This window comes from Bos indicus x Bos taurus, chromosome 15 (genome assembly GCF_003369695.1).
Source record: "Bos indicus x Bos taurus breed Angus x Brahman F1 hybrid chromosome 15, Bos_hybrid_MaternalHap_v2.0, whole genome shotgun sequence".
Lineage (NCBI taxonomy): Eukaryota > Metazoa > Chordata > Mammalia > Artiodactyla > Bovidae > Bos > Bos indicus x Bos taurus.
Window position 1 is genome coordinate 1 of NC_040090.1, and position 144,179 is coordinate 144,179.

The 144,179-nt window shown below is 47.5% G+C and overlaps 1 protein-coding gene and 1 long non-coding RNA gene across 3 annotated transcripts; one reads left to right on the forward strand and one right to left on the reverse strand.

The window, feature by feature from the left end:
• Positions 1-1,186: 1,186 nt before the first annotated feature.
• LOC113905199 lies at positions 1,187-6,585 on the reverse strand. The gene is made up of 2 exons (XR_003514611.1): positions 6,473-6,585; positions 1,187-6,122 (listed from the first exon to the last, which is right to left on the reverse strand). It is a non-coding gene; the product is annotated as an uncharacterized LOC113905199 (long non-coding RNA).
• Positions 6,586-26,058: 19,473 nt separating this feature from the next.
• Positions 26,059-52,864, forward strand: LOC113904601 (membrane-spanning 4-domains subfamily A member 4A-like). 2 transcript variants are annotated; one of them, XM_027561729.1, is made up of 8 exons: positions 26,059-26,374; positions 28,097-28,186; positions 34,103-34,197; positions 36,256-36,399; positions 39,541-39,597; positions 46,599-46,718; positions 48,495-48,615; positions 52,669-52,864. In XM_027561729.1, exons 3-8 carry the CDS (start codon positions 34,153-34,155, stop codon positions 52,701-52,703), a joined length of 522 nt encoding a protein of 173 aa, XP_027417530.1. In that variant the 5' UTR covers positions 26,059-26,374; positions 28,097-28,186; positions 34,103-34,152; the 3' UTR covers positions 52,704-52,864. The 2 variants fall into 2 exon arrangements, with proteins under 2 accessions (XP_027417530.1, XP_027417532.1); XM_027561731.1 differs by lacking the exons at positions 26,059-26,374; positions 28,097-28,186; positions 39,541-39,597 and having other exon boundaries at positions 34,105-34,197.
• Positions 52,865-144,179: the final 91,315 nt, after the last annotated feature.

Here is a 144,179-nt window from a genome sequence, read left to right on the forward strand (position 1 = left end):
CCTAACCCTAACCCCAACCCTAACCCTAACCCTAACCCTAACCCTAACCCTAACCCTAACCCAACCCTAACCCTAACCCTAACCCTAACCCCTAACCCTAACCCTAACCCTAACCCTAAACCCTAACCCTAAACCTAACCCTAACCTACCCTAACCCTAACCCTAACCCTAAACCCTAACCCTAACCCTAACCCTAACCCTAACCTAACCCTAACCCTAACCCTAACCCTAACCCAACCCTAACCCCTAACCCTAACCCTAACCCTAACCCTAACCCTAACCTAACCTAACCCCTACCCTAACCCTAACCCTAAACCCAAACCTAACCCTACCCTAACCCTCACCCTAACCCTAACCCTAACAACCCTAACCCTAACCTAACCCTAACCCTAACTCTAACCCTAACCCCTAACCCTAACCTAAACCCTAACCCTAACCTAACCCTAACCCTAATCCTAACCCTACATAATTAAATCATGAGAGAAAATCATTTAATGAAAAGTTAAGCCTGTTGTCATTAAACTGGTTTAAAAGGAAATGGAATAATAAAACAAAGTTGTACATCTTCTTTTCTTAATAAACATTGTATTATTTCTACACAGCTTTGTTACTGGCATTAATAGAATACCTTCAATAATAACTTATCACAGTGAAATGGATTCACATTCTATATCCATTCACATTTATAATTGATGCCATAGCTGTTTGATACTATTGCTTGAATGAATACAACTTATGTGACTTCACAAACTACAAACACTACTTTATTAAAAAGCCTTGAGTGACATGATCGTTAAGACTTAGCAGAGTTGCTCTCACAAATAATGACACTATTATTCACTCTAGCCATAGTACTGGAATCTGCACAGTAACACCCCTGCAAAGGAAACTGAAAGGATAGAATAATAATAAGGAAACTTCATAACTATATTCCTACTGTAATCATTCAACACTGTATGTTTTCTTCTAAACTAACTTTCATATTTGGTCCACTCTTCTGTGTTCACTTGATGCTATACTTATTGCTAACGGTAAAATTACCATAGGAGCTCTAATTATTTTTTTTTCTTGCAATGCTAGTGATAGAACCAAAGGCTAATATCTACATCAAACAGAAGAAACATAATGGAAACTTTAAACAAGTTTATGTAATACCTATACAGTCAAATGGACATTCAAAAGGATATGATTTTTCTGAATGTTTATTTCAGAAAGTTAGAATTGGATGACTGCAAACAATGAAACTAATAATATATTAATATATTGATATATATTAATACATAATATTAATAATATACAGTTGGTCATTCTTTTTCCTATTCTACCACAGCTAACTAACTGGAAGTCAGTTTTAGAAACCACTACTAACATAAGACCCTCACCAATAAGTGAAGATATATAGGAAAATCCATAATAGATCTAAAAACCATCAAAGATAAAATCATGATAAAAAAAATACAATGACATCTTAGTTGGTATAAAAAACAGGATGATTATGAAAGCAAAGCCAACAATCATGTACAGGCCATGGAAGCCTGTGATGTCACGAGTGTTGACTTTTATCCTTCATCTGAGGTGGTAAAAAGCTCTTTGTAAAATCCTGAGGTTTGCAGCAGTTGTAACCTCCTGAAGAGACTGCAATAACAATGGTTTCCAGAATATCCTGGCGATTTCCATCTACTAGGCTGTGGTGAGCTCAAGCAATACATACTCCAGAGGACAGAAGACAGACAGGTTGGGAAGACTTCTACTGCACTTAGGGAGAAAGGCATGTTGCTACTCAGCCTAGTACAAGTGTAGAAGCAACACCTCAGTGATTCAACCTTTAAAGACTTGATAAATATGAGAATGACTGGTATGAATAAACCTTCAAAAGTGCCTGCTCAGACCTCCCGTAATAAGCAAAAGCATAATAAAAACACTGAGTTTTCATAGTCTCACACAAAATTAGACTCACTTATGACTTTGCTTTGAGAGGAGTCAAACTACTCATTGTTAAAGAGAAATGATCCTTTCTTCTCTGAAAATTTGTGAATCATTCAGTTGGGTGTGGTGAATAAAATACTTAAGGATCTAATACATAAAAATGCAATAGGCAAAGCACATAGATTTTTTGCTCCCTTTCTCAAAGGATTGAATATTTTGTATTTGCACTGATTTTATGTTTTGACTTCATGTACAATTACATACAGATTTTTTTACTTGACATACAACAGAACTAAAAATATTGATATAATACTAATAAATCATGTTGGTATGTGCGGTTGTCACATAGGATTCACAGGAGATTTAAATTCACAGTTGTCAATGTAAAGGATTAATGCTATTTAGCTTCTTCATGAATCCACACCATGAATGAAGAGCTTTTCTCAAAGTATTTCACTGAGGGAAATACAAGGATGATAGGCATAATACTACGCTTCGACTCATGGATTTCTAAGCATTGCTCACAATACAGATTTGATTTTCAACATCAGGGTTCTTTCAGTGTCTTTGAACAGCATTTGTTTTTCCATATACAGAAGAAAAAAACTCATGGGTATCCAACTTGTTCACATAAAACAAGTGTATGAATTGTTATCTTCCTGACACAGGGATCAAACCCACATCACTTCCATCTCCTGCACTGGTAGGCAGGTTATTTACCGACTGTGCCACCTGGAATCAATATACATTTCAAGAACCACTGCCATCAGCTTCTACTGTTCATGACCAAAGTAGGAGAAAGAACATTGGAAGAAGTATTCATAAGTGTACTCATAAGAAGTACTCATAAGTCAAAGAACTGTTATACTGGGTACTCTAGTTATCACTGGGACAAGTCAGTTCCTCCAATGATGAGGGGTACAACTGAAAAATTATTACAAATGCATGGGATGTGATATCTACATGATAAATGTGTTCCTTTTATGCTATTGCTTCAGGTGTGCCTACTTCAGCATGAAGGACTGCACTTCAAGGGATGCCTGCTATTCCAGCTCAAGCAACAGATACTAAAGTGCAGATCATTGTCCTTTCTTGAAAATAATCAGCAGTTTGTCAACATATGTAACATTCCAGAGCAATCCTTGGGATGCAACTCTAGAAACAGGTTAGGCCCTCTTTTTTGCCAAGCCCTGCGATAAAATACAAATCAAAAAAGAAAAATAGCATCGGTTTTGTCAGGACTTCCTCATCTTTTCTTTCTGGATGGCAGGAAGCAGACATTGAAGCCAGATGACTGCAGGATTTAATTGTGAACTAACATTGGGTGGGGTGGAAGCTCATCACTCTAGGAAGAATGTGGCTCAATTAAACAGACTTTCGTTCACTTCATGTACATAGAGTTATATAATCCTTCGTTAAGGAATTCAATGAGTTATACTTCCTTACACCTTCACAATCTCTTGGTTTACACGAATGTCAATTCCTAGTCCAGCACTTATACAATCAGTGGTACAGGTAGTAACAGTGCATAAATGATGATGAGCAATGACAGGAAGTTTATTTATTCTCTGTTTCAATTCTTGATTTTTTATATAATTTTTTATAATATACTTACAGATGTGAATATTTTAGTGGCATGTATAAAGACACGTTGAGTAGTGCTATGATAACTCAGTGTTGGCACAATAATTATCATGGTTATTACGTCTTTTTCATATATTCCTTTTGAGACTCTGTTCCATTATACATTATCATAAGATATTCAATACAGTTTCCTAAACTCTACAGTAGGTCCTTGTGGTTTCTTTCATATACAGTACTATGTATTTGTTAATAATTCAATCAAAAACTGGCACACAAATATTCATAGTGACATTATTCACAATAGCTCAAAGGTAGAACCCATTCAAGTGTCCATAGGTGGGTGACTGAATATGCAACACAGGGTATATTCAAAAGCTTGAACAGTATTCTACCATACAAAAAAAATTAAATGGTGCTGCCACTGTGCAAGACATCACAGAAATTACTCCAAAACTAACACACGGAATAAATTCATAGTTCGATTCTAATTCATGCTATGTACCCAAAAGGTATGGGAAAAGGGGCTGAAAAAATGCATGCTTCTGCAGTCATAGTCACAACAGCATGATTCACATTGGCCAACAAACAGAAGCAATCTAAGTGTCCATGGCAGCCCACTCCATAAACAAACTGTGGTAGACACGCAATGGAATATGATTCAGCCCTTCAAAGTCAGTAATTCTGACAACGCTACAATGTCGACGAACCTTATGGTCATTATAGTAAGTGAAATAAACCAGACCAAAAAAGGACAAACATTCTGTGATTCCACTAGTATGAGATATCCAAACAAGTCAAATCCAAAGCCAGAAAAAGCAGAAAGTGATCAAAGACAGTTCATGTTTCATGGACCCCAGTTTCCCTTGGGGAAACTGACTTCCTATGATATCGCCAAAACCAATTATACAAATAACTGGAAGCCATATCCAATCAAATGAATGTAGACATAATTTTACAGTTTACACCAACCTCATTCAAACTTCTCAATAAACAAAAGGCAAAACTGTATCTATGGTACCTCAGCTTTGATTAAAACTGTGTCTACAGTACCTCAGTTTTGTTTATCAAATTTAACAAAAAAAAAAAACTAAAGTCTATCCAAAAAGGATATAAAATATATATAACATGAACTTTAAAAAATTAGAAATTTAAACTGTGAAAAACCTTATTCACAAAACTTAAACACAAGCCACAGAAAAAATATATTTACAAAATACATATCTGATAAAGGATTGTACTACAACTATACCAAAAAATCTAAAACAAACAATCTCATTAAAAATGTATAAATCTAAACACCGGGCCTATGAAAATATAAAGATAGTAGATAAGCATATCAAAAATACTCAAATTCACATATCATTAGGAAATTACAAGCTAAAACAACACTGAAGTAACACTGCACACCTATTAGATCCAGTAAACTCATAAAAGGGGGGGGGGCAGGGCTTCTCTGGTGGCTCAGTGGTAAAGAATCTGCCTGACGATGCAAGACACTCTAGTTCGATCTCTTACCCAGGAAGATCCCACATGCCACAGAGAAACATAGCTGGATTTTTCCACAGTTAAACAAGGCTCACCTGTGACCTGAATACTACACGTCTAGCACTTAGTGAACAGCTTTGAAAAAGTGTCCAGACAAAAAGTATCACAATTACACACAACAGCTCTACTTGTAATAACTAAAAACTTTCAAATATCAGGATGTCTTCAGTAGATGACTGTGTAAACAAAGTGGGATACATCCAAAGTGAAGGGGAGCAAATGCTACCCCAAAATATACCACTTCAGCATGAGAATTAGTTGGACCTAATTAACTTTTTTTTTTAAGAGGACACATGATCATCTCTGAAACCCAAGTTCAAGACGGCTCCTCTGTGAGTCACATTTACCAGAGAAATCTCATTTCAAAGGAATCCTCTGTATATACCAGATAGAAGGATGACAGACAGTCTTGTGAAACTTTTTTTTTAATCCATAGGGAAAGCTAAGACATAAATCTCTACAACAACCATATCCTTCCTTTCCTTTGGTTTTATTTTTTAACGTTTATTTGTTTTTTTTTATTTGGCTGCTCCAGGTGGACCTTCGTTGAGGCAAGCCAGATATTTAGCTACAGCATGCAAACTCTTCATTGTGGCATGGGAGATCTAGTTCTCGGATCAGGGAATGAACCTGGGCCTCCTTCTTTGGGAGTGTCCAGTATTAGCCACTGGACCACCAGGAAGCCCCTGTTTTGTGTTTAGATGAAGATGGTATCTAAGGTGATATCTTGGGCCACTTCAGTCACTGACTCAGTTTCCTGAGTTTCTCCAAAGCACGCACAAGGTACACATTATTAAACTGGTTTGCAAAACAAGTAAAGGTTGTTTACTACAATATTGTATGCTTACAAATATCTAAATGGTAAATGGCATATTATTTGGTTTTAATTACTATGGGGGAAAAAAGAATGCAGGATTCATACATGTTACAGCATGAATAAACATGAAAACCATCTTTAGTGGCAAAAAAAAAAATCCATATAGAAAAGGCCACCCAGATCCCATATTCACCATGTCTGCTTTAAATCCATCAAGTTTGTCCAAATAACTGAAAATCTCAGTAACACTCTAAACAAAGAAAAAAGATGAGGATGCAAAAAAAGATATAGTCATACACTTGAACAACTGCTAAAAGTGGAAGTGGGGCTGTGGATTACATTATAATGTAGAAACCATATGATTTCCTGATATTGGAGGTTATGTGCTGATTCTGCAGGAGAAGGCACCCCTTTTGGATAAAATACATAAACTACTTTAGATGATGTGGCAAATGTGAGTAATTTTTCCCATTGCTAGGAGTTCTCCATACATTTGAAATTACTGGAAAGTAAATTATGTTTCAAAACAACCATGTCAATACCACAAAAGAAGTTCAGAGTAGATAGGCATGAAACTTTCTTATACAGGCCAAGACTTACCCAGACGAAGTTCAAGGGAAGCTGTGATGCTCACTGCCCTTGAAGGAGTCCACATGGAATGAAGAACTACTGTGGGAAGTCTACTAGTAACCACCATGTCTTGGGTCCTCTGGATGACCTATTGCAGGAGAAACATATTTAACAAATAAAATGTTTCACATAACTTCACAAAAAGTTGTTAGACTACATTCAGTAAAGCTGAATCATTTTGGATCGATTTACAATCATATAAAATACTATCATTTACAATCCCAATCAATATACAAAAATCACTTGCATTTCTATACACTAATAACAATCAGAAACAAAAATTAAGAAAATCCCATTTATAATTGCATCCAAAAGAATAAAACATCTAGCAACAAACTTAATCAAGGACATAAAAGACCAGTAGTCAGAAAACTAGAAAGCACTGATAAAGAAACCAAAGAAAACACAAACAAACAGAAAACTATTCCACACTCATGCACAGGAACAATGAGGAATTAAAATGTCCATTCCAACCAAAGTCATCAACAAATACACTGACTGCAATCACAAAATAATATTCAATGGCATGTTTCACAGAAATAGAAATATTCCTAATATTAGACTGCTAATATTGAATGGACCTTAAATGGCCAAAAAGACTCTGAGAAAGAAGAACACAGCTGGAGGCATCTTCCTCTCCCACTTCAAACTACATCACAGACCTGTAGTAACCACCACAGTGAGGAACTGGCAGGAACACAGAAACATGGACTCCAGGAAAGAATAGAGAGCCCAGAAATGAACCCACATGTACGTGGTCAGTTCATGAAAATCAAACCAGGAACGAGCAAAGAGGAAAGGACAGTCTTCTGAAGAAACAGTGACAGGAAAACTGGCCACCTACACTAAAGAACATCACTGGTCATCCTCTAGATAATCTAACAGAAATCTAACTAAAAACCCACCGTTTTGCACATGGAGCTCTTTCCCCCGAGTCCTCTGAGATGGACCTCCAGTCAGCCCTCAGCTGGACACAGGAAACGTCTACTTCGTCCTCATTTTTCCCTCTTGCAGAGCCTCCCTGCTGGTGGGCACTGAGGCAACCCTGCTCCTCTCAGCCTGGATGCAGCCCCGTTATCCAGAAGCCCGAGTCCTGGCGGTCCTGAGGAGACACAGCTCCCGCCAGTTGGTCACCGAGCCCAGTCTGAAGGCAAAGCGTCCTGCGCCCGCGGGTCAGAGTGGGTCTTGGCGCCCCCTGCAGGCCGCCAGAGAAGAGCAGGCAGCCCCGCGCTCACAGACCTCAGAGGGCTCACCCAGAAACAGCTCTGCTGTGAGCACTCAGACTGGAAGCCCAAACTGAAATGGAGCAGAATAGCTCCATGACTCTCCTCAAAACATGGCTAGGGAACAATGAGAGCCTGGATGGAATGCAGCCATAAAAAGGAACCCATTTGAGTCACTTCTAATGAAGGGGATGAACCTAGAGCGTATTTAAACAGGAAAGTCAGTCAAAAAGACAAAAACATGGAATCGAGAAGGATGGGTCTGACGAGTCTGTTCACATAGCTGCAATGGAGATGCAGACATAGAGAACAGACGTACAGACAACGGTGGGGAACAAGAGGGAGAGGGTGAAATGAATGGAGAGAGCAGCATGGATGCATGTACACCAACATTTGTAAACAGACAACCAGTGGGAATTTGCTGTATGACTCAGGGAACTCAAACTGGGGCTCTGTAATAACCTAGAGAGGTGGGAATGGGTGGGACGTGGGAGGAAGATTCAAGAGCAAGGGAACAAAGGTACACCTATGGTTAATTCATATTGATGTATGACAAATCAAACCAATATTGTAAAGCAATGATAAACCAACTAAACATAAATAACTGTTAAAAATAAAACATATGAAATGAACATAAACACAAACTTCAACAAGGCAATTTCATTTAAAAAACTATAAAAATTTTAGGAAACAACAAAAGATCTACATGACCTTTGGTCTGGTGATCAGTTCTAACACACGACAAAAAAAGGCAACTTACCGAATTATAAACATAAATTATTTAAAACATTGACTTTTATAATGTTATACATTTACTCTGTGGAGGACCTTACTCGAGAGAACCAAAAACAAACTGTTAAATGAACCACTGACCACCCACCCTTGCCAGGCAACAGAGAAAAGAAAACACTTGCTGGAGTCATCTTACAACAGGAGGTCCTGGTAAGGAACAAGGAACTAACAAGTTACCACCAACCAGAATTCTGGAGAGATCAAAAGGAGATGGGAGACTCCAGTTCAGAGGTCCTACCAACCTCCCAGGATCCTCCTCACTGGAATCCATCTCAGCTGAATGATGCATGTGCCCCCAGGAAGGATCCCAATTCAGAATGACTGGCAAGAGACAAACCAGAAACTAACCCAATGACTATAAAATCTGAGACTGTGAGCCACGTGGCAGAGCAGTTCTCTCCATCTCCCTCACCCTCCTGCCCTCCACCCCAGCATCCCTTCCCAATAAAGGCTCTCACTTGGATGGCACTCCTCTCCTCAGACAACTCATTTCCAAGTGTCAGACAAGAACCCACTCTCAAGTCCTGGAAGGACTTCCTTCATCAAAAGAAATATCCAGGAGAAAATATCTTCAAAATGCTATCTTGTAGAGAAGGAAATCGGAGAAGGCAATGGCAGCCCACTCCAGTACTATTGCCTGGAGAATCCCATGGACAGAGGAGCCTGAAAGGCTGCAACCCTGGGGTCGCTAAGAGTTGGACACGACTTCACTGAGTGACTTCACTTTCACTTTTCACTTTCATGCATTGGAGAAGGACATGGCAACCCACTCCATTGTTCTTGCCTGGAGAATCCCAGGGACAGAGGAGCCTGGTAGGCCTCCATCTATGGGGTTGCACAGAGTCAGACATGACTGAAGCGACTTAGCAGCATCAGCAGAGAAGGAAATGGCACCACCTCCAGTATTCTGGCCTCAGAAATCCCAGGGACAGAGGAGCTTGGTGGGCTACAGTCCAACAGCAGGGCATTTCTGAGGGGAGGAAACAGTCCCAGGAAAGTTGAGGCGCTCACCAAAAGCCCCAGAGCTTTTCATAGCACAGCCAGAACTGTGGCTGAGGATTCCCAGCTGCCAGGCCTCTTGATCCTGGCCTCTTTCACTAGATACATGTGTGGAAAACTAAAATCTAAAATATGCCCTGGTGGCTCCGTAGTAAAGAATCCACCTGCCAGTGCTGGAGATGCAGGTGTGATCCCTGCTATGGGAAGATCCCACATGCTACGGAGCCCGTGTGCCACAACTGCCCAGCCTGTGCTCTAGATCCTGGAAGCCACAATGCCGAGCTCACATACTGCAACTTCTGAAGCCCGTGAGCCTGTGCCCCACAAGAGGAGCCACTGCAGTGAGAAGCCCGCACACCACTAGTTATGGCTCACGCTCACCAAAACTAGAGAAAAGCCCACACATGAAGACGCAACTCAGCCAACAATAAATAAAATCGTTTTCCTTAAAAATGCATATCTGACAAAGAATCTGTACTCGAATTGTCCAAGAACGCTAGGGCAAACAAGCCCATTCATAATTGGTAATGATTGAAATAGACACCCGGCCACTGAGGGTATACTGATAGTAAACTATCATACAAAACACTCAAGATACTGGTGTTATGCATGCAGAGCCCCCTTTAGAAGACAGTCTGACAGGTTTTTTTTTCAGTAACCACATGGGACAAGCATTGAATTCTATACATGACATGTGGTGGAAGCCAGGCATCTTACCCTTGGAATGGGAAGTTACAGATAAACAAAAGGAAAGGTTACAATATCCATGTCCTGGTGGATCCGGTGAGAGACATCATCACAAGTTACCTTTAACTGAATATGTTCAAAGGTAAGCTGGAATATATATATATCCATGTATTGTCAGCTGAGCATATTTAGCTCCTACATGTATGTTTTAAATATCATTCTCTAATAAAAGGGAACAGGAAACGTCCCTGATGGCCCAGTGGTAAATGTCATGCGAGTTTATGTTCCTCGGTTCTTTGTCTCATCCCAACAAAGATTTGGAGCGACGGACATTAAAGCCCTTGTCACATCACAGCTCTCTGGTCTTGGACAAACCATGTTATAGCTCTTAGGCAAATCAGTGTTACAGCTCTATTTTATTTAGAAGATAGCAGAAGAATCCATCCTCAAAGTGTGAGGGCATGCCAACCCAAAGACTCAAAGAGAAGAGAGTGGAGGAGCGCACGGGGGAGGGGGGGGAGAGAGAGAGAGAGAGAAAGAAAGAGCGCACGCACGCGGGAGAGAAAGAGAGTGAGAAAGCACTTTGGCTCCTCCTTTTATATGTTTTTTCCTCCACCTGGGCCTGCCCTATGCAAACTGGGCTTAGCCAGGAGTGCTGTTTGTTCTACCTGAAGTCTTCACTCTGTTCCTTGGATCTTCCTTTGACCTTTCTTTGTTCTATTTTCATGGGCTTTTCCCTTCCTTGTCTTTTAGCCACTGCCATTTTGGACTCCTTTTTCCTATTCTACCTACCTAACATTCCCCCCTCAAGAGATAGGAGGCCCAATTCTTTGGGAATAGGGGCATAGAGGTCTTTCTGGCTACTTCCTGCTGAACTGGGACGGCAAGGGGTTTTGGGCCTCCCCCTCTTGCTAGTCTCAAGCCTCGGAGTCCTTATAGCGGTGTCCATCTAAGGGTGTGTGATATTTTCCGTGGTCGGCTGTAGTTTTATGTCTTTGTTGAACTGGCACTGCACGTTGTAGCTTGTTGACCTGGTGGCAAAGGCTTAGCCTCTATGGTCTCAAAATTGGAGACTACTGCATCCCCGGCTCTTCTTTTTCCATCCAAGACAAAGCTGCTTCCATCAGTGTACCAGATTTCCTCAGAATTGGTCAGGGGATATTCTGACAATCCCTCTCAGGGTTTTGCCCAGTGCTCCAAGGTTTCTAGACAAGAGTGAAAGGGGAGAGAGCCCCTGGGGGTAGGCAGGAGGGTGGCTGGGTTAAGAACCTCACAAGGGGATATAGTGAGGCTTGGATTTTCCATCAGCATTACTTGATATCTGAGGAGTCTTTGATCGGACATCCATAAATGGCCTCTCCCGTTTAGGAGTTGTTTTACTTTGTGACTGGTAAAAATAGTTTGCCCCCAAAGGAGAGTTTTAAAGCATCTTCTATCATGATTGCAATAGCTGCAAGATTTCAAAGGCAGCGGGGGGCAGTCTCGGGCAGTTGGATGGAGCCTCTTGGATAAGTAAGCTACAGGCTGGGGCTCAGATCCCAACTTTTGAGTTAACACTCCCAAGGCTATTCCCTCTCTTTCATGGACATAATGTTCAAACGCTTTTTCTGGGTCTGGCAACCTCAAGGCAGGTGCCTAAGTTAACGCCTGTTTTAGTGCAGCCTCTGCCTTCTTTTGAGGAGTTCCCCCCATCAGTGGGATTGAATCATCTCATCCCTTTAAGCTTTCATATAAGGGCTGGGCAATTAAACCATAGTTGGGTGTCCAGATTCTACAATATCCAGTTAGCCCCAGGAAAGCTCCCAATTGTTTTCGAGTCGTGGGGGAGGGCAACTGGAGGATTCCTTGTACCCGATCAGAGGACAGCCTCCTGGACCCGCGTGTAATCTGAACTCCCAGGTAAGTGACCTTTGTCTCAATCGTCTATGCCTTAGCACGGGAGACTTTATATCCCCTTTCTGCCAAGAAGTTTAGAACCTGAATTGCATGTTGTTGGGCACTTTTCTCATCTGGAGAGCACATTAGTAGGTCATCTATGTATTGTAATATTTTCCCATTAGGTCCCAGGTCCAGATCTAGGAGATCCCAGCTAAAGGCCTGTCCAAACAGGTGGGGGCTATCTCTGAACCCCTGAGGTAATACTGTCCAAGTCATCTGTTGGTGTTTTTCTCCTGGGGCCTCCCACTCAAAGGCAAAAAGATATTGGGATTTTTTAGCCAGTGGTATGCAAAATACGCATCTTTATGCCAACACTATAAACCACTTGGCACTGGGTGGGATTTCTCCCAAGATTACATAGGGATTGGGTACTATGGGATAGAGGGGGACTACAGCTTGATTTATGATCTGGAGAGCTTGGACCATTCACCAGGTTCTGTCTTTTTTCTTTACTGAGAGGATTGGGGTGTTACATGGCGAACTGGTGGGGACCAATAGCCCACAAGGAATTTATTTATTAAAGGCTGTAGTCCCTCCTGAGCCTCTTTTGAGAGGATATTGTTTCCGGTTAGGAAACCGAGTGGGATCTCGGAGGACAATGATGACTGGTTCAGCTTGGTAGGCTCGTCCAGGAATCCCCTGGTCCCACACCTGGGGGTTAATTTTGTCTTCCCATAGTTTTTGGTCCCTCTCTATTGAATGTATAATGGGTTCTTCAGTAGGAACCAGGAGCTGTAGAGCTCTAGGGGCTGAAAAACTTCCCATCACAAGGGTGGTCCCCAGTTTAGTGAGTATCTCTCTTCCCAATAAGGGAGTAGGACACTCAGGGACCACCAGAAACTGGTGGGAAAATGTTTGTCCATCCCAGCAACAAAGAAGTGCTCGGGTGAATCTTTTAGTAGTTGCTTTTCCTGTAGCACCCAAAATGGTACAGATTTGGGAGGAGAAGGTTCCGGAGTAGGAGATCAAGACAGAGTAGGTAGCCCCTGTGTCAACCGAGAAATTCTGGGACCTACCTGCCACATCCAGTTGCACCCTTGGCTCCAGCCCTGTGATGGTTATCTGTGACAGGCGGGCTGCCTGGAGTGGGCCGCTTCGGTCCTCTTGAACCATCGTGAGGGTAGGATTGGTGCTTGACCTTGAGTCTCTTGGGTCCTGAGGGCAGAGTGCCACCCAATGTCCCAGTTGATGGCATTTGTGGCAAGCCGTTCTAGGAGACTTGTCACAGTTTGGACACTCTTTGGCCCTATGCCCCGCCTGTCTACAGATCAGGCATGTCTCAAGCCTTGTCCTTCAAGGACTTGGGGTTTGCCATAGGGCTTCTCTGGTGGGTGGCCAGCATCTGGGCATGCCTTGTCTCTTTATTTGTCTCCTTCTCCTGGGCCTTGGCCTCCTTCTCCTGTTCTCCGTTATAAAAGGTATTGGTGGCTGTCTGAACCATCTCATCTAAAGAGGCAGCAGGGTCCTGCTGTTGTAGCTGTTGTAACTTAATTCTGATATCTGATGCACATTGGGACAGGAATTTGTCCTTTAAAATCACCCGTCCCCCATAAGAGTCTAAGTCCAGATTGGTAGACTTTTGGAGTGCCTATTTTAGCCTTTCCAGAAAGGCAATGGGGTTCTCATTGGGCTCCTGAGTTATTGCTGAGACTGGGCACAGTCCCACAAGTAATAGGCTTTTTTGTTTTCATGGGTGGATTTCCTTAGGGGTGAGTCTTTCTGAAGCTTATCCTACCCAGAACTGTTGCAACCTGAGAGCCAGGCGTCCCCGGGTCAGGGTGCAGATTCCCAGGCAGGCTAAGGCATGACAGCCTCCTAGAGATGGAATCCACAGGCAGGTTGAGGCATGACGGCCTCCTGAGAATTGGATCCCTGGGCAGGTCGAGGCGTGATGACCTCCTGGGACCCCTGGGACTAGTGGGTCCCCGAACAGGTTGAGGCGTGACAACCTTTCAAAGACTGATCCCTAGGCTGGTCAAGGCGTGATGACCTCCTGGGACCCCCGGACTGGAGTTGGGCATCCCCAAGATCTCCCGTGTGACCAGTACTGGGTAGGAATAGGGGGTCGGATATTATAGAGTATTTCCCTCCCAAGGCCAGCTATTTTCTGGTTGTCTCTCCAGAAGATTGTAGAGGCAACCTTGTGGGTCTAGATGGAGCTCAGGAAAAGAGCATGAAACAGGAGGGAAGGGGGCAGAGCACAACCTTTGAAAGAATGACAAAGCACAAGGGTATAATGTAAACCAATTAAAATCAATTGGGTCCAAGATGACAAGTCAAATTCAAGTAAACCTTAATCCCCAATCTATAAGCCAACAGACACACCCAGAGGCGGCAGGACAGCTCCAAGGCACAAGGTCAGAAGAGGGAGGAGTGGGTGGTTCCCCAAAGGCTGGGATGATCCTCCCGCTCATTAGCATATGAATTCCACCCCCTCACAAAACCTAGCCAGGCCTAATTCCAGGGCCCCAGCCCTTGCCCTCGGCAATGGTTCACACCCTGAAGAGTGGCTTCTCTCTGGATCCTAACAAATCCGCCTCTTATCGCTTTGTCTCTCAATGAATTTTTGCAATGAGATATCAGAGCCTGAGTTTCATTAGTTTTGGCGGGGCTTGAGTCCCAGGAGAGAGCTGAAGGACAGGAGGAAAAAGCAGTGGGAAAAACGTGCAAAGGAATCCCCTTCATAGCCCGCTGGAAAATTTACTAAATATCTGACCGGTGCTCACAGTTTCATTGGTCTGATCCTTGGCACAGAGAACAGAAAAGACAGAAGAACCCCCACTGGCTTGTGTAACAGCTACTGGGGCTCAGCAGATAGCGCCTTTGGGACATGCTGAGGAGTAGCCTCTCCAGAGTCCCTAATTGTGCCCCCTGCCACCCGCCTGTTTGCGGGAGGTTCGAGGAAACAAGAAACAAGAGATTGTAAACGTCCCTCCAGCTATAGGAATGAGGACTGCTTACCTTAACCGAAGGTCTTCTGGAATCTGAGACTGGGCCGCATGAGCTTTCTGCTGAGTTCGTTTTTCACTGTCCCGGTTTCCAGCATGATGGTTTCCTTTCCCTGCACTGGGTTTCTTAACCTTCCGCTTCTAGCACGGGAGCTTCACTGAGTTGGGATCCTGCTGTGCTTGGCCTCTTCCGCGCGGAGGTTGTTTCAGCCAGGTTAAACCCGAGTCATGGCACCATAGCTGTCACACGAGTGTATATTCCTCAGTTCTTTGTTTTGTCGCAACAAAGATTTAGAGCGATGGACATTAAAGCCCTCGGCGCGTCACAGCTCTCGGGTCTTGGACAAACTGTGTTATAGCTCTTAGGCAAATCAGTGTTACAGCTCTATTTTATTTAGAAGATAGCAGGAGAATCCATCCTCGAAGCGTGAGGGCATGCCAACCCAAAGACTCGAATAGAAGAGAGTGGAGGAGCACGCAGGGGAGGGAGAGAGTCAGAGAGTGAGGGAGAGAGTGAGGGAGAGAGAAAGAGCATGCACGTGGGAGAGAAAGAGCGAGAAAGCACTTTGGCTCCTCCTTTTATACGTTTGTTCCTCCACCTGGGCCTGCCCTATGCAAATTGGGCTTAGCCAGGGTTAGTTCTACCTGAGGTCTTCACTCGGTTCCTCGGACCATCCTCTGACCTTCCTTTGTTCTATTTTCGCGGGCTTTTCCCTTCCTTGTCTTTTAGCCACCACCATTTTGGACTCCTTTTCCCTATTCTACCTACCTAACAGTAAAGAATCTGCCTACCAATGCAGGGAACACGGGTTCAATCCCTGGTCCTAGAAGATTCCACATGCCCAGAGGCAACTAAGCCCCTGAATAACTATTGAAGTTTGCATGCTCCAGAGCCCAAGTTCTGCAACCAGAGAAAGCACTGCAATGAGAAGCCACGGCACGGCAACTAGAGGGTAGCCTCTGCTCACTACACCTAGACAAACTAGCAATACAGACCCAGCATAGTCAAAAGTAATTCACGGCCACTAGAGGGCAGCCTCCGCTCACTACAACTAGACAAACTGGCAATACAGACCCAGCACAGTCAAAAGCAATTCACGGCCACTAGAGGGCAGCCTCCGCTCACTACAACTAGACAAACTAGCAATACAGACCCAGCATAGTCAAAAGTAATTCACGGCCACTAGAGGGCAGCCTCCGCTCACTACAACTAGACAAACTGGCAATACAGACCCAGCATAGTCAAAAGTAATTCACGGCCACTAGAGGGCAACCTCCGCTCACTACAACTAGACAGACTAGCAATAAAGACCCAGCACCGTCAAAAGTAATTCACGGCCACTAGAGGGCAGCCTCCGCTCACTACAACTAGACAAACTAGCAATAAAGACCCAGCATAGTCAAAAATAATTTAATGTTAAAAAAAGGACAGTTCTTTGAAGAAATGACTGAGACAGGGGGTGAGACTGTAAATATATGAGTCAGGGTAATCTTAAATTATGAGAAAGTAAAGACAACTATCAAGCTGTCCAAACTGATAAAAATGAATCATTACACAGTTTTATCTGTATATACTAGCAAATAACAATCTGAAAGGAATTTTTTTTTAAAAACTCCCCTTCAGTAATGTCAACATGAATAAAATACTTTGCCATGGACGTAATGAGGATGATAAGACTGGCACACTGGAAATTATACACGATGGCTGAAAATACCCTAAATACATGTACAGGTGTTCCATAGCGATGGAAAGACTTAAGTTGGCAATACCATGGAATGCATCTTCAATCTGAAATGAAGATTCAATATAAATTACAAAAGGCTGAAAGGTTGTTGCTAAACCACAAAAGATGCCAGGATTCTTGGCCTCCAGAGGAGAAGAGTTCAATCCAGGGCCAGTGACGAAGTTTGATTGCTCAGAGGTTTTGTGTTATAAAGTTTTATTAAACTATAAAAGAGATAGAGAAAGCTGCTGACATAGACATCAGAAGGGGGAAGAAAGAGTATCCCCTGCTAGTCTTTAGCCAGATGTTATACAGCCACTAGCAGTCTGCTAATTAAAGAAAGACAATGTCTCAGAGAATGGCACCAGGCCCCTCACCCACAACATGCATTGAGATAACACTGGCAGCAGGTGAGTCATCCCAGGCCATAAAATGATTGACATGAATCTTGAAGAAAGGCAGATTTCCAAGCAAATATATAGTTTCATTAACATAGATTAGGAGAACCCGGTATGAGTAAGACATACTGGTTTGTCGAGTCAGTTCTGAGCCTTTAGGGGGAACCAACCTGAAGACAGAGTCTTGGGTAAATACATAGCACATTAACATGGCTTAAGACAAACATTTCCATAAGAAAAGTGCATTGCTTAGCTCAAGGTTTGACAAAAGTTAAATTCAGGTGGAGCCAGGAGTCGTCATGGCAACACAGAATTTTCAGAGCAACTTCCTTTTAAATTTGTATCGAGATGGAGAAAAATTGCAACACTAGTTTCTTTCCTCCTGCCTCTTAGTGAAGTGAAGTCCCTCAGTCCCTCCGACTCTTAGCAACCTCATGGACTGCAGCCTACCAGGCTCCTCCGTCCATGGGATTTTCCAGGCAAGAGTACTGGAGTGGGGTGCCATTGCCTTCTATGTGATATTAAGTATAAAATTCACCTAATCATTTCACTGCTGCTAAGTTGCTTCAGTCGTGTCTGACTCTGTGCAACCCCATAGAAGGCAGCCCACCAGGCTCCCCCGTCCCTGGGATTCTCCAGGCAAGAACACTGGAGTGGGTTGCCATTTCCTTCTCCAGCGCATGAAAGTGAAAACTGAAAGTGACGACGCTCAGTCGTATCCAACTCTTAGTGATCCCATGGACTGCAGCCTACCAGGCTCCTCTGTCTATGGGATTTTCCAGGCAAGAGTACTGGAGTGGGTTGCCATTGCCTTCTCTTAAGAGAGAGATAAAAAAATGTCTGACACTTGCAGCCTATTTTCTCTGTCTGGAGACCCCTGGCCTTCCTGCCTGTTACCCTCTCCAGGCCTGTAGGAAGCAATACACAAGCTGACCCTAACATACACGTGGAATGACAAGGGACTCCAAGGAGCCAAAACAATCACATGAATCTGCAGTTCAAACGTCCTCTGGTATGCTGTGCTAAGTCGCTTCAGTCACATCTGACTGTCAGAGCCCGCCAGGCTCCTCTGTCCATGGGAATTCCAGGCAAGAATACTGGAGTGTGTTGCCATACCCTCTTCCAGAGGATCTTCCCAATCCAGGGATCGAATTCCTGCATTGGTAGATAGGTTCTTTACCACTAGCACCACCTGGGGCAAAAGTGCCTAAATGGAGATCAGGGAAACCCAGTTAGGAGAAGAGACTCAGAGACAAGGAAGTGAGGGAAGGAGATTCTTAGCCACATTCAGAGAAGCCCCGCAGGTAGTTCTGCAGGTAGAAGAGGAGGAGGAAGCAGGCTGGAGCTGTGTAGAAGATGAAAGAGGGAACTAAAGCAGGGGCCTCCAACCTCTAGGATCTAATGCCTGATGATCTGAGGTGGAGCTGATCAAATAATAGAAATAAGTGTTCGGTCACTCAGCCATGTCCAACCCTTTGTGACCCTATGGACTGTAGCCCACAAGACTCCTCAGGCCATTGAATTCTCCAGGCAAGAATACTGGAGTGGGCTGTCATTTCCTTCTCCAGGAGATCTTCCCAACCCAGGGATTGAACCCGGGTCTCCTGCAATGCAGGTAGACTACCGACTGAGCCACCAGGGAACAGAAAGAGTGCACAATAAATGGACTGCACTTGAAACATCCCAAAACCTTCCCCCACCCTGTCTGTCAAAAAAAAAATTGTCTTCCAAAAAAACTCCCAAGGTCAAGGAAGGAACTTCAAGTGTACTCAGCTGTCCCAGGTTGCTGGCTTAGGGAGATGCTGAAGCAGCGGTATCCCAAGAGGTAGACCCTCCCTTGTGTGGGGTCAACAGACCTCCGATGGCCTTGGTGATGACGGGAGAGATTTGTTTCATTTTTTGTTTTAATATCCTTGTGGGATAAACTTAAAACTTAGCAACTGTTACAGCCTTCCTAAGAAAAAGTTTTCTTTCTTTACTGATCCATGAAGTACCAACTATAATGATCACTGTTCTAATATACCTCATAGTGTTGCTGACACTATGGATATAATTGTGTGAAATTCAACTTGTTCAATAAAAATGATGAAGCATCTGCCCTGTGGCCAGATGCCTTCTATGGTTTCACACTGATGCCTTTGCAAAAATACTGCTCCTTCAAGATATATGGAAAAGACTTTTCTAAGCTTACCCATAAACTTTTTTTTTGTTTGTTTGTTATCTGGTAAGCTGGTAAGACTGGAATTTAGTCTACTCTCTAGATTAAGAGAACACAGTTTGCTTAGAATGAAGCTTTCGATCACAGATTATGAATTTCTTTTCCTTTCAGTGATTTATATTATATATATATATATTATATATATATATATTTTTTTTTTACTTCAGTAAAGTAAATAAGCATTATTTAAGATTATGGTACATGTAGGATGGAGCAAGCTTTCCCCACTCCTGCAAATTCCCTTAACCCCTCAGATTCTTCTGATGGGACCAAGGTCTCACTTCCCTCCAGAGGGACAATCCAAGCTTTTTATCAGCTGATCTGTCCCTGATATCAGAGTCAATTTGAGCATTATTTGGTCTATAATTTAGGCATGAAACTATGACTACATAAAGGAAAGATGAATTTTCGATGCAGGATGGCCATGATATTCCTTGGATTTCAGAGAAAATTGGTTAAAATAAAACTTTTTTTTTTTTCTTGGAAACTGCAAAGCTGGTTCTTTTAGCATTTGCAATTGAAAACCTCTAGGTTGTAAGGTCAGTTTTCATTCCAGTCCCAAAAAAAGGCAATGACAAAGAATGTTCAAACTGCCTCGCAGTTGCACTCATCTCACACGCTAGTAAAGTAATGCTCAAAATTCTCCAAGCCAGGCTTCAACAATACGTGAACCGTGAACTTCCAGATGTTCAAGCTGGATTTAGAAAAGGCAGAGGAACCACAGACCAAATTGCCAACATCTACTGGATCAAGGAAATAGCAAGAGAGTTGCAGAGAAACATATATTTCTGCTTTATTGACTATGCCAAAGCCTTTGACTGTGTGGATCACAATAAAGTGGGGAAAATTCTGAAAGAGATGGGAATATCACACCACCTGACCTGCCTCTTGAGAAATTTGTATGCAGGTCAGGAAGCCACAGTTAGAACTGGACATGGAACAACAGACTGGTACCAAATAGGAAAAGGAATATGTCAAGGCTGTATATTGTCACCCTGCTTATTTAACTTATACGCAGAGTACATCGTGAGAAACGCTGGGTTGGATGAAGCACAAGCTGGAATCAAGATTGCCAGAAGTATCAATAACCTCAGATATGCAGATGACACCACCCTTATGGCAGAAAGGGAAGAACTAAAGAGCCTCTTGATAAAAGTGAAAAAGGAGAGTGTAAGAGCTATCTTAAAGCTCAACATTCAGAAAACTAAGATCATGGCATCTGGCCTCATCACTTCATGGCAAATAGATGGGAAAACAGTGGAAACAGCGGCAGACTTTATTTTGGGGGGCTCGGAAATCACTGCAGATGGTGACTGCAGCCATGAAATTAAAAGAGGCTTGCTACTGCTGCTGCTAAGTCACTTCAGTCGTGTCTGACTCTGTGCGACCCCGTAGACGGCAGCCCATCAGGCTCCCCTGTCCCTTGGATTCTCCAGACAAGAACACTGGAGTGGGTTGCCATGTCCTCCTCCAATGCATGAAAGTGAAAAGTGAAAGTGAAGTCACTCAGTCGTGTCTGACTCTTAGCCACCCCATGGACTGCAGCCTACCAGGCTCGTCCGTCCATGGGACTTTCCAGGCAAGAGTACTAGAGTGGGGTGCCACTGTCTTTTCCAAAAAGACGCTTACAACTTGGAAAGAAAGTGATGACCAAACTAGACAGCATGCTAAAAAGCAGAGACGTTACTTTGCCAACAAAGATCTGTCTAGTCAAGGCTATGGTTTATCCATGTGTCATGTATGGATGTGAAAGTTGGACTATAAAGAAAGTTGACCACCAAAGACTTGATGCTTTTGAACTGTGGAGACCCAACCACTCCATCCTAAAGGAAATCAGGCCTGAATATACATTGGAAGGACAAATATGAACCTGAAACTCCAATACTTTGGCCACTTGATGCAAAGAGCTTACTCATTTGGAGGTCATTTTGATTTGCCTGTGAGTGTTCGGAGCCCAACCTAGGTGCAGGGCCTCAGGGGCAATTGCTACTGAATAATGACATTAAAACAAGTGCATCCCAGCCCTGTGTGACTCTCAGCACACAAGAGACTGGGAAAGCTATCTATCTTGGAGGAAGGAAAGGCAGGCAAGAGAATGTGTTTTCAGGGCTCTCCTCGCAGCTGGGGTTTGGCTCCTCGGGGGTCAGACCACCAAGCCTGCTTCAAGGGCCTCAATTCCCAAGTCAGGGCCGTGTGTCACCCTACACTTTCTGAGCCTTGCAAACACATTTCTAGGTCAGCGCAGTACTGCCCATGGGGAAGGAGGCTTCCGGAGTGTATCAACACCACAGCGGGGTGCCATGCTTCGGTCACCTAGCTGAAGGCACCTGGCACCTCCCATGGGTGTGCCATGCTGGGGTCACCTAGCTGAGGGCACCTGGCACTTTCCATGGGCCCCTGGCGAAGAGTGGCAGGCGCAGCCCTGGCTTGCAAAAAACCGAAGCGGAGAGCACAGCTAGCTCTGGTAGAAGGAAGCAAACAGCCACGGGAGGCCTTTGCAAGCAGTTGCTGGGCCGCCCCACATTAAGGCTCCCCAGGCAAAAAATCACTAAAAATTTGTAACACCAATAATGTTTCACCAATAATTTAGAAAGTATTCCTGATTATGTGTTGAAAATAATTACTGTAAAACCATTTGTTGCTGTTCACTCACTCGGTCGCGTCTGCCTCTTTGTGACCCCATGTGCTGCAGCATGCCAGCCTTCCTGTCCTTCACTGTCCCCCGGAGATTGCTCAAACTCAAGTCCATTGAGTAAATGATTATAAAGGACTCTACTTTTTAACAGATGTGTATTCTAACTACCAGTGTACTTTTTCACTTTTAGAAAGTAGAATTTGAAAATGAATAAATTACATATGAATCCAAAATTTGCCTAATTCACAAATAGAAATATTTAATTCCCTCCATGTTTCTATCCATGGAATATCCTGTTTAACTTTGTGTTATATTTAGTGTACAGAGAAGGCGATGGCACCCCACTCCAGTACTCTTGCCTGGAAAGTCCCATGGATGGAGGAGCCTGGTAGGCTGCAGTCTATGGGGTCGCTAGGAGTCAGACACGACTGAGCAACTTCACTTTCACTTTTCACTTTCATGCATTGGAGAAGGAAATGGCAACCCACTCCAGTGTTCTTGCCTGGAGAATCCCAGGGACAGGGGAGCCTGGTGGGCTGCCGTCTATGGGGTCGCACAGAGTCGGACACGACTGAAGCGACCTAGCACTAGCAAGCAATATTTAGCATAATGAACATTTGTTAAAATAAATGTCTATTAAAACAAATAAAATATTACATATTAAAGTTTTACTCCACTGAGAAGTAAATATGGGAGCAGGATATTTTAAAATATGTTCTCTCTATTACTTAATATGACTAAAAATAATCTAAACCTAAAATATTGCATATATTTATAAACATTATTTTTATTAAACATCAATTTTTGGCTTCAGAAAATTATAAATAGTCAGACAGGAGAGTTTGAGAGGCGGTATATTTATTTGTTCTGATATTCTGCATCAGAACTTCTGGGGAACTTCCCTGGTGTCTCAGATGGTAAAGCATCTGCCTGCAATGCAGGAGACCTGGGTTCAATCCCTGGGTCAGGAAGATCCCCTGGAGAAGGAAATGGGAACCCACTCCAGTACTCTTGCCTGGAAAATTCCATGGGATCACAAAGGGTCAGACACGACTGAGCGACTTCACTTATTCTGCTTCAAAGAGCAATAATTTCTCAAGTTAAAACATACATGTTTTGGCATCTGATGACAATTCCTTACTCCTGATAACTTAACTGTCTTTGTCTCTTTTCAACAGTTGAGAGACTAGAACACAAGACTGAAAAGAATATTACCAGGGTGATGAAACTCATTCTTTTGGGTTTTTCAGTCCAGATCAGATCAGATCAGTTGCTCAGTCGTGTCCGACTCTTTGCGACCCCATGAATCGCAGCATGCCAGGCCTCCCTGTCCATCACCAACTCCTGGAGTTCACTCAGACGCACGTCCATCGAGTCAGTGATGCCATCCAGCCATCTCATCCTCTGTCGTCCCCTTCTCCTCTTGCCCCCAATCCCTCCCAGCATCAGAGTCTTTTCCAATGAGAACTCTTCATGTGAGGTGGCCAAAGTACTGGAGTTTCAGCTTTAGCATCATTCCTTCCAAAGAAATCCCAGGGCTGATCGCCTTCAGAATGGACTGGTTGGATCTCCTTGCAGTCCATGGGACTCTCAAGAGTCTTCTCCAACACCACGGTTCAAGAGCATCAATTCTTTGGCGCTCAGCCTTCTTCACAGTTCAACTCTCACATCCATACATGACCACAGGAAAAACCATAGCCTTGACTAGACGAACCTTTGTTGGCAAAGTAATGTCTCTGCTTTTGAATATGCTATCTAGATTGGTCATAACTTTCCTTCCAAGGAGTAAGCATCTTTTAATTTCATGGCTGCAGTCACCATCTGCAGTGATTTTAGAGCCCAGAAAAATAAAGTCTGACACTGTTTTCACTGTTTTGCCATCTACTTCCCATGAAGTGATGGGACCGGGTGCCCTGATCTTCGTTTTCTGAATGTTGAGCTTTTAAGCCAACTTTTTCACTCTCCACTTTCACTTTCATCAAGAGGCTTTTGAGTTCCTCTTCACTTACTGCCACAAGGGTGGTGTCATCTGCATATCTGAGGTTATTGATATTTCTCCTGGCAATCTTGATTCCAGCTTGTGTTTCTTCCAGTCTGGCATTTCTCATGATGTACTCTGCATATAAGTTAAATAAACAAGGTGACAATATACAGCCTTGACATACTCCTTTTCCTATTTGGAACCAGTCTGTTGTTCCATGTCCAGTTCTAACTGGTGCTTCCTGACCTGCATACAGATTTCTCAAGAGGTAGATCAGTTGGTCTGGTGGTATTCCCATCTCTTTCAGAATTTTCCACAGTTTATTGTGATCCACACAGTCAAAGGCTTTGGCATAGTCAATAAAGCAGAAATAGATGTTTTTCTGGAACTCTCTTGCTTTTTCCATGATCCAGCATATGTTGGCAATTTGATCTCTGGTTCCTCTGCCTTTTCTAAAACCAGCTTGAACATCAGGAAGTTCACGGTTCACGTATTGCTGAAGCCTGGCTCAGAGAATTTTGAGCATTACTTTACTAGCGTGTGAGATGAGTGCAATTGTGCGGTAGTTTGAGCATTCTTTGGCATTGCCTTTCTTTGGGATTGGAATGAAAACTGACCTTTTCCAATCCTGTGGCTGCTGCTGAGTTTTCCAAATTTGCTGGCATATTGAGTGCAGCACTTTCACAGCATCATCTTTCAGGATTTGGAATAGCACAACTGGAATTCTGTCACCTCCACTAGCTTTGTTCGTAGTGATGCTTTCTAAGGCCCACTTGACTTCACATTCCAGGATGTCTGGCTCTAGGTCAGTGATCAAACTGTCAGGGGAGGTCATAATTTCCTTGGTTCAGTCTCACCGCAGCAAAACTTTGACACCATGGATGGACCAGTGTTACAGCTCCATGTTACAGCTGGTTTATTTAGAAAGTAAAGGAAAATACATCCTCCAGGTGTGAGGGCTGGCCGACCCTAAAGAAGCTGAGAGAAGAGAAGCCCCTGGCTCAGTTTTGGCTCCTCTATATGATTTTTCTTCTCCCCCTGAGCCTGCCCTATGTAAACTGGGGTAGCCAGGAGGGCTGTTTGTTTTACCTGAGGTCCTCACTCTGGTCCTCGGACCTTCCTTTGTTCTATCTTCGGGGCTTTTCCCTTCTTTGTCTTTTAGCCACCGCCATTCTGGACTCCTTTTTCCTATTCTAACTACCTAGCAAGACTATTTGGTTCCAGAAAAGGTTTTTTCAATGTGTATTTTAGACTAGTCACATAACTCGGAAAGAAGCACTAAGTGGATCGCATTCACACTGTGAATCAGGGTGCTCAATAAGCCAACAAGCTTCAGGATGATGCCCCTGTGGGTATGCCAACACCTGTACCCTTCCAATACTTTTGTACCAGACTTTACGTCGACCCTGGTTTATTCCTCAGTCCTTCTTTCACTGCAAAATGTACTGCAAATTCCCTAAAACCAAGACGAGCATCTGTACCATCATTACTTTCCACAGTAATATTCCCCCTCTTCTTTCCAGCAGATTTTTTTATCAGCTCTTTCTATCTTTCCACGATGATGCTTCTTCAAGGGGATTTCTCTGCGGAGTTACCAGCCAGGGCGGTGGCGTCAAGCACACCCACTTCCGCCTGTGTGTACCCGGATCCACCAACAGAGTGTGATGTCCACAGGCAGGAAAGGGCGGCATCTCTCCATCATACCTCTATCTCCCCCTCCTCCTCCTGGGAGCCTGCAGGCGCAGAGGAACTGCGGGGTGTCCGCGCAGGCCTCGCCACGGGTGTTCGCTCCCGTGCGGCGCCCCGCCCCAGCACTCGCGCTCTCGCCCCGTGGGGCTCCCCGCGTGGCCCTCCGCACTCGCGTTCTCGGACCGGTGGGGCTCCCCGCGCGGCCCCCCGCACTCGCGTTCTCCCCCCACGGGGCTCCCTGAATGGCGTCCCCCCACCCCCGTCACCCGCGCTCGCGCTCTCTGCCGCAACCGCAGCGTTGGACCCGCGCGAGGGGCGATGAGGGGCTGGGCAGAGGAGGCAGCGCCCACCGGGCTCCCCGGGCTGGGAGGCCCTGCGCCGAGGGCTCCGCTCTGGGGATCGCGCCCCTCTGACCCGGCTCGCAGGGCCTGACGTGAGCCGAGGCGGTGCGAATCACACGGAGATCAGAGGCCGCAGGACCCTGGCGCCCTGGGCCTCCCTCGGCCTGGCTGTCCAGCTGCTAGGAATGGTAACAAGCCTTGAGTCGGGAAGATCCATGCTCGTCCTACGCATCTCAGCACCATTCAGACTGCTAGGTGGTTTACCAAACATTGCCTGGGAGAATCTTCCACCGTTTTAAGTAAGAATATCCGTGGGAGAGCTCACTCCGTGAGTTGCAGCCCTACTACAATTAAGGGCTACCGCTTGGGGTCACTTTGGTGTTTGTTTTTTTTGGTGGGGGGGCTTTTGATAATTTATTTTTTAATTCACTAATTTTAAATTCACAAAACAAATTCACTACAGCTTCTAGCTGAGATTAGATTCCCATTAGATATTTAGATTGATATATTTAATATTCTTTATAAAAATTATTTTAATATAAATTTATTTAATTGGAGGCTAATTACTTTACAATATTGTCTTGGTTTTGCCATACATCAACATGAATCCGCCACGGGTGTACACGTGTTCCCCATCCTGAACCCCCCTCCCACCTCCCTCCCCATACCAACCCTCTGGGTCATCCCAGTGCACCAGCCCGGAGCATCCTGTATTATGCATTGAACCTGGACTAGCGATTCGTTTCACATATATTATACATGTTTCAATGCCATTCTCCCAAATCAATACCAATACAGTATACTAATGCATATATATGGAATTTAGAAAGATGGTAATGATAGCCCTGTATGCAAGACAGCAAAAGAGACACAGATGTATAGAACAGTCTTTTGGACTCTGTGGGAGAGGGCAAGGGTGGGATGATTTAGGAGAATGGCATTGGGGTCACTTTGAAACCACTGTTTGCTTTCTCTTTTCAAACTAACACTTCAGATCTCCATAGGAGAGCCTCTTAAGTCTGGTTTTCAGCTATCTTATCACCTTAAGGTGTGTCTCCAGGGTCCCTAAAAGGAATTTTTGTATCTTCACAGCATTTAGACTTAACTCACTCCATTCCCAGCATATCATTCACATCTGATGAAAAGTTATCTGGAATTTCAGCTTGCTCCTTGGGACAATGGTAGTTATAAGACAACTATGGCTATGTTTTCGGCCCACCTGTTACACAGCAAACACTCTGATAATGTTTTTTTCCTTCAGTGTTAATTTTGTGAATGGCATGAGCTCATACACTAAGACTTACCATCTCAAATATCATGAAATGAAAGCCAGTTATGTTTTCAGGCTACAGGAATACTCACTGAGCTCCAAAAATGTGCCATGCACAGGCTCAACATCGACAGTTACAAGATGAGTATGGCACAAACATACCAAAAGATGAGGACTACTGGTGGGATATTTCTAATCTAATGATTAGAATATTTCTAAGCAGAAATGCCGGCAGTGGTTTGAGAAATTAAGCTGCAAAGGGAACTAGAGGGCACCTCATGAAAGGCTGATGTATGTGTGGATGCTATTTTGAAGGCAGTGGGGAGCCTTTTGAATGATCTGATCCGATTCAAAAGATTGCTGCTGGATTGAGATGGACTTAAAGGGGCAAGAAAAGGATTAATGAGACATTGGAGGAAAGAAGACCAAACTGGAAACTTTAGCAATAATCCAAGTAAAAAAAGAATCCCACGTCAGCTCAGCTACCGATCTCTTAGCTTGGCCTCCCATTTCTACCTCTGCCCCTACTCCTCAGTAGAGCAATACAACAGATTTGACTTTTGGCTTCCCCATGTTTTACTTGGTTGGCTGACTTGACTTGGAGGGAAGAAAGGTAAAGGGCAGGAACATTCCCACTATGTTTTCTTCCAGAAGTTTTGTGATTTCAGGTCTTATATTTAAATCTTTGATTTATCTTTATTTGACTTTTGCATATGGTGTAAGATAAAGTTTCAATTTAATTCTTTTATAGGAATATCCAACTTCCCCAAACCATTTATTGAAGAGACTGTCCTTCCCCCATTGAACGTTCCTGGTGTTGAATCTTGTTGACCATAAGCATGTGAGTTTATTTCTAGGCTCTCTATTCTGTCCCATCAATCTATATATCTGTTTTTATGCCAATACCATAATATTTTTATTACTATAGCTTTGTGATATAGTTTGATACAAGGAAGTGTGATGCCTCCAGTTTTGCTCTTCTTGCTTAATATTGTTTTAACTGTTCAGAGACTTTCGTTGTCTCATATAAATTTTAGGAATTTTTTTATTTCTGTGAAAAATACAGGAATTTTGATAGGAATTGGACTGAATCTATAGATGACCTTGAGCAGTATGGAATTATAATAATATTAATTCTTCTATTTCATGAACACAGGATATCTTTTATTTGTGACTTCTTCAATTTCCTTCATCACTGTCTTGTAATTTTCAATATACAAATCTTTCACCTTCTTGATTAATGCTTAAGTATTTTTTGATGCTACTGTAAATGGGATGGTTTTGTTTCATTTTCAGATAGTTTCTGTTAGTGTACAGAAACACAGCTGATTTTTGTGTTAATTTTGAATCCTACAACTTTATTGAATTCATTTATCAGTTCAAACTTTCTTTAGGGTTTCTTTAGGGTTTACTATATGTAAGATCATATTATTTACCAACAGAAACTATTTCACACCTTCCTTCCTATTTGGACATATTTTCTTTCTTTTTCTTGCCTAATTCCTCTGATTAGAACTTCTAATATTATGTTAAATAGAATTGACAACAGATGGCACCCATATCTTATGCTTGATCTTAAGCAAAAGTGTTCAGCTTCTCACTAATATGATGTTTGCTCTGTATGTGTCATATATGGTCTCTATTACATTGAGATACATTCCTTCCTGGTGGCCAGATGGTAAAGAATGTGCCTGTAATGCAGGAGACAAGGGTTCGATCCCTGGGTTGAGAAGATCCCCTGGAGAAGGAAATGTCAACCCACTCCAGCATCCTTGTCTGGAAAATCCCAAGGACAGAGGAGCCTGGCAGGCTACAGTTCGTGGAATTGCAAAGAGTCAGACACGACTGAGCAACTAACAGTTTCATCATTGCTAAACAACCTTGAACATTTGTCAGATGTTTTTTTTCCTACATCGCTTCAGGTGTTTTTTGTCTTTCATTTTATTAATGAGATGTATATGTTATCCTGCCTTTGCATCCTAGGGATAAATCCCGCTTTATCATGGTGTGTGATTCTTTTAGTGTGCTGTTGAATTTTGTTTGCTAATATTTGTTGTAATTTTCTTTCTTGCAATGTCCTTGTCTGGCTCTGGCAACAGAGTAATACTGGCCTCATAGAATGAATTTGGAAGTGTTCTCTCTTAAATCTTTTTTTAAGAGTTTACAAAGAACTGGTATTCTTTGAATGTTTGGTAGACTCACCAGTGAGGTTGTGTGGTCTTGGGTTTTTATTTTCTTGTTAGATTTTTCATTTTTTATTCAATATCCTTGCTTATCACTAATCTGTTAAGCTTTTCTATTTCTTCATGATTCAATCTTGGTAGGTTGTATAGTTCTAGGATTTTTAACCATTTCAGAGTATCTATCTTATTGAGTAATCTGTATGAAATAGTATTTGTACAGAATTTAGAACAGTACTTAAAGGAGTAAGCACTCAGTAAATTCTAGCTTCCCTTTCTCTTTATATTTCCAAGGGTAACAGCAATCTGAATAGACAGTATTTTTAAACATACTAGTGTGAGACTTACCTGGTGGGAAACTGGTTTAGACTTTGTGCAGCCACTGCACGGGACACAAGACAAGCCCAGATGCACTTCACTCTATTCTGCTTCCCAATACTGCATTTTTAAACATACAGGTTGAAGGTTTCTGGCAACCTTGTGTAGAGCAAGTCTACCATTGTCATTTTTCCAGCAGTGGTTGCTCACTTGATGCCTCTGTGTCACATGTTGGTTAATTCTCACACTATTTCAAACTATTTTATTGTGCCGTATTTATTATAGTGATCAAAATAATCCTTGATGTCACTACTGCAAAATGATTATGACTTATTGAAGTCATAGATGATGGTTAGCATTCTTGGCTATTAAGTGCTTTTTCATTTTAACACTTTTATTTTTTTAATTTTTTAAATTTTATTTTGTATTGGAGTAGACTTGATTAGCAATGTTGCCCTGAATTCAGATATATGCAAAGTGGTTCAGTTATACATATCAATTCAGTTCAGTCACTCGGTCATATCCAAATCTTTGAGACCCTGTAGACTGCAGCACACCAGGCTTCCTGTCCATCACTAACTCCCAGAGTTTACTCAAACTCATATCCATCAAATTGATGATGCCATCCAACCATCTCACCCTCTGTCATCCCCTTCTCCTCCTGCCTTCAATCTTGCCCAGCATCAGGGTCTTTTTAAATGAGTCAATTCTTCACATCAGGTGGCCAAAGTATTGGAGCTTCAGATTCAGCATCAGTCCTTCAGACCATCACCACAGTTCAAAAGCATCAATTCTTTGGTGCTCAGCTTTCTTTATGGTCCAACTCTTACATCCTTACATGACTATTGGAAAAACTGAACTTTTGACTAGACGGACCTTTGTCAAAAAAGTAATGTCTCTATTTTTTAACATGCTATCTAGACTGGTCGTGACTTTCTTACAAGGAGCAAGCGTCTTTTAATTTCACGGCTGCAGTCACCATCTTCAGTGATTTGGAGCGCAAGAAAATAAAGTCTGTCACTGTTTCCATTGTTTCCCCATCTATTTGCCATGAATGTTGGGACTGGATGCCATGATCTTAAGTTTTTTGAAGACTGGGCTTTAAGCCAGCTTTTAAACTCTCCTCTTTCACTTTCATCAAGAGGCTCTTTAGTTCCTCTTCTCTTTCTGCCATAAGTGAAAAAAGTGAAGTCGCTCAGTCACGTCCAACTCTTTGCGACCCCATGGACTTTAGCCTACCACGCTCCTCTGTCCATGGGATTTTCCAGGCAACAGTACTGGAATAGGTTGCCATTTCCTTCTCCAGAGGATCTTCCCAACCCAGGGATCAAACCAAGGATGGTGTCATCTGCACATCTGACGTTACTGATATTTCTCCTGGCAATCTTGATTCCCTTTGTGAGTCATCCAGCCCAGCATGTCACATGATGTACTCTGCATATAAGTTAAATAAGCAGGGTGACAATATACATGCTTGATGTACTCCTTTCCCAATTTGGAAACACTCCATTGTTTCATGTCTGGTTCTAACTGTTGCTTCTTGACCTGCATACAGATTTCTCAGGAGGCAGGTACAGTGGTCTGGTATTCCCATCTCTTGAAGAATTTTCCACAGTTCATTGTGATCCACACAGTCAAAAGCTTTGGCATAGTCAATAAAGCAGAAGTAAATGTTTTTCTGGAACTCTCTTGCTTTTTCCATGATCCAGCGGATGTTGGCAATTTGATCTGGTCCCTCTGCCTTTTCTACATCCAGCTTGAACATCTGGAAGCTCACAGCTCACGTACTGTTGAAGCCTGGCTTGGAGAATTTTGAGCATTACTTTAATAGCCTGTAGTTCAGTTCAGTCACTCAGTCATGTCTGACTCTTTGCGACCCCATGGACTGCAGCACTCCAGGCCTCCCTGTCCATCACCAACTCCCGGAGCTTACTCAAACTCATGTCCATTGAATTGTGATGCCATCCAACCATCTTACCCTCTGTCATCCCCTTCTCCTCCTGCCTTCAATCTTTCCCAGCATCAGGGTCTTTTTAAATGAGTCAATTCTTCACATCAGGTGGCCAAAGTATTGGAGCTTCAGATACAGCATCAGTCCTTCCAATGAATATTCAGGGCTGATTCCCTTTAGGATGGACTGGTTGGATCTCCTTGCAGTCCAAGGGACTCTCAAGAGTCTTCTCCAACACCACAGTTCAATAGCATCAATTTTTTGGTGCTCAGCTTTCTAAGATGAGTGCAATTGTGCAGTAGTTTGAACATGCTTTGGCATTGCCTTTCTTTGGGATTGGAATGAAAGCTGACCTTTTCCAGTTCTGTGGCCACTGCTGAGCTTTCCAAATTAGCTGGCATATTGAATGCAGCACTTTCACAGCATCATCTTTTAGGATTTGAAATAGTTCAGCTGGAATCCCATCACATCCACTAGCTTTGTTTGTCCTGATGCTTCCTAAGGCCCGCCTGACTTTGCATTCCAGGATGTCTTGCTCTAGGTGAGTGATCACACCATCATGTGATCTAGGTCATGAAGATCTTTTTTTGTATAGTGTTTTTATGTATTCTTGCCACCTCTTCTTAATATCTTCTGGTTCTGTTAGGTCTGTATCATTTCTATCCTTTATTGTACCCAACTTTTCATGAAATGTTCCCTTGGTATCTCTAATTTTCTTGAGGAGATCTCTAGTCTTTTCCATTCTATTGTTTTCCTCTATTTCTTTGTATTTATCATTAAGGAAGGCTTTCTTATCTCTCCTTGCTATTCTTTGGAATTCTGCATTCAGATGGGTATATCTTTCCTTTTCTCCTTTGCCTTTAGATTTAGTTATACATGTACATGTATCTATTATTTTCAAATTTTTTTCCTGTTTAAGTTATTACAGAGTATTTAGCAGAGTTCCCTGTGCGGTACAGTAGGTCTTTGTTGATTGTCTTAGTTTATTAGATATAACAACAAAATATAACCATATCTTTGTTGAATAGATATAACAGTGTGTACCTAACAATCCCAAACTCCCAACCTATCTCTCCTCTGACTCTTACCTCCTGGTAGCCATGAGTTTGTTCTGTAACTCTGTGAGTCTGTTTTATAAATAAGTTCATTTGTATCATTTTTTTTAGATTCCACATATAAGCAATATCCTATGATATTTGTCTTTGTCTGACTTACTGTCCTTACTCTGATAATCCCTAGGTCTTCTACATTGCTGCAAATGGCATCATTTCAGTTTTTTTAATGGCTGAGTAATATTCTGTTGTATATACGTACCACTTCCTTATCCATTCCTCTTTTGATGGATATTTAGGCTACTTCCATGTCTTGGCTATCATAGATCTGCAGTGAACACTGGGGTGCATGTATCCCGTCAAACCATGTTTTTCTCTAGACCTATGCCCAGGAGTGGAATTCCAGAATCATATGTTAGCTCTGTTTTTAGTTTCTTAAGGAACCTCCATACTGTTCTTCATAGTGGCTGTACACATTCTCACCAACAGTGTAGGAAGGTTCCCTTTTCTACACACCCTCTCCAGCATTTGTTTTTAGACTTTTTGATGGCCATTCTGACTGGTGTGAGGTGGTATCTCATTGTAGTTTTGACTTGCATCTCTCTAATAATTAGTGATGTTGAGCATCTTTTCACATGCTTCTTGGCCATCTGTATGTCATCTACTTTTTCATTAAAGTGTGTACATTTTTTAGACAATGCTATTGCACACAATAGACTACAATATAGCATAAACATAACTTTACATTGGAAGTCAAAAAATTCATATTATTTGCTTTATTGCAGTGGTCTATAAATAACCTGCAGTATCTCTAAGGCATGCCTGTATAGTTCTCTGGAAAGGAAATTTTGACTGACTCAGTTAAATTCACATGATCACACCTTGTCCAATCATCTATAGCTTGATTGAGAGATATTTGTGTTAAGACCAAAGATAGCAACCAGGAGCTCAAACCTGGATAACCCTGGGCATTTAGGGTAGTGAGCACGTCTCAGAAAAGGTAAGAATAGGAGCGGAGGTACCTACCTCAAAAGGCATTTACTCAGTCTCATTTAGAGACCATGATGAAAGCATAAAATCTGAGCAGTAGCTCTTGGGTTTTGACAGGAAGTTATTAGCCACATGGCAAAGAGTAACATATGTAGGTTGATCAAAGAAGCTTCCCTCAAGGAAAGTAGTAGAAAACCACAGGCTGCAATATTAAGTGCCTTATCTCAAAAATAATTAGTATTTTTTTTCTCTGTATTTCTCTACAGAAAAGGAGTCAATTTATTCTCTATAATTTCTAGACCATATCTTAATTAAAATGACAAGAAGATTTCCTTTAAGAACGGAGGCCAGAGCATTAGGGGTAAGGACTAAGTGCTACTTGGGTTAATAAATGATGTGTTGTGTCTGCCTAATAGAAAAGGTGAGCGGCGTTGACCATATCTACAATGAGCTTCCCTAAGGAAGGAAAGTTGACGACAGTGTTGTGGAGTGGTGCCAATCAGGCTAGAGCTAACTGGGCACAAATTATGAATCCACAATCCATTTTTGAATAGTTCAATGTCATCACAACCTATCCAGGGTTCTAGAAAATATACTCTGAGATTGCTTGTAAATCTCATCAGCCCTGAGACGGTCCATTTCCTGCCTTTGTCTGTAAACAATTTGAAACAAGCTTATAGATCATAGATGAGGTGGTCCAGCAATGGGCTCCAAACCAGAAGGGCCGGTAGACAATGGGGCTCTGGGGCCTGTGGTTGCTTGATGACACTGTGCTCTCACTATGCTCCCCATACAGTCCAGTCAGGTAGGTCATATTCTGCACTGTGTCCTCCCTCTCACCTGTCCTCAACCTTAGAATGCTTTAGGTTTTTTTCTTTAATGTTAACAAAAGGTTATAACCTTTTCTATTATCCACCAATATTTGTGGGGGCTTGAAGCACATTTTGATCGAAGGCAGCAAGAGTGAAGTTTGTGCCAGGAAAATTTCCACCATATCAAGTCAGTGACCACCTTCAGCTGGTTGGTAGCTACTTGACCCGCCTCCAGAATGGAAATGTACCTTACTGCAGCAAAGTCTCACATGGGCCGGGGTAAGGGGGGAGATGTGTTTTCTCTACCCCCATCCTGCATTACCATGGTGTTTTAGGTCTGGATTGCTTGTTCCTTATCTCCTTATCTGGACAGGAAGGCAGGAATCACAATGTGGAGAAGCTATAAGCCTGTTGTGCCCACCCCCTGACCCACCAGTACCATCTGTCACCTCAAGAGAGGATGAGGGTTAGGATCTTCTATTTAGATTCTTCTACTAAACTCTCATGGGTCCTTCACTGAAATCAAAGGAAGTCAGTGGATTTATAACCCAGAAAGACGCTAAAATTGAAGAGTGAGTCATCAGTGGGCAATTCCATCTGATCCCAACCCGAATTGGCATCCTTCATGTGGGAGATAGAGGCACAAGTCACCAATAAATGCGTGATTATGTGTTATCTCAAGGTCAAGGTTCTGTGACAGTTAATTGAATACGTCAGCTTACCTGGGCCACAGGGTGCCCAGATATTTGCCCTCATTGTTTTGGGTATGTCTGTGAGGATGTCTTTTGGATGAGATTAACAATTAAATCAGTGAACACTGAGTAAGGCGGATTGCCCTCCATGTGTGGGTGGGCCACATCCAGTCAGTTGAAGGCCTGGCTAAAACAGAAGACTGACCTTCCCCATGTGCCTCCCTCGCTGCCTGACAAGGATGCTCTGGGCTCATGTGTGAGTGAGGCTCCACACAAGCTGGCAGACAAGTCCCAGCACATGAGCACATTTCACATGAGAGTATAGAAAACCAGGGGTCATTAGAGAGCATCCCTCCTCATGGTTTTTCTTGAACAAAGCCTAGGGCTCTGGTCCAGCCTGTAGTTACAAAAGTCAGCACAGGGTATGGGAATGGTGAAGAGCAAAGGGAAACCCAAGTCCAAGTCCCAGGCAAGAGAGGACGACAGAAACGAGGCAAGTCCAAAAGGACCAAGTGTGCACTGGAGGTGGCCTCAGAGAAGCAACCGCAGAAAGGAGACCAGTGTCAAGGCAGAGCCTGAGACATCCCCAGAGCCAGACATCTCCTTTCTGTTGTGTGTCTGCCTGAACCAAACAAATAGGTCTCTGCTTTTCACTAAGCTAGAACCAACTAGATTTAAATTAATTACCTCCAAAGATTATTATAAAACAAAGACAAATACTCCCAGTTTCATTAAATAACCCCAAATGTGGCCCCTTTATCCACCTTGGTTCCTCCCTGACATGTTAAGTCTTTCATCACTGCTTTGGAAATACCAGGGTAAGGTGAACATTTCCACGACCTTTCAGTCACTCAGATTGTATGCATCTGTGACAGACTTGACTTGAGTAATGATGATGACTCTCTCTCCTCACAGGCTGTGCAAATAGTTCTTGCCCTGTTTCACTATACACTGGGTTTTCTCTGTGCTGTCTTGTTTCTCGGTGAAGAGGATGTAAAAGTCACTGGCAGTGTCCCTGTATTACTCACACTAGGGTACATCATATGGTCATCACCATTTGTGAGTAAACCATTTTATGGTATTTTTTCTTTCATCTTTTTTCTAATGTATCAAGTGAATTACTTATGAGATCAAGAAATGGACTAAAGACCCAGTATCTGACTCTAAAGAGCAAATTTTACTGTGGAAACAGCCTTAACAAAGTGGAGGGTAGGATTTGGGCTGGGGTGGGGAGTGTATACTTACGGAAAGCATTTTTATGTTTGTTGTATGTTTGATAAATCCTTTAAGAGAATGGCATGTGCATGCATAAATGATATTGAAGGGTATGTTTGAAGAGTAATAAAGAGAGTGGCTGTTTGGAAAACTATGATGCCCTTCTTTGGCAGAGTGAAAATCCAAAGGCCTGAGCTTAATGATTTTTGGAGATTTTTAGAGAGACTACACAAGGAAAGAGAAAAGAAGAAACATGTGGTGGAGAATAAATTAAAACAGATTTCTAAAGTGGATATTTTGAGTAAGGAAGGATATTGTAGTAATTCCATAAGCATAGTGGCCAAGGTACCTGCCAGAGACATGCATGATTAACTACAAGACACTGTATTCAGGGAAACCCAAAGCTGTGGTCTCCCACAGGTTAATTTAGGCTCATAGCTACAACCAATCCAGAAACAACTCATCAATCAGGGGTTTTATTCATAAGTGATGTGGCATAGTAACACAACTAATATTCCTAGTGTATCAAAGCTGAAAGAAAGTGAAAGAAAGTGAAGTCGCTCAGTTATGTCCGACTCTTTGAGACCCCATTGACTGTAGCCTACCAGGCTCCTCCCTCCATGGGATTCTCCAGGCAAGAATAATGGAGTGGGTTGCCATTTCCTTCTCCATCAAAGCTGACCCAAGGCCAAATTTCTCCTTAGAGGGCAAAAGGTTTTATTAGCCTCTGACCAATTCCCTTTGTACTCCTCAACCAAAAACAAGGCTGTGGAAGAGGAGATTTGAATGTAACACAGTCCCTGTGCTTTGTGAAAAGGACTCTGAAACATGCTGCATGCATGCTAAGTCTCTTCAGTCATGTCCAACTCTTTGCAACCCTTGTAGCCCACCAGTTTCCTCTGTCCATGGGATTCTCCAGACAAGAATACTGGAGTGGGTTGCATTCCCCTTCTCAAGGGGATCTTCCCAACCCAGGGATCAAACATGCATCTTTTATGCCTCCTACCATATGCAGGAGATATGTCATCAGATACGCAGATGACACCACCCTTATGGCAGGAAGAGAAGAGGAGCCAAAGAGCCTCTTGATGAAAGTGAAAGAGAAGAATGAAAAAGCTGGCTTAAAACTCAACATTCAAAAAACAAACATCATAGCATCTGGTCCCATCACTTCATGGCAAATAGATGGGGAAACAATGGAAACAGTGTCAGACTTTATGTTCTTGGGCTCCAAAATCACTACAGATGGTGACTATGGCCATGAAATTAAAAGACACTTGCTCCTTGGAAGAAAAGCTATGACCAATCTAGACAGCATATAAAAAAGCAGAGACATTACTTTTCCAACAAAGGTCCATCTAGTCAAAACTATGATTTTTCCAGTAGTCTTGTATGGATGTGAGAGTTGGACTATAAAGAAAGCTTAGCACCGAAGAATTGATGCTTTTGAACTATGGTGTTGGAGAAGACTCTTGAGAGTTCCTTGGACTGCAAGGAAATCCAACCAGTCCATCCTAAAGGAAATCAGTCCTGAATATTCATTGGAAGGACTGATGCTGAAGCTGAAACTCCAATACTTTGGCCACCCGATGCAAAGAATTGACTCATTGGAAAAGACCCTGATGCTGGGCAAGACTGAAAGCAGGAGGAGAAGGGGACGACAGAGGATGAGATGGTTGGATGGCATCACTGACTCGATGGACACGAGTTTGAGTAAGCTCCAGGAGTTGGTGCTGGACAGGGAAGCCTCGCGTGCTGCAGTCCATGGGGTTGCAAAGAGTCAGACACAACTGAGTGACTGAACTGAACTGATACCTCCTGCATTGGCAGGCAGATTCTTTACCATTAGGGCTTCCAAGAAAGCCCCTTGAAACATGGTACTACAGCAGTTTTAACCCTGGGGGGTCTAGTCACCAGTGCCCCAGATGAGAGATATTCCCTCAGAGACTTTCCTTTAGGGTTGGTCCTCAAGTGAAGGGCATTTACCAGCACCAGAACTTTCTGGAAAGGGCCATATGTCATAAGGAGAAATGCTTTACACTGACAGAATACAGTGAAAGTGAATTGCCCAATACAAGGCATCCAGAAGGATTCCCAAGTCCATGATGTAGAAGAGAAGCTTACAGAAGAAATTAGTCACAGGTAGTAATTATTCAATTTTATATCTGCTGCATATCAGGCATGTTCCCAAAAGTACTTCAGGTCTGTTTTATATGATGGAAAAACCAACCCCATGAGAGAATGTTACTAATTCCCATTTAATGAATAAGGAAACCAAGATTTAGAAAGTGTAAGTAAATTTTACAGAGTGACCCAGGAAAAGTATCAGAGGGTTTTTGTTTTTTTGTTTTTTTTTGTTTTTTTTTTACCAAGCTAAGAATACTTCTGCTTTCATGACAGGGTCTCATTTTCCCGGACTGCAAGGTCCCCAGCCCCCTTCAAATAAGTCATCTTTTGTAACTGCTGTGAACAGATGCAGATCAGGTATAAGACAAACCATTTCAAAAAAAAAAAAAGTCCTAATTGCCAGGAGCAACAAACAGACAGACTACGTGGAAGTCACCCTCTAATTCTTCAGATCAAATGCTTTCTGAAACTATTTTCAGTTGATGAAATCTTTTTTTCTACAGCGTGATGGGTGTGGGGCAATGTTCTCTCAAATAAATGGCAATCAAAACAAGTGAAGTACATCCTCCTTGTCCCTCATAGTCTTAGTGAGATCCCTAAGCACCAATACCAGTACAAAGGTTTCGTTAATGACCAAAGACTTTAAAATGTCGTTTCTTCTCTGTAACGGAGAAAGGGTGAATCCATTTCTTAGAGTCTACCAGTGGTCACTGCAGAACTGAAATACGTAGTTAAAACCACCTTCTTCAGAGAATTCAGTGATACGTTAGAGCTCAGGAATGCCACTGGCATTAGGGAAAGTGTTTGGGGGCCCATCACCAGGAATGGGTGTTTACAGACCCGTGTTTCTGCCCCCAGTTCCTCATCTCAGGGTGCGTGGCCATCATTGCACAGAAGAAGCCCACGCGATATCAGGTACGTGGGACGTTTGGGGCAATGCCAAGAATAAAAGGTTTGTGCCTGGAACAAACGGAGAAGAAATTATTGCTTTTCAGTCAATTTCTCTAGGAGGAAAAAATACTTTTCCAAATGTTTGTATAGGAAAAAACAACCACTTGTTATCAGGATGCCCTCCAGTGCATCTCTGTGTGTGGGGTGTCTGGGTGTTGAGGAGGGTGCAGTGCAAGGAGTTAGTTTTATAAGATGTCAGATTAGAGGGTTCTGATGGGAAAATAAATTCAAGCTATCTAGTGGAGTATGCTGTCGTTGTTTACTTGCTAGGTTGTGTCTGATGTTTTTGCAACCCCATGGACTGTAACCTCCAGGTTCCCCTGTCCATGGGATTTCCCAGCCAAGAATACTGGAATGAGTTGCCTTTTTCTTCTCCAGGGAATCTTCCCGATCCAGGGATCAAACCTACGTCTCCTGCACTGACAGGCAGATTCTTTACCACTGAGCCACCAGGGATGCCCAGAAGGGAATATATAACCAAATAGAACTCTGACCTAAGAGTCAAAGTAGTGGGAAGGGGATAAGACAAAATGATGTTTGAAAAGAGAATTGCCTTCAGCAAACTCAGATCTAGAGAATAACATTGGACTATGAATCAGATTCCATTAAAGTACATCCAACAAAGGACAGTCATTTTCCCCTGTAGAACCTCCCCCACTGTGATTGGGATCACAGCGCTGGAGGTGGATTGTCCAACTGGCTGCATGAACTTGGGAAAATTACTGTGCTTCACTGTCCTCATCTAAAAAAAAAAAAAGACCCATAAAGTTACCTACCTCAAAAGATGGTTGTGAGGGTTACAAGAGTAAATAAGCATGAAGGCTGAGGCTTCCCAAGTGGCAGTAGTGGTAAAGAACCTGCCTGCCAACGCAGGAGACACAGGTGATGCAGATTCAACCCTTGGTCTGAAAGATCCCCTGGAGGAGGGCATGGCAACCTACTCCAGTCTTCTGGCCTGGAGAATCCCATGGAGAGAGAAGCCTGGAAGGCTACAGTCCACAGGGTTGCAAAGAGTCAGACACAGCTGAGCGACTTGGCACAGCATGCACGCAGCATAAAGGACAGTTACACACAGCATGTACATGTGACCCAGATGTGATCTGGTGTTACTTTTGCCCCAAAGATACAAGTAGAGTTGGCCTTGAAGTCTATGAATGCCCTCGTGATTTTTCAAATCCCTGAAACTGTGTTGGCTGGGGGGAAAAAAAAAAAAAAGTGCAACACTAGAGTTGAAAGCTTTGTGCTCAGTCGCTCGGTCATGTCTGATTCTGTGGCCCCATAGACCACAGCCCACCGGGCTCCTCCATCCATGGGGCTCTCTGGGTGGGAAGACTGGAGTGGGTTGCCATGCTTCCCCCAGGGGATCGTCCCAACCCAGAGACTGAACCCGCATCTCTTATGTTTCCTACATTGGCAAGAGGGTTCTTTACCACTAGCGCCACCTGGAAAGCCCCAACTGAGGCTTTATTTGGGGACAAAGTGAAGAGTATAGCCCAGGAGACAGCATTTCAGACAGCTCTGAGAAACTGCTCCAAACAGGCAGGAGGAACAGTCAGTGTATATGTGATTTTGGTGAAGGGGGAGTACATGCAGGCAAGCATTTTTTTGCAGAAGCTTGCTGCTAGTTTCATGAAGGTTACTGCTAGCTTCACAAAGGTTGCTGCTAGTTTCATGAAAGATACTATTACTCACAAGGAGCAGATGTCACCATGAAGGATTTTAGTATTTTTCTAGATATGAGGAGATGCAAGAATTGGACTCATAAAATCTTCTGAAAATATCTAAGTATCTGAAGACCTGTTTGGCTAGTTTTTCCCAGAGCACAGAGTGTCTCATTCCTGATCTCCACCCTGAACTCCTTTCAGGTGGATGTTGAAGGTTAAGGGTTGAACCAGCTTGTGCTTTAATCCTTGTCAGAGGCAACCAGCAATTGCCCATTTTTAATTGGCAACTGACATTATCCTAGTTCAGTTTCATATTTGCACAGACTGTTTCCATTTTTCTTCACCACATCCAAGGAAACAGGTGTGAATAAATTTGCAATGCGGGAGGCCTGGGTTTGGAAGATCCCCCTGGAGAAGGGAATGGTTACCCACTCCAGTATTCTGGCCTGGAGAATCTGGCATGGACTTTAGTCCAGGGGGTCACAAACAGTCGGACATGACTAAGCGACTTTCACTTCACTTGACTGGTTGTCACAAAAACTCACCAAAAGTGTTTTTGTTTTTGCTTTTTACCAGAAGGATGGTGGGAGAGGATGATGGTTATAACATCCAAGTTCTAGCCACAGTCTGGCTCCCCTTGTCATTCTTCCCCCAACCTCAAGAAGCAAAAGTAAACATCTCTTCTCGTCTCATCCAGTGTAGTTCCAGTTCCTTCTCTAGAAACATATGATGTCATTCTTCACAGAAACACAAAGACTCCTCTGCCCCAAGGATGCTAGTCCAGGAATTTTCCAAATTAGTGTGGCTCAATTCCACAGAATGAAATCAATTATAATTTCATTCTGTAGAATTATACATTTATTCTGTAGAATTCATACTTATCAAGTCAGGGAAATGCCTTGGAAAATTTACTCAAGTGGCAGCACCATGTGCTACTATTCTTGGGTGCTATACTGCACCTCGTGGGCCTTTACCATTTCTAAACTCCAGTCGGTTCAGTTCAGTTGCTCAGTTGTGTCCGACTCTTTGTGACCCCATGGACTGCAGCACACCAGGCCTCTCTGTCCATCACCAATTCCCGGAGTTTACTCAGACTCATGTCCATTGAGTCAGTGATGCCATCCAGCCATCTCATCCTCTGTCATCCCCTTCTCCTGCCTGCAATCTTGCCCAGCATGAGGGTCTTTTCAAATGAGTCAGTTATTCGCATCACGTGGCCAAAGTATTGGAGTTTCAGCTTCAACATCAGTCCTTCCAGTGAATACTCAGGGCTGATCTCCTTCAGAATGGACTGGTTGGATCCCCTTGCAGTCCAAGGGACTCTCAAGAGTCTTCTCCAACACCACAGTTCGAAAGCATGAATTCTTCAGTGCTCAACTTTCTTTATAAATTCCAATAATTCGGTTCAAAAAAAACAGCTTGAGCATCAGGCATGTTCTGGTATGTAGGATGCCTTGGTGAACAAACAGACAAAGATTTATTGTCCCTGTGGCACTTATATTGTAATAGGAGGATAAAGAAATTAAACATGACAGATAAGGAAATAGTAACATGTGAGAAGGTGAGAACCACCGTGGGAGTGGGGTAAACACTTACAGGGCTGCCCTTGGGAGTCTGAGTGTTTAAGTGCTGTTGTTGTTCAGCCGCTCAGTTGTGTATGACTCTTCACAATTCCATGGACTGCAGCACCCCAGGCCTCACTGAAGCCCCTCACCATCTCCCAAAGTTTGCCCAAGTCCATATCCATTGCATTGGTGATGCCATCCAGCCATCTTACCCTCTGACGCCCTCTTCTCCTTCCCTCAGTCTTTCCCGGCATCAGGGAGAGCTTGTGTGCTTAAATAAGATGATCCAAATTCATCTCATTGAGAAGATGGCATCTGAGAAAAGCCTGAGGGAGAGATTTGTTCTGAACCCAGGAAGGCTCTTCCTAACTGTTTGTTTCCCCATTTCTCTAGTAAATTAACTTCCCTACAGTTAAAGCCTAGATCTCCTATGCATCTTATCAATTCCTTCAAATTGTCTTTCACCACAGCTTCTGTTGTAGGAAGGGGGACCCCTTCTAGGGCCTGAGAGTGGACTCTTGTCTAACATTCAGAAATGAATTGTCCAAGGATACACACATGCTAACAAATGTTAGCAAGAGACTTTACTGGGAAGGGGCACCCAGGTGGAGAGCAGGAGGGTAAGGGAACCCAGGAGGACTGCTCTGCCATATGGCTCACAGTCTTGGCTTTCATGGTAATGGGGTTAGTTTCCAGATGGTCTCTGGCCAATCATTCTGACTCAGGGTCCTTTCTGATGGTGCACACATCACTCACCCAAGATGTTCCAACAAGGAGGATTCTGGGAGGTTGATAGGACTTATGGACTGGGGTCTCCTCTCTCCTTTTGACTTTTCCCAAATTCTTCTGGTTGGTGGTGGCTTGTTCCACATGCCTTACCAGGACCTCCTGTTGTTAAGATAACTCATTCAAGTGGCTACTACCTTATCTAGCTAGGGTGGGTGGTTTCAGTCAGCGTTTCCCTTAACACTTCAACTGTTTTTGAGAATACTCTTAGGCCCAGATTTCTCCATACTCTTGCAAATGAAGTCATCTCCCTTGGGAAGACTGAAGCCCTCCTTCTATAGTTTCCTTCTCTGGACAAATTCTCTAAGCCAGGGCTCTGGTGCTAGAATGTGCTGGGTGTCAAGGACAATGAGGTGCTTCTGAGTGACACCTCCACTTTAAGAGCTGAGGGCTTGATGAAGGCTGGCAGCAGCCCAGGTCTCCTATGTTTGCCTCTTATGATGTGGAACCCTGACCCCATAAGCCAGGGCAGGGGTGATCAGGGCCCAGGACTCACTGATACCACATCCAAGGTATTCCCCTATCCCATAAGTGGGGGGCTGGGCAAATAAAGAGAGCCCCCTTCTCTAGGTTGCATGCATGGGACGTAGCCTGAGCAACAGGTGGCTGGGCACAGGATTAGACATGCTAATTAAATGGCCCGTGCCTCCAGGGAAGGTAGCACTAGATGAAACTCTGACTAGGGGATGAGGGGAAAGATTTGGAGTGGTCTTACCCTGCTGAGAAGAGACAAGAGGCTGCAGACCTCAGTTCATATACCATAGATTCACAGTTTGTACTGAGTTTTAGTAGATTTTCTTGAATAAATGCTTCTTCATTTGCTGTATGCCCTGAGGACTCTTTCCACAGATTTTTAAGTGATTGGGTTTATTTTTAGTAACATTCACAAGTTTCAGTGGGGAGTTGGTCCTTGTTCCTCAGACTCTCACACTAGAAACAGGATCCCTCAAAAGTAATGATGTTGTGTATTTAATTCAAATGTTCAACTAGGCTTTTTTGGAACATACATATCTTTCTTTAGGTGATCCTGGTTCATAAGGATGAATCACTGTTCTCTTTCCCCCCAACCTAGAGAAGGGGGCTCTCTTCATCTGTCCAGCCCCCACTCATGGGATGAGGGACCTCATAAATGGGTACAGGGTAAGTGTGCAGAGGCAGGAGTAGTGGGCACTTTGTGGAGCGTGCCACAGCCTGGGTCTTTACTAAGGAAGAGGCCCTCTGGCTGATACTCCAGCAGCTCTACATGTACATAAAGATAAAATTTAAAAATCCTCAGCACAGAAACTAGATTCTTCATAATCCATCCCTCACCCACTTCTCTGATCACATGTAACCCAACTCCCCTTTAGCATTTCACTTTTCAGCCACATCAAATGCCAGGAGTTTTCTGGAACTCCTGCTTCCCCATATTTCTGAAACTGCATATACACTGCTCTCTTTCCCATAATACACTTTCTCAACTTTGTTTGCCACTGTGAACTGAGTCTGGCTATCCAAGGGAAAATAAGAAATATTGAGAAGATGCCAGGCTTGTAGCATCTACAGGAAATGAAGGACTAGTCTTAGAAAATAAACAGGATCTGAGGGAGTCCCAGAGACCCAGAAACAGAAAGCACAGTAGTACAATGGCACCCCACTCCAGTACTCTTGCCTGGAAAATCCCGTGGACAGAGGAGCCTGGTAGGCTGCAGTCCATGGGGTCGCTAAGAGTCGGACACGACTGAGCGGCTTCACTTTCACTTTTCACTTTCACGCATTGGAGGAGGAAATGGCAACCCACTCCAGTGTTCTTGCCTGGAGAATCCCAGGGACGGTGGGGCCTGGTGGGCTGCCGTGTATGGGGTCGCACAGAGTTGGACACGACTGAAGCGACTTAGCAGCAGCAGCAGCAGCAGTCCAGTTTCCCACTACTCCCCCGCCACCTCCCGCATAACATCACAGCTGTCTCTTCTAGGAATGAATCCTAGTCTTTTGTTCATCTTTAAGTTACTTGCTCAAGGTTTACAGTCCTTAAGAGGAGCATTTTATTAGCTGTGGTCTGACTCTGGCTCTAGAGATTGACGACAGGAAGGACCTCCCTCTGACTTTCATAGAAGTTTGATAAGCATCTCTCATAAGGACTAGAACGATGAGAAGAGCCCTTAAAGTAGGAAGGGGGTTGCTGACTGCACAAGCAAAATTAATGTTGCCACTATCATCCTTTCCTTTTGTTAACCAGCATCAAAGCACATCCTTCTTTCCATTATTAGTTTTTTAAAAATTCTCTTTAAAATGTAACTATCCTCACATATACAAAAATACATGCAGCATCTTTGAAAAGGGATACAGCCTCTCTTCACAGCTCATGTAGGGCCCTCCATGCTGTCTGGAAGGATGCTGGGACTATGGAAAGGTTTTAAGTACTGAAGTGGCATTACTGAAGGAGGATGACATTGGCAGATGCTAGACTTAAGCTCCAGAGAAGGCAGTGGCACCCCACTCCAGTCCTCTTGCCTGGAAAATCCCATGGAGGGAGGATCCTGGTGGGCTGCCATCTATGGGGTTGCACAGAGTCGGACACGACTGAAGCGACTTAGCAGCAGCAGCAGCAGCAGACTTAAGCTCATTGTTTATTGAATTTTTACCACATGAAGTATCATTTTGCCTCCCCCATTTGATTATAAGATTCTTCAGTTGAAGTCTGAGTTTATCCTTAACACAATATTTAGCACGTTGTAGGCACTGTATAATTATTTGTTGAATAAATAAATATATCTTCTGGAAAAAAAAATTTATCCTAATTGGGTACTAGACAAATTTAATTCAGAGTCTTGCTAGTAAGTGCAGTAAAATTCCAGAAAATCAGATTAAAATTTTAGCTGGAATGTTCTCTAGCTGATGGCTAGACTGGTTGCTTCATCAGAATCTGCTTCTGCTGCTCCTGATCAGCTTTCTCGTGTGTTTGTTACAGCTTACATCTGCCATCGTCATGAACATCTTTAGCGCCTGCTTTTCTGCATTTGGTACAATTATATTATGTATTGCATGTCTGTCTTATGTTGCAGAAATGGAAGACTATGTTTGGTCACAGGTAGGTACCAAATTGAATAATTACTGTATCAAAACTTTAGATATAACTGAAAAAAACTATGATGAATGGTGTATGTTTGCAATGAGCAAGGTATGGAAAAGACAACCAAAGTTATCAAACATCTTTGGCAGAGAAATATTAAAAAAAAAAAAAAGCCTGTATTTCCTCCAAATTTTTGTCATGGAAATATTTTAAAATCAGTTTTCCTTTAGTATTTGTAAACAGTAGAAACCTCAGAAAAAGAGGAACATCTGGGGCTACCAGGGCTGGAAGAGGCAAGGAAGAATCCTCCCCCCGAGGGGGCTTTGGAAGGAACAGTGTCAGACCAATACATTCCTTTTGGACTTTTACCTTCCAGTCCTGTGAGAAAATATATTTCAGTTGTGTTAAGCCACTGAATTGTGATACTTTATTACAGCAGCCCTAAGAAGCCAGCATGGGAGCCCAGTAAGCAGCCATCCACTCTTCTGCTCTCATGTTCCGAACCAAAGGAGCAAAGACAGAATCAAGCAGATACAGTAGAAACTATCAGCTTTATTGTTGATTACCATAGTTGAGTGCCGAAGAATTGATACTTTCCAACTGTGGTATGGAGAAGACTCTTGAGAGTCCCTTGGACTGCAAGATCAAACCAGTCCATCCTAAAGGAAATCAGTCCTGAATATTCACTGGAAGGACTGATGCTGAAGCTGAAACTCCAATACTTTGGCCACCTGATGTGAAGAACTGACTCCTTAGAAAAGATGATGCTGGGCAAGATTGAAGGCATGAGGAGAAGGAGATGACAGAGGATGAGATGGTTAGGTGGCATCACTGACTCCAGGGACATGAATTTGAGCACACTCTGGGACATCGTGGAGGAAATGGGAGCCTGATGTACTGTGGTCCAGGGGGTTGCAAAGAGTCGGACACGACTTAGTGACTGAACAATACCAATACCACCATCACCACCATAGTTGGAGAAAAAGTTTTAAATCTTTGGCCAAAATTAACCGGCTAATGTACTGATACCTCCCCTTATGAATTAAACTCATCCTGCTAGTTATGAATAGACCACCAGTCTCCCTACAGTGGCCGTAGACAACTTCCAGATGTTGAGAAGAACTCGTAGCTGTAAGCACAGATTGTTCTGGAAGGAGCTGGCTTCCTCCTATCAAAAATCAACAATTAGATAAATCCCTGCTTCTCACATGGGGAATTGTAAGTGAAGAGCATGAAAAAGCACCAGAAGCCATTCTTTACCTATTTCTAAGAAAGAAAACTCCTACTTGGGGGCATGGTAGAAATGTGGAAGTAGAGGGAGAACGATTCCACCTGACACGTGCCACAATGCTCATGATACATGAGTTAGAAAAAAACAGAACATGCAAACTACACGTGTGCTGGGGGAAAGCATAAAACAGAGGTCACTAGTCGCTCTCATTAAGCGAGGGACTACAAAGAGAAGAGGATGGCCACCAGTATGGCATATGGTCCCGCAGGCCACTCTCCACTACTCAGTCTACTTTTCACATGTAAAATAGAAATAAAAGCAGCCTACTTGTAGGATTGTTCTTAAATTAGAGTGCTTAGCATAATGTGTGCCATATATATAAGTACTCAGTAAAATTTGAAACATTATATTGTTATGAGAACTACCCCCCACCCACCCAAATCATCATAGGTGTGTGAGACTGTTGGGATGAATGATTTTTACCCTATTTTCTGAATGTTGTTCCTGTATAGTTTTTAAATGGTTAATTAACAGGAGGAATATTTCTCTTCTTTTTAATTCAGTTAGCTGGTGGTATGCTTCTACAGTACTTACTCTTCAGCAGTGTCACAGAACTGATCGTTGTAAGCATCCTCTTGTGTTGGATTGTGCGAGCACTGAAACAGTCAGAACCCAAAAAAGAAAGTAAGTAGCTTTGTTTCTGGCTGACAGATCAAAATAAAACAACTTCTGCTAAAACCTCTCTCTGAGGGACCAAAGTTTAGCTAGACTCGAGGAACAGAAGTGTTGCTTCTAAACTGAGGTCAGTGGCAGCAGAAAATATGCTAAAATGTCATTTGCTTGGTACTGTGAAAAACTGAACCTGAACTGCTTGTCTTGGGAAAAGTTTTAGGAGAATTTATGTTTTTTAGAACTGGCATCTCCCAGGAGATTCATAAAGCAAACATACACTGCAGAGGTTTCACAGGTCATACCAAATATAGGAACACTGAATGCTATAGACTCAGAGGTTCAAATTTAGTTATGAAATGCTGGCTTCTAAAATTTGGGATCTTCAAATGCCCTCTCAGATGGCTCAGCAGGTAAAGAATCTGTCTACAATGCAGGAGATGCAGTTTCATTCAATCCCTGGGTTGGAGAAGATCCCCTGGAGAAGGAAATGGCAACCCACTTCAGTATTTTTGCCTGGAAAATTCCATGGACAGAGGAGCCTGGTGGGCTACAGTCCATGGGGTCGCAAAGAGTCAGACATGACTGAGCACACAGAAGCACAAATGCCTTCAGAAAATGAAGATTTTAGAGGCCACTTCAGAGAATACTTCTGGAATAAAAGAATAAGGATCTCTAAAACCCATTCTTCCATAAAATACATGAGAACATTGGCAAAAAGTTGTCAAAATCAACTTTTTCAGAAATCTGGAAATTAGTTAAAAACTTGCAATAATCCAAGAAGCAATTATTCAAGAAAAATGGCTGTGTCTTGGCAAGAACAGTGAGGCCCGTGGTGCTTTAACTTGTCACATTCCCATCCTCCTTGCCCCATCTCCATAGTAGCCTTTGGGGGTAAGTCTTTAAAGCTCTGGGACACAGTTGGCAACTCTGCCTTAGCCATCGCTCCTTGCTTGCAGACAGCCTTAGGTAACCAGAGGTGGAAGACCAGGGCATTCTCTGGTTTTCCTTTGGCATGTACACAACCCTGCTGGCAACCACAGAACTTGTGAAAAACACCAGCCTAACAACTACAACGGAGAAGGCAATGGCAGCCCACTCCAGTACTCTTGCCTGGAAAATCCCATGGACGGAGGAGCCTGGTAGGCTGCAGTCCATGAGGTCGCTAAGAGTCGGACAGGACTGAGGGATTCACTTTTCACTTTCATGCATTGGAGAATGAAATGGCAACACACTCCAGTGTTCTTGCCTGGAGAATCCCAGGGACAGAGGAGCCTGGTGGGCTGCCGTCTATGGGGTCGCACAGGGTCAGACACGACTGAAGCGACAGCAGCAGCAGCAGCAAGAACTACAAAAACCGGGGTAGTATTGGAGTTCTCCCAAAAAAGCCCTATTCCTAGAGAATTTTTATTAACTTATCTGGCAGCTCCGTAGAAACCTCCACTGGCAAGCCTCGTCTTAATTTAACCTCACTCAAAGCTTAGTCACTGTGAACAGCTATCTCCCTGGGGTGTTTGAACAGACAGTGGCACTTAGCATCATGTCTGACTAAATCAAGGATGACGGGGAATACAAAAGGCTGATCAAAGTGAAAGTGAAAGTGAAGTCGCTTAGTCGTGTCTGACTCTTTGTGACCCCATGGACTGTAGCCTACCAGGATCATCCGTCCGTGGGGTATTTGAACAGACAGTGGTACTTAGCATCATGTCTGCCTAAATCAAGGATGACAGCTGGGGAATACAAAAGGCTGATCAAATAACTTAAAAACCAAAAAAACTGTAGAGTACAATGTCCATGGTTTCCCTTGTGGCTCAGATGGTAATGAATCTACCTGCAGTACAGAAGACCCAAAACACAAATATTGTATCATTCCACTTATATGAGATACTTAGAATAATTGAAATTATAAGGCAGAAAGTGAAAGGATAGTTGCTAGAGACTGGCGAACAGGTCACGTGATGTTACTGTTTAATGGGTATAGAGTTTCAGTTTTACAAAATGAAAAAACTATGGAGATAAATAGTGGTGATGGTTGCACAATATAATGTACATATTTAAAACCACTTTCAAGACAATTTAAATCAATTTTAAAGTGATTAAGATGTTAAATATTACATATATTTTAGCACAATTTTTAAATAGAAAAAAAGCAATATATTAATAGTAAGCTGTATTGATAGAATAAAAGAAACGATCACTAAAGATAGATAGAAGGAAACATTAATAGGCTGTAATGGCTGATGATATTATCTCCTTACCTCTAAGTTCTTTCAAAATAAAAATCAATCATTAATCCCTCCAAAAAAACTGCACACTAATAAGGCATTCTAAAACTCTGCCTGGATCCAGAAGAATAGATACTTGTGGGATTCCTATAGGATAATGTGGGCTTCCAGGGTGGCTCAATGGTAAAGAATCCACCTGTAATGCAAGAGACACAAGAGATGCAGGTTCGATCCCTGGGTTGGGAAGATGCCCTGGAGGAGGGAATGGAAACCCACTTCAGTATCCTTGCCTGGAGAATCCCATGGACAGAGGAGCCTGGCGAGTTACAGTCCATGAGGTCATAAAGGGTCAGACACGACTGAGCACACACACATGCACAGGATAAGTGTGCAGAGGAGATAATTGGAAAATGAAGGCAGAGAAGCAAATTGAGACCAATTGCTAATACAGCTAAACCAGCTTATAAAAGAGTTTGGAATTTAGTCTGTGAGTAACAGCATGCTATTAAAGGGTTTTACACAGCAGTGTTTCTTTATCAAGCTTTATGGTTATATCATTATTTCCATGAGAGTATTTTCTGCAGCAAATTACAGATCTCCCAACTCAAAATGCTTAATTAATCAGAAAACATATCTTATAACAGCAAGTTCCCAAGTAAGGGACTTCTGGATCAACTGATTCCACAGCTCAGTGATGGTATCAGTGACCCAGATTCTTTCTGTCTCCCTCTGCAATCTTCATCTTAATTTTAAAGTTGTAAGATGCATACTTCCTGGCTCACATCCAGCAGAAGAAAATGGTTTCTCTTTCTCAGAAGCCAAAGGGAAGCCTTTCTTTACCTTACACTGGCCTAGTTGCCTTAGTCCAGCCCCTTTGTGAACTGAATAATGGCAAAGGGGATGGAATTGCCATGATGAATTTAGATAAAGGTGTAGGAGCGTGATTTTGAAGAAGTCACTCACCTGAAGAATAGAGATAGAATTGAAGAACAAGCCTAGAGACAAGGACACTTAGATGATTGCTTCAACAGAGCCCACGTTAGAGCCAAATGATGAATTCCTAAATTTGAACTATAGAGAATTAAAGAGGATAAACTGGAAAGGTATTTAGGAATTTTATCAATGTTTCATGTATTAGGTTCACACTCAATGTTTTTCAATAGCTAAAATTAGTAGATACAAAAGTAGTAGATTAGTTACATAAACTGCTTATGGTTTAGTCGTAATTCCAATACTCAATAACCGTTGAGCTTAGCTTTAAATGCTGATCTGTATTTCACTTGAATATAAAACTGTTCAAAATGTTCATTATTTTCAGTTTTTTGTGTCTGTGTTAATGTAACAGTATTCTGCTACAAACTTAAAATGCAAAAAGACCAACCAAAGTTTTACTGGGGACGGGAATGACACTGTTAGCATCAGAATGCCTTCTGCAGCTGCAGTGACTCCCCCAAATCCTGTAATCTGAGCCAGATAGCTGTCCACTCCAGAAGGATATTTCTCTCTCTGACCCAGAACATGAAGTAGAGGATCCAGAAGGAATCTTGAGACCCATAAATGTCCAGCTGAAGGTGAAAGTTGTTTTGCAAAGAGTCATAATTCAGTTTAACATGGTGGTTTGTAATCCACTGAAGCCACCAGTTTCTGATGGGCCATGGGTCCAGTGTGTCTTTGGCCCCAGGACAGAGCAGATGCTGTTCTCTTTGTATGCTTTCCACTGGTCACACAGGTTTACATGTTTGTTATTGCTATTGTTTTATCTTGTTTTGACTCAGTGGCTAAGGATAATGTATTATATTACAGTATAATAATGAGGAATCTGCTATCGCTCTACTCACCCCAGGTTACACACTGTCTGAATCCTCTGTGTCTTCGTAATTTCCAAAGAACCAGTGTGACTCCAGTCAAGAAAAGATTAATTGTGAATTAGTGAAGAACTCCATAATTTTTTTTTCAAGAGACCTCATGGAAAATGCATTCTAATGAAGTCTTTTCTGGTACTCCATTTTCCTGCCTCTTCAATAAAGGATGCAATTTGATGACAAGTTGACTGTTCCTTTTATAAAAGCCAATCTGAGTTGACATGGAAAAATGAAGTCAGTCTGGGGAATATAGGAAAGTGATTATGAATGCCCACTTTATCTCACATTGGAGGAGATTGGCCTGAGGGAAGGGACTCCATCTAAAAGACGGAGGCTCTAACTTTGGAAGCAGGCAGGATGTCGATGTAGCAATAGCAAGACACTATGTCTTTATTCCTCACCCATGGTGGCTCAGGTGGTAAAGAATCTGCTTGCAATGCAGGAAACATGGGTTCAATCCCTGGGTCGGGAAGATCCCCTGGAGAAGGGAAAGGCAACCCACTCCAGTAGTCTTGTCTGGAGAATTCCACGGATGCCTGGCAGGCTACAGCCCATGGGGTCACAGAGAGTTGGACATGACTGAGCAACTAACGCACTTACCAAATAGAAGTAACAGTCCCTGGACCACAGAGCAGATGCAAGGATTAATGACAATACATCATTAAAAAAGGACTTACAACAGCGCCTAGTTTATGGTAATCCCTCAGTAAATTATTAGTCATCATTTATTAGCTCTTATTATAACTGCAGCATGATGATGTTAGAGCTATGTAGCGTTCTTCCCATTTTCCAAGAATTGGTGATGAGAGTCCATTCTGAAAGCAGAAGATATAGTCAATATCCTAAGCCCAAAAGATCAGTTGAGAGCTTGCTAAGAGGTGCTACTATGGGCTGAATTGCATCTCTCATAAAAGCGATGAAGAAGAAAGGGAAAGTGATAGTCACTCAGTCATATCTGACTCTTTGTGACTCCATGGACTGTAGCCCACCAGACTCCTCTGTCTGTGGAATTCCCCAGGCAAGAATACTATAGTGGGTAGCCATTCCCTTCTCCAGCAGATCTTCCTGGCCTAGGAATTGAACCCGGGTCCCCTGCATTTCTGGAGAAGGCAATGGCCACCCACTCCAGTACTCTTGCCTGGAAAATCCCATGGACAGAGGAGGCTGGTAGGCTGCAGTCCATGGGGTTGCAAAGAGTTGGACAGGACTGAGCGACTTCACTTTCCCTTTTCACTTTTATGTATTGGAGAAGGAAATGGCAACCCACTCCAGTGTTCTTGCCTGGAGAATCCCAGGGATGGGGGAGCCTGGTGGGCTGCCGTCTCTGGGGTCACACAGAGTCGGACACGACTGAAGTGACTTAGCAGCAGCAGCTCCTGCATTTCAGGCAGATTCTTTACCATCTGATTCACCAGGGAAGTGAAGTGTATGTTAGTCACTCAGTTGTGTCCAACTCTCATGGACTGGGGCTCGCCAGGCTCTTCTGTCCATGGGATTCTCCAGGCAAGAATACTGGAGGGTGCTGCCATTCTCTTCTCCAAGAGATCCACTAGGGAAGCCTCCAGAAAAGCTATGGTAGAGTCCTAATGCCCAGCACCTCATCATGGGACCTTATTTGAAAATAGGATCTTTATGGAAGTAATCAAGTTCAAATGAGGTCATTAGGATGGGCCCTTGATAAAATATGACTGGTGTCCTTATAAAGAGGGGAAATTTGGACACTGAGATAGACATGCACACAAAGGTTATGGGAAGACACACAGGGAACACATCATATGAAGACAGAAGGTTGGAGCAATGTATCTATGAGCTATGAAACAGTAATAGCAAGATTACTGGAGAATCAGCAGAAGAAAGAAAGAGGTCAAGAAGGGTCCTTCTTGCATAGGTTTCAGAGGGACATGAACTTGATTCACAGACCTAACATTCCAGGTTCCTATGAAATATTGCTCTTTACAGCATCGGACTTTACTTCCATCACCAGTCACATCCACAACTGGGTGTTGTTTTTGCTTTGGCTCTGTCTCTTCATTCTTTCTGGAGTTATTTCTCCAGTGATCTCCAGTAGCATATTGGACACCTACCAACCTGAGGAGTTCATCTTTCAGTGTCATATCTTTTAGCCTTTCATACTGTTCATGGGGTTCTCACGACAAGAATGCTGAAGTGGTTTGCCATTCCGTTCTCCGTAGACCACATTTTGTCAGAACTCTCCACCATGACTCGTCCATCTTGGGTGGCCTTACATGGCATGGCTCATAGTTTCATTGACTTAGACAAGGCTGTGGTCCGTGTGATCAGATTGGTCAGTTTTCTGTGATTGTGGTTTTCAGTCTGTCTGACCTCTGATGGAGAAGATTAAGAGGCTTATGGAAGCTTCCTTACGGGGAGAGACTGACTGAGGAGGAAACTGTTCTGATGGGCGAGGCCATGCTCAGTAAATCTTTAATTCAAATTTCTGTTGATGGGCGGGGCTGTGTTCCCTCCCTGTTGTTTGACCTGAGGCCAAACTATGGTGGAGGTGATGAAGATAATCGTGACCTCCTTCAAAAGATCCCATGATGCACTGCTGCACTCAGTGCCCCCAAGCCTGCAGCAGGCCACTGCCAACCCATGCCTCTGCCGGAGACTCCTTGACACTCACGGGAAAGTCTGGGTCAGTCTCTTGTGGGGTCACTGCTCCTTTCTCCTGGTTTCTAGTCACACAAGGTTTTGTTTGTGCCCTCCAAGAGTCTGTTTCCCTGTCCTGTGTAAGTTCTGTAATCAAATCCCACTGGCCTCCAAAGTCAAATTCCCTGGGGGTTCTCAGTCCCTTTGCCGGATTCCAGGTTGGGAAGTCTCTTGTGGGCCCTAGAACTTTTTTAACAGTGTGAGAATTTCTTTGGTGTAATTGTTCTGCAGTCTGTGGGCCATCTGCTTGGCAGCTTTGTGATGGGTGGGACTAATGGCCACCTCCTCCAAGAGGGCTTATGCCACAGGCTGTGTGACCCACGTGACTAAGAAGACCCAGGTGTATGATCTAGCATGAGATTAAAGAAAAAGAAGGAAAGTGTTGCCTAGTTTATTCCCTCAAATGTCCCTGACACGGGATGCTAGCCGACCCCTGGGACCAGAGCAGCGCTGACTCCTGAGGCTGGACTGGTTTGGGGCTGACACACCTGGTAGGGCCCCCTGCACTGAGACTCCTCTTAAACCTGAACTGTGTCGTCTGCCCTGTGCACCCTGATGGTGACACGACTGTCTGGCCTCAAGGACCAGGGTCAAGTCACCAAGTATCCAGATCCACAGGGGAGGTGGTGCCCAACTGAAGCCTCCATCCTGAGAGTGCAGCCTCCTGGGTTGCTCAGCAGGGAGGGGTGTCCCAGGTACACATACCTCTGGAGGGGAGGGGTGAGGCTGCAGGGGGAAGAAGTAGTGAGACCCAAGCCCTTGGGTGTTTGCTCAGCACATTCCACATTAACTCACAGCCCAGGAAGCTGACTTTCCCTAAGGCTCCAGTTACAGGTAGAGCCAAAGATGGGCATGAAGAAGTTCTGCCCCCCTGTGGACATTTCCCATAACTGCAGCTTTAGCACCTGTGCTTACTGGCACCTCCAAGTCACAAGGCCTGTGGGGCTGTTCATGACAGCTGCCCTCAGGAAAGGACCTGGGGTGAGTGCTGCAGAAATCAACTGCAAACACAACCAACTTTGAAGAGGCCAACTGCAAGGTTAATTTTCCCCACACCATTTAAAGTAAAAACAAAAATAATAAAATCCCCAAATGGCCAGAGAACAAGATGGTCTATATCCCTAAATAGGACAGGGTGACCAGTCAAAGCGACAACAAGAGATCCAATCTCACCTGTCAGAACGGCCATACTCACGATTCTACAAACAATAAACACAGGCGAGAGCTAGGGGAAGAGTGAACTCCTACATGCTCGTTGGAATGGACATTAGCAACAGCTGCTGGAAAGCCTGTGTGTCCACACTCCAGAAAGCAAGATGTCAAGAGAGCACAGCCCATGATTTGCCATACTCACACCTGGGCCTATATCCCAAGAAAACCACCATTCAAAAACACACATGCACCCCACATACACTGCAGCACTGCTTACAATAGCCAAGACAGAGAACCAGCAAGATATACCTGGACAGATTAAAAGTTAAAGAAGATGTGGTACATATATACAATGGAATATTGCTCAGCCATGAAAAATGGCCATTGAAATTATGAAATTATGCCAGTAATAATCACAAGGATGGACCTTGGAGGAATATAGTCTAGGCGAACTCAGCCAGACCAAGAAAGAAAACAGCATATGATATCATCTCTTCTAGGCAAAATAAGAATAATAAAGGAACAAATTTACACCACAAAAGAGACTCTCAGAATTCAAACAGAAACAGAAGTTTCCAAAAAAAAAAAAAAATGTGAAAGAACAAGGATGAATTAGGAGGTCAGGGATAACATATACACGGAAATCTGTATCAGTAATAGGCAATCCAGAAGGATTCTCTCTTTCCTTTCTTCCTTCCAAACAGACACAGAAATTTGTATTTCTAACGTATACAGAGAAATCTCTATCTGTAATGGATAATCCAAAATCATTATTTCCTTCCTTCTTATCACATGTACACAGAAATCAGTATCTCTAATAGATTTTCAGGAAGAACCTGATATTCATTCAACACAGGATACTTTGCTCAACCTTCTGCAATAACCTCTATGGGAAAAGAATCCAAAACAGAACAGATAAGCTGCATGTATATGTCATTAGTGACTCACGTGGCTGCCCTGATAAGCCATCTGTATATGTCATTAGTGACTCACGTATCTGTGCCCTGATAAGTTGCATGTACACGTCATGTTTGACTCACGTGGCTGTGCCCTGAGAAGCTGCGTGTACATGCCATTAGTGCCTCATGTGTCTGTGCCCTGGTAAGTGCCGGGAGCCAGCGTGAGGAACTCCGCCCATGGCAAAGGTCATGAGGAAGGAGACTCGGCATATGCAAAGGCGGGCTCGGCATACGCAAAGGCGAGATCGAGCCTCAGGAGTCCCCCTGGAAATTCTCGAGCATCTACCCCCAAAACCAGAGTCTGCCTACTTTACTGCTTTGTGCTCTCACCTACTCCTCTGACAGTCACGGGGCGGGGGGAGCGGGGGTGGCTATCCCCGACCACCTTTTCTCTGAAGGAAATCAACTTAGAGCTCTAGCTAATTAGCCTCCTGGGCATAATAGGAGTGTTTAAATCCAAACCCCTCAGATGGCTCTCTAACTGGCCTGACAGGTTTACCCAGACTACTATAGCTATGCATACGGTTGTTTGCAGTCTTCCAACCACAAGAGGCATGGGGAGCTTAAGATATTCAAATAGTATAGAGCCTCTCAGAGAGTTAGAAATTGTCAGAATATAAATAGTAGAAGATTTCATTGTTGAGCCAATGCTTGCTGCCAAGTTTCCACATCCCCTGTATTGTATCCTTGGAAGTGTATTAATTAATATAGTTGGTATGGAGAAAAAATAAGTAGTGGCCTTGGTGTAAACAACTTCAGACCCTTAAGGTAATAAATTCTTTCCTTTGTTGTAAGCCCACTGCACCTCTGCCCTATAGGAATGCAACTTTATCTAACACCTTTGGAGGATGGCGCCAAACTTTAAAATAATTACTCTTAGAGAAAATAAGTCTTATGGTTGACAAACCTTTGTCAGAGTCATAAAATGTTAACAGGCCTTCTGGCCAGAAGATGATGTAAATCACCTAAACCATTTGTATACGATAAGTTTGCAGAAAAGAAACCCTGGTTTCGATAAGGATCAAAGACTGCTGACTTTGCATGATTTCACACCCCCTATTATCCTCTATGTGCAACTTACGGTATAAAAGCCCCTGTTGAAAATAAAGCTACAGACCTTGCTCACCAAAGCTTGGTCTCTCCATGTCATTCTTTCTCTCACCTTCTGGCTGAATTCCCATGTGGAGCGTAGAGGCTCGCCAAGCCTACTAATTTTGCCTGGGCTTTTCTAAGATCTGACCGGGGAGGCCTTAGTGTCTCCTCTCCTACAGGAGAACTAGAGGACGCCTGTGGCCTACGTGGGTGGTGCAAACTCCTTGTCTTGGAGTTCTATTGGTTTTCCACGTAAACCAAGTTATGCAGCCTCTTTTCTCCACTGAATTTTCTCACTGAGCTATCCCTATTTAACCACTCTTTATATCTCTAATTAACACTTAAGTAAGCTATTGTCTCCTGATCGCCGACTCCGTCTCCCCTTTGAATTCCCTGGATCCGCTGGGGCTGGACCCCGGCAGGTAAGCTCCATGTACATGCCATTAGTGACTCACGTGTCTGCACCCTGATAAGCTGCATGTATATGTCATTACTGACTCACGTGACTGCCCTGATAAGCTGCGTGTACATGTCATAAGTGACTCATGTGTCTGCACCCTGATAAGCTGCGTGTACATGTCATAAGTGACTCACGTGTCTGCACCCTGATAAGCTGCGTGTATATGTCATTACTGACTCACGTGACTGCCCTGATAAGCTGCATGTATATGTCATTATTGACTCATGTGTCTGCACCCTGATAAGCTGTGTGTATATGTCATTAGTGACTCACGTGTCTGCACCCTGATAAGCTGCATGTATATGTCATTACTGACTCACGTGACTGCCCTGATAAACTGCATGTACATGTCATTAGTGACTCACGTGGCTGTGCCCTGAAGACAAGCACAAAACTACACATCAACTATACTCCAACACAGCACAGGCAGGAGACTAGAGCAAAGGAATAGAAAAGCAATGCCTAGCTTATTCCCTCCAAGCTCCCTGACTTGGGCAGCTCTCCCCTTCAGGAGCCTCAGCAGGCTTGTGTCTCATGTCTGGACTCATCTGGGGTTGAGGCAGATGGGTTGAGACAACCAAAATTTTAAGAGATGGGCAACCTTGAAATTTTGGCTGCACTATGTACAACGCCACCGCCGCCAAGTCGCTTCAGTCGTGTCTGACTCTGTGCGACCCCATGGACTGCAGCCCACCAGGCTTCTCCGTCCATGGGATTCTCCAGGCAAGAACACTGGAGTGGGTTGCATTTCCTTCTCCATGTACAACAGCCAAGACCAAAAAAAAAAAAAAAGTTAATTGTAGAAGCACAGGTGAAGGGATACACAATGGGGTACACGTACATAATGGAATACATCTCAGTCATAAAGAAGTAGGAATAAATGCCAAGTCCAGTGTCAGGATGGAAAGCAGAGATGATCATTCCAACTGAAGTAAGAGAGACTAGGATAGACTAGTATCATATGACATCACTTCCAGGTGTAAAATAAAGATGGATACAAATGAACTTACTGCCCAGAGACATAGGCTCACAGACTTAGAAAAGAAACTTCTGGTCATCAAAATATAAAGATGTGGGGCAGGAAGAAGAGAGCTGCTTTAGAGCAACATATGCACACTACTACTGACAAAACAAGCGACCAGGACCACCACGTAACAGAAGGAAACATACTCACGCCTTCATTACCTATAAGGAAAAACCCGGACAAATCATATATGCATCTGTGTAGAAGCGAAACAATTTGTCATAGAAGGAAAAGGAAAAAACAAAACACAAGACTGTAATTCACCTGTATGCTCCAGATCAAATGAAGGGATGAAAGCAGATGAAGCAGAAAGGATACCCCAACGCTATTCCCCTCAGGGCACGGTGACTTGCAGTGCCACATCCCTGGAGCCCAGCTGGTTTGGGTGCCAAGGCTGGAGTGTCCTGGGGCAGAGCAAGCTGGGAGCATGTGGCAGGCAGTGAAGTTCCTGATTCCCTCTGGAGAGACCCCCCACCTCCAGATACAGGCAGAATAAATGAAAAGATTGGAAGTAACATATGCACATTTGTATCTATCATATAGAGGATAAAAGTATCTACTGAACAGCATAGGGAAGTTTACTGAACACACTGCCATGACCTATATGCAAAAAAAGAGCTCTAAAGAGAATAAGCATCTATGTATAACTGAATCAAGTTCCTGTACACCTGAAACAAACACATCATCAGAAATCCACTCTATTCCAATAGAAAATTGCAAGGAATTTACAGATTGAAAAAAAAAAAAGCATGCGGCATGAACAAGGGCTGCCGCCTTGTGGCCATTTTCTGTAATAACACCATGAAGAGCTGTGCAGTTGATGTGCTCAGTCTTGTCTGACTCTCTGTGACCCTATGGACTGTGGCCCGCCAGGCTCCTCTGTCCACGGGATTCTCCAGACAAGAACACTGGAGTGTGTTGCCATTTCCTTCTGCTGTTGGGCATTTAATATTCACAAGTACCCAGGGACTGTAAGTAAAAACAGCTGCCCTCGGAAAATGTCCTAGGGGTTGTCATCAAAAAGGAATCCAAGAGAAGGCAGGCATTAAAGAAGCCAATTTCAAGATGTAAGTTTAATTCAGTTTTTTTTTTTAAAATCACATGAAAAATGTCAACATCATTTAACACTAGAGAAATACAAATCCAAGCTACAGCGAAATATTACATCACACTGGTCAGAATGGCCATTGCCACTCTACAATCAATGATAGAGAGGGTGTGGAGAGAAGGGAACCCTCCTGCAGCATTCTTTGCAATCACACAAGTACATCCAATTGGGACCACAGTACGGATGTTCATTTGAAAAATAACACAGAAGTACCTTAGGACCCAGCAATCCAACACCTGGAAATAAATCCAGAGAAAACCTAAAATTTAAAAGCATGGGTAATCTTCAATCTCGGTTCCACTAGGCAAGACAATAAAGCAGCTAATCAGAGAAGGACAGATGAATGGATACAGAAGATGAGATACACACGCAGAGCAGCATCACTCAGCCGTAGAAAGGATAGTATCATGCCATGTCCAGCAACAAGGAAGGAAGTAGAGATGATCACAGAACGTGAAGTCAGACAAAGGACAACTACCATAGGGCATCACTTTAGAGGCAGATTCTAAAAACAGACACAGATAAACTTCTTCACCAAATAGAAAGGGCTCCACAACACAGCAAAGCACCTGCTGCTGCAAAGGCGCTTCAGTCGTGTCCGACTCTGTGCAACCCCATAGACAGCAGCCCGCCAGGCTCCTCCATCCCTGGGATTCTCCAGACAAAAATACTGGAGTGGGTTGCCATTGCCTTCTCCAATGCATGAAAGTAAAAAGTGAAAGTGAAGTCGCTCAGTCATGTCTGACTCTTCATGACCCCATGAACTGCAGCCCACCAGGCTCCTCCACCCATGGGATTTTTCCAGGCAAGAGGACTGGAGTGGGGTGCCATCACCTTCAAAGCACCTAATGGTTACCAAAAAGGAAAGGTGGTGGGCAATGAGAAATGAGGTGTAATAATCAGTAAGGACCCTTCATCAACCCTGCATAATAAACTATATGGGAAATGAACCCAAAAAAGGACATGTCCACATCTCTGCAAAGGGAATCATGTTGATGTACACCTAAAACAAAGATAAACACAACACACACACACACACACCCTACAACATTGTAAGTCACTTATACACCAATATGAAATACAAATTACAAAAAGAGCATGCCGACTCTATTCCCCTCAGGCCTTGGTGACCTGGGCTGCTGGCACATCCCTGAAGCCTGGGTTCCCAGATGGACTGTTGTGGGGCTGACAGAGCTGGGAGAGATGTGCTGGCCAATGAGCCCTGCCCCACAGGCCTGCGTGCCTGCTCCCCTCTGCACCAGCCCACAACCTCCAGATCCAGGGGGTCCTCCTGCACCCAAAGGATGTGGAGCCTCTGGGCTGGAAGAACTATGAAAAGGCCCCTGGGCTCCATGTCTCCCAGTGTTGGGGTTCCCACCTCCAGCCTCCTTCCTTGGGGTTGCCCCACCTGTGGTGAAAGCACCCTCCAGAGAGTGGTGTTGCAGGAACTGGGATGTGTCCAGGGGATGGGGGTGAGGAAGGCAGGAGGAATGGGAGACAAGCCTTGGGTGTTTCTTCCAGCAATTTCCATTCTGACAGTTCAGGAACAGGACTTTCCCTAAGGCTCTGGTTCCCCCAGACAGGGTTGAGCATAAAGATATGCTGCCACCTTGTGGCCATTTCCCATAACAACAACTTTGAAACCATTGCGGATGGGCACTTAATGTACATTAACAGGGCCTGCAGGGCTGCAAGTAAAAAACACCTGCCCTCAAGAAATGTCTTAGGGGAGGTCACTGGAAAAATATTCAGAATAGGGCAGGATTTCAAACTCACACAGTTTCAAAAATCATGTCAGTATCGCTAAATATGAGAGAAATGCAAATGAAAACTTCAAGTTATCACCTCACACCAGTCAGAATGCCTACAGTCAGATGATACTCTACAAACAATAAATACTGGAGAGGGTGTGGAGGAAAGAGAGCCCTCCCACACTGATACTGGGAATGGCCAATGGGAGCAGCTACTGTGGAGGACACCGGGCAGAATCCTTAGCAAAGAAAATCAGACTGAAATTACAATACTCCTAATGCCACATACAAAAATTAACTGCAAATAGATTAAGGGTCTAAATAAATGGACAGATACAATGAAACTCTTAAGGAAAAAAGCAGAACACACTTTGACATAAAATGCAGCAAGTTCTTTTTTGATCCACCTCTTAGAATCAGGACTATTTAAATAAAACAGAAATAAACAAATGGGACCTAATAAACGTTTAAAGCATCTGCACAACAAAGGACACCTGCAGTGAGAGAAAAAGACAACCCTCAGGATGAAAAAAAATTCTGGCAAAGGAAGATACCCACAGGAATTTGTCTCCAACACACACAAACAACGTCTGGCAGGAGGAAAGACCAAGAGCTTACCGCAGCACTGACCCCTGGGAGGGCCATGCGACCCACTCAGAGAAGAGCACGTTACCAAGAGAAGCCCACCTCAGCCCCAGCCCCCGGACCTCTGAGCACTGACATCCAGACACAGGCACAGAATTTTCTAGGCCAGAGGCCAGGCCAGGTCTCTACCCAGGTCTCCATTCCCAGCGCACACAGGACAAGGCCAGGCCTAAATGCTCTCACTGTAGAAGCACACAGTCTCATCTAAACATCATCAGTGTGGACAGCACCTGGGCAGGTCTGAACCTACCTCGTAGACAGACCTTCGTCAGGGTTCAGTTCAGTTCAGTCACTCAGTCGTGTCCGACCCTGAGACCCCATGCATCGTAGCACACCAGGCCTCCCTGTCCATCACCAACTCCTGCAGTTCACCCAAACACCTCCATCAAGTTGGTGATGCCATCCAACCATCTCATCCTCTGTCATCCCCTTCTCCTCCTGCCCCCAATCCCTCCCAGCATCAGGGTCTTTTCCAATGAGTCAACTCTTCGCATGAGGTGGCCAAAGTACTGGAGTTTCAGCTTTAGCATCATTCCTTCCAAAGAAATCCCAGGGCTGATCGCCTTCAGAATGGACTGGTTGGATCTCCTTGCAGTCCAAGGGACTCTCAAGAGTCTTCTCCAACACCACAGTTCAAAAGCATCAATTCTTCGGCGCTCAGCTTTCTACACTAGCTTAAAGCTGCTCTCCCAGGAGGCACAGGTCACACACATGCAGGGTCTCTCACTGTTGAAGGGCGCTCACCCTTGCCTGTGAATTAGGATGCACATTTCTTGACCAAGAAATAATCAGCAAGCTCCACCCTTCACACACATCAGGGGAGGGTGAAACTGGAAGAATCTGTGTCATTGAACATTCCAACAGGCAAAACAAAGTTACCAATTGCTTTGGCCACGTGAAGGTCAGTGTCTCGCTGTTTCTCACCGTTCGTTGCACCGAAGGCAGGCAAGGCACGAGCAGGGAAGCTGGAAGAAACCTTGGGGAGCGTAGGAGCCGCAGACTTGTTCATTCTCTCCTGACTGGCACAGCGGCTGTAACAGCAGACGCGCTGTATCCTCTGGTCTCCTGGAGATTCAGAGGGCGCAGCCATATCATAGCCGCAAGGGCGTTTCTCCTGGAACTTACTGATGTTTACAGAGCAAAAGTGGTCTGCGGTACCCTGTGAAGTGCGTGCGCTGTGCTGTGAGCGTGCTCAGCTGATACAGAGCCGTATATTTAAAAAACGTGGGGCCAGAGCGAGAGGCAGTGGGCGAGAGAGCCTGATTACCACCAGCTTGGCTCGTTTGCTTTTTCCTTTGTTCAGGATCCAGGGGCCGGGAATTTTTTAGAGTGCAGCCCAGTGTCGTGTAAAGACACACAGGATGTGGCCTGATTCCAGCATCCCAGGCTTCCAGCAGGAGGTGGCCCCTCTGGAAACCTTTTGGAAAAGTATATTCTTTATCAGAATAAAAATGTGTTGTTGAAATTTCAACCATACTAGTTATTATTTGCAACTTAACACATTCTTAAAAGTGTGGCACCCTGATTTTTGCAGTTCCCATTGGTTCCATTGGTTCAAATTTTCCAGGTAGAAACAAGCCATCATTTCAAACTAGTTTCTTCTAATTCTGTTATTTGTTACTATTTCACACTTGAAAAAAAATAAAAGCAAATTCCTGCAAACAATGAGTGACTCAAAGAGCACAGGAGCCGCAGGTACTTTTTCTTCTAACAGTTTCATTTCTCTTCATGAAGAAAACAGAAAAAAATGCCACCCTCCCCAATTTTTTGCTTGTCTGTTCAAAATGAGCTAAAATGAAATTGATATTCATATCAACAAATAACAGTTTTTGAGGTTTGAAATGTCATACCAGGGAGACAGGGTCTGGAGAAAAGGGAATGCTCCTACACTGCTGGAGGGAAACCACATCCAAAAAATAAGGCTAAAATTCAAACTGGATTTAATTATAACAGTGTGTGGTTACATGGAGTATGAATCAAGGGTCTACATATAGCAGGCAATATGTGAAGGCAAATTTGATATCTCCTATGTGAGAGTAATTGAGTATTCCAAATCCTGAAAGATGATGCTGTGAAAGTGCTGCACTCAATATGCCAGCAAATTTGGAAAACTCAGCAGTGGCCACAGGACTGGAAAAGGTCAGTTTTCATTCCAATCCCAAAGAAAGGCAATGCCAAAGAATGCTCAAACTACTGCACAATTGCACTCATCTCACACGCTAGTAAAGTAATGCTCAAAATTCTCCAAACCAGGCTTCAGCAATACGTGAACCGTGACCTTCATGATGTTCAAGCTGGTTTTAGAAAAGGCAGAGGAACCAGAGATCAAATTGCCAACATCCGCTGGATCATGGAAAAAGCAAGAGAGTTCCAGAAAAACATCTATTTCTGCTTTATTGACTATGCCAAAGCCTTTGACTGTGTGGATCACAATAAACTGTGGAAAATTCTGAAAGAGATGGGAATACCAGACCACCTGACCTGCCTCTTGAGAAACCTATATGCAGGTCAGGAAGCCACAGTTAGAACTGGACATGGAACAACAGACTGGTTCCAAATAGGAAAAGGAGTTCGTCAAGGCTGTATATTGTCACCCTGCTTATTTAACTTCTATGCAGAGTACATCATGAGAAACGCTGGGCTGGAAGAAAAGCACAAGCTGGAATCAAGATTGCCAGGAGAAATATCAATAACCTCAGATATGCAGATGACACCACCCTTATGGCAGAAAGGGAAGAGGAACTAAAAAGCCTCTTGATGAAAATGAAAGTGGAGAGTGAAAAAGTTGGCTTAAAGCTCAACATTCAGAAAACGAAGATCATGGCATCCGGTCCCACCATTTCATGGGAAATAGATGGGGAAACAGTGGAAACACTGTCAGACTTTATTTTTCTGGGCTCCAAAATCACTGCAGATGGTGACTGCAACCATGAAATTAAAAGATGCTTACTCCTTGGAAGGAAAGTTATGACCAACCTAGATAGCATATTCAAAAGCAGAGACATTACTTTGCCAACAAAGTCCATCTAGTCAAGGCTATGGTTTTTCCTGTGGTCACGTATGGATGTGAGAGTTGGACTGTGAAGAAAGCTGAGCGCTGAAGAATGGATGCTTTTGAACTGTGGTGTTGGAGAAGACTCTTGAGAGTCCTTTGGACTGCAAGGAGATCCAACCAGTCCATTCTGAAGGAGATCAGCCCTGGGATTTCTTTGGAAGGAATGATGCTAAAGCTGAAACTCCAGAACTTTGGCCCCTCATTCGAAGAGTGGACTCATTGGAAAAGACTCTGATGCTAGGAGGGATTGGGGGCAAGAGGAGAAGGGGACGACAGAGGATGAGATGGCTGGATGGCATCACTGACTCAATGGATGTGAGTCTGGGTGAACTCCGGGAGTTGGTGATGGACAGGGAGGCCTGGCGTGCTGCGATTCATGGGGTTGCAAAGAGTCAGACACGACTGAGCGACTGATCTGATCTGATCTGATGTGAGAGTAAAGGTTTTCTGTCAGATCTGCAGCTGATATGCACAGATTCTTTAGAATACTACAGGCATTTTTTAGAATTATAGCTTTGTCTTGATACATTGCTGCTGCTGCTGCTAAGTCGCTTCAGTCGTGTCCAACTCTGTGTGACCCCAGAGACAGCAGCCCACCAGGCTCCCCCGTCCCTGGGATTCTCCAGGCAAGAACAATGGACTGGGTTGCCATTTCCTTCTCCAATGCATGAAAGTGAAAAGTGAAAGTGAAGTCTCTCAGTCATGTCCGACTGCTAGCGACCCCATGGACTGCAGCCTACCAGGCTCCTCCATCCATGGGATTTGCCAGGCAAGAGTACTGGAGTGGGGTGCCATTGATACATGGCTAGGAGTGGGATTACTGAATCATATGGTTTAACTCTAGTTTTTTGAGGAATCACCATGCTGTTTGTTCTCTACAGGGACTGCACCAGTTAACATTCCCTCCAACAATGAGGGAGGGTTCCCTTTTCTCCACACCATCTGCAACACATGTTATTTGTAGATTTCTTAGTGCTGGCCATTCTACCAAGTGTGAAGTAGTACCTCATTGTGGTTTTTATTTGCATTTCTCAAATAATTACCAATGAGGAGCATTATAGGATGATTCTTTAAATGTCAGATGTGGGAAGTCCATTAAGTGTAATATGTCAATGTGACAATTTTTCACAGATAAGGATTTATTAAATAGTTATTTCATTTCTTCTTAGTTAACTATAGGGACATAAGTTATCATGTTAATCAAGATGATGCATCAGTTATGCATCTCTGAGCAGTTTTAAAGATGTGCATTGCTCCCTTCAAAGGGAAGGCTTGTGCTGGGACTAAGGTCCACCTTCCAATGAAAGCTGTTCCTTGAGCAAGTTCAGTCAGTGCAGGGGGTAAATGGTGAGACCACCATATCACCTGACACTTCCCGCATCTCAGGCCTCAGTCTGACCATCCCATCTGAGGTTGAACAGTTTGTCCTGGTGATATAGTTTGAACTCTTTCTGTATGTCTAGGTCAATTGTTAATAATTTAGGATTAAACTCAGGATTCTATAGAATTCAGTTCAGTTCAGTTTAGTCGCTCAGTCGTGTCCGACTCTTTGAGATCCCATAAACTGCAGCATGCCAGGCCTCCCTGTCCATTACCAACTCCCGGAGCTTACTCAAACTCATGTCCATCAAGTCGGTGATGCCATCCAGCCATCTCATCCTCTGTCGTCCCCTTCTCCTCTCCTGCCCCCAATCCCTCCCAGCATCAGAGTCTTTTCCAATGAGTCAACTATTTGCATGAGGTGGCCAAAGTACTGGAGTTTCAGCTTTAGCATCATTCCTTCCAAAGAAATCCCAGGGCTGATCTCCTTCAGAATGGACCGGTTGGATCAACTTGCAGTCCAAGGGACTCTCAAGAGTCTTCTCTAACACCACAGTTCAAAAGCATCCATTCTTCAGCACTCAGCTTTCTTCACAGTCCAACTCTCACATCCATACGTGAACACTGGAAAAACCATAGCCTTGACTAGATGGACCTTTGTTGGCAAAGTAATGTCTCTGCTTTTGAATATGCTATCTAGGTTGGTCATAACTTTCCTTCCAAGGAGTAAGCGTCTTTTAATTTCATGGCTTCAGTCACCATCTGCAGTGATTTTGGAGCCCAGAAAAATAAAGTCTGACAGTGTTTCCACTGTTTTCCCATCTATTTCCCATGAACTGATGGGACCGGATGCCATGATCTTCATTTTCTGAATGTTGAGCTTTAAGCCAACTTTTTCACTCTCCACTTTCATTTTCATCAAGAGGCTTTTTAGTTCCTCTTCCCTTTCTGCCATAAGGGTGGTGTCATCTGCATATCTGAGGTTATTGATATTTCTCCTGGCAATCTTGATTCCAGCTTGTGCTTTTCTTCCAGCCCAGCGTTTCTCATGATGTACTCTGCATAGAAGTTAAATAAGCAGGGTGACAATATACAGCCTTGACGAACTCCTTTTCCTATTTGGAACCAGTCTGTTGTTCCATGTCCAGTTCTAACTGTGGCTTCCTGACCTGCATATAGGTTTCTCAAGAGGCAGGTCAGGTGGTCTGGTATTCCCATCTCTTTCAGAATTTTCCACAGTTTATTGTGATCCACACAGTCAAAGGCTTTGGCATAGTCAATAAAGCAGAAATAGATGTTTTTCTGGAACTCTCTTGCTTTTTCCATGATCCAGCGGATGTTGGCAATTTGATCTCTGGTTCCTCTGCCCTTTCTAAAACCAGCTTGAACATCATGAAGGTCACACTTCACGTATTGCTGAAGCCTGGCTCGGAGAATTTTGAGCATTACTTTACTAGCGTGTGAGATGAGTGCAATTGTGCAGTAGTTTGAGCATTCTTTGGCATTGCCTTTCTTTGGGATTGGAATGAAAACTGACCTTTTCCAGTCCTGTGGCCACTGCTGAGTTTTCCAAATTTGCTGGCATATTGAGTGCAGCACTTTCACAGCATCATCTTTCAGGATTTGAAATAGCTCAACTGGAATTCCATCATCTCCACTAGCTTTGTTCGTAGTGATGCTTTCTAAGGCCCACTCGACTTCACATTCCAGGATGTCTGGCTCTAGGTGAGTGATCACACCATCGTGATTACCCACACTCTAACAGCAAAATATGTTTTAAAGTTACACCAGGACACAGGGGTTACACCATGAGCCTAAGGGAGTTTCTGCAGATTTTTCTGTTCTGACATCAAGGCCCCTTCCCCAGTTTTACAACAGCACAATTGCCAGAGACTGGATGAGCTACATCATTGGCAGGGATCAGGACAGAATGAAAATGCAGGAATCCTTCTGTTAGGATTACTAAGACTGTCATGCTGACAGCACAGCCTTCAACCAAGCACAGAGCCCTTCTCAGTGCAGGCGCCCCGGACACTGAGCGTGTGTGTCCATGAAGACAAAGGCTTCTACTCGCATAGAGCCAGTTTTGTGTAATGGTGTGTTAAATTGAATTATAACTCCAAATATTTGTACTAGGGACATGTGGACTCTTTTTTCTATTGAAAACTGGGGTATTTCTAATTGAAGAGTAGTGTTTTATGTTGTGTTAGTTACAGGTGTATAGCAAAGGGATTCAGTTATATATATATATGTGTATATATATATATATATATATATATATAGTATATAATATACATTATATATATCGGTCCGTTTAGTTCAGTCGCTCGGTTGTGTCCGACTCTGCGACCCCATGAATCACAGCACACCAGGCCTCCCTGTCCATCACCATCTCCCAGAGTTCATGTCCATTGAGTCGGTGATGCCATCCAGCCATCTCATCCTCTGTCGTCCCCTTCTCCTGCCCCAAATCCTTCCCAGCATCAGAGTCTTTTCCAATGAGTCAACTATTCACATGAAGTGGCCAAAGTACTGAGGTTTCAGCTTTAGCATCATTCCTTCCAAAGAAATCCCAGGGCTAATCTCCTTTAGAATGGACAGGTTGGATCTCCTTGCAGTCCAAGGGACTCTCAAGAGTCTTCTCCAACACCACAGTTCAAAAGCATCAATTCTTCAGCGCTCAGCCTTCTTCACAGTCCAACTCTCACATCCATACATGACCACTGGAAAAACCATAGCCTTGACTAGATGGACTTTGTTGGCAAAGTAATGTCTCTGCTTTTGAATATGCTATCTAGGTTGGTCATAACTTTCCTTCCTAGGAGTAAGCAAATATAACACAGGCATATGTAAATACATACATGCTCTCAGATTATTAGGTTTCAGTTGTTGCTGCTGTTCAGTCGCCCAGTTGTGTCCAGCTCTTTGTGACCCCATGGACTGGAGCATACCAGGCTTCTCTGTCCCTCACCATCTCCCAAAGTTTGCCCAAGTTCATGTCCCTTGCATGAGTGATGCCGTCCAGCCATCTCATCCTTGGACATCCTCTTCTCCTTCTGCTCTCAATCTTTCCCAGCATCAGGGATTTTTCCAGTGAGTCAGCTCTTCTAATCAGATGACGTAAATACTAAAAACTTCAGCTTTAGCATGAGTCCTTCCAGTGAATATTCAGGGTCGATCTCCCTTAAGATTGACTGGTTTGATCTCCCTGCTATCCAAGGGACTTTCAGGAGTCTTCTCCAGTACCAGAGTTCAAAGGCATCGATTCTTTGGCATTCTGCCTTCTTTCCAGTTCAGCTCTCACGACCATATGTGACCACTGGGAAGACCATAGCCTTGACTATACGGACCTTTGTCAGCAGTGTAACGTCTCTGCTTTTCAACACACTGTCTAGGTTTGTCATAGCTTTCCTGCCAAGAAGCAATCACCTTCTAATTTCATGGCTGCAGTCACCATCCACAATGATTTTAGAGCCCAAGAAGAGGAAATTTGCCACTACTTCCACCTTTTCCCTTCTATTTGCCATGAGTAATAGGACCAGATGCCACGATCTTAGATTTTTTAATATTTAGATTTAAGCCAGCTCTTTCACTCTCCTCCTTCACCCTCATCAAGAGGCTCTTTAGTTCCTCTTGGCTTTCTGCCATTAGAGTGATATTATCCGTGTAACTAAGGTTGTTGATGTTTCTCCTGCCTATCTTGATCCCAGCTTGTAACTCATCCAGCCCAGCATTTCTCATGATGTGCTCAGTGTATAGGTTAAACAAACAGGGTGACAGCAGACAGCCCTGTTGTACTCCTTTCTTAATCTTAAACCATGCATGGTTCTAACTGTTGCTTCTTGACCCACACACAGGTTTCTCAGTAGACAGGTAAGATGGTCTGGTATTGCCTTCTCTTTAAGAGCTTTCCACAGTTTGTCATGATCCACACAAACTCTGGGAGTTGGTGATGGACAGGGAGGCCTGGCGTGCTGTGATTCATGGGGTCGCAAAGAGTCGGACACGACTGGGCAATTGAACTGAACTGAACTGAACACAGTCAAAGGCTTTGGTGTGGTTGAAGAAACAGACATAGATGTTTTTCTGGAATTCCCAATTTTTCTCTATATCCAGCGAATGTTGGCAATTTGATCTCTGTTTCCTTTTCCTTTTCTAAACCCAGCTTGGACATTGGAAGTTCTTGATTCAAAATATTTTAAGCATGACCTTACTAGCATGGGAGATGAGTGCAATTGTCCAGTGGTTAGCACATTCTTTGGTACTACCTTTTTCGGGAACTGGAATGAGGATTGACCTCTTCCAGTCCTGTGGCCACTGCTGGGTCTTCCAGATTTGCTGACACATTGAATGCAACACCTTGATGGCATCATCCTTTAGGGTTTTGAATAGCTCTACTGGAATTCCATCACATCCACTAGCTTTATTAACAGCAGTGCTTCCTAAGGCCCACTTGACTTCTCTCTCCAAAATGTCTGGCTTTAGGTGGCTGACCACACCATTGTAGTAATCTGGTTCATTAAGCTCTCCTTTGTACAGTTCTTCCTTGTATTCTTTCCATCTCTTCTTGATCTCTTCAGCATCTACTATGTGTCTACCATTTCTGTCCTTTATTGTGCTCATCTTTGGACAAAATGTTCCCTTGGTATCTCAAATTTTCCTGAAGAGATCCCTAATCTTTCCCCTTCAGATGGTTTCCAGTTTCATACACTGTTCATTGAGGAAGGTCTTCTTGTCTCTCCATACTGTTCTTTGGAAATCTGAGTTCAGGTGGATATACCTCTCCCTTGCTTTTCTCTCCTCTTCTTTCTTTAGCTGTTTGTAAGGCCTCCTCTGATAACCACTTTGCCTCCTTGCTTTTCTTCTTCTCTGGGATGGTGTTGTTCACTGCTTCCTGTACGTATTATGGATCTCTGTCCATAGTTCTTCAGGCATATCGTTTACTAGATCTAATCCCTTGAGTCTATTCATCACCTCCACTGCATATTCACAGGGGATTTGATTTGAGTCGTACCTGGATGGCCTAGTGGTTTTCCCCACTTTCTTTACTTTAAGGCTGAATTTTGCTATGAGAAGCTGAGGATCTGAGCCACAGTCAGCTCCAGGTCTTGTTTTTGCTGACTGTGTACAGCTTCTCCATCTTTGGCTACAAAGAATGAAATCAATTTCATTTCAGTATTGATCACTTGGTGAAGTCCATGTGTAAAGTCATCTCTTGTGTTGTTGAAAAAGTGTATTTGCTATGACCAGTGCATTCTCTTGGCAGAATTCAGCTAGCCTTTGCCCTGCCTCGTTTTGTTCTCCAAGGCCAAACTTGCCTGTTACTCCATGTATCTCTTGACTTCCTACTTTTACATTCCAACCCCCAATGATGACTGGAACATCTGTTTTTTGGTGTTTGTTCTAGGTCTTCTAGGTCTTCATAGAACTGAACAACTTCAGTTTCTTTGGCAATAGTGGTTGGGGCATAGACTTGGATTACTGTGATATCGAATGCTTTGCCTTGGAAACAAACCAAGATCATTCTGTCATTTTTGAAATTTCTCCTAAGTACTGCATTTTGGACTCTTTTGTTGATTATGAGGGCCACTCCATTTCTCCAATGGGATTCTTGCCCACAGTAGTAGATATAATGGTCATCTGAGTTAAATTCACGCGTTCTCATCCATTTTAGTTCACTCTTACCATCTTCTGCTTGACCCCATCCAATCTACCTTGATTCGTGGACTAGTATTCCAGGTTCCTATGCAATACTGTTCTTTGCAGCATCGAATTTTACTTTCATCACCAGACAATCCATAATTGAGTGTCATTTCCGCTTTGGCTCAGCCACTTCATTCTTTCTGGGGCTATTAGTAGTTCTCCTCCACTCTTACTCAGTAGCATATTTCAGACCTAGGGGACTCATCTTTCGGTGTCATAGCTTTTTCTCCTTTTATACAGTTCATGAGGTGCTCACAGCAAGTATACTGGGGTGGCTTAGCCATTCCTTCCTCCAGTGGATCATGTTTTGTCAGGTTTTGTCAGACTTCAGATTATTCGGTTATTCCTGTACTACAGAGTAAAGTGATGTGTTACTCACTCAGTCATGCCCAACTCTCTGTGATCCCATGGACTGTAGCCCACCAAGCTCCTCTGTCCATGGGATTTTCCAGGCAAGAACACTGGCATAGGGGGCACTCCCATCCCTCTTCTGATGTCTATGTGAGAAGCTTTCTCTGTCCCTTTTATACTTTAATAAAACTCTGCTACTCAAAAGCTCTTGAGTGATCAAGCCTGGTCCCTGGTCCCAAAGCTAAATCTTCTTCAGAGATCACAATCTGACATCGTTCACCATAAACTATCTTCTTAGGAGCTCATCCGGGATCTTCAGGACAAGCTTTCAGCTTTTCAACCTCCTCATCAATTGAAGACTTCCCATGGTGGGTTTCTCCACTTTAAGGAAAGGACTTTCTCCAAGTCTGTGAACACCTTTGACAACAACAACCATACATGATGTCTCTTCTTAATCTGATGACATCTAACACTCCTAAAATGGACCTAGTGCAACCATTTGAACCTTAACTATGGACCTAATGGTTAACTTTGCTTGTTGTTCTGTTTTTGCTGTTTGCTACCTGCATCTGTAACTGTGTAACTGGATTTCTTTCCAACCATCTGAAAGCTTTTAAGTTACAAATGGTTGTCCAGGCTCCTACAAGTGCCACAACCTCCTCCAACTATTACTTGGGGCCCCTGAATCAGAGACCTTCAATATGAGGGTTAGGAGAACATGTTGTCTCAACAACTTAGGGATGATGCCACTCAACAGCAGGAAGTAGTTATGGAATGAAAACAATGCCCCTTTCCCTTGGCAACATAATTCTCCTAAAAGAAAAAGGGGGAATGAGAGAGTCAATTCCTAGGCAGGTTGATAAGAAGTCCAGAGTTTCTGAGGAGAGAGGAGTCTGGGGTTCTTGAGGAGGAGATAGGGGTCTGGAATTCTCAAGGAAGAGGAAAGGATAAACTTTTTTTTCTACATTCCTTAGTCATAGTAAGGATTATGTAACAGCAGTGTATCTTGCTGAAGGATACGTTTCTCTTTAACAAGGCCTTCTGACTAACCCTGCTGTCTTACGGTGCCTGCTGTGGGAGTAAGTCTGATAAAAGCATATAAGCCCTTGCTCACACTAGCAAGGGGGGCACTCCCGTCCCCCTTCTGAGTCTGTGTCAGAAGCTTCTCTGCTGCTTTTCTTACTTTTATAAAACTTTGCTCCACAAAAGCTTTTGAGTGATCTCGAATGATCCCTGGTCCTGCAGTTAAATCTTCTTCTTCAGAGACCACAAGTCTGGTGTCGTTCACCATAAACTATCACTAGAAAAGGGGAAACTGGAGACAAAGCAAAGGCCAGTGGCTGTGGACTTCCATGGTGGTCCAGCGCCAAGACTCTGTGCCCCAGTCCAGGGCGTCCGGGCTCAGCCTCTGGTCAGGGAGCTAGATCCCGCATGCCGCAACTAAGAACCAGCAGCCCCAGTCCAGGGCGTCTGGGCTCAGCCTCTGGTCAGGGAGCTAGATCCCACATGCCGCAACTAAGAACCAGCAGCCCCAGTCCAGGGCGTCTGGGCTCAGCCTCTGGTCAGGGAGCTAGATCCCGCATGCCGCAACTAAGAACCAGCACAGCCAAATAAATAAATATTTTTTAAAAGAGAAAAGATCAATGGTTGCTAGGAGTGAGGTGAGGGGTGGAAGAGGGATAAATAGGCAAAGCACAGAGAATTCTTAGGGCATTGAAACTATTCTGTGTGATACTATAGTGATTGATACACGTCATCACACATTTGTTCAAAATCACAGAATGCATAATTCCAATAGTGATGCCCAATGTAAACTGTGGAGAAGGCAATGGCACCCCACTCCAGTCCTCTTACCTGGAGAATCCCAGGGACGGGGGAGCCTGGTGGGCTGCCACCTATGGGGTCGCACAGAGTCAGACATGACTGAAGTGACTTAGCAGCAGCAATGTAAACTGTAGACTGTGGGTGATGTACTTTAGTTAATTATAACAAATGTACTACTTTTGTGCAGGATGTTGACAGTGGGGAGGCTGTGCATGCACCAGGCGAGGAACCTTCTGTACTTTTGGTTCAATTTTGCTGTGAACCTAAAACTGAATTAAAAAATAAAGTCCTTTCAAAAAAAAAAAAAAGAATACTGGAGTGGGTTGTCATTCCCTTTTCCAAGGGATCTTCCAGACCCAGGGATCAAAACTGGGTCTCCTGCATCGCAGGCAGGTTCTTTACTATCTGAGCCACTAAGGACACAGAAGAACTGCACAAAGAAAAGGTCTTCATGACCCAGATAACCACGCTGGTGTGCTCACTCACCTAGAGCCAGACATCCTGGAATGCGAAGTCAAGTGGGCCTTAGGAAGCATCACTACGAACAAAGCTAGTGGAGGGGATGGAATTCCTGCTGAGCTCTTTCAAATCCTAAAAGATGATGCTGTGAAAGTGCTGCAATCAACACGTCAGCAAATTTGGAAAATGCAGCAGTGGCCACAGGACTGGAAAAGGTCAGTTTTCATTCCAATCCCAAAGAAGAACAATGCCAAAGAATGCTCAGACTACCACATAATTGTAGTCATTTCACTCACTAGCTAGGTAATGCTCAAAATTCTCCAAGCTAGGCTTCAACAGTAAATGAACCAAGATCTTCCAGATGTACAGTTCGATTTAGAAAACACAGAGGAACCAGAAATCAAATTGCCAGCATCTGCTGGGTCATAGAAAAAGCAATAGAATTTCAGAAAAACATCTACTTCCACTTCATTGACCACGTTAAAGCCTTTGACTGTATGGATCACAACAAACTGTGGACAATTCTTCACGAGATGGTAATACCAGACCACCTTACCTGCCCCCTGAGAAACCTATATGCAGGTCAAGAAGCAACAGTTAGAACCAGACATGGAACAATGGCCTGGTTCAAAATTGGGAAAGGAGTATGCCCTTGTACATTGTACTTTGTCACCCTGCTTAGCTAACTTATGTGTAGAGTACATCATGTGAAACGCTGGGCTTGATCAATCAAAAGCTGGAATCAAGATTGCTGGGAGAAATCTCAACAACCTCAGATATGCAGATGACACCACCCTAATGGCAGAAAGCAAAGAGGAACTAAAGAGACTCTTGAGGAAGGAGAAAGAGGAAAGTGAAACAGCTGGCTTAACACTCAACATTCAGAAAACCAAGATCATGGCATCCAGTCCCATCATTTCATGACAAGTAGACAGGGGGAAACTGGAAACAGTGACAGATTTTATTTTGGGGGGCAGGCAGTGACTGCAGCCATGAAATTAAAAGACACTTGCTTCTTGGAAGAAAACCTATGACCAACCTAGACAGCATATTAAAGAGCAGAGACATTACTTTGCCAAAAAAAGGTCCATATAGTCAAAGCTATGGTTTTTCCAGTGGTCATGTATGGATGTGAGAGCTGGACTATAGAGAAGGCTGAGCACTGAAGAATTGATGTTTTTGAACTGTGGTGTTGGGGTGTAGGAGACAGGCCTATTAAAAGGTCTGGCAAAAGAATTAAGCAATTTCACTGAGAGGACCTGACTCAGCATGTGACTTCTGAAGGAATCCAAGAAGGAACAAAAACATCTTGAAAGCAGGATGTATGCCTGGGTATAGAAAGCCATCAACAGACTGTTCCTATCTTTGGCACTTATGAGGCACAGAGAGAGTGACTGGCTCTTTGTCCTTGAGGCAGAAAAACAGGGAACAAAAGTGTTAACTGTGAACTGCACAGGGTTATCACTGATGGCCACCTGGCCTGCTATGCTCACAGAAACACGTACAAGCAGGTCTCAAAAAGTATAATAAAGCAGACTTGAGATCAGTTTGGGCACCTTCACCTTGTGGGGTGTTGGTCCCCTAATCCCCCCTTTAATTTTCTTGAGTGTTTCTCATTCTTTTGCCAAGCCACACTTTCAGGAACCTGTGTGGTCGAGCTGGACTCTACATTGGGGAGACTCTTGAGAGTCCCTTGGACCACAAGGAGATCAAACCAGGCCATCCTAAAGGAAATCAGTCCTAAATATTCATTGGAAGGACTGATGCTGAAGCTGAAACTCCAATATTTTGGCTACCTGGTGCAAACAGTGGACTCATTAGAAAAGCCCCTGATGCTGGGAAAGACTGAAGGCAGGAGGAGAAGGGGACGACAGAGGATGAGATGGTTGGATGGCATCACCGACTCAATGGACAGAGTTTGAGCAAGCTCCAGAAGATGGTGAAGGACAGGAAAGCCTGGCGTGCTGCAGTCCATGAGGGTCAGACTCCACTGAGCAACTGGACAACAGGGGGCAACAGGGAGGGGCTCCATTCTGGGTGGCAGGCACAGGGCCACTTGGCCCTCGTCACCCGCAGGGCCTGAGGTCAGGTCCCTGGGCTTTCCTGCCTTCATCTCCAGTCCCAGGGATTGCTCTGGCCTGGGGCCCCTGCCAGCCTGATTTCTTGCCTCTTCTTTCTCTAAGCTCAATGAAGTACAACACGTTTAAGCCAGGGCTGTTTCTCTTTCATAGTCTTTCAGTGCAGCTCCCCTCCCGACCTCACCCCACTACTTTAAATTGATCAGCTCCCCGAAACCAACACTGGCCGTCTGTCCATGTCCTTGGAGTTCCACCAACTCCATCTCCACCCCCATCTCTCTCTGGGCCCAGAGGTCTGGCCAAGGAACCTTGCGGGGGGTGGCGGGGGCGGGGGGGCGGCGCTCCACCATGCTCCAGCCCCCTCTAGCGGCCTTCTGTGCTAACACCAACTCTCAGCACTTTCTCCTACCTTTGTACCCATCCCCAGGGGCTGCCCTGGCCTGGGGCACCTGCCAGTCTGATTCTGGCCCTCCTCGTTTGATCCAAACAAGGATACAAGGAGGGTGGCACCCCACTCCCTCCAAAACCCTGCCCTTCCTGGGAGGTGAGTGCACAGTTTGTACAGTGGGTCCAGGTGTGAAGGCTCAGTTGCCCCCTTGGCTTCTGCCTGCTCTGTGCAGGGAATGCCCTCTCCGAAGCACTGGTGTAGGTTGGGGCTGGCGCTCCCAGTGGGGATGACTGGGATAAATAACTGCCAGGGGCCCCCAGTGTGAGGGAACAAGCCGAGGCCGCAGGGAGCCCAGGCTGCAGATCTGAGTCCACGTCAACCCCAGGTGGCTCTGGCTGGAGCCGAGAGGTCGTGGGCCTGGACTGCCAGCTGCCTGCCTGGAGACTGCCTCCTCGAGGGGTAGTGGGCTGGAGCCATGGAAGTCACCCTGGATGTGGGGGCTGGAAAGGTCAGGCAGCTGTCTCCTGGGAGCCGTGCACTCAAGGGAGCCACGAGAACTATCCCCTGGCACTGCCCTCCTGCTCAGGACAAGGCTCCGCGAGGTGATCAAGGTCCCACAGCTGACAGGCAGATGGAAGCTGGCACCCCTCATGCTGGGTCCAGAGGCGGACAGCCTAGGGTCGGACCAGGAGGCTCCTGTCCCTGACGCCCTGTCGTCCCAAAGGAGGTGCCTTGTCCACACAGGTGGACAAGCCTCAGAGCTCCCCTTCCCAGCGGCAGGGCAGAGGGGTCTACTTCTCTCTCCTAGGGCAGATTCTAGCGCTTGTACAAACCACGCCCTTCCCTTCTGGAAGAAGAGCTTGCTCGCACAACCAGCCTGGCTGCAGAGGAGGTCAGGCACATGGCCAGCTGAATGGCAGGGTTCCGTGCCCTGGGATCCACCCTTCTAATGTTCCTCCACCCTCAACCACTCTCCACCTGGAAGCCATGTTTTATAAGAGATACAATTGCATAAAGTGACTTATAATTTAGGAATCAATTGAAAATCACGGGCTGGCGGGTGCCTTTCGTGAGTTTTGATCACAGATTGCTGGCAGGGCTGCGTTACTGACATGGAGGCTCCCCCAGCCCCGCAGAGCCCATGGGCATCGGCAGCCAGAGGTGTCCTGTCCGGTGGAAGGCCCCCGTGTCACCTCTTGCTCCTCTGCTCCCTCAGTCCCTGTGGGACGGATCTGGGGACAATGAGAGTGACCCGAGGCAGCCGCAGCCCCACCAGCCCAGCCCAAGGCTCACAGAAGAGCAGCCAGTCTCCTGAGCCCAGTGTCTGTCATGGGACTGCCTTCCAGCCCTGAGCTGGGGGGTGTTTCAGTTTGGAGACACAGAGCACAAAGCGCCAGCTGGGGTGGTCCTGGAAGAGAGGGAGCCAGCCCAGCGCCCACTCCCCGGCCTCAGTCCTGTGTGCACCGGACACTCCAGCTTCGTCCTGCCCGGATGCCTATTCTCCAGTCCCTGTGGTCAAACCCATGCATGGGGACCCACTTCCTTCAAGCAGCTGCCCTGACCCCACCCCTGCAGGGAGCACGTACTGTGCTGTGTGTCCTCCTGGGTCCCTGGACCGGTGACTGCACTGTCACTGGGTCCGTCTCATCTTCCCAGCTGGACTGGGACCTGCACGGTGGGCCTGCAGGGGCCGGCCACAGAGGACCCCAAAACCCCCGTGAGGAACTGGGACTCACGGGGAGGGGATGAGAGCTGTGGACAGACTTCAAGGAGTGCAGCACTGGTTAACCGCACACTGGGCTGCTTAGCGCAAAGAAAACCAGAACTGGGAAGACAAGGGGATACAGCAGGGCCCCCACCACGTCCCAGCCCTCCTCTTGCTTCCCAGCCCGTCCTCAGGGCCTGGAGGAGGGCCCTGTCCGACTGGTCCGGTGTGGACCCGTGGGCAACGTCACTGCGTGGTGACAGCCGGGCACACAGAGCCTGGGCCATGTGCAGCCGCCCAGGGCTTCCAGGAGCCCATGTGCAAGCGCGGGGACAGACAGCTGACACACAGACTCACCACCTAAAGTGGAAACACCTCTTCCTGGCAATCTGGAACTTACCTTTTTAAAGGCCCTTTCCTTGGCCTTCAAACTTCTGGGCTGCTGTGTCTCCTCCTGACTCCCCCTGGGATATGTGGCTCACAGGAGCATCCCCAGGACCTTAGCTGCTCAGCAGCTCCCACCATGGTCCAGCCTCTCAGAGGGGCTGCTCCACCGCCCCTTATAAACAGGGGAACTCGCCATGGAAAGGCCCTCTGCGCGACGGTCAGGAGACAGCTGCGCAGGGACGGCCACGCCCACGCCGCCTTCTCCACCTGCCCACGCAGCCTGGTTCACAGACTCTGTTTTGCTAGTAAAGGCCTGGGAGCTCCCCTCAGTCCTTCTGAAAATGTTCTGGAACACGAGCGCAGGAAGCTAGCACACTTTCCGTATTCCTGTCCTGCAGTGCAGCTCAAGCCTTTCCCCTCTGTGGCTGTGTCGGGAGTCACGTGATAATTTTCTCAGGTAGTTTTTTCCGTTTAGTTGCTCAGATTAATTCCAAGGACCACTTGGCGTCTCTAACTGGAGCATGCACGGCCCGGTTCCACACAGGGGGAGGCAAACGAGTGTCTGCAACACAGCTTCCTGGGGCATCATGTTTATTCCCCATGCTTTAAAAGGACTGTCCCCTCCCCGACTCGGAAGAAAAGACTCGGAAGAGCGGGGGAGGGGAGACGTGCTGCCGGAAAGGCCATCCAGCCTCTGACAGTCCAGCCCCCACCCAGGTGGGCCTGTGTCAGGGCAGCATCTCCTCTAGGCCCCAGGCAGCGCCAGACCGTCCTCTGAGCCGGTCAGGTAATCCGGATACGATGCTTCTGAAGACCGCGGTGGTGCGAGCCACCCTCCTGATGTGAATCCAGGGCAGAGAACACCCCGTGTTCCCCTGGACCACATCCTCTCCACGGGCATCAGGCACACACAGCACACGCCGCCGGCACCGCCCCCACCTCGGGCTGGGCTGTGTGCACCAGCCTTGGCCTCCAGGGGCCGGGGTTCAGCATCATCCTGCTCTCCACTTCAACGCACGAGGTGTGGCCTGACCTTCCTGCCTCGCCAGCCATGAGGAACTACCCTGGGCTCACTTTGTGGTCAGGCTTCCAGCTGGCCAGTCTGCAACAGGAGTGTTTTAAAGTAAAGTTCTAGAATCTCCCAGGCACCCCTGCTGCCTTTGGCTGTGGCCGGAGTGGGGCTGGGACACTCTAGGGCTGCCCAGCATGGGGGGAGCTTCTGGAGGACAACACACCCAAAGCAGCCAGAGCCTCTGGGGCCCCAGGCCTGCTGGTGGAGGGGGATCCCCAGGGCCTCACCGGATTTGGGGGCGTGCACTGCTGGCCCTCCAGGCTGCTGCCCCTCCTCCTCGCAGAACTGTCTGCCCACCTCAGAGCCCAAGGGGCTCAAGCCATGCTGAGGTCAGCAGAAGGGGAGGGCCTCGGAGTGACAGGATGAATCCTGCCTGTGGCCGCACCCCTCAAGCCCATGGTCATCACCTCTGTCACCCGGGGAATCCTTGTCACAGGGCAGCTCACTGGATGGCCCAAGCGGCTCCTCCTGGCCCACGTTCACTCACAGATGCCTCGTGGGTCACTTCAAGTGACCCCTCTGTCATCGGGGTCAAGGGTTATCATTGTTTCAGAGATATTTTTCTATCTCAAGAGAGGGATAAAGTGGGAACACGGTGTTGCCCACTCAGGATACGCTGCTGCAGCTCCCAGAAGTCCGGTCCCATGAAGGGCAGGGACCCAGGCCCCACAAGTACAGAACCACTCCCAGGCTCCATGTGTCCTGGTGAATGACCGTCACAGAAGGTATTGACTGAGCGGGAAAGTCTGTGATTCTTATACTCAGCTCAGCATCAAGAAGTAGGGTCCCTGGCGTCAGGTCTCGTCTGCGGGCAACACCTTCTGGTGGCAGCACTGCCCAGCAGGCACCAGCTGCTGGGACAGGCCTTGGCCGCCTCATCTGCCCGGCAGCCACCATGCAGTAAACAGTCAATCGCGTCTCCTCCACTCACATACTCCGTGACAAGGAATAATGTTTCTTCAGTGTCAATCACCTGGAGGAGCTTTCAAAACCCTGATGCTCTGGACTTTGCAAGAAAAGTCTCTGGAGGCTCTTGTTAATGGCCTCCTGAAAAGAAGACCACCCTCATCATATTTACCCCAATAAGGTCAGCAGCAAACTCATCATTAGAAAGCTTGGGAGACCAGGAGACAGTGGGTTGACTTATTCAAAGCACTGAAGGAAAAATGTGTCAACCAAGAATCCTGTGGCTGGCAAAACAGAGCATTAGGCCTGCCTTGCATAAAGGACACTGGACATTAACTCAAAAACAAGTGTACATAAGGGGAAAATAGGAAGTGACCACATAAGCCAAGATTCAGAGAAGACCTTAGAAGCCTTGAAGGGTACACCTCAGGCTGGTCCTCATCTTGGAGACTGCCCACAACGATCAGAAGCACAAAAACAGTGTCGGCAGACAGCAAGCCTGGGGAAAAGCAGGAACCTTATTTCCACGTTCCCACATTATTGCACTCAAACGTCCAGTTTTCAACAAAAAATCACAAGGCAGAGGAGAGACATCATCAGAATGGTGGGGCAGGAGATTTCTACTATCTTCCCCCAAAGAAAACCGATTTGAACGATTGCCCACAGACCAGACAGCCTCTGTGGAAGGCCCGGAGTCTAGCGGTGGACCTTGCCAGCGCGGTTCTGGACAAAAAATCAGATACTGGATGCACTGAGGAGCCTAAGAGTCTAACTTTTCCCATGTTGACCCCCCAACCCCCAAGGTGACGTTTCAGGACTAAAGGTAACCAGGAAGGGTTAATTTTAAATATACACTGGCTCTGCTCCAGTGACCTGAACCCTTTATTTTTATGAAGAAACATAAGGGCCTGCCTGAGGGAGTAACCTGAGCCGCCCACCTGTGAAGGAGTGTGAGGAAGTGAGGCTAACACACCTCCTGCCTGAGAGAAGCCATTCTTGCAAAGACGGATTGTCTTTTTACTCTTTCCTCACCTCCCCCCATCTCTGATCCATAAAAGAACCTGGCAACCAGGCCCTGAAAGACAGCGGTTTTGAGGCACAAGCCTGCTTTCTTCTCCGCACACTGCTGCTGCTGCTAAGTCGCTTCAGTCGTGTCCGACTCTGTGCGACCCCATGGACTGCAGCCCACCAGGCTCCTCCATCCATGGGATTTTCCAGGCAAGAGTATTGGAGTGGGGTGCCATTGCCTTCTCCTCTCCGCCCACTGGCTCCCATTAAAATCTCTTCCTCGCCTCAAACCCGCTTCTCTGGGAAGGAGCGCCCCGCCTCCCCGCGCATGCGCTGACGGCCGGGCGGGCGCGCTCGGGCATCAGGGAGCCTGGGCGGAAAAACTGCGCGTCAGCAGGCCTGCGGGAAACCGTCCACTGGACCGCGGAGCGGGCCCCGGGGGCACAGGGGCTATCGGCACGCTGCCGGGTCCTCCGGACCGACGGCCGCGGAGCTGCAGCGTTCGCCACAAGGGGCGGCGTGGAGCCGGCGCCCCCGCAGTAACAGGTGAGAGTTCCCAGCACAGCCCCCAGAGGGCGCTTCTCTCCTGAAGTTAGCCGGGAAGAGGTCACTTTGTTCAGATGTCAAGGCAGCAACACAGGGCTTCAAGGAATATGAAAAATCGAGGTCCAGTTATCAAATAAATGTCACAAGGACGCACTGTACGGCACAGGACACAGGGTCAATGAAACTGCAGTAACTGTATGGTGACAGAAGGCTCCTGCACTTATCATGGTGGTCAGTTCTTAATACACAAAAATGCTGAATCACTCTGCTGTACACTCCAAACTAATATAATACTATATGCCAACTATGCTTTAGTTAAAAAAAAAAAGTGTTTTTAAGAAAATTTAAGGAACATGACACCATCAGTGGAACACAGTAACTGTGTCTAATAACTGACCCCAGAGAAATGGAAATCTGCCATTTACCCAATAAATAATTCAAAATAGCTGTTTTAAGGAAGCTCAGTAAACTACAAAAAACAGAAGGACAATTCACCAAATTAGGAAAACAACACGTGAACAAATTAGACGTTCTACTGGGAGAAAAATCATTAAGAAAAAAAAAGAATTATGTAGAAATTCTTAGGCTGAAGAATACAATGGATGAAATTATTTAAAATGCAATGGACAACATTAACAGCAGAATGAATCAAGAGGAAGAAGTTGTGAAGTAGCAGACAGAACCTTGAAATTATTCAAAGGAGAAGATAAAAGAATGAAGAGTGAAAGTCCTGTGAATTATTCTAACTCCCTTAGATTAAGAAAAACAATCTAAGAAGTACTAGAGTCTCAGAAGAAGACAAAGGTCAGAAAGCATATTTAAAAAAATAATGACTGAAAACGTCCCAAATCTGAGGAGAAATTTTGATATCCGAGCTTATGAAGCTAAAAGGTCACCCAAAAATGTCAATTAGTTCAGTTGCTCAGTCGTGTCCAACTATTTGTGACCCCATGGACTGCAGCACACCAAGCCTCCCTGTCCATCACCATCTCCTGGAGTTTACTCAAACTCATATCCATCGCATCGGTGATGCCATCCAACCATATCATCCTCTGTCGTCCCCTTCTCCTCCTGCCTTCAATCTTGCCCAGCATCAGGGTCTTCTCAAATGAGTCATTTCTTCGCATCAGGTGGCCGAAGTATTAGAGTTTCAACCTCTGCATCAGTCCTTCTAATGAATATTCAGGACTGATTTCCTTTAGGATTGACTGGTTGGAGCTCCTAGCTGTCCAAGACTGGAGCGTCTTCTCCAACACCACAGTTCTCCAGTACTCTTGCCTGGAGAATCCCATGGAGGGAGGAGCCTGGTAGGCTACAGTCCATGGGGTCCCAAAGAGTGGGACGCGACTAAGCGACTTCACTTTCATACAGCCCTTGGGGATCACAGAGTGATCACTTTCATCCTCCTTCCAGAGCCCCTGGATTCAAATGCTAATCTGTTCTGAAACACTACGACAAACCCAACCAGAAAGTTTTACTAGTTTTCTGGGCATCCCTTAGCCTAGTCTAGTTACCACCTGAGACAAACGGTCTCAGCAAAGCCACCCTCTCCGGCCCACTCCGCTCTCCCTCTTTGGACCCCCCACCCCCACTCTGGACGCTCAGGGATGCAGTGAGGCCGCCCTCACCCGGGGACGCACACTGGCCAGTGGGAACGCAAGCCCGCCCTGGGTGCACGGCCCAGTGGAAGGGGCGGGGACACTGTGGAGGGCGAGGGTCCCGGGAGAGGGCTGGGTGCGGGGAGAACCCCGAGGCGAGCAGTTGGGCCGAGACAGAGCGCCCCACCACCAGCCGCAGGAGACCCCGGCGGCAGGCTGTACACCGGCTGGGCGTTTAACGGGAACGGCCGGTACCTGGGGCGGAGCTATAACCAGGGTCAGAGGGCCAGGCCAGACTCGTGCCAGGGGGCGGGCGTGGCCTGGAGGAAACGTCCGCGTCAGCCCCTCCCTCACACCTGGGCCTGCAGGGCAGGGGCGGGAGTGCCCGAAAAAGCAGGTTTGAAGCGGAAAGAAGACGTATTCCCGCTTCCTACACAGCCCGAGTGAGGGAGCCTCGCAGCGCAACGGCTGGGGCTGGGCCGCTGGACGGAGCGCCGAGTCGCGGAGTCTGCGAGGAGGCGGGACCCGCTGGACGGAGGGCCGAGCGGCGAAGCCTCCGGGGCGGGGCCTGCGTGAGGGCGGGGCCTTGAGGGGCGGGGCCTGCGCGTGGCTGAGCTGCCCACCCTCTCTTTCCCCTGGAACAATTCCAGCTTGGGCCCTGTCCACTTGGACGGTTTGTTGGGCAGAGCTGCCCCTATTATACTCAAGCTGTACGTTTTAACCAACATCAGGTACCCTCTTAAGAGTTGTGAGAGGCAGTTACAGTAAATCCTGAGTTTTCTTCATTAAATTCTGAGGGTTTTTTTAAACCGTTTAAATGTGTTTATTGGTGCTCGGGGTTTAATTTTTTTTTTTTTTTTTTGGCTGTCCTGGGTCTTCGTTGCTGCGCTGGCTCCTCATTGCTGTGGAGCATAGGCGGGCTCTGATCTGTGGCCACATTACAAACACGGGTTCGTGGCTCAGAGGTTCAGGTGCATGCCGCTCCTGCTGTGATGCTGGCTGACCGTGCCTGTCCAGCCCAGGGTGCCTCGCCTGCCCTTCTGGGGGCTGCCCTCAGCCTGCACAGGCCAGTCGGTGTGTGGTTCTGAAAGGTTGTTGCTGAACCACGAAAGACACCAGGATTCTTGGCCTCCGGAGGAAAGGAATTCGATCCGGGGCCCATGACGAGGCTTGGTCACTCAGAGCTTTTGTGTGATAAAGTTTTATTAAAGTATAAAAGAGATAGACAGCTTCTGACATAGACATCAGAAGAGGGCAGAAAGAGTGTCCCCTGTTAGCCTTTAGCAGCATGTTATATACCTATCAGCAAGCTGTTAATTAGAGAACGGAGATGTCCCTCACCCACAACATGCATTTTGAGATAACTTGGCACCAGGTGAGTCATCCCAGGCCATAAAACTATTGATATGAATCTTGAAGAAAGGCAGGGTTCCAAGCAAATAGTCTCATTAACATAGCTTAAGAGAACATTTGCATGAGTAAAACATATTGGTTTGTCAAGTTCTGAGTCTTAGGCGAGATTGATTTGAAGACCGAGTCTAGGGGAAATGCATAGTACATTAACATAGCTTAAGAAAACACCTCCATAAGAAAAACGCATTGGTTAGCTCAAGGTTTGAGAAAAGTTAAGTTCCAGTGTTAAGTTGCCAGGTGTCGTTATGGCAACACAGAATTTTAAGAGAAACCTCTTTTTAAATTTGTATAGAGAAGGGAAAAGTATAACACTAGATGTTTCCTCCTGCTACTTAAGAGCGTGATTAAAACAAATCTGACACCTGCAGCCTATTTCCTCCGTTTGGAGACCCCTGGCCTTCCTGCCTGTTACTCTCAGTTCCCTGGGTGACGGTGCAGCATTCCCATGGAGCCCTTGGGACAAGGCTGAGCTGGGCGGTATGGAGAGTCCACCCAAGACCTCCAGGGAGAGGCCAGCTCTGCACCAACACCTTGATGGTGCCAGCAGATGGATGCACCCACACTGACCCGACCACTCACGCCTCCTGACCTGCTCCCCTCTCTGCTGGGCCCCCCACAATTGGTCACCCTCCCACTGCCTGCACCCTGGGCCAGCTCTCATTCTACAAGGAAAGCCCAACTGCATGACTCTGGGCACTGGGTATTGCATCTGTTTTTCAGTAGAATCTATTCCACAATAGAGGACCTGGACTCGCTGAGGGCCGGCTGTCAGAAGGGGTCCCACAGAACTTTCTGTGTGGGGGGAAGCATCCACGACACCACCTGGGGTCCCTGTCACCCTGAGGATAAGCCACGGCCTGGCCCTGCTGGGGCCCCTCCTCGCGCCTGGATTTGCTCACAGGGGCAGGGTCACAGTGTCAGGGAGGACCAGCCCTAAGTGACCAGGTGTGGCCAGTGTGAATTCTGCACCTTTGAGGAAGTCCTGCCAGGCCGACCCGTGAACACACACATGTACTCATATACATGGACACACTCACACACATGTGCACACAGGCATCTATACTCCTACATTGTGCACATACACACTTATACACATCAGCACAAGGCACACACAGGCACACCCTGACCTTTCAGGCCCTTTCACCTGAGTCAGCTCTTGCACGCTGACCCACTGAGTAAGCCTCACTGGCTGGCAGGGTCCTGCCCTGGTCCCCGACCTCCTGAGCTGGGCCTGACCTCATGGGCAGGCCGTTCACTGCGAGCCTGGGGTCTAGTCTGAGTCCCCACTGTGCAGACCCTGCCTGCAGCCCCGGGGATGGAGGAGGGCGGGGTGTCACAGTGTCCACCCTTCCTCAGGCCACCCAGTTTCAGGGCCGTTTTCTGATGGAGCCACCAGGGCCACAGGGCAGAGGCGAGCTGGCGGGAAGGACCGATCCGTTTCTGTCCTCACTGTGCCGCTCCCTTCCCTTCCTAGGATGTCAGAGGATAGATTCTGTCATAAATTCTTAGGACAGATTTGGAGCTAGCAGAGCAGTTTTTCTAATGCATTATTTAACCAGAGTGCTCACTCCGAAAACACCCCACACTACAAAATACATCTTCTTTGTAAGGGCATCTGCTGTTTCTTGCAGGCAGTTAGCGGCCACTGAATTATCTATTTTTTATTTTGCTATGTGCCTAAGACTGTTTGTTCTAATTAAGGACCACTCATGCACTCAGCAAACGTGCCTTATTTGTAAAATGAGACTTTGAGCCCTGCTGGATGAGTAGCCCCCAGGAGGGACATGTCTCAGAGTGCCAAGGCCTCACAGAGCGAGTCCAGCCCGAGCTCCCCTCCTGCCTAGAGCAGCCCTGACCCTTGAGGATGGTGTGCACAGGGAGCAGCCCACTGTCCCACTGCTGCCACTCGGCCCCCAAGGGACTCAGGGCCGCTGTGCCGGGCCCCTGGATGCTGGGCAGGGAGGGAGGCTGGGGCCAGGGGACATCAGGGCGGGGAGAGGCGGGGATTCCTTCCTGAGGCCTCATCCTGAGATTCCTTCTCACCTGTGGACTATGCCCAGGGTTCCAGCACAGATGGAAGGGGGTGGTGCTGACTTACAGTGGTGGACACTTTAAGAGAACAGCTAAGACAGGGAGAGAGAGGGGCTAAACCCTGTTCGAGTAAAATATCCAGAAGTCACACGTCTCCCACCCTTGGGACAGGGGGACATTGCACATGTGCACAAAGGCTCCTCAGTGGTCAAAAAGGAGGGGGCACCACACCGTAATATGTGATGCTAAGGGTGTCCCATAGGCCTCTGGGCTGAAATCCATCTTGGAAAAAAGTTGTGACTGCGTATCAGGGAGGGTCCTAGGGCAGGTCAGGTGTGGAAAAGAAACCAAATAATTGGCCAAAGGTAAAAAAAAAAAAAAGACCTGGAATAACTTTCCTATAAAGAACTCCTCTGGGACACCCACATCCTTTCTCTGTGTGCGTCTCTGCCTTGTTTCTGTCTTAATAACCAACTGTTTGTGTGCTCTCCCACATGAGCTGTGTCTAAATAAACTTTGCATCTGTTTTTAAGTTTTTGCCTCCTTGAAACATTCTTGCTTTCAAACCGGGGCAAGAGACAGGGGAACTTTGCCTCTGGTCTCTTGCCCTTTGCTGGTCAGTGGACAGGAATCCTGGTGCTCACCCCGGCCACCCAGGCCCAGCTCCTGGCAGGAAGCTGAGCTCTAGCATCAAGTCGCCACTCACTGGTGTCTCAGCGAGATCATGGGCAAACCCCAGGGCTTCACGAAAAAACAAACTCCCTTCTTCCCTGGGAGTGTGGTGATAAGTGCACCCCTCCTGTCTCCACTGCTGTGAGTCTTCATCTGCCCTGAGGCCCGCCCACTGGGCTGTAGAGAGGGGTCGAATGAGCTGAGCTTGGCCCTCCCTGCCCCCTGCAGTGCCACTCACAGCTCGGCTGGGACCGCTGGGCACAGGACCACTTGTCCCCAGCTCTGGACAGGCTGGACCACAGCTACCCAGCCAGGCCGGCCTCAGCCTGTCCAGCATGTCGACTGCAAGCTTCTGAGACCTGGATTTGATTCGGAAAGTGTATTAATCACTCAGTTGTGTCCAACTCTTTGCAACCCCATGGACTGCAGCCCGCTCCTCCTTCTCCAGGGGATCTTCTCGACCCAGGAATTGAACCCGGGTCTCCTGCACTGCAGGCAGTTTCTTTACTGTCTGAGCCACCAGGGCAGCCCCACATTCAGAGGACCTGCGTAAACCACGCTCCAGATGCTCCCCCGACACTACGAGGGACCATAATAAACAGCTGCTGAGCCCTGCAGGAACTAGTGGGCTCATAGGGAACCACGCCAGGGCTGAGGCCGGAGAGTGCATGTGTCCACGTGGTGTGGCCCGCGGCTCGCAGGACCTAGTGCTGCTCTGGCAGGTCTGGGCTGAGGCCGGGCCTGGGGGTGGGCCCAGGCATAATGGGCGCCGTGGCATCCCCTGGGCCCTCTGCCCCTTGGTCAGGTGCTGTGCCTGCTGCTCTGGGGGCTCCCCTGTGGGCTGCGCTGACCCTCGGGAGGGAGGAGACTGTTGGTCATCAATGCCAGGGGTCTGCGTCCGGCCCCGGCACGGTTGTGCCCCAGGCAGCAGGGCCCGGGGCGGCTCTATCACAGCTTCATTCCAGGATCCCTTGGATCAGAGCGTCTGCAGCTGCGATTTGAAAACTGTTCACGGAATAATTACACATGTAAGTCATTTCTGTTTCCTTTTTTTTTTAAGTCATTATCTTATTGCTTCTAATTAGCAGTGAGGAAATACAATTATTTATCTGCACAGTCTGGGTTTGACATCTGCATCTGGCTGTCTCTGCCAACCCTGGTGGCGGAGCGGGCCAGTGGCCGCCCTCCCGGCCCCCTGACCCCAGCGGCCCATCCACGGCTCCCTGGTATCCCAGCCTTCCTGAGCTCTGCATCCCCTTCCTGAGCTCTGCAGCCCCTCCAGGACCCTCCCTGCTGTCCCCCTACTGCGATCTCTGGGGCAGGGACTCGATTCAGTTCAGCGATGGTGTGAGCACAGCGGAGGGCAGGGAAGGAGCCTGAGCAGGATGGCCCCGCGGCCTAACACCGGCCGCCTCGCCTCCTCTCCCTGGCTCCCCGGGTGCCTGCCCTCCCTCTCCTCACTCTCTGCCACCCTTTCCCTCTCGCATCCTTGTTTCTCCTGGCTCTCTCTCCTTTCACCCTCTTTCTTTTGTCCTTCTCTGTTCCTTCTCCTGAAAAGACAAAAGCATGCCATCAAGAGTCCATGTAAATTACAAGTTTGCATTTATGATCACCTCATCCCATTTGCTATAAATGAATGTAATGTGGGCAGAAAGCCATTTGATTGAATCAGTTATACAACTGCAGCAAAGGATGGATTTGGTACCTCCATTTATAGCCAATGTTAAATCTGTGGGTGGGACAGAGCATTCCGCGTCCAATCACAGGGGTGATTTCCATCTTTCTGTGCATTAACAGTGTTTCCAAATGAAGCCGTTTTCCCTCCTCTCCTGCACACGCACCCTTCTGCTGGCACCTTGACTGCTGACCCCACAAGAAGGATGTAAGCAGTGCGCAAAGCTGCTTGGGACAGAATGAACCCAGAAGACGCTGCTTTCAGAAGAGGCTGTTTTTTCACGGCCAGTTGTCTGCCATGTGAACGAGAGTCTGACTGCAGGGCCTGTGATGCGCTGGTCTCAGGGGCGAGGCCGAGTGGAAGTGCTGAGCAAAAGGGGTGATAAGAAGGGACTCAGTCTGGAAGCTGTGGCCAGAGGGGAGCAGTCCCGGGCACCCGCCTGCAGGGGGCAAGTCTGCGGGCTGCCATGCCTACGCGTCCAGTGTTCTTTTTCTCTTGTTTTTGTTTATTGATGTTGGCATGTAACTTTGTGTACGTTTAAGGCATGCCACATTGCTGTCTGACCGCTGTGGTCGTGTTAGCTAACACTGCTATCCCATCACACGGTTATTAAGTCCTGGCCTCCTAGCGCAAGTGACGCTTATAAGCCAGTGCTGTTGCCTAGCAGCGCCACGCCGTGCTGCAGGTCTCCAGGACTCCCTTCCCTGCTTGGTGCAGTGCATGCCTGTGAACAGCATCTCTAACTGCTTGAGCCCCCAGCCTGGTAACCATCATCCTTTCTGCTTTTATGAGCCCAGTGTTTTGAGATTCCACGTGGAATTCCAAGCACGGCACTGTTACTTCTGGCCTTTCCTGAGAACGAGCCCGGCCTGGGGCTGGGGCCCTCCCTGCTTCCTGCTGCCTGCTCCCTGCGGGCTGCCCCAGGTCTGAGCGCCTTTGCTACTAGGCCTCAGGCCCCGCCCTCCTTGACCCCTGGCCTGGCCCACCATCGACGTGCACACTCAGACGTCCTGCTTGGCCAGCCCGATGGAGCTCGGCAGCTGCATCGAGAACTGGTCACACCCTGTGTTCTGGTCCCACCTGAGCAGGCGGGCACAAGGGCTTTCTGTGTCCCACCTGGTTCCCTACTCGGCCCTGGTCTCAGGCCGGTTCTGACGCACCCCAGATAAGATCTAACAAACGAGTTATTTAACTGGATTCCTCTGTCTACTGCCTCCTGGCCCTGCCTTGACGCTGAGGCCTCTTGCCCTCTCCTTCCATGTGGGCTTGAGAGGGAGCGAGCCCATGGACAGGCTGTGGCCTGGGTTTGGCTCCAGGGCATCTACGACCTTGGGCTGCCTCTGCCCCACACCTGGAAAGCCACTTTAGGCTCAGACAGGCTGCTCGTCCCCCCGGAAATGAACACAGGACAGGGGATCACACAAGTGACAGAGGCAGCAGAGGGGCCTGCGTGCGAGAACACGGACACGAGGCATCTGAGACACGCCTGCACATTACAGCCTTGTCTCAGACGCCGCGCGTTATCCAGAGGGAGAAGACAGCCCTGGCAGAATTAACTAGTGCCGGGAAAACAATTTCACACCAGCATAAACAGGACACAGACACACTGCAGAGTCCAGATATCAACCCAGACTTGACATTACAGAAAAGCAAATCAGTTATTTTCAGCATGACTGAAAATCCCGTTATTTAACCCAGTGAGGAAAGGCGAGTGTTTTGGGGCAGAGAGCTAGCTGTCTGAGGGCACAAATAGCTCCCGTCCATCTGGGCCCCTAAGAGATGCCAGGCACCTCCCCTCCGTCTCTGGGAGCAGACGACAGGGACACGGGGGCTCCCGAAGGACAGACGCAGCGCTGCAAGGGGAACGGGGTGCGATCCACGAACACCGAGAGGGCCAATTCAGAGAGAACCAAGAGGCCACAGTCCCGGGCCCCGGGAACGGGAGGTCTGGGCTCTGCCCTCACTCCGAGGGGCCGTTTCCCTGGAGAGGCAGGGAGACCACAGACCCGGGGGTCCAGGGGTCTGCTCTGGTTCCGGCATGCCTGTTTGGTTTCTGTCTGATTCACTCCAAGGGGTTTCTTTTTTCTGGGTCTGACAGGTGAGTTTCGACAGCTCCCCACTCTGCTTGGTGGCCAGAGATGGGGGCCCAGCACAGGGGAAACCCCCATGCAGACCCCTGCCCACCATGGGCCCCGCTTGTTCTGCGGAGCCTGCAGGCAGACTCTGGTCTGAGTTCTGCCCCAGGACCACAAGGCCAGGCAGAAAAAGACCACCAGGACAGGCCCCGCGTGTCCTTCCCTGTGTCTACAGCCCTGCTGCCTGCTGACTGGGGCCCAAAACAGCTGCCTTCTTCCTTCTGGCCAGTTTCACAGCTGCTTATGCCAGGAAAGTGAGTCCGCTGCTGGCCTGAAGCGGAGCCCTAAGTGTCCCTATGCCCATGAGGGCGGTCTGAGTGTGCACGGAGGACAGAGGTGGGTCTGAGTTACAGATGCAGGACAGGCGGGACGGCCTCTAACTCAGAATAGGAGGCTGAGTCGTGGTGCAAGGGCTCTGCTGTCATAGAGACAGGGCTGGGGAGGCCCCAGCCTGGCCCCCATGTGACGCGAGGCTCTCAGGGAGGACGTGGGTGGCACACCTGTGATGCCCACCCAGGGACCAGAGTAGAGGCAGGAGGGAGCTAGGTGCGCGGGCTGCTGGCCCACACCCCAAACATCACACTTTCCAATGGGCAGACCCAGGGCCCTTGACCAACCCTCTCTCTGAGCCCACAGCCCCTCGCAGGCTCGGACAAGTTTCTTCCATTTCTAGCATCTTTGAGAGGTGGAAGAAACTGAGGCTCCTGGGAAATGAGGGCTGCTCTGAAGTCAGGAACGAACCTGGGGGCATGGCTAGGGGTCTCCCAGGCCTCTGCCAGGGTCTCCTGCTGTTGATGGAGCTGCAGGCGGTGGGGGCGAGGAGGGCAGGGACCACCCGCAACTGGCCCAAGGTCTGCTGAGTGCTAGCTCTGCCTGCCCACTCCTCTGCACCGAGTCTGTGTGAGCCCTCAGCTGCCTGTCAGGCCTGGAACCCTGCCTCTTCTGTCTGGACTGTAAACTAAGGGGAGCAGGAGAGGCCATTTGTCATTTTAAGGAGATCCTCACATCAGATGTTAGGGGCCTCTAATTTATTGGTGCTTCAGGATAAAATACTAAGGAAATCGTTACCTTCTGCAGGCAGCTGGTTCTGTGAGGCCTTTTAAGGCACCCAACAGTGGGAGCCTCGGATAGACCACCCGTCCCCACCCCGAAGTCCTGGTGGACCTGGCCCGCCCCTCATCACACTCTGGGTGCTCTGACCGCTCAAGGTGCAGATGCTATGAGGCGGAAGTGGGCTGCGGGGACCCCAGGCCTCTCTCCACCACACGGGAGGAGGGGTCCTCCCTCCAGCTGGTGTGTCCCCCAAAGGGGCCTCCTGGAAAAGGCCTCACAGCCAGTCATGAATACGAAGGAACATCTTCTTTCTTTTTTATCTATCTGTCTTTGGCTGAGCCAGGTTTTAGTCGTGGCATGCGGGGATCCCTGCACTGGGAGAGTGGAGTCTCAGTCACTGAATGAATAGGAAGGCCCAGGAGGCCAGGCCCGCAAGCATGGCACCTGAGTGTGTGCGTCCGGGCCTGGCACCTCTCACGCCCCAGGAGACTCACCTTGGAGACTCGGAGTGGACTCAGCCCAGGAGACGCACTTTTATGTTGGTTTCCTGAGCCCTGGACAAACCCCTCTCCCCAACGCAGATCACACCGGCCCTGGGGTGCCTGACCCACGATCATGCATAAAGCTTACTCAGAGGTCTCGTCTCCGGGGGACAAGTGAGGCCGTGTGCGCGCTGACCTGGGTGCGCCCGGATCACCTGCTCTGCCTCTCCTGCCCCAGGAAGGACCACCTCACGCCCGGGGCCCCATTCCGCTTGGCAGGAGTTGGCTTTCCTCACACCGGAGGTGCTGCGAGTGTGCTGAGTCCCTCTGCTCCACACCCCAAAGCCCTGGGCCTCCTGCGTCCCTGGCCCGCTTCCTGCCCTGTGACCAGCTCCTCCAGGGAGAGGCTCCTCCCTGCGAGGCCGCCTCCTGGACCGCACACTGACCCTCTGCCCACTGGGGCTGACCTCAGTGAATCGAGGCGCCTCCACCCGACTTCCGATCAGCGTCCCCGCAGTAATTCCTGTCCACTGACACCCCTGCTCTTTGCCTGTGAACATTCTGCAGCCTCTACTGCACCTTCAGAGCTGAGCTCAGTCCTGCAGTCGAGCTCAGGCCTTGCCTTGTAGGCAGGGCGCTTTCCTTTCCCCTCTTCCTGCTTCTCTGGCTCGTCTCATAATTAAATTGATGTAAGAGAGATGAACTGGAGAAAACGTTTAATTTGTATGTACGGGAGCCCAGAAAAATATGAGACTCAAAGAAGGGACCAAAGCAGGTAGCTGTTATTCTTTTTAGACAAAGAAATAATGATTTGTGAAAAACTGACAAGGCCAAAGGGTTTGGGCCGTGGTAGTAAGCTAGTGCGGAAGAACCAAGGTTTGTCTGTGAGTCCCCAGCTGTCTTCTTCCAGGTACGGGGCCCTTCCCGTGGAGACTATTTCCTGCTTTCAGCGGATGAAGGCGGGTCAGAGCACCCTGATTGGAAATAATCAATGTGCACAAATGGCACGTTTTGGGGGCCGGTCCTGAGCCCCATCACCATTTTTAACAAGTGTTCACTTCAACATTTTTCTTTTATAAGACCAACAGAAAGATGAGAGAAACATACATCCATCAGGCTTATTTTCTCACATCCTTTCCTAGATTAAAAAAAAAAAAGTTTCCCAACCATTTGTCAAGGCACAAAATACCCGCAGATATGCCTCTGGAACGGTGTGGTGCTGAGACTGCGAGAGAGCAAGTTCGTGTGAAGGTTCTGGTTTCCCACGCATACAAAAGTCATGCTCACAGGATGCTGTGGTCGTTAGCTCTTGAGCATCGCTGCGTCTAAAGCTTACTGCACACTCCTTAATTAAAAATGCTTTATTGCTAGAAAGGGCTAACAATTACCTGACTCTTCAGTGAGTCGTGGTATAACATCAGATTCATCATAACAAATGTCGGTTATTCATCATAACAACATAACCGACCTTTCTAACAGAAGTGGTAACAGTGAGGAAGCCCGAAATGCGGACGTGCCGGGGCAGACGCTCCCTGGAGAAGCGTCTCGAGAGGCCTGCTCCAGCGGGGGCGCCACCAACGCAGCCCGAGACTGTGAGGCGCACAGCACCTGCGGAGCACCGCGACGCCGGCCTTCCTGTGACACGGGGCACGTGCCGCGTGCCGCCTGGGGACTCTGCAAAGCGACCTCGGCTGCCCATTCAGGGCGGGAGAGAACACGAGGGCTTCTTCCTCCCCAGGGGGTTTCCTCAGAGGCAGCCTGGAGGGAGGGCCGGAAGGGGGCGGGGCCCAGCCTGCTGCGACCCCCCAAAAGCAGGCATTCAGCCAGTGAGGCCCCGCGTGCCCCCAGATTACACCGAGGTCACAGGACCGCACCCCACAACAACTGCTGTCCTGAGTCCTGATCTGAACCAGCGAGCTCCCTGACCTGAATTAGGTAAAAATAGGCACCCTCATCAACCACCTAACATCTATTTCTGCTTTATTGACTATGCCAAAGCCTTTGACTGTGTGGATCACAATAAACTGTGGAAAATTCTGAAAGAGATGGGAATACCAGACCACCTGACCTGCCTCTTGAGAAACCTATATGCAGGTCAGAAAGCAACAGTTAGAACTGGACATGGAACAACAGATTGGTTCCAAATAGGAAAAGGAGTTGGTCAAGGCTGTATATTGTCACCCTGCTTATTTAACTTCTATGCAGAGTACATCATGAGAAACGCTGAGCTGGAAGAAAAGCACAAGCTGGAATAAAGATTGCTGGGAGAAATATCAATAACCTCAGATATGCAGATGATACCACCCTTATGGCAGAAAGTGAAGAGGAACTCAAAAGCCTCTTGATGAAAGTGAAAGAGGAGAGTGAAAAAGTTGGCTTAAAGCTCAACATTCAGAAAACGAAGATCATGGCATCTGGTCCCATCACATCATGGGAAATAGATGGGGAAACAGTGGAAACACTGTCAGACTTCATTTTGGGGGGCTTCAAAGTCACAGCAGATGGTGATTGCAGCCATGAAATTAAAAGACGCTTACTCCTCGGAAGGAGAGTTATGACCAACCTAGATAGCATATTCAAAAGCAGAGACATTACTTTGCCAACAAAGGTCCATCTAGTCAAGGCTATGGTTTTTCCTGTGGTCATGTATGGATGTGAGAATTGGACTGTGAAGAAAGCTGAGCGCTGAAGAATTGATGCTTTTGAACTGTGGTGTTGGAGAAGACTCTTGAGAGTCCCTTGGACTGCAAGGAGATCCAACCAGTCCATTCTGAAGGAGATCAGCCCTGGGATTTCTTTGGAAGGAATGATGCTAAAGCTGAAACTCCAATACTTTGGCCACCCCATGCGAAGAGTGGACTCATTGGAAAAGACTCTGATGCTGGGAGGGATTGGGGGCAGGGGGAGAAGGGGACGACAGAGGATGAGATGGCTGGATGGCATCACTGACTCTATGGACGTGAGTCTGAGTGAACTCCAGGAGTTGGTGATGGACAGGGAGGCCTGGCGTGCTGTGATTCACGGGGTCGCAAAGAGTCGGACACGACTGAGCAACTGAACTGAACTGGTGGCTCAGACGGTAAAGAAACTGCCTTCAATGCAGGAGACCCAGGTTCAATCCCTAGGTTGGGAAGATCCCCTGGAGAAGGAAATGGCAACCCACTCCAGTATTCTTTCCTGGAGAATACTGCATGGACAGAGGAGCCTGGTGGGCTAAGGTCCATGGGGTCACAGTTGGACACAACGGAGCGACTAACATACACACACACAGATACAGAAACGAATGTCGTTTTCTTTAAACAGCCAAATGCCAGGGGCCCACCTGCCCCCTGCGCATGCACGTCAGGAGGTTGCAGAGCTGACGTCAAGACGGCAGAGGCTGTCCAGGTTTGCCGCCCAGCCCGCTTGGGAGATTTTAGTTTCTGAGCCTCCACCTGCTTACCTTTAATGGGAACCACAGCTGCAGGTACTGCACACGATTGTGAATGTCAAATGAGATTACGTGCAAAAAAATAAACTCCTAGTGAGCATCGCCTGTGTTTCTTAATTACAACAAAAAGCTTTTGTTCACAGAGCCTGTCAAGAGCGAGAAAGACGTCCATGGCAGGGGCATCAAGGGTGGACTTCGAGCAGCAAGAAACGGAGACCGGGCCCTCCTGAGGGTGAGGGTGAGGGCCCTCCTGAGGGTGAGGGTGAGGGCCCTCCTGAGGGTGAGGGTGAGGGCCCTCCTGAGGGTGAGGGCCCTCCTGAGGGTGAGGGTGAGGGCCCTCCTGAGGGTGAGGGTGAGGGCCCTCCTGAGGGTGAGGTTGAGGGCCCTCCTGAGGGTGAGGGCCCTCCTGAGAGTGAGGGTGAGGGCCCTCCTGAGAGTGAGGGTGAGGGCCCTCCTGAGGGTGAGGGTGAGGGTGAGGGCCCTCCTGAGGGTGAGGGTGAGGGCCCTCCTGAGGGTGAGGGTGAGGGTGAGGGCCCTCCTGAGAGTGAGGGTGAGGGCCCTCCTGAGGGTGAGGGCCCTCCTGAGGGTGAGGGTGAGGGTGAGGGCCCTCCTGAGGGTGAGGGTGAGGGCCCTCCTGAGGGTGAGGGCCCTCCTGAGGGTGAGGGCCCTCCTGGGTGGGACCAGACCAGGTGCCACAGGACGGGGCAGGGAGACCGCCCTGGGGGCCCGGGGGTGCTGCTGGCAGAGAAGAGAGGGGGTAAACTTCCAGATGTCTGGGGAGGGAAGCTGGTTCCCTGGCGCCAGAGGAAGGTCTCAAAGGAAAACAGAGAAGGGACGGAGGACAGACAGGGCTCCCTGCACACCGCAGACCCGCTCCGGCCTGGCAGTGATGCTGCTGTGTCCTCGGGGGACCTCTGACGCCAGCTCTGAACGGAGCCAGACCCTCTGGACCCCGGCCTGAGCGCAGGCTGCTCTCAAAGAGCCTTTTTTTTTTTTTTTTTTTTGCCTCAGAAAGAGCCACAGTGAGGGTATCGATCACAGCCGGCCCTGGGGGACGTTTTTGTGGTGGAGGGATGACCTGGAGGGGGATTGCCCCCTTCCCTGGGGGCAGCATCAGCTGAAAGGCGGGAAGTCACCGGCTGGTGGGCCTGGGGGGTCCCTGCCGGGACACACAGACGGCCTCCTGAAAATACAGGGGTCCAACAGGAGCAGAGGCCTTGGGGAGCCCCCCTCTCCCCACCAACAGGGCTCTCCCTAAGCAGGCGGGCTGGGAAGTGGCTGTGACGGCGGGCACCGGGCCCTTACTTTGAAAAAGATCTCTTGCAAATATCCCGCTTTTTTTTTTTTTTTTTTTGGCTGCACCTGGGGGCATGTGGGACCTTAGTCCCGAAACCAGGGCTTGAACCCACTACTCCTGCACTGGAGCCAGAATCTTAACCCCTGGAACGCCAGGGGAGTCCCATGGTCCTTACCTTTGGAACATGCAAGACCACAGTCAGAGCTAACCCAAGCTTCCCTCTGCCAGGGCCGGTAAAGCGCTGGTCGTGAGGACTGGCTGGACTCTGTGTCTCACACTGTCCAGTGGGAAATGCTTCCTTTGGTTGACCTCCCAACCACACACTGGAGCTCATGTTTCACCCCCTCCCTTCTCCTCTGAAAGGATTTTGAGCTGGGAAAATGCTGCTCTTTCCTGATTAGAGGTTTGCTTCCAAACAGTAAAAAGAAAGCCATAAAGTTAAAATCCATTCAGCAAATTAATTGGCATTGCCTAGAAAAATTAACAAGGAATATTGGAGATAGTACCTTCTCAACCTTGCAAAAAGGTTAGGACAAAGTAAGTGCCAGAGGAAATTGTCTTGTCATTGAGATGCCACGATGTATACATTTGCATTTTATTAATACAGATTGCTTCCTGAAATGACTATGGAACTTGAATATCAAGTGCAGGAACCGTGCAGTCAAAACAGCAGCTGCGTGAGGAAGGCGGCTGGGGCAGAGGGGCCTGGGAGCTGCCTTTAATGGGGTAACTGTTCCCTTCTACCCAGTAATAATGAACTTCCTTATTCTGGGTCTGGGCCAGCTAAGCTGGTCTGTTCTGGATTAGGCTTGAAGTCAGGGACAAAGAGACCTGATTAAGCAGAACAAAGACCTCGCCTGCTCCCGGGCGGGTTCTGTCCTGTCTCCGCTGGCGTATGCTCGCTCCGTCCCCTTCTTTAAACACTTGTCACTGCTTGGTGTCAAAAGCCGCTGCCCTTGTCCCACTGTCCCGCGGGGGGCTCCCCATCCACGTGCCCACTTAGCAGCCTCAGTGCTCCCCCCCCGACCCGACACTGGTCTCTGGCTCTGCTGGGCAGTGCCATCCAGGCTGCAGCCGCCGGTCGTGAAGTGAGGGCAGCGGACCCTTCTGTCCACGGCCTCTCCGGATTCCGGCCTCACCACCCTCAGCATGACCTCCTATATCTGATCGTGTGACTTTCCAGTTTCCTATATTCATGGTATAGGCACTTGATTTACTCTAGGACAGATAATTTCCTCCATAATCTGCCTTAAGTCAGTGGTCTATATTTACAGTTGCTTGGTTAAAACAAAGACTCCACTTTTGGTTCAAGGGCCCAGGAAATCTGCACCAAGCTTTCTTCACCACGACACTGGTGCAGTTGAGTGTTATTGAAGAATAAGTCACACAAAAGGACAGACTGGTTCCACTACAAATTCACGACCACCCACCTCAACCCGAGTTGGCAATCTTGCTTGTTTCTTGAGTAAACACCCTCCTCTGTTTTGCTCCAATATTATGTCTGTATCCTCTACTTTTTTCAAACCTCCTTCCTGTTCTGAAGGAATTCTCACCACGAGAACTAAGGTCAGGAAGCAGGGATTCCTTCTATGCCCCACAGGAGGGCAGACATTCACTTTGCTGCATCGTCTGGGCTCGGGGTTTCAGTGGTGTCTTATTACTATTCATCTGTGAGAGTTTCAAATCTAGCCCTTCTCTCCTGAGTATAACAGCAGACCTCACTGACAACCCTAGGCCCGTTTATAATCCACGGGTCCAGCCCTGTCTGAGCCCAAGGTCGCAGCGGCTCCAGGAACGGAGGGGGCGTTAACCGGCCCTTCCTGACCTGCTCAGCCGCCTCTGACTCCGCCGCGGAAGGAGGGGGCGGTCGGCGTCCCGAGGGGGTGAAGGAGGAGGCCCGGGAGGGCGGCTGGTTCGCTGAACCCGCGGACCCCAGGGGTGGAGCCCCCGGCCCTCCGCCCCCAGCGTCCACTCAGCACAGAGGCGCTTCTACCCCGGACCCCGCGTGCTGTGACGGGCCGGGGGTCCAGGCGGCCCAAGGGGCCGCTGCGCCGTCTCACACGGAGGCCACGAGTGCCTCCGACAGCTGCTCTGGCGCCCACGAGCGCTGACGATGCTGCTGACCGTCAGGTGCCCTCAGCCAGGGCGCCAAGGCCCAGGCCACAGCCTGCCCGGCTGGAACGGACTGCTTCCCAGACAGCCGTCCCTGCCATGCCACAGCCCAGGTGCCCACGGGCGAAATATGTGGTGGGCTGACAACACGCGGGGGCAAGCCACCATTTCAGGTCTCCTCACTGTGGAACAAGCTATTTTTGTAAAGCATGCTCAGTCATCTCCATGGAAACCACATCCTCAGCTGGGTCTCACCTCAGGGATGCTGCAGTGGAGTTTGGTTTCAATATCCTTTCAAAAACGTGACTGGGGGTGTGCAGATATGTGTGTGTGTTGATTTTCAAACAAGCACATGCACACACATACAAGCATGCACACACGCACACACAGAGCATGTGTCCTGCTCTAGTCCTTTTTCCTCAGGGCTTTTACAAAGCAGATCGACTGTTGCTCCGGAAACCGGTCATGCTGCACCGTCTCCATCAGCACAGTTTCTGCGGCCTTGAGGGAGGGCTTGCATCCAAACAGGTTAACAAGAGACGGTGGGCGCAGGGGTGAGACAAATACAGAGAAGGGCCAGCAGGTGCAGGTGGTCACCGTTGATCAGCAAACTGAAGCAAAAAGGACACATTTTGGGAACCCAGCCAGTTTCAACCTCCAAGGACACTGTGTCTCCTGAACCATATTCCCTCGGCTCAAAAGCTTCCTCCCATCACCCCTCAGCTCTGGACACGGTCCCCTGCTCACACACACATGCACACACACACACACGTCTACTTAGCACATTGTTCCCTTGCTCACATGACATATGCTCACACACATGCACACACACATCCACTTAGCACGTTGTCCCCTTGCTCACCACATGACACATGCTCACACACACGTGCACACACATCCACTTGGCACACACTCTACTCAGATCTCACACATTCACTGATCCTGTGTACAAGCCCCTGAGAAGGGCTTGGATTGTAGAAAACTGGAAAGGGAAGGGACATGCCCTGGAGCATGGTAAAATGAACAGGGAAGATGCACATACAAACTCTGGGTCTACAAGTCCAGGTCACTTCACAGGAAGGCCGTAGACAAGATGGTAATCTTTCAGTGTTTCAGTTTCCTCATCGGAAGCTGGCAGTGGTAAAGACACACAATGGTTTCAGGGAATGACTAGGAATGGCCGCACACCTTCTGCAGGGGCTTCAGAAGAGGCTAGTCATGGCGGCCGAGCCAGGCCGTAGATCCCAGCGGCGTCTGTAACAGAGCTGAGGGCCTGTGACAGGCACAGGGACAGGGCACAGTGCTGCCTGCCTGGAGGAAGCGTCAACACGGTTGCCAGGAGTGAGAGAGAGTGCTCACGGGAGAGAGGGAGAGCGCGGGGAAGGCAGGTGGGAGCCGCTGATGGGGAGAGAGAGGCGGGTGCTTCTACAAGCGAGCTAGGAGACACTGAGATGCACAGGCAGGACATGGCCCACGGCGGGCACAAGCCCACGGGCTGCAGGCTGGGGTCAGCGGGCAGGAGTGTCGTCTGCTGAAGTGTTACTCTCATTTGAAAGCGACCTTGCTCGTTACTTGCGGGGTCTGCTCACCTTCAGTTGGCTACAGAGTCACCATCCTACTGTTTTATAACCACACACACATGTAACAGCATCATCCATCCCTAGAAAGCACATGAGGCTTTAAAGTCTGATTTAGTATCAAATTTTGAGAAACATGATGACTTCCCTGATGGCTCAGACGGTAAAGCGTCTGTCTACTATGTGACAGACCTGGGTTTGATCCCTGGGTCGGGAAGATCCCCTGGAGAAGGAAATGGCAATCCACTCCAGTACTATTGCCTGGAAAATCCCATGGACAGAGGAGCCTGGTAGGCTACAGTCCATGGAGTCGCAAAAAGTCGGACATAACTGAGTGACTTCACTTCACTTTGAGAAACATCAGTCTGGTGCCAGGATGCAAGATGCCACGGAGGCTATAAGACGACACGTGTGTCGGGAGGGCGGGTCTCACGCCAGCACCTCCGCCTGCCAGCCTTATCCCTGGGGGCAGAGCCTGGACTGCGGCATCGCAGCCTCGACCCTGGGAGGCCCAGGTGGGGGGCTCAGACCCCGGACTCACGGGCCCTGCACTTGTCTAACGATCAGCTTTGACCCCTCGCCCCAGGCCTAGTCCTGAGGGCATGTGGGGTGCACTCTGTAAGGAGGGGCTTGCCAGGTGTGGGTCAAACCAAACAATACCCCTTTCTCGTCCAGTACTCCATGTGCTGCAGGAAACCCAAAGGTGTGTACCGCGTGTGTGCAGCCTTCGAGAAGCTCATGGTCTAGGTGAGCAAGCAGGACGTAACACATGACAGAAATGGCTTGGAGGTTTCAGTGACAGCGGCAGCAGCGTCTTCAATCAGCGTGACCAAGTACAAAGGGAGCCCGGACACCGGCATCTCTGCTAACTCATCGGCTACGTAATCTCAGATGGGCTGCTTGATCTCCTTGAAAATGATTTTTTAACTTACAACCTCAGAATTAAAATGATTATCACTTTTTTCCTACCTGTAGTTGTGAGAATCTTGTGCCTCCCTGGTGGCTCAGATGGTAAGGTGTCTGCCTGCAGTGCAGAAGACCTGGGTTCAATCCCTGGGTCGGAAGATCCCCTGGAGAAAGAAATGGCAACCCACTCCAGAACTCTTGCCTGGATAATCCCATGGACGGAGGAGCCTGGTAGGCTACAGAACATGGGGTCGCAAAGAATTGGACACAACTGAGCGATAACTAGATAGAATAAAACTGTAGAGTGTAAGGGGTCTTCACAGCGTCCAGCCATCTCTCCAATTTCCAGGTGACGGAGATCGAGATGTGAGTTTCTATGAGCTATTTTCCAAGGTTACTGTGTGCTCATTCAGTCGTGTCCAACTCTGCGACCCCATGGACTGTAGCCTGCCAGGCTCCTCTGTCCATGGGATTCCCCAGGCAAGAATACTGGAGTGGGTTGCCATTTCCTTTTCCACCAGGGTTATCAAGCTGGCCACAATAATTGACATTATAAACTTATCGTTTACTACACGCACTCCTCCTTGAAATCCTGTGTCTAGGCCCTCCCTACTCCAGGCTCTGTGGACGGAGCTTGGACAGGGAGGATCTCAGATCTTATGCCCCTAAGAAGTCACATGGAGAAGACAGACTTTGAACACAGAGGTACAAGTGCAGTGGGGTTGCAGACAGGACCCCATGATGCCAGGAGAGACCATGCCAAAGTCAGGGAGGCTCCTGAGGTGGGACCAAGGCAGCACGGACGTGATTTTGGAGAAGCCGAGGCTAGAACGTGCCGTTTGAAGTGAAGGTCAATGTTCATTCTGTAAAAGCACCTTTCAGACTTTGGACTTAACCTCCACCCATAAACAACCACAAAACCACACATAATATATATGAACAATGAATTTCATGCACTAGGCGACAGGTGAAGGATGACTGATTCCTGAGATGTGGGAAGACGTGGCTTTCCATCTGGCGATAATTTCAGGACCTCAGCACCAGCAGACGGGGATGACAGAGCCCGGGAGCCGTGCTGCTGGGGAGATAGAGAGAGCACTGGGGGCAGGGAGAACTGCTGGGGCCAGGAGACCAGCACTCAGGCCAGGAGAGCACAGGGAGACCAGCAGTTCAGTCACTCAGTCGTGTCTGACTCTTTGTGACGCCAGGCCTCCCTGTCCATCACCAACTCCCGGAGTCCACCCAAACCCATGTCCATTGAGTGGTCATAACTCTCCTTCCAAGGAGTAAGCGTCTTTTAATTTCATGGCTGCAATCACCATCTGCAGTGATTTTGGAGCCCAGAAAAATAAAGTCAGCCACTGTTTCCACTGTTTCCCCATCTATTTGGCATGAAGTGATGGGACCGGATGCCATGATCTTAGTTTTCTGAATGTTGAGCTTTAAGCCAACTTTTTTCACTCTCCTCTTTCACTTTCATTAAGAGGCTCTTTAGTTCTTCTTTGCTTTCTGCCATAAGGATGGTGTCATCTGCATATCTGAGGTTACTGATATTTCTCCCAGCAATCTTGATTCCAGCTTGTGCTTCCTCCAGCCCAGCATTTCTCATGATGTACTAGGCATATAAGTTAAATAAGCATGGTGACAATATACAGCCTTTTCCTATTTGGAACCAGTCTGTTGTCCAGTTCTAACTGTTGCTTCCTAACCTGTGTACAGGTTTCTCAAGAGTTAGGTCAGGTGGTCTGGTATTCCCATCTCTTTCAGAATTTTCCACAATTTATTGTGATCCACACAGTCAAAGGCTTTGGCATAGTCAATAAAGCAGAAGTAGATGTTTTTCTGGAACTCTCTTGCTTTTTCCATGATCCAGCAGATGTTGGCAATTTATCTCTGGTTCCTCTGCCTTTTCTAAAACCAACTTGAACATCTGGAAGTTCATGGTTCACATATTTCTGAAGCCTGGCTTGGAGAATTTTGAGCATTACTTTACTAGCATGTGAGATGAGTGCAACTGTGCGGTAGTTTGAGCATTCTTTGGCATTGCCTTTCTTAGGGATTGGAATGAAAACTGACCTTTTCCAGTCCTGTGGCCACTGCTGAGTTTTCCAAATTTGCTGGCATATTGAGTGCGGCACTTTCACAGCATCATCTTTTAGAATTTGAAATAGCTCAACTGGAATTCCATCACCTCCACTAACTTTGTTTATAGTGATGCTTCCTAAGGCCCACCTGACTTCACATTCCAGGATGTCCGGCTCTAGGTGAGTGGGAGTGATCACACCTTCGTGATTATCTGGGTCGTGAAGATCTTTTTTGTACAGTTCTTCTGTGTATTCTTGCCACCTCTTTTTAGTATCTTCTGCTTCTGTTAGGTCCCTACCATTTCTGTCCTTTATTGAGCCAATCTTTGCCTGAAATGTTCCCTTGGTATCTCTAATTTTCTTGAAGAGATCTCTAGTCTTTCCCATTCTGTTGTTTTCCTCTATTTCTTTGCATTGATCGCTGAGGAGGGCTTTCTTATCTCTTCTTGCTATTCTTTGGAACTCTGCATTAAAATGGGTATATCTTTCCTTTCCTCCTTTGCTTTTCACTTTGCTTCTTTTCACAGCTATTTGCAAGGCCTCCTCAGACAGCCATTTTGCTTTTTGGCATTTCTTTTCTATGGGGATGGTCTTGATCCCTGTCTCCTGTACAATGTAATGAACCTCCGTCCATAGTTCATCAGGCACTCTGTCTATCAGATATAGTCCCTTAAATCTATTTCTCACTTCCACTGTATAGTCATAAGGGATTTGATTTAGGTCATACGTGAATGGTCTAGTGATTTTCTCCACTTTCTTCAATTTAAGTCTGAATTTGGCAAATAGGAGTTCATGGTCTGAGCCACAGTCCGCTCCCAGTCTTGTTTTTGCTGACTGTATAGAGCTTCTCCATCTTTGGCTGCAAAGGATATAATCAATCTGGTTTCGGTGTTGACCATCTGGTGATGTCCATGTGTAGAGTCTTCTCCTGTGTTGTTGGAAGAGGGTGTTTGCTATGAGCAGTGTGTTCTCTTGGCAGAACTCTATTAGCCTTTGCCCTGCTTCATTCTGTAGTCCAAGGCCAAATTTGCCTGTTACTCCAGGTGTCTCCTGACTTCCTACTTTTGCATTCCAGTCCCCTATAATGAAAAGGACATCTTTTTTGGGTGTTAGTTCTAGCAGGTCTTGTAGGTCTTCATAGAACCGTTCAGCTTCAGCTTTTTCAGCATTACTGGTCGGGGCATAGACTTCGATTACTGTGATATTGGATGGTTTGCCTTGGAAATGACAGAGATCATTCTGTCATTTTTGAGATTGCATCCAAGTACTGCATTTCAGACTCTTTTGTTGACTATGATGGCTACTCCATTTCTTCTAAGGGATTCCTGCCCACAGTAGTAGATAGAATGGTCATCTGAGTTAAATTCACCTGTTCCAGTCCATCTTAGTTCGCTGATTCCTAGAATGTCGATGTTCAGTCTTTCTATCTACTGTTTGACCACTTCCAATTTGCCTTGATTCATGGGAATATTACTCTCAAGAAAACTGAAATGGCCGTGATAATATTGGAAAATGTATAAACAAAGAAAGGTCAAAGAAAAATATTTATAGAGGCGTGAAAAATCAAGAAGACATACCACTTCTAAATATATATGCACCCACTAACAGAGATTCAAAATATATGCAGCAAAACCTGACAAACTGAAAGGAGACATTCTCAATTATACTTGGGGATTGAAATATTCTTTCCCAGTAACTGATAGAATAAGTAAACACAAAGTCAGTCGGGATGTAGAAGGCTTAAACAACTCTATCAACTAAAATGACCTAACTGACATTTACAGACACTCTATCTGACAAATTCGAATACTCATGATTTCCAGGTGTCCATATAACCTTCAGCAAGAGAGACTGGAATTAGGTTATAAAATAACTAATAAATTAACAGAATCAAAGTGTTACAGTATTAGTTCTCTGATAAAATGGGGCTAGATTAAAAATCAATAAACAACAATTCAGAGAACACACAGACAGAACGAAAGTGTGGTTGAGATCTCAGCAAATTGGTGGTGAATGTGTCACCCAACAGAGCTCACTGCTGGGTGTCCAGCCCGCGGGCCGGAAGGCCACATCTCACCCCTCCTGGCTCATACTCCATCTCTATTTCTCTACAGGAAAGCCACCCACAAGCGTGCGAAAATCACCACCACATGATTCCATACACAGCAGCGCCCTAAGCACCTTCAGGTGCTTGGGGTTCAGGGGAGACGTGACCTTGGGGATGAACAGACCTCCTGGAGGAGACCCGGCAGGACTCCAGCTCCTCGGATGTGAGGAATCTGCTTGGAGTCTCCAGCGCAGGACCCTGCAGGATGGCACCAGTGTGGAGCCGAGTAGGACCCAGTTGACAGGTAAACGCGGACCCCTATTCTACCCGGAAAGACCTAAGTGTCTATGACTCAGACGTGTCAGCTAGGACTAAGATTTGAGTGTCATTTCCATAGATCTAAAGATTGTTTCAATTTGATTTTTATACTTAAAACTTCAGTAGATAATATTGAAGCATATAAAATACACAAGAATAACACCATAACTACCATGAACTCATCACACAACTTAAGAAATAAAACCCTGTCAGCATAGTTAAGTCCTGACCATCAACCCCTATGTGACTCATCTCCCAAAGGAGTAACCGTCACCCTGGGTCATGGTACAAGACTGTTCACCACATGTGTATTCTTTGCATTCTTAAAGTGAACATGAATGCCATTACACTGTTACCCAAAGAGTGTGTGGGATCTGGCTGCTCACTCGCAAAAGCCAATAAACAGGTCAAGTTGGTGGAATGGAAAGTTTGCTTTATTTCAGATGCTGGCAACTGGGGGAGGGGGAGGGCAGACATATGTCCAAAGACTGAGTGCCCTACTGACAATCGGGGTGAGAGCTTTTATACAGAGTTGGGGGGCTACAGGCAGAAACAGCACAGTCATCTCTGACACTCTTCCTCAAATTGGTCGTCGGTAGTTTCAAAAGTCTAACCTAATTAAGACAGTGGTGGTGGTTTAGTCACTAAGCCAATGTCCTACTCTTGCAACCCTATGGACTGTAGCCCACCAGGCTCCTCTGTCCATGGGATTCTCTGGGCAAGGTTATTGGAGTGGGTTGCCATTTCCTTCTCCAGGGAACCTTTCTGACCCAGGGATTGAACTGGGATCTCCTGCGTTGTAGGCAGATGCTTTACCAATTGAGCCACCAAGAAAGCCCGATCTAATGAGACCTCACTGAGCAATTATCAGAATGGCCCACATCGAGCACACTGACATCACCAAAAGCTGATGAAATGTGGAGAAACAGGAACTCGCATTCTCTTCTGGTGGGAATGAAGAATGCTGCAGAAGTTTGTTGGCTTCTTACAAAGCTAAACATACACTAACTATATGATCCAATAATCACAATCATGGTATTTACTCAAGTTAAAAACTTGTGCACACAAAAAACCTGAACACAAATGCAGCTTGATGTTATACCAGCTTTATTCACAATTGCCCCAAACTCGGAAAAAACCATGATGTCTTTTAAAAGGTGAATGGGCCATCCAAACAATGGGATAGTTCAGTTCAGTTCAGTTCAGTTCAGTCGCTCAGGGATGTCTGACTCTTCGTGACCCCATGAATAGCAGCACGCCAGGCCTCCCTGTCCATCACCAACTCCCAGAGTTTACTCAAACTTATGTCCATGGAGTCAGTGATGCCATCCAGCCATCTCATCCTCTGTCATCCCCTTCTCCTCCTGCCCCCAATCCCTCCCAGCATCAGAGTCTTTTCCAATGAGTCAACTCTTCGCATGAGGTGGCCAAAGTATTGGAGTTTCAGCCTCAATATCAGTCCTTCCAAAGAACACCCAGGACTATTCTCCTTTACGATGGACTACTTGGATCTCCTTGCAGTCCAAGGGACTCTCAAGAGTCTTCTCCAACACCACAGTTCAAAAGCATCAATTCTTCAGTGCTCAGCTTTCTTCACAGTTCAACTCTCACATCCATACATGACCACTGGACAAACCATAGCCTTGCCTAGACGGACCTTTGTTGGCAAAGTGATGTCTCTGCTTTTGAATATGCTATCTAGGTTGGTCATAACTTTCCTTCCAAGGAGTAAGCATCTTTTAATTTCATGGCTGCAGTCACCATCTGCAGTGACTTTGGAGCCCCCCAAAATAAAGTCTGACACTGTTTCCACTGTTTCCCCATCTATTTCCCATGAAGTGGTGGGACTAGATGCCATGATCTTCGTTTTCTGAATGTTGAGCTTTAAGCCAGCTTTTTCACTCTCCTCTTTCACTTTCATCAAGAGGCTTTTGAGTTCCTCTTCACTTTCTGCCATAAGGGTGGTGTCATCTGCATATCTGAGGTTATTGATATTTTTCCCGGCAATCTTGATTCCAGCTTGTGCTTCTTCCAGCCCAGTGTTTCTCATGATGTACTCTGCATAGAAGTTAAATAAGCAGGGTGACAATATACAGCCTTGACGTACTCCTTTTCCTATTTGGGATAGTACCCAACACTAAAAAGAAATGAGCTGTCAAGAGAGGAGCCAATCTGAAAAGACTGCCTACTGTATGATTCCTACTCTGACTTTCTGGAAAAGGTGAAGCTATGGAGACAGCAAGAAGACCAGTGGTTGCCAGGGTGTGGGTGGAGGGGATCATGGAGGATTTTCAGGGGGGTGGAAACACTCTGTGTCACCACAGTGGTGAATGCATGTCATGTCCATTCATACAAGCCCACAAAACGGACACCAGAGAGACCCCCGGCTCGTCATGGCCTTGGGGTGCCTACAGCGTGCCAGCGAAGGGGCCCTGGACGGACCGCCTGGCAGCCTGAGGGGGCTGCGTGTGTGGGGGGAGGGGCTATAAGTGAACCTCTGTACTTTCCTCTCACTTTTGCTGTTAATCTAAAAGCTAGAATAGAATATCAATTACGTGTTTCTAAAATATCATAACGTCAGCCTGGGCCCACGGGGAGCTCCGAGGCCGCACCTCAGCAGCCGCCCCCGAACCCGGCCTGCGCAGCCCCGGAGCCCCGCGGGCGCCCGGCGACGTCCCGTCGTCTGCTCTCCAGCAACCCACGGGGCCCCGCACAGGCCTGGCGTCCGCCTTCGGGGACTGTTAACACCCCCTCCCCGCTTCCAGAGCAGGCGGGCGGCTCCGGCCCTCATCTCCCACCGGCGGTCACAGCTCGCAGCACCCGGCTCTGCTAGAGGACGCGCGATTTTAAAACTGACAGGTATTAACTGAGCACGATGTGCCACGACCCTGTCGGTCGCTTAAGGTGAGTTGTTTCGTGAAGTCACATGTTCCTCTGGGGAATCGATTATTTCTGAGGCAGGAAGGAACCCCGGAAGACGAGCATGCACATCCTGTCTTTCCTCACAGGATGTTCTGGAAAAAACCAACATACATAAATCTAGCTCCAGCAAAACCAATCCAGCATGGAAAAAACATCAAAGGAGGCTTTGTCTAATTATGGTGGGTGGAAGCATCTGGGGAGTCATGTAGGAGGCATCCAGAGGGAGAGACTGTGAGCAGTGGTCGAGATATTTTAATTTTGATAGAGATTAGGGTCATGTGAGAGACCATGTTTGTCAAACATCAGATGTTCATCTAAGTTCTTTAATACTTAAATACATTTAAAGTCTTTAATACTTCATTGAGTATATAAAACTATTATCTCAAAAAAACCCAGTAAATATTAGTGATGTGTTAGTCACTCAGTCGTGTCCAACTCTTCCAACCCCCTGGACTGCAGCACACCAGGCCTCCCTGCCCTTCACTGTTTCCTGGAGTAACCATCTCATCCTCTGTCATCCACTTCTCCTCCTGCCTTCAATCTTTCCCAGCATCAGGGTCTTTTCAAATGAGTGGGCTCTTTACATCAGGTGGCCAAAATATTGGAGTTTCAGCATCAGCATCAGTCCTTCCAATGAGCACTCAGGACTATTCTCCTTTAGGATGGACTGGTTGGATCTCCTTGCAGTCCAAGGGACTCTCAAGTCTTCTCCAGCACCACAGTTCAAAAGCATCAATTCTTTGGTGCTCAGCCTTCTTTATGGACCAACTCTCACATCCATACATGACTACTGGAAAAACCATAGCTTTGACTAGACAGACCTTTGTCGACAAAAATGATGTCTCTGCTTTTTAATACACTGCCTAGGTTGGTCATAACTTTTCTTCAAAGGAGCAAGTGTCTTTTAATTTCATGGCTGCAATCACCATCTGCAGTTGTTTTGAAGCCAAGAAAATAAAGTCTCTCACTGCTTAACATGGCCCACAACATCTACTGCTCACCCAGCAAATACCAGCAGCAGCATTCACGTTAGGTTTATAGAAAATATTTGGGCAAGAATCTGTTTCTATATACCACCTGTCTCCCTTCACATGTTTTGCATCTGTGTGGGATATTACTTACAGGGGATGAAGCAGCACTGGTACAGTGTTACTGATGTGAGGGCTCCACTCCACTTCCTGCTCATCCCATCCCCTTGCCCTGAGTCCCTGCAAATAACTGACTGATCCTTTCACCATCTCTGTGATTTGGCCTTTCCCAGAATGTCATACAGTTGAAATCTTGCAGTAGCCATCAGACGGGCTTCTTTTGCGTTGTAACAGGCTTTTACGCTCCCCCTTGTCTTCTCAAGGCTGGATCGCCCATGTGTCTTTGTCTCTATTCCTGATCATATTCCATCGCACAGGTGCACCAGTTGTATCCATTCACACACTGAAGACACCTAAGTAAAGCTGCTGTAAGCACTGGCGGGCAGGATTCTGGCTGGACATAAGCTTTCACCCTATTTGGGTAAATACCTGGGAGCCAGGAAGACCGTCTTCTGAACCATCCGTGTCCCCAGCAGTAGCACGAAGGCTCTGCTGCCCCCAGCCTCGCCGGCACTGCTGGCGTCAGTGTTTGGGTCCTGGGCCTGCTAACGAGGGAGCAGCGACTTCACGCTGCTGCGTCCATCTGAAATCCCCTGATAACATACGACGAGCACCACTTTTTCATACATGGACTCACCGTCTGTATAGCTGGTTTGGTGAGGTGTCTGTTCCCACCATTTGCCTATTTTTAAATTGGGTTGTTTGCTCATTGTTGAGTTCTTTGTGTGTTTTGGAAACAAGCCTTTTATCAGATGTGTGTACTGAAGTGATTTTCTCACAGTCTGCGCTTCATCTTGTCATTCCCGTAACAGCGTCTTTGCAGAGCACAGCTGTGTTCTGTATTTTAATAAAGCCAGTCTTTCCTTTCACGGGCTGTGCTCTCGGTGTTGTATCTGAAGCACTGTCGCCAAACTCAAGGCCACCCACATTTCCTCCAGGTGCCTCTACAAGCTGTTGTTCACATTTTGCATTTAGACTTGTGCTCCACTGAGGTAGTTTTTTTTTAATAAAAGGTTTAAAGTCTGGATTCTTTTTCAGTACTGTGAATGGCCAGTGGTTCAGGCACCATTTGTTGAAAAGACCACCCCTCTTCGCTGAATCACCTCCGCCCTCTCGTCAGAGACCATGGGGTGCAGCTGCCTGTGTCCCTTTCTGGGTGACTATCGGTCAGCTGACCTCTGCTTTCTCTGACTCTAAGCTGTGGCTCCGTAGCGACTCTCACAGTCGGGCAGGGTCAGATTTTGACTCTTTTCAGAGTTGTGCTGGCTGCCCTGGGTCTGTGCCTCTCCACATGCACTGTGGGATCAGTTGGCAACAGCCGCAAAACGACCTGCTGGGATTCTGACTGATGTGAGTATACTGAATCCCTGGCAACTGGGAAGGTGACCTGATTCAGAAACAGGGCCTTTGCCAGTGTAACCAAGTCAAAGTGATGTGGACAGGGTGGGCTGTGATCCCACGCGAGGCTGACCTTACTAGAGCAGAAATCTGGCATAGGACAGGCGTGTGAGAGGGAGGTCATGCAGAGATACCCGGGGCTGGGGGCAGGCCCTGAGGATGGGAGTAGAGGGGAGTTAGTCATGTCGCCCCAGGCTAAGGATGCTGTGAATCCCAGGAGACACAAGGACCAGAACTCGCAGACTGGACTTGGAAGGAGGGTGGCCCGCCAACACTCTGAGTGCAGACTTTCAGCCTCCAGGACTATGAGAGGACCCACTTCTGTTGTTTTAAGACATCCAGCTTGTGCTGCTTAGTTACAGCAGACCTGGGAAGCCAACATCCCTGGAGAAGGGAACAGCTACCCACTCCAGTATTCTTGCCTGGAGAATCCCATGGACAGAGGAGCCTGGTGGGTTATAGTTCATAGAGTTGCAAAGAGTCAGACATGACTGAGCAACTGAGCACAGGAAGCTAACGTAATCGGGATGGCATTGAAGGATGCTGTACATCAGGTTAGGAAGAATGACACCTGAACAACATTAAACTTTCCTACCAATGAATATTGGCTCTCTCTCATTTAGATAACCCTTGATTTCTCTCATGAGTATTTTGTAGTTCTCCTTATATGCATCTTACATTTTACACACACACACACACACACACACACACACACCGTATTTATACTTAAGCATTTAATTTTGGGGTTAATGTAAATGGTGCCGTTTTTTACTTTCCAGTTCTTCACTGCTAGTAAAGGAAAGCAACTGGCTTGTGTATGTTAACAGTGTATTCTGCAACCATGCTACAATTATCTATCAGTTCCAGGAGTCTTTTATCAAGTCTTTGAGATTTTTTTATGTAGACAGTCATGCCATCTGTGAACAAAGACAGTTTTATTTTTTCCTTCCAGTCCTCATACATTTTCTTCCATTATTTCTTTCTCCGTTAATCTTACATTGGGTAGGCTTCCAGTATAATGTTGACTACGAGCTGGGGGACAGGACATCTATGCCTTGTTCCTAATGAACAATTTTTCACTTTAATAAATCATTTTATATGCTTTCTTTCCCTCTCCCCACTCACCATATCAATTACAATTCTTTTTTTTTAATGGTTAATGGTGGATTTGGTGTTGTATCTAAGAAATCTTCACCTAAATGAAGCTTATAGTGTTCCTTTTCATTATCTCCTAGAACTTTTAGCTTTAGATTTTGCATTTAGGGCCAAGATTATTTGTTTTGAGTAAATTCTTTTAAGAGATCTGGGTTGAACTTCTTTACACGGATGTTCATATAGATATTAACATCCAATCATCCAGTACTAGTCTTTGAAAGACTCTTCTCTCTCCAGTGGTTTTCCTCTGTACTTTTGTCAGAATTTACTTGTCCATATGTATGTGGGTCTATTCTGTCTCTCTGTTCTGCTCCACTGATATTTGTATGTGTTGGTTACGATACAAAACGGCCTTGCTGCAGCTTTATGGGAAGTCTTGAAAGGCAGGTCATGTTCACATGTGAATTCTCAACTCTGTTCTACTTCAAAGTTGCTGTGACTGTTGCTGGTTCCTTTCATCTTCATAAAACTTTCAGAATCAATACAGCAGTTTCAACAAAGGGCCTGCAGGGATTTTTGTTTGGGACTGCATCCACTCTAGATCAGTTTTAGGGAAATTAACATCTTAACAATTCAAGATCTATACACAGTAAATGCCTCATCTGTTTGTGTGTGTGTGCTGAGTCGCTTCAGTCTTGTCCAACTCTTTGCAACCCCGTGGACTGTAGTCCAGCATGCTCCTCTGTCCACAGGATTCTCCAGAAAAGAATACTGAAGTGGGTTCCATGCCCTCCTCCAGGGGATCTTCCTGACCCAGGGATCAAGCCCATGCCTCCTGTGTCTCATGCATGGACAGGCAGGCTCTTTACCACTGTGCCACCTGGGAAGCCCCTCATCTGCTTAGTTTTCTTTAATTCCTCTCCAAAGTGTTCTGTAGCTCTTAGTGTACTGGTCTTAAAGATCTTTTGACAGATTTGTCCCTGTTTCATATTTTTTATTTTATATGGTATCTTAAAATTTTAATTTTTTACTGCTTATTTTTAGTATTCAAAAATATAACTGCTTTTAGTATACTGACACTATATTCTATAACTTTTCTAAACTTATTTATTCTAATAGATTTGGGGGATACAGATTTTATTGGAGCATCTACATTGACTATTATGTTTGTTTCCAAATAAAAATAATTTGACTTCTTTTCTAATCTGGACAATCCTGAATAAGAGTGGAGACATTAGGTATCCTTGCCTTATTCTTGCTCTTAGAGGGAAATTATTCAGTCTTTCTCCTTTAAATGTGTTGTTAACTGTAGGTTTGTTGTAAATGCTTTTATCTGTCTGCGAAGTTCCCTTCAATTTGCTGATAATTTTTATTAGGACAGAAGTAGGATTTTGTCACATGCTCTTCCCGAAACAGCTGAATGATAATGTGATTATTCGTTTTTACTGTGTTAATACAGTTAATGTGAATTACAGGAACTGATTTCCCAGGGTTAAGCCAAACTTGCATTTCCAGGTAAACCCTACTTATCACTTGGCTTGGATAACTACTTACAAGTATGTATTCTATTGCGATCGTGGCTGCTTTGGGATTGATAGCACAGTTTTCATCCATCACTATTCACCCTCAAGTGGCATTATTCCATTTCACTTGTAGTATAAGAACCTTACAATAGGCAACAGCCAGCCTTGTTTGGCTAAGTGAGCAGAGCCCTAGAAGACATAAAGATATACTGCCGCTAGGAGGTGGCTGTAAAGTATAGAAAGAAAACAAAAATACAGCTATTTTTCAGTGAAAGCACCATGTTTTCTCCACGCATCAGCAAGTTTCTGGCTTTAGCTTTCTGTGTAGCGTCTTGAAAAGACACTTGGTTTTCAGGATGAAAGCAAGAGTAGGAAGATGTACTTGTTTCTCAGATACAAGGCCGGTTGCTTCTAATTTCACTCTGCTGACTGGTTGGACCCCCTGCATCTGTGTTAAACCACAAAGACAGAAATTAACACTGTACTCTGAGTTGACTGGGGCATCATCACTTCAGACTGTTGGAAACTGAAGTTGTGTTGGCGACACAGCCCCCTGGGTGTCCTGGAGCTGTGAATATGACTGTGCGATGGTGTCTGGGCAGTGGGGGGGCTGTAACAGGGCCGATGGCTCCGTTGCAGAGCATGGAATGCAGGGAACAGTAGGGGATGTACTCGGTGCCTCCTGGCGCTCAGGTGTTCCCAGAAAGAGCTCAGCGTTCCTGACAGGCTTGGTCTGAGTTCCTTCCACGCTCTGTAACCTAAGCTCTAATCCGTCTCTTCCCAGGGAGGCACTCGGTCACTACGGAGTGTCCACCTGAGGACAGGTTCAGCACCACGCTGTCCCAGGTGACGTCTGAGGGTTACACCAACTACTGGTCTCACAGTAAGCACACTTCTGAAGACGGAAAATTACACTGGCTCATCCAAACAAAGTAATCTTCTGTGGACGAGTGACATGAAAGTGGTTTTTGTTCGTCTGAACTGCGTTCTAGGTTCCCATCTCCATGGGCTCAGAGACCTCACGGGTCTAACATACCAGCGTTGACCAGCCCCTGTGCCCAACTCAGGGCAGACCTGCGATAAATGCTGATGGTCACCTCGGTCTGTACGGCTGTGCGCCGGCTGTTTACTCTTCATCCGGTTGTCAACTTCTGACTCTTAACTGGTACAGACCGTTCACACATCATGTGATTGTCGACACACTGGATTAGATCCACCACCTTGCTGTTTTCTATTTGTTCTGGTTTCCTCTGCTGCTTTCCCTCAGGTCATTTGAGCATTTGTTAACCTTTTTACTCTCTGAATTGATTTGTATTTATACCTATGTGTGTGTATGTACATATACCTCTATACGTATGAACACATGCATGTATCATACATATAGGCATGTGGTGTATTATGCTTATATACATATGTATACATATATGTTTTTAACTAATTGCCTTAGGGTAATTATATGAGGTGATGGAAGTGTGGGGGAATAATTGTGAAACATATAAGTGTATCAAATCAGTACGTTCTACACCTTAAACTTACACCTTGTTGTGTGCTGATTTTACATTCATCAACCTGGAAAATAGGAATCAGGGGACAGGCAACAGCACTGTCAGCCCCTGGGCACTGGGGAAAGCTCACTGCAGCTCGCAGGAAGGGGCAAGAGCAGCAGCCACCCCGGGGTGCAGCAGAGATGTGTCCACACTACACCAGGCAGACAGGACCACCTCAGAGCTAAGAGGCTGCCCTCCCATGACCGAGGGGCCAGGGCCTCTCCGTGGCCAAGGCATGGCTTGACCAGAACAAAAGAACCCCTGTTCACCCCCAGACCCCGTCAGCACAGGATCCATGGCACATAGGCTGCAAGAGACAGACCGGCAGAGGGTAAAGGGTGAGGACACAGCAGGCACCAGGAAACGCATCCAAACCAGCCCTCACCCTAAACACACCCTGAACACCCAGACTGCCAGGGGAATGTGAATTGCCGCTGAGCCCTGAGCATTACCATAGCAACAACACCTCCAAATCCAGCCTAGCACATAATTAGATTTGCTCAGACCCTTGCCTAGCAGACAGAGAGGTGAGCCAACTTTCAGGTCCATACGCTATTTACTTCTGTATCTACCATGCTACCCAAGAGGTCCAGATTTCAACAGGATTCCACAAGGAAGATGAAACATCCGGCAAAATACACTTCAAGGAGTCAAAGTAATCATGAGAACCAGACTCGGCTATGAAACAGATGCTAGTACTATCAGAGAGGGAGCTAGGGTAATTGTGATTAGTATGTTAGAAACTTAGCTTCTCCCAGCGCATGAAAGTGAAAAGTGAAAGTGAAATCGCTGTTGTATCTGACTCTTCGAGACCCCATGGACTGCAGCCTACCAGGCTCCTCCATGCATGGGATTTTCCAGGCAAGAGTACTGGAGTGGGGTGCCATTGCCGTCTCCGATAATGAAAAAATGGGTAATGTGCATGATCAGAAGGTTAATTTCAGCAAAGAGAAACTGAAAGAAACAAGGAAAGGGGCTAGAAGCGAAAAATAAATGACAGAAGAGGAAATCCTGTAACAGGATAATCAGAGAAAGGAACGAAGGAAAGGGAAAGGGAGGATCCAGGGATGCAAAGATAGACCAGCAGAAATGTCTCAAACTGAAAGCAAAAGACAAAAACCTAGTGTGTATGTGCTGGAGGAGGGGCGGGAGCTCCAGACGTGCTTGCTGTGCAAGGAGGTGTCTGCATAATCGGAATCCCACATGGAACGAGTGGGACAGAGCAGGAGGAATATTTAATGTAACGGCAATGGAGGGCTCTCCCAAGTGAATGACAGACACCAAGTCACACACTCAAGAATCTCAGAGAACACCAAGAGAGATGAACACAAATGAACAAATACATTCCGAGGCACGGCACAGCAAACTCCTGAAAACAAGAGACGAGGAAATCCTCACTAAAGCCTGCTGGGGGCAGGAGAACAATTGGAGGAGCAACTATGGAGTTACCATGACTCAGAAACAACACAGAACAGAAGATGGTGCAGAGACATCTTTAAAGGAGAAAAGGGGGGAAGTTCTGTCGATCCATAAACCCAATTAAAATATTATTCAAACTTGAAGAATCAATAGAGACTTTTGCTGACAAAAATAAAAAAGGGGCAGTGAAAATTTATTTCCATTAGACTTAGAATCCAAGAAAAGTAAAAGGCAATTTCTCAGGTATAAATAATATGGTATCAGACAAAAATTAGATCTACGGAAAGAAATAAAGAACACAGGGAACGGAATAGTTGAAGGTAGGTGAAATTTTTTTGCCTTATTTCAGTCGTTGTGAAAACAATGGACTGTTTAAAGCAAAATTATTCGCAGTGTTTGTGGTTTTACAGATTATGTAAAATGATACGTGTGAGAACAAGGAGAAAAGGATTAGTGAGGATTTAGGGATAAACCTAGTCAGCGGTCCTTGTGCTAATGTGAATGGCATCATATTACTTGAATAAAGGGCTCCAATTAATTAAAGGTATATACTATACACCTAAGCCAATGAGTTAAAAAATATATATGTAAACATATGTATATATGCATAATAATTACACCATATGCCTACATGTATATGCATGCGTTCAAATGTATAGATGTGTATATATATAAATACACATATATATAAATACAAATCAATTCAGAAACTAAAATGGTAAACGAATACTCAAATAACCTGAAGGAAAGCAGGAGAGGAAAAAACAGAACAAATAGAAAACAGTAAGATGATGGATTTAATCCAGCGTATCAATGATCACATTACACGTGAATGGTCTGTACACGTGTGCCAGCTAAGAGTCAGAGGTTTACAGACTGGACGAAAAGTAAACAAGAAGGCCCAGCACACTGCTGTGTCAGAAACCAACTTCAAAGACGAAGACACAGATAGGTTAGAATGGAACAGTCTGCAAAAAGACGAGTCCTGCAATTGTACTCGAAAGGCAGCTGGAGTAGGTCCGGGGACACGACCGTGAGGTCCGCGGGAGAGCGCCACCAGCAGGGCGCAGAGGGCACGCACGTGGTGGGAGGTCTGCTCCCCAGGGAGACAGGACACCGGTGTGCACACAGCCAGCACCCGAGCTTCCAAACACGCGAAGCAAAAGCTGCGGGAGACCGAGGCAACACAGGGCTGTCCACAGTCACAGACCTTATTCCTTTCCCAGTAACTGACGGAACAGGAAAATTGAGTATCGGTGAGGGTGTTCCTGGATCTTCTGAACACGACCATCAACGAGCACAGCTAAACTGATTTTCATAGACTCCTCCACCCAGCAAATGGAGAACACATGCCTCACACACGTGTGGGGCTTCCATCAAGACAGATCAGTTTTTTAGCATAAAACAAACCATGACAAATCTAAAAGCTCAGAGTCAAAAGACATATGTTCTGAGACCATAAGAGAATTAAACTAGAAATCAATAACAGAATGATACCTAGAAAATCCACCCAAAATGCGTGTTGGAGAAGGGAGAAATTTTCCTTACCAAAAATTTACAACCAATGAGTGTAAAAAAAAAAAAAAATGAGGGAATTAAAACCATTATCAGAACATCACAAGAATAATAGATACAGGCAAGTTCAGCCAATGAATGTTAGAACCGGTTGGTAAAATACAATCTAGAAACAGATGTTTGCGTAATGTGGACGTTCTTCTATCCAAAAGGTGCTGGTTTACAACAGAAAAGGTAGTGTGTTGGGGGCCAGAGTGAGGTACTCCGCCCGTGACAAAGGTCATGAGGAAGGAGGCTCGACATACGCAAAGGCGGGATCAAGCCTCAGGAGTCCCCCTGGAACTCCTTGAGCATCTACCCCCATAACCAGAGCCTGCCTACTTTACTACTTTGTGCTCTCACCTACATCTCTGACTTTACAGGGGGCTGTCCGCCACCACCTCTTTCGGAGAAGCAGTTAACTTAGAGCTCCAGTTAATAAAAACTCCTGGGCGTGATAAGAGTGTTTTAACCTACAAACTCCTCTGTAGGTTCTCTAGCCTGCCTGACAGGCTTGTCCGGCCACATGTGATTGCTCACAGCCTCCCAACCGTGAGAGGCACGAGATGCTTTAAACCTTCTAAAAACAGGTTCCTTAGAAAAGTTAGAAAACTATTAGTATAAGTATAATGGGCTGATTAGAAATTGTATTGGTGAAGGGTTTTTCATTTGTTGAGCCAATGTTTGTTGCTAAGTCTCCACATCCCCTGCCCTTACACACGTTAACGAATATATAGAAGAAATAAATATTAACCTTTGATATTAATCACGTTAGACCTTAGGCTAAGTAAATTCTTTCCTTAACTAAAACCCACTACACCGTCACCCTATAGGAATGTAACTTTATTTGGGTGGTGTCTGTTTTAAGAATAATCACCCCTGGAGAAATAAGTGTCCTGGTTGACTGACCGTTGTCACAAGGAGAGGGTCGTAAATTGTCAGCAGGCCCCCCCTGGCCAGAAGATGATGTAACACCCCTAAGACCTCTGTATACATTTGTGTGAAGCACCTGACTTTGATAAAAGTCAGGACTGCTGTCCCCACGTGACTTTTGCATAACATCTCAGTGTATAAAAGTAGACCATGGAAAATAAAGAATTGGGATCAGTTTCTCGAAATACTGGTCTCCCCATGTCTCTCTCTCTTTCACTCTGGCTGAGTCTCCATCTGGAGCGCGGAACCCACCATGCTTACTAATTATGCCTGGGCTTCTAAGATCCGACCGGGGAGGCCTCAGTGTCTCCTCTCCTTCGGGAGAACGGAAGGACGCCTGCGGCCTACGTAAGTGGTACAAACTTCTTGTCTTGAAGTTTTATTGGTCTCCCGCGTAAACCAAGCTATTCAGCCTCTTTTCTCCACTGAATTTTCCTACTGAGCTATCCTTATTCTATTACTCTTTATATCTTTAATTAATATCTAATTGAAGCTATTGTATCCTGACCCTCGCTGACGCCGTCCCCGCTTCGAATACCCTGGATCAGCCGGGGCAGGACCCGGGCAGTAGTGCCTTCACCTTCTCAGCTTGGCTTCGTGTCACGTAAGGAGACACAGCAGTGCTGTCATACATTATCTCTGTGCAATCTTCCCCAAAATTCATCACCTGAGCTTAACCTCAAGAAAAAGAAAACAAACCCAAAATGAGGGCTATTCTTCACTCCCTGATCAGCACTGGTCAAGAGTCAGGGTCACCAGAAACAAGCCCACAGGGAGGAACTGTCAGTTATGGGGAAAAAGAGAGAAATGGCCACTCAAGACCAGGCGAGGCTCTGGGCTGGACCCCGGGACTGTGGGCAAGCCAAGTCCACTTAGATTCTGTTCACATGTTAATTCTCAAGTGTGAGATGGTAACAGACTCGGAGCTGTGTGAGGAGCATGTGTTATCTCCGCAAGGGCTCTGTAGTCTACAATACTCTCAAAACAAAAAGTTTAAAGAAAGAAGACAGAAAAAAAGAAAAGGTAAAAAGCCCAAAAGTGACACATGGGGAACACATAGCAATATAATATGGGCGCACGTGTGCACAGCTGCTCAGTCCTGTCTGACTCCTTGTGACTCTGTGGACTATAGCCCGCCAGGTTTCTCTGTCCAGGGGATTTCCCAGGCAAGAATAGGAGAGTGGGTCTCTATTTCCTTCTCCATAATGTGGGTACATGAGCCTAAACAGAGTGATGTTTTTATTTAGTATTAGTGATGACCTGCCAATTAAGAGACAGTGATGGTCACACTGAACAAAAAGCAAGACCAACTTACAAGCTGTTTACAAAAAATGCACATTAAATAAAAAGACACAGATGAAAAAACAAGAGTGGGAGAGTGTTTGCTATGCCAATATTAATCCTAAAAAATACAGTGAAAGTATTAATATTCAGTACAAAGAATATTACCAGGGAAATAGAGAGACATGTTGTAAAGATGAAATAGATGGTAAATTCATCAAGATGACACAATGATTTTAAATATGCATGCACCTAATACATAAGTGAAGTGAAAGGCAAAGGAGAAAAGGAAAGATATACCCATTTGAATGCAGAGTTCCAAAGAATAGCAAAGAGAGATAAGAAAGCCTTCCTCAGTGATCAGTGCAAAGAAATAGAGGAAAATAGAATGGGAAAGACTATAGAGATCTCTTCAAGAAAATTAGAGATACCAAGGGAATATTTCATGTAAAGATGGGCACAATAAAGGACAGAAATAGTATGGACCTAACAGAAGCAGAAGATATTAAGAGGTGGCAAGAATACACAGAAGAATTATACAAAAAAGATTTTCATAGCCCAGATAATCACAATATTGTGATCACTTACCTAGAGCCAGACATCCTGGAATGCGAAGTCCAGTGGGCCTTAGGAAGCATCACTACGAACAAAGCTAGTGGAGATGATGGAATTCCAGTTGAGCTCTTTCAAATCCTAAAAGATGATGCTGTGAAAGTGCTGCACTCAATATGCCAGCAAATTTGGAAAACTCAGCAGTGGCCACAGGACTGGAAAAGGTCAATTTTCATTCCAATCCCAAAGAAAGGCAATGCCAAAGAATGCTCCAACTACCGCACAATTGCACTCATGTCCCACACTAGTAAAGTAATGCTCAAAATTCTCCAAGCCAGGCTTCAACAGTACATGAACCCTCAACTTCCAGATGTTCAACTTGGTTTTAGAAAAGGCAAAGGAACCAGAGATCAAGTTTCCAACATCCGTTGGATCACTGAAAAAGCAAGAGTTTCAGAAAAACATCTACTTCTGCTTTATTTACTATGCCAAAGCCTTTGACTGTGTGGATCACAATAAACTGTGGAAAATTCTGAAAGAGATGGGAATACCAGACCACCTGACCTGCCTCCTGAGAAACCCGTATGCAGGTCAGGAAGCAACAGTTAGAACTGGACGTGGAACAGACTGGTTCCAAATAGGAAAAGGAGTACATCAAGGCTGTATATTGTCACCCTGCTTATTTAACTTATATGCAGAGTACATCATGAGAAACGCTGGCCTGGAAGAAGCACAGGCTGGAATCAAGATTGCCGGGAGAAATATCAATAACCTCAGATATGCAGATGACACCATCCTTACGGCAGAAAGCGAAGAAGAACTAAAGAGCCTCTTGATGAAAGTAAAAGAGGAGAGTGAAAAAGTTGGCTTAAAGCTCAACATTCAGAAAACTAAGATCATGGCATCCAGTCCCATCACTTCATGGGAAATAGATGGGGAAACAGTGGGAACAGTGAGAGACTTTATTTTCTTGGGCTCCAAAATCACTGCAGATGGTGACTGCAGCCATGAAATTAAAAGATGCTTGCTCCTTTGAAGAAAAGATATGACCAAAATAGACCACATATTAAAAAGAAGAGACATTACTTTGCCAACAAAAGTCCGTCTAGTCAAGGCTATGGTTTTTCCTGTGGTCATGTATGGATGTGAGAGTTGGACTGTGAAGAAAGCTGAGCGCCGAAGAATTGATGCTTTTGAACTGTGGTGTTGGAGAAGACTCTTGAGAGTCCCTTGGACTGCAAGGAGATCCAACCAGTCCATCCTAAAGGAAGTCAGTCCTGAATATTCATTGGGAGGACTGATGCTGAAGCTGAAACTCCAATACTTTGGCCACCTGATGAAAAGAACTTACTCACTGGAAAAGACCCTGATGCTGGGAAAGATTGAAGGCGGAAGGAGAAGGGGACGACAGAGGATGAGATGGTTGGATGGCATCACTGACTCACCAGACATGAGTTTTGAGTAAACTCCAGGAGTTGGTGATGCACAGGGAGGCCTGGCGTGCTGCAGTCCATGGGGTTGCAAAGAGTGGGACACGACTGAGTGACTGAACTGAACTGATCCACCCAATAATATATTTTCAAAATAAAAGAAACAAAAACAGTTAAAATAGAAAGGTTATATAGACAGCTACAAAATTATCATTAGAATTTTCAATATTCATCTGTAAGGAACAGAACAAGGAGACACAAAATCAATAAGTAGAAAGATGACTTGAATAGCACTATCAAACAATTAATTTGATCTAACTCAAATTAATAAAATGCTGCACGTAGTGGCAGAATTGCATTCAGTTCAAATGCACGGGGAATATTCAATTTGATAACCCTTTTGTCAAGTTCTAAATCTAAAGAGAAAATAAATCAGTCTGAGAATATTTGTTGACCACAATATAATTTAGAAATGAGTTATGAAAATATATGTAAAAATATACAAATATATGAAAATCAAACAATATAATTCTAAGTAACCCATGTGTCACAGAAAGAAAAGCACAAGGGTAACTAGAAAATACATTGAAAATGAGAACACAGCATACGGAAACCTGTGCTATCTAGTTAAAATAATGCTACCTGGAAGTTTCTGTCTTTACATGCTTATAATTGAAAAAAAAAGACCTAGAATTGCATAAATTAAGCCTTTACAGTGGAAAAAGAAGATCAAAGTACCCAGAGGACATAAACTGAAGGGAAGAAAGGGAAGAGTGGAAACCCTCAGACTGCGCAGACATTAACACCGTAATGACTCATCATGAACAATTTCATGCCAAAAAGTTTGGTGATTTCAGTGAAATAGATTAATTTTGGGAAGGACAAAAAGAATGAATCAATATAAAATATAAAATTTGCATAGTCCTACTGCTACTGCTAAGTCACTTCAGTCGTGTCCGACTCTGTGTGACCCCAGAGACGGCAGCCCACCAGGCTCCCCCGTCCCTGGGATTCTCCAGACAAGAACACTGGAGTGGGTTGCCATTTCCTTCTCCAATGCGTGAAAGTGAAAAGTGAAAGTGAAGTCGCTCAGTCGTATTGGACTCTTAGCGACCCCATGGACTGCAGCCTACCAGGCTCCTCCATCCATGGGATTTTCCAGGCAAGAGTACTACACCTATTAAAAGTATTAAATCTACAAAAAAAAATTTCCCACAAATAAAATGTCAAACCCAGACAGCTTCACTGAAGAATTTTTTCCACATAAGTGTGAAATAATACAAATAGTACTCAAATTCTTTGTTAAAATAGACCAGGGAGAACATTTATCCAATTTATCTCTAAAGCCAACATTACAATATCAAGACCACAAAATTGTTAAAAAAAAAAAAACTATAGAAAGATATCCTCCATTAAATGGAAGCAAGTACTTAATAAAATATCAGCCAATGCAGTGCAGTAAACACACAAAGGAACAGGAAGCGCATGCCAAGCGGGGACTTGTCTGGGCGATGCAAGTGGGGAGGCCTGAACCCAGAGTGGGGTCTCCTTCTCAAAGGGTGCCCCCCACAAAACGTCCCTGACACGCAGGCAGCCCCTGCGGACGAAAGCCATCACCACACAAGGGCAGAGTCGCAGGTCACCGTGCAGACCAGGGAGCCAGAGACGGGAGGGCTAGCCTGGCGGGGCCACAGTCTCCAACTGCCAACTGGAGACTGGGGCTCCCTCCACCCCTGGCCCCTGGGGCCCAGACCAGCTCTTGCCTGGGTCCTGGAGAGAGGGGCATGGGCACCTCACCCCCACCCCAGGGCCTCCTTCCTGGACAGGAAGCCTCACAGGGCTGAAGCTGCCCGCTGCCCTGGGGGCAGGGAGGGGGCGAAGCTTCCAGTGACTGGAGCTTCATCCTCCCCTCACCCAGATCCCGAGCCTCCCTCACCTGTCGGTGGTCCCAGGCTTCCTTACTTTCCAGACAGTAATTCCAAGTCATCCAGACAGAGTGACCTCTCCCACGCTGGGTCCCTGGTGGAAGGCAATTTGCATCAAAGACAAACGAGAGTAACCTCAGGGCCAAGCAGCAGCAGCTGCCAGTCACCCCGCCCGCACAGTTAGCCTCATTAGTAAAAGTCAAATGTGTCAAAAGTGTTAAAATTACAACATTAGGTCCAATTATCATGTCACAGCAGTTCGGGAGGTTGTCCAGGGGGTATTCATTAGCTCAGAGAATTTCAGGGGCTCCCTCCCTGCACATTGCTTCGGAGGCATTACTTTCTCTTCCTCCTGAAGATTAAACACTTCCTTCCAGGCTCTGTCTGTAGGCCGTCTCCTCCCTCGACTCTGCTGGGCCTGGCCAGGCTGGGCTGAGCTCGGGTGAGGGCGTGAGGCAGGCAGGCACCAGCTCAGCAGCCGTGTCCCCACGGTGTCCTGGATCCTGGGGCGGGGGTGGAGGGGTGGTCAGTACGCCAGCACACCCAAGCTCGCAGCCCCGCTGCCATCCCCGAGGGGCCCGGGCCTCTCTGTGCAGGCGGCAGGCGCCAGCGCAGCCTCAGGCTGTCTCCACCTGCACAGAGCGGTCACCCTAGGTGTGTGCTGGTGAATGAATGGAATCCCCCGACGAGCCCTGTGCCGCAGGGTGACAGCTCATGGCCCCAGCGATGCAGGCAGGGGCTTCAGTCTCCAGGCTGGGCACAAGCCCTCGCCCCTTCAGAAGGAGGCTCTGCCTGGAGCCCACTGCCCGCCCCGTGAACACCCACGGAACTGAGGCGAGGGGTGCTCACGGGGGCACAGAGCAGGGGTGCTATTAGCCCCCCTTTTCCGAGGAGAAAACCAGTGAAGAGACAGGAGGTGCTGGTTGTTACAGAAGCTGGAACCAAGGGTCTTCTGTGCCTCACCCAAGACCAGCGCTCGGGGGCCAGCCACATGGCTTTTGCGTGTTTGTGGGGGTTGGCTGGGCCTGGGTCGCCCCTGACATGGAGCCAAAGGGCCCCTTGAAGATTCAGGGATAGGGGAGCAAGAGCCACATGGCCCAGGGCCCTCTGCCCCGCGCCCCACTGGTCTCCCCAGTCCTGCACGCTGCATCCAACCCAGCAAAGTCCACTTCACACCACACCGCGAGCCAGGTGAGTGCCCGTGGAAGGCGGTGCTCCTGACGAAAAGGCGCCATGGGTCAGGCTGGGCAGGGATCCGAGAGCAACAGGAACTGCATGTGAAGGTTTCTTGTGGTTTGCTTGGGATGCAGATTTGAGAACGGTGAACCCTGCTGCCTTCCTAAATCTCCACCTGTGGGGACAAGGAAGGTCCAGGCTGTCACCCGGTCACCAGGGACAGCAGGCCTCAGGGGAGCCCCAGACCCGCTGTTTACAGTGCCTGCAGCCTCAGGGGCAGCCAGCCCGCCCCTAGCACCTCTGCCCACGTCAGGCCAGCCTGGGCCACTGCCCCACCTCCTGGCCCTGAGGGTCCGGACAAGTGCTGTGTGTGGAGGGGGTTTCTCGGTCTTCACCTCATGGCCAGGCTTGACTCCTGGAGCTTACAGAGACGCAGCCAACCTGAAATGCAGTAACACAGGGGAGGGCCGGGGCACGGCCTCCTCCTCCAGGCTCCCACACTAGCTCCTCATCACCCTCTCAGGCCTGCAATCACTGCCCAGGCCTGTCACCAGCCACTCTTGGGCACACACTCAGCCTCACCTGCTTCCAGGGAGCCCATCCCTGATTCTGAGCTCCCTGAGCCTCTGGGGTCCAGGCAACCCTCGACGGGCCTCCCCTCTCACTGTGAACCTGAATGACGTGCTGCTCACCTGCTGTGCCTGTGAGCTCAGTTCAGTAGCCCCGGCCCCGCACGCCACGGTCTGTCTGCGACAGAAGACAAGTGAACAAGCCACAAAGGTCACAGTTCACGGGAGGAAGTCGGGAGCTTGTTTTTCTTCCTTACAAATCACCTTGTCTTTACATAATGGCTTTTTTCCATTTGGGAGATTACTAAGCTAAAACTTAGTACATGAGAGATCCTTTCTTCAGAAAAACAAAACCAAAACATATTCACAAACATAACATTTTCCATGGAATAGAAGAGCTTCCTTAAGTAACCCATCCCCATGGGGGAGAAGAAAGCACCTCCTTAGGAACCCTGCTCCCCACCCTTCTCCCATCACCACCAGGTCAGTCACACCCCACCCCACCCCACCACCATCACCAGGTCAGACCTGCCCTGCCCCCTATCACCACCAGGTCAGCCCCGCCCCCATCATCACCGCCAGGTGAGCCCCGCCCCACCCCCATCATCATCACCAGGTCAGCCCTGCCCTCCCATCACCACCAGGTGAGCCCTGCCCCCATCACCATCAGGTCAGCCCCGCCCCACCCCCATCATCATCACCAGGTCAGTCCCGCCCTCATCACCGCCAGGTCAGCCCCGCCCCACCCCCATCATCATCACCAGGTCAGCCCCGCCCTGCCCTCCCATCACTACCAGGTGAGCCCTGCCCCCATTACCACCAGGTCAGCCCCGCCCCATCACCATCACCAGGTCAGACTTACCCCGCCCCTCATCATCACCAGGTCAGCCCCGCTCCCCCATCATCACCACCAGGTCAGGGCCGCTGTCTCCTCTGTGCTGACCCTCCAGCCTCATCACTGAAGCGTCCAGTGGGAACTACCAAGGGGACAAGTCCCCCTCGCACGGCTGAAACTCAGCTGTCAGAGGAGCTGGCGTACCTGGAGCAGCCCGGGAGGTTGGCCAGCTCTGCCCGGGGCCCTGCTCAGACGTCCCGGCTCTGCCCAGGCCGAGCCTCCAGGCCCTCCCTGCCCTGCCACCACCAGCCCAAACCCGGGAGGCAGGGCCTTTGGCACAGCCTTGGGGAGGGGGCTTCTGTGGACCACCTCCTCCAAGTGCCGAGTCTCTCGCCCACCCCTGAGGTCCCCACAACCTTCTGGGAGAGCGATGGCTGCTGAAAAAACGTAAAGGACGGCAGACCCTTCCCTCCAGGATTCACCTGACCATGTTTCTCAGCAGTGGGCTCTCAAGGCCTCCCTCGTTTCTAAGGCAGGTCACCCGCCCCTTCACTGTGTGCCCGCCTGCTGCAGTGATTCCCGAGACCCTGCCTCATTTCCACACAGGAAAATGAGGGAGGTGGGCGGGAGACCAAGGGAAACGAAAAGGAAGTGAGCAGCTGGTGGAAGACTCTGAGCCGGGGCCTCCGGGACGCAGGTGCTCATACCTCCCGGGAACCGGAAGTGCTGTGCTCCCCGCAGCGGCCTCAGGCTGCTCTCCCAAGCTCTGCAGCCTGGCCCAGCATGGCCAGCAGCTGCCTGTGTGGTGGGAGCACCCCAGGCTCTAAGGAGCCAGGCTGCAGCCCTGTGCTGCCCGCCCCTGGTGCATCCTCCCGGCCAGCTGTGGCCACCTGCACCGAAGGGGCAGACACAGGCGTTTGTGGACAAAGCGCCTGAGGCAGATACGGAGGCGGCAGGTTGGGGGCGAGGGGCGCTGCTGATGGGGAGGCGCCCGCCCAGGCCCACCTGGAGAACCTGTGCAGCCCAGGGTCTCCATCAGCGTGGAGGCAGGCTGCACCCAGGCCCCTCCAGCCAGTCTGAGCCCACAGCCTTCCAGCTGGCCACCCGCACCAGGCCCCTCTCCAGCATTCCACCAATGGACTAATGTTTACCTTCCCTTTCCACTCAGAGCACGTGCTCACTCTTCCCACCTGGCAGCTAAGTTAGGGTTTCTGGGTCTGGGGTGTTTCCACGTTTCCAGGAAGCAGGGTCACAGCCCACTTGGTTCTGCCAAGTGACCCCGAGCCATCCTCAGCTACGATGGTCCCGGGGCAGAGCCATCACCTGCAACCAGGGGCAGCCCATCTTCAGGGACACGCGCTGCCTAGATGAGGGGAAGTGAAGCTGGCTCAGGGCTTGCAGACTCAGAGCTTTCTCCCTTGCTCTCCTCATCCAAAACAAACTCATCTCGGAGTCAAAAAGCCTCTGCTCTGCCACTCCCTGTGTCTCTGAGATTTAGCCATCACGTCGGAATCTGTTTCCTCCTCTAAACGGGGGCTATGAGGTCCCCGTCAGGCTCGGCTCAGACGACACAGGTGGAAGCAGTCTCTGTGCCCCGCAGTGCTAGTGTGGTAACAGCCGCACCAAGACGATCCCCAAACAAGGCCCTGGTCCTGTGTCGCTCCTGGGGCTGGCGGCACAGGTGGGGAAGAGCCAGGAAGAAGGCCCCACAAGGCCACAGTCTGGAAGCACCGGCGAGGTGGGAGTCAAGGGGATAAAAGTCAAAGATAATGTTAGCTCTAGTGACACGTGCTGCAGATTACACACACAGGTTCAGACAGCCCCTGGGCTGGGGTGGCCTGAGTTCCAGCAGGTCTGTGGTGTTGTGGTGTCAGAGCCGAGACCCTGCGGTCGGTCAGCTGGTGGACAGGAGCTTGGCGGGGACAGGGTGGGGGAGCAGGGACCACAGAGGGAGAACAAGGCCAGACTCAGGGCCTCAAGGACCCTGCGACAATTGAGTCTGACACTGAATGCAACCCCACGAATCTTTCTATGTTCTATGGGAGAGCGAAGGAGTCTAAGAATGTATTAAAAATTCCCATGAATTTAGGCAAAGGTGGTTCCTTAAGCATGGTGACAAATAGCCCCCAGAACCAGCTCTAGTCAGTCAGTCAGCACAGGCTGGGCGCTCAGGGACACCTTCTCTGGGACAAGCTCTCTCTCTGGAGTTTCAGAGCAGGAGCGCAGCTGCAGGCCGCAGGTAAACACACGGCCTGCTGTGTCCTCGCAGAGTCTCGCCCAGCCTCTCGGCTGGTGAGACGGGCCCCAAGGGCAGGAAGTTTTCAAAGTTCGATTTTAGATTGTTTTCCTCCTGGAGAAACTTCTGGCTCCTTGATAAAGTTTCACCATAATCTATAGTCTTGTGCTTTGCTGGGAGATAACAAAAAAAAGCAAAACACTGACTCTGTCTAACAATGGCCATTATGGGAAAGGTGTGAAAGGTCAAAATCACTATGCACAAGTTTACAAGTATTTCAAAAAAAATAGGAATCAAAACACCAAGCATTTAACAGCCAGCTGCCTAATGGGTATGCGGGGGTCTCAGTGCTCCAAGTCCAGGACAGCCCACATCAGATGCTGTGCCCTGTCCAACCTGCTCTCATCAGTTCTCCTCTAAAATACCGAATTTCTTTACATTATTTGTTTTATAGTTCAATCGTCAGTCCATCAAATGGGGAAGACAGAGACATAAAATTTAAAGTTCATTTTAAGTCCAGTGAAAGGCACTTCTAACTTCTGAACAATGGATGCATTTATGCTATTTGAAGCCATTATGTTTGGGATAATTTGTTAGAGCAGACGTAGAAATGAATACAGCTACATAAGGCAGTTTTAGAAAGCTTTCTTTGAAGAGCAGACTAAACAAAGATTTGAATTTGTAACTAAATAAAGATAAAGTGTTTTCTTCAGAAAATATTCAAAATGCATCCTGGAATAGATCTCACAAGGGAGGTGAAGAAGCCTTATCCCCCCCCTTTTTTTTTAAATAAATGTGCTCAAATCTGATTTAGAAGATTCAATTATCAAATAAATTCAAATATGAATTTTCAAATTTAGAAAATAGCCAATATATAACTAGACATTCCCAGGTAGCCTTAAACAGTAAACAAGCTAGAAAAACAACTGGGCAGCCTGGAACCTCTGTGCTGGCCTCTGGAGGGGAGAGCGGCCTCGCTGCCAGTCACGCTCCAGAGGAGCTTCCTGGGGGCAGCCACCCCTCAGCACCCACCAGGTCCCCCAGATCCAAAGGCCACTCATAACCTGGCTAAAGCCCTGCTTTAACTGTACCATCCAAGTGCCTCCTGGACACCTCAGAAGACAGATTATTTTATAAATTCTTAAAAGCACATGTGGAAATATCAGAGTGATCATTATGACATTATTCAGTCAGTTAAGAGTGCTTGGGGGAAAAATAACATGAAATAAATCTTCATTGCAAGGGCATCTTTCATTCCCAGCATGTGATTATCTGTCACTGAATCATCAGTTTTATTTTTGTGTGTGGCTAAGACTCATTTTTTCTAATAAAAGCAAAGTGTGGCGTGAAGCGAACGAGCCTGTTTCTGTAGAAACGGGGCCTTCTGCCCTGCTCTGTGTAACCCCCACCACAGCCCACCAGGACTGCCAAGGCCTCTCAGGGTGAGTCCAGCCTGAGTCCCCCCCCCACCCCCCCCGCCACCTGGAGCAGCTCTGACCCTCGGAGTGTGGTGTGCAGAGGGGCCCTTGCAGCCCACTGTCCCGCTGCTGCTGCTGAGGCCCCGGGGTCAGGGGGAAGGACCACCCGATGCGTGAGCCTGGCCAGGGTGGACAGTCAGGGCTGGCTGGTTTACATGGTCCCGGTGGGCGGAGCCTGAAGGGAAGTGGGTGCAGGGCCGTGGGCACCCCAGAAGGATTGAGGCCAGCACAGGCATGCTGCACACAGACAGTTCTCTGCTCTCAGCCCCGCGGGGCAACCTCAGCCTTCGCCCTGCTGCAGCCACACTCGGGGTGGCCTTGGGAGAGGCTGGCGGGGGAGACCCTCCCAGTGAGCAGAGCTCCAAAGGGCACGGGGGTCACCCAGGGTGCGGGAAAGAGAAGGGACCTCAGCACAGGAGTGGAGGACGTTATGGACTGCTGGGAAGGGCTGGGCCCACTGGGTAGTGACCCTGGAGATGGGGGAACTGAGGACAAGCAGGTCTTGGGCCGAGGTGTGTGGTGGGCAAACGGGGCAGCTGTGATGGGAGACCTCCTGACTGGGAGGCGCTGGACGGCCAGGCAAACGCGTGGCCAGGCCCACGGATGTGCTTCTGCTGGAACAGAGGCTGCGGCAGGGCTGGGGCAGCTCAGGGCTGAGAGCAGGTCCCCGGGTCCCCGCTGCTGCACTGGTGCTCTGCCCAGCACCCACGCTGCTGGCACCCGGGCCCAGCTACGAGTGAAACCCGGTGACTGAGCACAGGAAGCCCACCCGCCAGAGCCCACCAGACGCCCGCCAGCACTGGGACCTGGCAGAACAGCCTGTGCTATCTGCCTGGCCCTCCTGCCCGCCCGGCCTCAGCTGCAGCGTTTCCCAAACCCCTGGGGAGTGTGTGGCTCACAGCCGAGGGTCACACACTCACTGGTCACACCAAGACGTTTACTTTCCAATAAAGCTGGTGACCACAGGGCTCCCTGATGTGTGCACCCCTGCCACTCAGAAACCACCAGGCAAACAGCTGAAATGGACTGTTGGCGGCCCACTGCGGTGCCCACCTAGAGTGGATCTTCCTGAGGGGGGCGCCCCAGGAGGCGGAGCAGACTTGGCATCACAGCCTGTCGCAAGCCCTGCACCCCAGCAGGCAGAGCGCAGGCGCCCAGGAGCCGAGCAGTGGGCAGAGCAGCTCCCAGAACTGCAGGACTGGGGGCCCAGCAGCTGGGCCTCTCAGAGGCCAGGCTTCTCCAGGGACAGAGCGGGAATCCCACTGGCCTGTTTCCAAGACTACCACCAGGCGCTTGGGGCCTCGTTTTCAGGGGCCCGTGTCCCCCGTCAGGCTCGGGCTGGGCTGCGGCTGCCTGCCCACAAGGCGTTGCCTGGGGACCCACTGGGATGCTTCCAGAAGGCACTGCTCTGCCCAGTTTTGGTGGAAATGGGGAAGGGCAAGAACTGAGTGCCAGAGCAGCAGGGGCAGCAGGGGACAGGAGCCCACGCCGGGCTGGGCGCCCAGGCCCTCCCACCGCCCTCCAGCTTCAGGGTCCCCCCAGTCAGAGGACCGCTGGGCGCGGCCGAGCTCCTCCCAGAATTCACAGGACGGGACGGGTCTCTGACGGCAGGAGTGACTCGGGTTTTGGCAGGAGGGCGTGGAGAGGGCAGACAAGGGGCAGAGCTGGGGTCTTTGGGGTAGAGGGAGGAGGGGAGGCTGGGAGGGACAGGCGCTCCCCCTCCATGGCCTCCTCCTCACCTTCCCCAAGTCTTCAACATGTGGGAAGACGCCGCCTCAACGTCCACAGCGAGAGATGGAGACACGTGAGCCAACTCAGAGCTGTGGGCCCACAGAGCTGCAGCTCAGGTGGCAGAGACAGTGAGGACCCAGCACGTGGACTCGAGCCCCAAGTCCACCGGCCACCAGGTGGACATCCAGCCAGTGACTCAGCCTCTCTGGGAACTGCACTCCTTAACAACAAAATGTGAGTGATGAAACCAGCCACCGACAATTCCTTTGCGATGAAGATCAGAAGGGAAATGTGTGAACATGTTTGAATGTGAAAATGTTAGTCGTTCAGTCCTGTCCAACTGTTTGCGACCCCATGGACTGCAGCCTGCCAGGCTCCTCTGTCCATGAGATTCTCCAGGCAAGAACACTGGTGTGAGTAGCTGTTCCAGTCTCCAGGGGATCCTCCCAACCCAGGCATCAAACGGAGGTCTCCTGCACTGCAGGCAGATTCTTTACCATCTGAGCCAATACCATTCTAGAATATTCTCCTGCCATTCCCAGCCCCAGGCACTCCAAATTTTAAAAGCCTTGGGAGTTTCCTATTGAAACCACCTTGAATCTGAGAGCTAAAAAAAAGAAAAAGACATTCCAGTGACTTACGGAGTGGGTGGGAGAGAGACTGAGAATACCTGAGGAGGTTTCAGCGCATGGGAGGCGATTCCAAGTGCCCAGCAGGGAACAGGATCTTCAAGTCTCATGGTAGTATGTGTCTGCTATTTTTAAAATTCTACCTAGTATATAACTAGAGAAAAGTTTAAATTGAAACAAGGAAAAGACAGGTTAAGGAGAAAACAAAAATCACTTTATGTAAGAGCAGAGTGAGGCTCTGGAGAAGATCACTGAGCTTGGGAAGTTCCTGCTGCAGAACATCTGTAAAAAGAGAAAAAGGCAGTTTTCTTGGAGCAGGAGGAGGGCTGCACGAGCAGGTACTGTCCACGCCTACGTTGGGGACGCCAGGAGCAAAGGGGAAACAGGCTGGAGCAGCACAATGATTTCGCTGTTTATAGTTGGTTCTAACTCGTTTAGATGAGTTCGCAGCTTTGCCTCGACACAACTACTTGAGATAACTTACAGGTTAAAGGCAATTTCTAACTTGGACTTGGGTTGGCGGGAAAGACTGGGTCATGATGCTGACCAAACAGTTCCAAGATTAGGTCCTCTTCTCGGAGTGCAGAAGGGCCTGTCTGCTCTCTGCGGGCCTCGTCCCCTAAAGGCTTGGTCCCGCAGAGCAGCAGGGAGCCCCTCACCCTGTGAACACTCCCTCCCTGATCGTCTCTGTCTTAGGATCCGAGTGGCATGATGCTAAACCCTTCTGTAGTTTCTATGGAAACCATGGGCTCTGTGGATTCTCCAGGGGCCCTGGGGCCAAGGAGGCTCTGCAGAACTGATTTTTCATGCCTCAGAACTCACCCTGGGTGCAGAGAGGTCTCTGACAGTTTCCTGGGTGGCTTCCTGGGTGACAGTACCTTTTGCTCCATCCATCAGGACACGCACAACATCTTGGCCCCTCTGCTGCACCAGCGGCGGGAGAGCGAGGGTAGGACACGCCTCCTGCAGCTGCACGGGCTTAACGTGACTTCCTGAAGGCATCGCACAGTCCTCAGGGTGACAGCCACCACGACAGCCAGGACGGCAGACAGGAGGATGGAAGGTCTGGTCCACAGACCCAAAGACGAGAACTAAGGAGTCCCCTGGAGAGCCTGTGCTGGGTCCCCAGAGCGCCAGGGCTCACCACTACACGGACAGCTCAGGTGCTCAGATCAGTCCAGCTCAGTCACTCAGTCATGTCCAACTTTTTCCAACCCCATGGACTGCAGCACGCCAGGCCTCCCTGTCCATCACCAAATCCCAGAGTTTGCTCAAACTCATGTCCATTGAGTCAGTGATGCCATCCAACCATCCCATCCTCTGTCATCCCTTTCTCCTCCTGCCCTCAATCTTTCCCAGCATCAGGGTATTTTCTAATGAATCCACTCTTCACATCAGGTGGCCCAAGTGTTGGAGTTTGAGCTTCAGCATCAGTCCTTCCAGTGAATATTCAGGACTGATCTCCTTCAGAATGGACTGGTTGGATCTCCTTGCAGTCCAAGGGACTCTCAAGAGTCTTCTCCAACACCACAGTTCAAAAGCATCAGTTCTTTGGTGCTCAGCTTTGTTTATGGTCCAGCTTTCTGATCAGGGGACTGAAAGTGTCAGGCGGGGAAGACTCCAGGGCTACTGCGTCAGCAGGGACTGGAGAGAAGGCCACCCAAGGTGACTTTGGTTTCAAGTCCTTGAGAGTCATGACATTTTAGATGAAAGGGCACATGTGGAAGCAAGTGATTTTTTTTTTTTTTTGCACGCCTGTGTTCTGCGCTCACATGAGTAAAACTGAGCTGATAGGAGGGAACTTCTGGACCATGGAAAGCCTCCAGGCTCCCCAGCCCACACTGACTCCAAGAAGAGCTAGAAATACAGTCACACACCCTGTGTTTTTAGGTCAGTTCACTGAGGCGACTCTAGACCTGGCTGCCCCTCGAAGGACACAATCTTAATTTCAGTACAATTTCCAATGATCCCGTGGCTTTCACACTTGGTGCAGCAAAATCACCTATGGATTTTTGTAAACAGGCCTGTGAATTACACCTCCTACCTTCTGATCAGAATTTTCCAGGGTGAGGCCTGGGTACAAACACATAAATCTCCTCCGATGACCCTGAAGCCCGGAGATGGGGAGTCCCTGATCTCATCTGAATCGTCCTCGGCAACGCCACGCGGAGCCCCAGGCTGTCCCTGGTGGACTCAGATCCCTGACATGACGTCTGTGAGGTTGTCAGACGGACCTGCACCCTCAGCGGAGGGTGGAGGGTGGTGCTGGGGTCTCTCTAGCACGGTGGGGGCTGGGCAGGACCCGGACGGAGCAGGGGTCTGCGAGGAGGCAGCTCAGGCCTAGAAGGGGGTCTGAGGAGCCCAAGATGTACAGGGAGGAGGCGGGGTGGTGGTCTCCTGGGCTGTAACCTCTACTCTGGAAGCCTTGTCTTATTTCCTCTTTCAAGGCGGTACTAGATAGAACTGACCCGGCAGGTGCAGTCAGGGCCCGTCTGAACGCGCGGGGAGTCCAGGCTGCTCCCGCAGCTCTGGGGAAGACTCCCTCTTCAGTCTGGACAAGCAGTGACCCCTGAAGGGGGGCGGGGAGGGGGGGGGTCTGGGTCCTCTCCTGTCTCTCCCCCTCAGGTGGGATCCACAGGCACAAAGTGAGTCCCGGCCCCGACTGCATCTGGGTGCGCCCGGCGCAAGGCCTGTGGGGGGCTCCCCCGACCCCGGGCCGATGCCTCGCGCGTCAGAGTCACAGAAACTCGGCCGGCCCAGTGGTGCCGCCGCCCACAGTCCTGCCCCCGCGTCCCGGGCGGCCCACCACACCACAGCCCCCGCGTCCCGGGGCTGGGGGAGCCTGAGGCAGGCGAAGCTGGCGGGCGACCCTGCAGAGAAGCAGCCCCGCTGCTCTCCTGGAGGCGCAGCCCGGCAGAGCAGGGGGCCGCCGGCCACCCTCCCCTCCTGGATGAAGGCCGCGCCGGCCGGAGGGCTGCGGACCTTCCGTGCAGACCGACTCCCCCGGCCCCATGCTCCTGGCCCCCGCGGCCTTTGGTCCCCGGACCGATGAGGACTTTTGCTGCAAGAAACGCTTCGCAAGGAAGGGCAATTTCCACCCCCTACCCTCAAAGGTCTGAGAAGGTCTGGGCAGAGCCAAGCTGGTAAACAACCGCTTTGTAACAGTTCTGAAGGGGGTGAAAGGGTGAGAGAGAAGTCTGAGGTGCTGCCTGAAAATACCACATCTGCCGCAGAGACTTTCCCTGGAGCTGCCCTCTGCCCCGGGATTAATTTCTTTCTGCCTCCTTTGGCTCACGGGGGCTTCCCTGGTGGCTCAGACGGTAAAGAATATGCCTGCAATGCAGGAGACGCGGGCTGGATCCCTGGTTTCGGGAAGATCCCCTGGACACACTGCTCACGATTTTTCTTCGTCTGAGCGCTAAGAACAGCGACTTCGCCCTGTAGCCACCCCCTGAGAACGCCCACGTGACCCTGAGACTGAGGGTGGGGGCGCCTTCTAGTCTCAACGATCCGCAGGATCACTCCCTCCCCGACAGGACGACACCGCGGCGCGGTCACTGCGAATCCCCAGCCCGGCCTCCGGAGCTCCCCCAAGACCACCCGCACGAGAGGGCGGCCCCCACGAGGGGGCGCCTGTGCGGCCGAGGAGGGCGGCTCTGCGGCGCTTCCGCCTCAGGAATGAGGCGCGCGGAGGACCGTGCGCTCCACCTCCCAGCGCCGCCCTTCCGGGCTGTCCGGGGTTTTCAGCCAGAACGTGCGCCTGCGGTCGCTGAGGCGAGGCCGGCTCCTGACGGGCGGGCCTTTGATCAGAAGGACCGCAAGGGCTCTCGGGGCTCCAACTTCCTCAGCTTTCAAGCCCCATTAAGTTTTAATTGAATTGTCGCGGCCCCTTGCTGGAATTGTGTTTTATGAACACATTACGAAGTTGAAGGCTTGTAAAACAGAGGCTTCTGAAATAAAAATAAAAGGCTACTCAGATCCAGTGCTATTGCCAAGTGGGAACCGGGGGCCCGGGCGTGGCTGCGTGCACCCAGCCCCTTTTTCGCTCCGGAGGCTGAGCTGGGGAAGGTCCCGCCCGGGGGGCCCAAGGAACTGCTTCTCAAATCAGCCCAGCGCACTGGCCTTCCCAAAGATGGTCAGCATTTCTCAGTGGTCAGTGATGGCTTCCCTGGTGGCTCAGCTGGTAAAGAATCCGCCTGCAATGTGGGAGACCTGTGTTCGATCCCTGGGTTGGGAAGATCCCCTGGAAAAGGGAACGGCCTCCCACTCCAGTGTTCTGACCTGGAGAATTCCACGGACTGTACAGTCCACGGGTCCCAAAGTGTCGGAATCGACTGAGCGACTTTCACTTCCCTTGACCCTTGGACCCCTGCCTGCTCCCCACGCCTCATTCCTTCAAAAGGGAAACAGTCAAGGGCATGCCCCTGTGCCAGAACCTCCTACCTGAGCTCCTTGTGAAGACAGTTTACAGACTGTTTCACAGGGTGTCACGAAGAGCCAATTAGATACAAAGATACAAAGAGACAAAGATGCCGAGCGGAGAACGGGTCAAGAAATCTCAGCTCTAGAAAGGGTGAAGGCAGGAAGCAGGCAGAACCAGCGCCCGGGACCACGACTCTGGACAGACGGGCCTGCAGTCCTCCAGGTCCCAGGTCCCAACCCCCACGAGGTGGTCTCAGGGAAGCAGTGGGAGGGTCACCCGTCCAGGGGTGAGCATCTGTGCTCAGTCTTCGCTGGAACTTGTCTGATGCCCAGAGCTCAGAGCAGGTCAGGGGTGGCCAGGAAACCACATGAATCCAAGGGCAGGGCCGGGAGCTTCAGGGGGAGGCTCTTCCCAGCTGCTGTGTGAGGACCTGCTGCTGCTGCTAAGTCGCTTCAGTCGTGTCCGACTCTGTGCGACCCCAGAGACGGCAGCCCACCAGGCTCCCCGGTCCCTGGGATTCTCCAGGCAAAAACACTGGAGTGGGTTGCCATTTCCTCTTCCAATGCATGAAAGTGAAAAGTGAAAGTGAAGTCACTCAGTCGTGTCCGACTCCTAGCGACCCCATGGACTGCAGCCTACCAGGCTCCTCGGTCCATGGGATTTTCCAGGCAAAAGTGCTGGAGTGGGTTGCCATTGCCCAGGGAGCAAGAAACAGAGGGCTCCTCCAGCTCAAGGAGCCCCACCTGTGTCTCCAAGCAGGGGGGACACACTATGAGCTGCCCCAGCTTTGATGCACGTGGTGGGGGGCGGCCAGCTGCGGGTGGGGACCCCGAGACATCGGTGGGAGAGGCCCTTAGACTATGGAGGGAGGGGCCTTAGACTATGGAGGGAGGGGCCTTAGACTATGGAGGGAGGGGACCCCTTAGACTGTAGAAGGAGGGGGGCCTTGGACACGGGTGGGAGACGCTGGGGAAGGCGCAGAGCGGGGACACTGTGACCCTCGCACTGGGTGAGAGAGGAGCAGGGTCCGTCTAGACAAGAACCACGCGTGGCTTGGGGTCCTGAGCGCTTCCAGACAAAAGCAGACACATCCCGGCCCCCAAGAAGAGAAGAGGAATACCTGACTTCGAGCTTTCCCTGTGGTTACCGGCAATGAGGGTCTCCTCAAGGGACCCCGGCTCTGAAAAGCTCTGCACCAGGAGGCACGTTGGAGGCCGCTGCAGGCTTAACCCTGCGCGGAGCTCTCCCAAGCCCAGGCCCCAGTCCTGAGCATCTTTCCTGAAGATTCCGAGGCTGCAGGGAGGCAAGGGCGGAGCAAGCCCCGGGGAGGTACCAGGGAAGACCGTCTGCTGATTTCAGGGTAGATTTCCTCCCTGATTAGCTTTTATCTCACAGCCATTAGGGTAATGTTGCTATTCTTTCCCCATCACCACCCGCGGGCCTCATCTGCATGTTGTGTGATCACCTCCACTCCTACAGGAGGAGGGTGCTGGCGAAGGAGCAGATGAACCTCCCAGTCCCTCTCATGGGCGGGGTCTCCGCAGATCCCAGGAGTGCCCCCAGCCCACCTCAGACAGATGGACTGTGGTGGTCAGCTTCAGACAGAACAACCACTGTTACCTCAGGCAGGCAGAGTGGCAGAGAGGGCCCCCTGAAAGAGCTCAGGTTTGGGGTCAGGTGTCAGAAAAAGAAATGAGTTCAAATCCCATTCTGAGGGGTGAAGCTAATCCAGTTTCTCAGGCTGGGGATGGGGTTGATAGCTTCTGTCCCCTTGGCTTTGCAGAGTTGTTGTAAGGATCAACCGAGAGAATGCAGAACAGAGGGAGCTGCAAATTCTAAACAAACACCGGCCATCAGGTGGCAGAATGGTGTGGTGGTCGTGAGCGTGAATGCTGTGGGCTAGGTGTCTGGTTTGAACCCGAGGCCCACCGCTGGCAGCTGTGTGACCTTGGGTGAGCTGCTTAAGCTCTTGTGCCTCTCATACTAACTTGTAAACTGCAGGTAAATGGTACCGGTGTAAAAGGTTTTATACAGGTAAGGGCATGATATGCGCAGAGCCTGACCTGTATTAGGTGGTTCGGGGGTGCCTGCCCTCATTCCAGGCCTGCTCTGGAAGAGAAGGGCACCTGTCCCGCTGCCCCACCCTTGGGGAGTTCACAGCTCCCAGAGTCCCATGGACGCAGGGTCCCGCCATCTTCCTTCCTGGAGTTCTGGTGGCCCTAAGATGCTGACACCGAACATACAGCATCTACTCTCAGAAAACCCCAGCAGAGCCAAGGCCCTGTGAAATGCATCTGGAGACGCGAGATGGGAGGATAAGGGATTCTTGAGGGCTTGCATTCAAGATACTCTGCCTGGGTTTCCTACAAGTTCAAAGATCCTGTCCCCAATCTCTGGGCATGCCATGGGTAACGACGCAGCTCATAAGGGTAGAACAGAGGGGTGAGTTTTTCCAGGCCCACGGAACACTTGCCACTATGGAGTCAGTTCAGTCTAGCTTCTCAAGGGTCAACTCAGGTTGGCCACACCGGGTGTGCCACTGTGGACAAATACGTATGGATATTAGGAAACGTGGGTGGAAATAGTTATGACAATTATCAAAATCTAGGTCAGAGTTTCATCTCAGTTCCAGACCCCAGGCAAAATGGGCCCTGAACACTTACAGTGAGAGGAAAAATGGAAGCCAAACCTCAGCTATAAATATGCATATTAACACTAAATTCCAGAGACAGTCCTGTGAGGCAGGGACACCTGCAGCTGTTGCTAGGAGTATCAGTACATTTCTATAATCTTTCCAAGAAACAAATAAGCACATTCATTAAGAACCATGAAAATATTTATATCTTGGCCCACAATGATCATACTGTTTCCTTCAAAAATTATTAGTGATGCTCTTCATGCAACATTTAAATGGAATTACATAGAAACAGCCTAGAGGAAAACAGTTACATAAATTACAGTGAGGCCACAAAGCATCTAAAATGATGATTTGTGCAAATGTTTCATGACACAGAAACAGTCACCATATAAAGTCAAGTCACGGAGCACAGGAGCAGGGTGCTCTCACTGCCAAGGGCGTGCCATTCCCAAAGGTTAGACTCTGTCGGTGCTCCAGGACAGAAGCCCTCTGTGGGGAGGACTCCCTTACCGGCATTCGGGAATTACCACATTTCCTGCAGCGTGTGTGCCTCCCCCAGAGGGAGACTCCCCAGGCACCACTCCTGGGAGGGCTGACTAACTCTGTCCTGTTTGGAG

Excerpts from the sequence above, each read along its gene's own strand:
- LOC113904601 (XM_027561729.1), top strand. The coding sequence starts at position 34,153 with ATGACAAGAAGATTTCCTTTAAGAACGGAGGCCAGAGCATTAGGG. Across the intron at positions 46,719-48,494 it reads AAGACTATGTTTGGTCACAG|TTAGCTGGTGGTATGCTTCT; the intron begins GTAGGTACCAAA and ends TTTTTAATTCAG. Across the intron at positions 48,616-52,668 it reads GTCAGAACCCAAAAAAGAAA|GTTACACACTGTCTGAATCC; the intron begins GTAAGTAGCTTT and ends TACTCACCCCAG.